General features: G+C 37.6%; 17 protein-coding genes, 1 long non-coding RNA gene and 1 pseudogene across 28 annotated transcripts; 7 read left to right on the top strand and 12 right to left on the bottom strand.

Annotated features, from left to right (window-relative positions):
* Nucleotides 1–6,675: 6,675 nt before the first annotated feature.
* On the top strand, nt 6,676–9,591 carry LOC121783466 (glutamine synthetase, chloroplastic). Of its 3 annotated transcripts, none has more exons than XM_042181550.1 (14): nt 6,676–6,832; nt 6,941–7,206; nt 7,286–7,325; nt 7,437–7,540; nt 7,626–7,674; nt 7,771–7,877; nt 7,968–8,055; nt 8,206–8,334; nt 8,413–8,487; nt 8,573–8,626; nt 8,725–8,762; nt 8,844–9,003; nt 9,081–9,141; nt 9,222–9,591. In XM_042181550.1, the coding sequence occupies exons 2-14, from the start codon at nt 6,953–6,955 to the stop codon at nt 9,359–9,361; spliced, it is 1,299 nt and encodes a 432-aa protein (XP_042037484.1). In that variant the 5' UTR covers nt 6,676–6,832; nt 6,941–6,952; the 3' UTR covers nt 9,362–9,591. The 3 variants fall into 3 exon arrangements, with proteins under 3 accessions (XP_042037484.1, XP_042037493.1, XP_042037500.1); XM_042181559.1 differs by having other exon boundaries at nt 6,717–6,869; XM_042181566.1 differs by having other exon boundaries at nt 6,731–6,864.
* Nucleotides 9,592–9,763: 172 nt separating this feature from the next.
* On the top strand, nt 9,764–10,957 carry LOC121783485 (membrane protein PM19L). Its single transcript, XM_042181578.1, has 4 exons — nt 9,764–10,009; nt 10,155–10,374; nt 10,564–10,609; nt 10,705–10,957. Exons 1-4 carry the CDS (start codon nt 9,883–9,885, stop codon nt 10,798–10,800), a joined length of 489 nt encoding a protein of 162 aa, XP_042037512.1. The 5' UTR covers nt 9,764–9,882; the 3' UTR covers nt 10,801–10,957.
* A 392-nt stretch (nt 10,958–11,349) lies between these two features.
* On the bottom strand, nt 11,350–15,376 carry LOC121783455 (protein FAR1-RELATED SEQUENCE 7-like). Of its 2 annotated transcripts, XM_042181538.1 has the most exons (3): nt 15,139–15,376; nt 12,480–14,785; nt 11,350–11,822 (listed from the first exon to the last, which is right to left on the bottom strand). In XM_042181538.1, the coding sequence occupies exon 2, from the start codon at nt 14,756–14,758 to the stop codon at nt 12,500–12,502; it is 2,259 nt and encodes a 752-aa protein (XP_042037472.1). In that variant the 5' UTR covers nt 14,759–14,785; nt 15,139–15,376; the 3' UTR covers nt 11,350–11,822; nt 12,480–12,499. The 2 variants fall into 2 exon arrangements, with proteins under 2 accessions (XP_042037472.1, XP_042037464.1); XM_042181530.1 differs by lacking the exon at nt 15,139–15,376 and adding an exon at nt 14,951–15,107 and having other exon boundaries at nt 11,504–14,785.
* Nucleotides 15,377–15,940: 564 nt separating this feature from the next.
* On the top strand, nt 15,941–18,842 carry LOC121759409 (pentatricopeptide repeat-containing protein At5g18950). The gene is made up of 3 exons (XM_042154983.1): nt 15,941–16,059; nt 16,232–18,543; nt 18,663–18,842. Exon 2 carries the CDS (start codon nt 16,250–16,252, stop codon nt 18,263–18,265), a length of 2,016 nt encoding a protein of 671 aa, XP_042010917.1. The 5' UTR covers nt 15,941–16,059; nt 16,232–16,249; the 3' UTR covers nt 18,266–18,543; nt 18,663–18,842.
* Nucleotides 18,843–21,595: 2,753 nt separating this feature from the next.
* On the top strand, nt 21,596–23,360 carry LOC121759400 (BI1-like protein). Its single transcript, XM_042154972.1, has 4 exons — nt 21,596–21,954; nt 22,534–22,647; nt 22,732–22,889; nt 22,960–23,360. The coding sequence occupies exons 1-4, from the start codon at nt 21,687–21,689 to the stop codon at nt 23,161–23,163; spliced, it is 744 nt and encodes a 247-aa protein (XP_042010906.1). The 5' UTR covers nt 21,596–21,686; the 3' UTR covers nt 23,164–23,360.
* Nucleotides 23,361–24,968: 1,608 nt separating this feature from the next.
* On the bottom strand, nt 24,969–29,720 carry LOC121783440 (calcium-binding protein 39-like). Of its 2 annotated transcripts, XM_042181520.1 has the most exons (12): nt 29,435–29,720; nt 28,603–28,767; nt 28,391–28,509; nt 28,176–28,250; nt 27,922–28,015; nt 27,777–27,836; nt 27,016–27,081; nt 26,836–26,934; nt 26,265–26,309; nt 25,671–25,773; nt 25,465–25,553; nt 24,969–25,389 (listed from the first exon to the last, which is right to left on the bottom strand). In XM_042181520.1, the coding sequence occupies exons 1-11, from the start codon at nt 29,555–29,557 to the stop codon at nt 25,471–25,473; spliced, it is 1,032 nt and encodes a 343-aa protein (XP_042037454.1). In that variant the 5' UTR covers nt 29,558–29,720; the 3' UTR covers nt 24,969–25,389; nt 25,465–25,470. The 2 variants fall into 2 exon arrangements, with proteins under 2 accessions (XP_042037454.1, XP_042037447.1); XM_042181513.1 differs by having other exon boundaries at nt 24,969–25,553; nt 29,435–29,718.
* Nucleotides 29,721–30,365: 645 nt separating this feature from the next.
* LOC121783419 (probable 1-deoxy-D-xylulose-5-phosphate synthase, chloroplastic) lies at nt 30,366–34,081 on the bottom strand. 2 transcript variants are annotated; one of them, XM_042181489.1, is made up of 10 exons: nt 33,864–34,081; nt 33,684–33,766; nt 33,218–33,346; nt 32,953–33,117; nt 32,541–32,691; nt 32,165–32,436; nt 31,815–32,088; nt 31,115–31,704; nt 30,742–31,026; nt 30,366–30,653 (listed from the first exon to the last, which is right to left on the bottom strand). In XM_042181489.1, the coding sequence occupies exons 1-10, from the start codon at nt 34,069–34,071 to the stop codon at nt 30,504–30,506; spliced, it is 2,307 nt and encodes a 768-aa protein (XP_042037423.1). In that variant the 5' UTR covers nt 34,072–34,081; the 3' UTR covers nt 30,366–30,503. The 2 variants fall into 2 exon arrangements, with proteins under 2 accessions (XP_042037423.1, XP_042037430.1); XM_042181496.1 differs by having other exon boundaries at nt 33,684–33,998.
* Nucleotides 32,302–32,849, top strand: LOC121783433. The gene is made up of 2 exons (XR_006046570.1): nt 32,302–32,439; nt 32,520–32,849. It is a non-coding gene; the product is annotated as an uncharacterized LOC121783433 (long non-coding RNA).
* An 11,472-nt stretch (nt 34,082–45,553) lies between the features above and the next one.
* Nucleotides 45,554–47,769, bottom strand: LOC121783407 (histidine-containing phosphotransfer protein 1-like). 2 transcript variants are annotated; one of them, XM_042181477.1, is made up of 7 exons: nt 47,697–47,769; nt 46,889–47,459; nt 46,682–46,812; nt 46,526–46,594; nt 46,109–46,180; nt 45,914–45,986; nt 45,554–45,824 (listed from the first exon to the last, which is right to left on the bottom strand). In XM_042181477.1, exons 2-7 carry the CDS (start codon nt 46,943–46,945, stop codon nt 45,765–45,767), a joined length of 462 nt encoding a protein of 153 aa, XP_042037411.1. In that variant the 5' UTR covers nt 46,946–47,459; nt 47,697–47,769; the 3' UTR covers nt 45,554–45,764. The 2 variants fall into 2 exon arrangements, with proteins under 2 accessions (XP_042037411.1, XP_042037404.1); XM_042181470.1 differs by lacking the exon at nt 47,697–47,769 and having other exon boundaries at nt 46,889–47,581.
* Nucleotides 47,770–48,934: 1,165 nt separating this feature from the next.
* LOC121783399 (probable prolyl 4-hydroxylase 4) lies at nt 48,935–52,535 on the bottom strand. Its single transcript, XM_042181456.1, has 7 exons — nt 52,287–52,535; nt 52,097–52,154; nt 51,869–51,973; nt 51,178–51,235; nt 50,368–50,543; nt 49,593–49,662; nt 48,935–49,460 (listed from the first exon to the last, which is right to left on the bottom strand). Exons 1-7 carry the CDS (start codon nt 52,406–52,408, stop codon nt 49,171–49,173), a joined length of 879 nt encoding a protein of 292 aa, XP_042037390.1. The 5' UTR covers nt 52,409–52,535; the 3' UTR covers nt 48,935–49,170.
* Nucleotides 52,536–52,980: 445 nt separating this feature from the next.
* Nucleotides 52,981–55,944, bottom strand: LOC121783374 (receptor-like cytosolic serine/threonine-protein kinase RBK2). Its single transcript, XM_042181432.1, has 9 exons — nt 55,699–55,944; nt 55,258–55,367; nt 54,784–55,170; nt 54,425–54,676; nt 54,193–54,347; nt 53,991–54,070; nt 53,773–53,908; nt 53,544–53,693; nt 52,981–53,458 (listed from the first exon to the last, which is right to left on the bottom strand). Exons 1-9 carry the CDS (start codon nt 55,734–55,736, stop codon nt 53,270–53,272), a joined length of 1,497 nt encoding a protein of 498 aa, XP_042037366.1. The 5' UTR covers nt 55,737–55,944; the 3' UTR covers nt 52,981–53,269.
* A 136-nt stretch (nt 55,945–56,080) lies between these two features.
* LOC121783383 (uncharacterized protein At4g15545-like) lies at nt 56,081–59,521 on the bottom strand. 2 transcript variants are annotated; one of them, XM_042181451.1, is made up of 9 exons: nt 59,101–59,509; nt 58,626–58,694; nt 58,090–58,146; nt 57,953–57,998; nt 57,701–57,796; nt 57,354–57,617; nt 57,131–57,173; nt 56,722–56,800; nt 56,081–56,391 (listed from the first exon to the last, which is right to left on the bottom strand). In XM_042181451.1, exons 1-9 carry the CDS (start codon nt 59,371–59,373, stop codon nt 56,299–56,301), a joined length of 1,020 nt encoding a protein of 339 aa, XP_042037385.1. In that variant the 5' UTR covers nt 59,374–59,509; the 3' UTR covers nt 56,081–56,298. The 2 variants fall into 2 exon arrangements, with proteins under 2 accessions (XP_042037385.1, XP_042037378.1); XM_042181444.1 differs by having other exon boundaries at nt 56,081–56,800; nt 59,101–59,521.
* Nucleotides 59,522–66,306: 6,785 nt separating this feature from the next.
* Nucleotides 66,307–66,912, top strand: LOC121758889 (enhancer of mRNA-decapping protein 1-like). Its single transcript, XM_042154320.1, has one exon. It carries the CDS (start codon nt 66,307–66,309, stop codon nt 66,910–66,912), a length of 606 nt encoding a protein of 201 aa, XP_042010254.1.
* Nucleotides 66,913–69,626: 2,714 nt separating this feature from the next.
* Nucleotides 69,627–72,074, bottom strand: LOC121768181. Of its 2 annotated transcripts, none has more exons than XM_042164567.1 (4): nt 71,186–72,074; nt 70,581–70,785; nt 70,126–70,255; nt 69,627–70,053 (listed from the first exon to the last, which is right to left on the bottom strand). In XM_042164567.1, exons 1-4 carry the CDS (start codon nt 71,962–71,964, stop codon nt 69,791–69,793), a joined length of 1,377 nt encoding a protein of 458 aa, XP_042020501.1. In that variant the 5' UTR covers nt 71,965–72,074; the 3' UTR covers nt 69,627–69,790. The 2 variants fall into 2 exon arrangements, with proteins under 2 accessions (XP_042020501.1, XP_042020509.1); XM_042164575.1 differs by having other exon boundaries at nt 69,810–70,045.
* Nucleotides 72,075–73,603: 1,529 nt separating this feature from the next.
* Nucleotides 73,604–77,401, bottom strand: LOC121783365 (annotated as a pseudogene).
* A 15,977-nt stretch (nt 77,402–93,378) lies between these two features.
* Nucleotides 93,379–94,325, bottom strand: LOC121793144 (peptide methionine sulfoxide reductase B5-like). Its single transcript, XM_042191328.1, has 3 exons — nt 94,090–94,325; nt 93,789–93,945; nt 93,379–93,715 (listed from the first exon to the last, which is right to left on the bottom strand). Exons 1-3 carry the CDS (start codon nt 94,323–94,325, stop codon nt 93,560–93,562), a joined length of 549 nt encoding a protein of 182 aa, XP_042047262.1. The 3' UTR covers nt 93,379–93,559.
* A 2,107-nt stretch (nt 94,326–96,432) lies between these two features.
* Nucleotides 96,433–108,023, top strand: LOC121783345 (SAC3 family protein B-like). 3 transcript variants are annotated; one of them, XM_042181401.1, is made up of 17 exons: nt 96,433–96,792; nt 98,006–98,230; nt 98,571–98,675; nt 98,906–99,139; nt 99,988–100,104; nt 100,907–101,149; nt 101,841–102,014; nt 102,089–102,345; nt 102,620–102,720; nt 102,871–103,086; nt 103,499–103,726; nt 103,803–103,894; nt 103,995–104,088; nt 104,416–104,508; nt 104,606–105,390; nt 105,468–105,582; nt 106,085–108,023. In XM_042181401.1, the coding sequence occupies exons 1-17, from the start codon at nt 96,680–96,682 to the stop codon at nt 107,855–107,857; spliced, it is 4,965 nt and encodes a 1,654-aa protein (XP_042037335.1). In that variant the 5' UTR covers nt 96,433–96,679; the 3' UTR covers nt 107,858–108,023. The 3 variants fall into 3 exon arrangements, with proteins under 3 accessions (XP_042037335.1, XP_042037329.1, XP_042037342.1); XM_042181395.1 differs by having other exon boundaries at nt 98,003–98,230; XM_042181408.1 differs by lacking the exon at nt 96,433–96,792 and having other exon boundaries at nt 98,096–98,230; nt 98,578–98,675.
* A 104-nt stretch (nt 108,024–108,127) lies between these two features.
* Nucleotides 108,128–110,810, bottom strand: LOC121759394 (probable protein phosphatase 2C 35). Its single transcript, XM_042154960.1, has 2 exons — nt 109,189–110,810; nt 108,128–108,492 (listed from the first exon to the last, which is right to left on the bottom strand). The coding sequence occupies exons 1-2, from the start codon at nt 110,101–110,103 to the stop codon at nt 108,352–108,354; spliced, it is 1,056 nt and encodes a 351-aa protein (XP_042010894.1). The 5' UTR covers nt 110,104–110,810; the 3' UTR covers nt 108,128–108,351.
* Nucleotides 110,811–116,888: 6,078 nt separating this feature from the next.
* Nucleotides 116,889–118,485, bottom strand: LOC121769949 (S-adenosylmethionine decarboxylase proenzyme 4-like). The gene has a single exon (XM_042166732.1). The coding sequence runs from the start codon at nt 118,441–118,443 to the stop codon at nt 117,268–117,270; it is 1,176 nt and encodes a 391-aa protein (XP_042022666.1). The 5' UTR covers nt 118,444–118,485; the 3' UTR covers nt 116,889–117,267.
* Between the last annotated feature and the right edge of the window lie 3,087 nt (nt 118,486–121,572).

Below are 121,572 nucleotides of genomic sequence, written 5' to 3'. Positions count from 1 at the left end.
TTCTACCTACACTTTTTCATGGATATAGAACGGTGTTCTACATATAGCTGGGGTGGGGCGACGCTTGCTTGCTTGTACCACAATTTGTGTGAAGCGGCCGTTGGTCAGAGGACGGATGTAGGGGGAGCCTTAACTCTATTACAACTTTGGGCTTGGGAGAGAATCCCAAATATTAGACCGAGGATGCTAGATCCCGTGCATACAGACTATCTACCATGTGCAAGCGCGTAAGTTGTTCATTAATTGCGTTTTTAAACTTAATGTTCATCAATTTTCGTGTTCTTCGCTCATAATTTAAATTTTTTAGATGGAATGGCCCGGCGTCATATGTAAAAGCACCCGGACATTGTGTTGAAAATTTCCGAGATCAGTTCTCCATGATGCATCCTAATCAGGTACTTCATATATTTATAAAATGTTTTTGGTTTTTTGTTTTTTGTTTTTATGGAAATTATTTTGAAAAATTTGTATCACATGTAGTTTATTTGGAGGCCTTATCTCCACCGGGAGTTGCCGGAAAGTTGTGATGCCGGTCGTCCTATATGGATGTCGATCACAACGCTTATTTGTTGGAATCTGGCTGAGCCACACCTGCCACACCGAGTGTTGCGCCAATTCGGGATTGTCCAACCGTATATCCCGGATCTCCCCCGGTTCCACGGTTCTGATTTTTTGAAACAGGATCGCCGTGGAAAAGCTGGTCGGAATTGGGTTCAATGGCACGCCAATTATATACAGGAGTGGGACAACAGACACTTTACGATATGGACTGATCTGGAGGACAGTACTGAGCCTGTTGCAACGGAAGAATATATGAATTGGTTTCGCCAGATCACTGTGGTGTATTTAACCAAACCCGGCGTGCATGCTGAAGAGGGATTCCACGAAACCGCATCTTCTCATAACTTTACGGTACATTATTCATACTTAACTAAACCCTGATTACTTATTCAAATTCATATTATGATATGTACTTAACTTTGAAAAATTGTAGGTGGAGACGCTTCACAAAATACGTCACTATCTAAGTGGTCGAGCTGCGACAGGACATTTCTGTCCGGATATGGAAACCATTTCGAGGATGGTTGAAGAAGGACTGCAGATATCCGGGGAGCCTCAGCTGATGGACTACCCTCCTTCGCAGCGCTCTGCAATGGACGTGGACGTACCCATAAGGCAAAAGGCAAAACGACGAACCAAGCAGAAAACCGTCCGCGGAGAGTCGTCATCTCAGTTCGTACACGACTCCGATGACGATTTTGAGGACCCACCTCCACCGAGCTCTGCACTTCGAGGCCGTCATTCTATTAGCCATACCGGTGGTACCGGAGAAGATATTGGCCTCAGTGATGTCCCCGCTTCTCCACCGCGGTCGTCTGTGCAGGAGGATCTTGAGAACGCTGTTGTTCAAGATACTCCTCCCTCAAGGATCCCTAGATCTACATCTACTATTGGGAAGGGGATACGGCGTCTGTTTATGCGGAAACGTCGTGACGATTGAACTAATTTGAACTCTTGATATTACTGTAATTTGATATTGATGTTTTTTCATTTGATTTGAACTCATTGATTTTAAGTCTTTATGATTAAGTATTTGGATGTCTGAATTATTATTTCCTAGTAGAAATGAAAATGAAAACAGGCAAATAAAGAGATATTGACGTTTTTGTGAATGTAAGTCTTTGTGAAAAACGCCAATGCTATTGGCGTTTTTAAGTTAGTTTATATTTTTGCCCGTTTTGTCTACGACGAATGCGGACATTCTGAACAAACACGCCATTCCCGTTGGCGTTTTTAATAAGACGCCATTCCCGTTGGCGTGTTATTTAAAAACGCCATTCCCGTTGGCGTTTTTAAGTGAGTGTGCACGGAACGAGCCAGGCGGCCGAGGTGCCGAGCAGGGGGGCCGAGGTGCCGAGCAGGGGGCCGAGGTGCCGAGCAGGGGGCCGAGATGCCGAGCCAGCGGCCGAGGTGCCGAGCAGGCGGCTGAGGTGCCGAGCAGGCGGCTGAGGCGTTTTTAATAAGACGCCATTGCCGTTGGCGTGTTATTTAAAAACGCCAACGGCATTGGCGTTTTTAAGTTAGTTTTTTCGTTGCTCGTTTTTTCTACGCCGAAAGCGGACATTCTGAACAAACACGCCAGTCGCGTTGGCGTGTTTCAGTAATAACACGCCATTCACGTTGGCGTTTTAAAGTGAAAAGACGCCAATTAAGTAGGCGTCTCTTCAAACACGCCACTCACATCGGCGTGTCCTATAAAAAAACGCTCCCACAGCTAAGAGTTTTTAATCATTTCATCATTATTCAATATATAAGTACATACAAATATTACCCTATACATTAGTCCAAATCTTGCTAAATACAGAAATCCAATATTACACAATGCATACGTTCAATTGTCTCGCCTTTTCCGCGTAAAAAAGCTACGGATCCCCTTCCCGATTCTGGCGGTTGAGAGTCTAGACGGAGGAGTCTCTCGCACAACGACATTCTCTAAATCAACCCCAAAATATTCGTCTCGCACAGAAGACCGAGGTGGAGAATGTGGGACATCACTGAGACCGATGTGTTCGCCTGTACCACCAGTGTGGCTGACAGAGTGACGACCTCGAACTGCAGATCTTGGTGGAGGTGGAGGCATAAAATCGTGATCGACATCATCAGTGTGACTGACAGAATGACGACCTCGAACTGCATATCTTGGTGGAGGTGGAGGCAAAGAATCGTCAGCGGCATCATCTATCAACTGATTATCCATCCTTGGTGGAGGTGGATGCAAAAAATCGTCAGCGGCATCATCTACCAACTGAGTATCCATCCTTGAATGAGCATTCGGGCAGTTGCGCCTGTCGTGACCTGGTTGACGGCAATGTTTACATCGGCGTCGGGCTCGTGGCTGGTCAGCTTCACGGACATCCATCTGATTAGGAATCCTAGTAGTACGGTATCGACCGCGACTTTTAGGCATTAACTGAGCTCGTGAACATTGCAAAGTCCATTCAGGCACGGCCCAATAATCTTGGTGTCTGGGTGGATTGAACACCGTAGAATATTGGTGTACCCAAACACTTGTGCGGTATACGGGATCAACAAGCGACAGCATGTTGTCGTTTCTAAAACGCGCAACTGCCGCTGCATGTGAACATGGAAGTCTCCACATCTGCCACTTTTGACATTTGCAGTGCGAGTCCAAGTACTTTACCTTCCACTTATTAGCGCTCTTTCCACCAATTCGACGCTTTGTTCGAACCACATAATGCCCTGCAATTGTGTTGGGTGCTCTCACATTATGCAATTGACCTTTTGCATCATTTTTGCACACCTTTTCATGCGCCCACGGGGTAAGTGGTGTGGCACACTGTGTTGATGCAATTGACCGGTCATTGAACCATTCTATTGTCCTCCAGAATATCATATCAATGCAAGCTTTAATTGGGAGTTGTCTTGCGCCTCTCAACACATTGTTGTAAGATTCCACCATATTAGTGGAAACCTCACCCCATCTTTTGTGTTTGTCATACGCCAGATTCCATTTTTCTAACTCCACGGCATCAAGGTACTGCAAAGCCTCGTTGTTGACGTTTCGAAGTAAACGACGTCTGATCTTAAACTTGCGCTTCTTGGTAGCAATACCAATTTTCCAAACAAGTCTTTTGACCATGATACCTTTGTGATTCTGCAAAACATTCTTTCTAACATGTACCAAGCAAAATCTGTGATGACCCACATTGGGTTCTTCTTTCCATATGGGAGAATTCATTGCATCTATGATTCCCACATGCCTATCAGATATGACACATATTTCATGCTTTGCTACATGAAGTCTAATGCGTTCCATAAACCAATTCCAACTTTCTTTGGTTTCCTCATCAACAATGGCATATGCAACAGGCAAACATTTCTTATTAGCATCAAATCCAACGGCAATAAGAATTTTACCTCGACATCGTCCACGTAGATGAGTTCCATCAACCGTTAAAACTGGTTTGCATAGTTGAAAAGCCTCCACAGCTGGTCCAAAAGCCCAGAATACGTACTTGAATACCTTGTTCATACCATTGCTTAATATGTCATCGTGCATCCATTCCACAATTGTGCCAGGATTTTGTCTTTGCACTTCATTCAAATAAGCTGGTAAAACTTTGAACGACCACTCCCATCCACCGTATACAAGCTCAATCGCTGTCCTCCGAGCATACCATGCTTTCTTGTAACTAACTTTGACATGAAATCTATTTTCAATATCCGCCACAATTGCTTTTACCTTGTAGCAAGGATCGTTTTCTATCTGATGGCGAACACTCAACGCTATCATACCCGACGAAAGATTAGCGTGACCATTATAGTTACGATCCCCCATGCAAGTATGAGCAGTGCTGAACACTCTAATTTGCCAGTGTTCATCATGCTTCCTCAGTGTTGCTCGGCACTCCCACAAACATGGCGGTAAGGACTTATCTTTCGGATTTCCCTGTGGCCACTTACAAACTGCATGCCATCTCTTTCCTTTACTTTCAACAACTGTATATTGTCGGATTTTTTCCAAATGCTATGAGTCACAGCTGCCTTCAATTCCAACTTCGTTCTAAATTTAGTATGCAAACCGACATTGGTAGGATCCTTTTCACTCCAATAATGCACACTGGGATCATCACGCTCAAAGTTTTTGGGATCAAAACTATCATATGGACCTGGTAAGGTGCGAAAGTAGTTGATTCCAGGTTGTGGGAACTGTGGAACTACTCTTCCTCCAACTGCCCTTCCACCAACTGATGTTTCTCCAACTGCTGTTTCTCCAAGTGGAATGGATGGTCTTGAAGCAACAAATTGTTCATCATCCGACGGATCACCATCTGAGTCTGTACTAACCGTGTCGGAATCTTCAGAATTATAAGGTGATTGTGGATCAAGAAAGTCGGCTTTATCAGGACCTATTATGTCCTCCACCACATCACAATTGTCACGATCCCCTAAATGCACGCCTCCAGCTTCAAAATCTTGTGTTGCAGCTAAATATGGTTCTTCGGCTCTCGTAGACGTACCAACATCAAAATCTTGTGTTGCAGCAAAATATGGTTCTTGGGCTCTCGTTGACGTACCAGCATCATAACTTATGACATGATGACTATGATGTTGAGTAATTGCCGAATACTCAACATATAATTCAATTACACCTCCAATAACCATACTCTCACTAAACATTAGTTGCATGCATACTTCTTCTAGTTGAACACCTATAAACGTGACTCCGGATCCAAAGCATATAGTACGTTTCCATATTATTTGAATATTGTTTTCATATATGCTTATCCCCATCCTTTCACAAATTTTTTCCACAAGGTCATCGTACGAAATTGTTTCATCCAACATAATGAATCCTTTAGCAAAAGGAGGATCATACGAAATAACTGCTCCGGGAATTATCTTTCCACCCCAATATAAATTGACACACCACGTCATACTATCTGCAATAATGTAAAACACAAATAAATATGTATTATTTTTACATTCATCATTATGTAGAGTCAGCCAAAAAATTGACAAAATAATTCTATTAAATACACTACAATATGTATTATCATAACAATCCATAAAATATACTATAACATATAATAGCATAACAATTGGTCAAAATATTTCCATTAAAATATATACTATCATAATAATCCATCAAAATATTAGTGTACCCATAATAATTGGTCAAACTATTATATTAATTACACTACAATATATATTATCACAACAATCAATCAAATATTGGAAGACTAATGTTTAGAAGAATGAGTCTAAAATTTGATATACTAACCGATTAGAAGGACTAATGGTTGAAAGAATTAGCCAAATTCAAAATATCCACGCTTAAATCCACCACCGGGTCGACCCGAGCGAAAGGTTTTTATGCGTTTGGGAAGGGTTTTCGCGTTTTGGGGAGGGAAAGTGTTTATGGTCGCGATGTTGGGGGAGATCTGATAAGGATATGGTTCAACAGAAACACGCCGCTCAAATTGGCGTTTTTAAGCATAACACGCCAACCTCAGTGGCGTTTTTATTAATTAAACACGCCAACTACATTGGCGTTTTACCTGGTATACACGCCAACTTCATTGGCGTTTTTTCCCGTCGCTGTATTTGGCGAAAATACACCTCCAATACGACGCGAAGATAAACGCCAATGAGGTTGGCGTTTTTACTAATAGAAACGCCAATGTGGTTGGCGTTTTTCCCATTTTTGGAATAGATAACAAAATGGGTACATTTACGTAATCTTTAGTGTAAAGTGCCCCATAAACCCGATTTTCCCAGGTACAGACAGTAGATACATGAAAAAAGATTTGAACTTTGATAAATTTATGAGTTGAATAGTTCATGATTATGAAGGGTTTTTCTGGGTTTTGCAGTTTTTCTTTTCTTCTTTGGGGGTGGGGGGGTTGTTGGGAGTAATGAAGGAGTCAGTGACTTGGTGTATAGCTTTAATCAGACCAACATTAAACAAATGGGTTTGAAATTAAGGAAAGCTTAGTTTTGCAATCATCAATAAAATACAATTAGTAGTCAATGACCCAAAGCTATTATATTCAACTTGTGTTTGTATCTGATTGAAGCACATACCATGGAGAGAAGCCTTATCTTAATTCTTTACATTATTTAGGTAACTTTCTTGGCGACCTCATGGCTCCAAGATATACCCAAAAATAAATTTCCTCCACTCAATGCATACCCCTATCTACTAAGCAAAAGCCAAGGAATCTCTTACCTTAACCTCCATCCATTTTTATAAACTAGTTATTCTCATCTCTCTTTCTCTCTCTTGTACTAAATTCTACTTTTTGCAGTTGAGTTTCATATCCATTTCTTTATGTGCATGTAATGTAGGTGCACTTATCTCTTGTTGCTGAATTAGTGAGCTTACTACTGATTTGCTGTGTTTGAACTTTTTCAGTTTTCTTGAAAAATGGCACAAATCTTGGCTCCTTCAGCACAATGGCAGATGAGAACTGCAAAGAATTCAACTGATGCTGCTCCATTGACTTCAAAAATGTGGAGCTCTCTTGTTCTCAAAAAGAACAAGAAAGCTTCCATCAAAACCTCTGCAAAATTCAGAGTTTTGGCTTCTAGCTCCGAGAGCGGCACCATTAACCGTGTGGAGCAGTTGCTGAACTTGGATGTCACTCCATACACTGATAAGATCATTGCTGAATACATTTGGTACATAAATGTCTCTCTTGGTTTTAAAATTTTAGTTGCAGTTATCTTTCTGTTGTTTTACTATCCCATTTTGTGGCAGGATTGGAGGGTCAGGAATCGATGTTCGAAGCAAATCAAGGGTACACAATGCAGTGATCTAGTTTTTGTTCTTTTTTTTTCATTCAAATGCAGTAGATGAGAAACCATATATATGTTTACATTGTATTCTGTTGTTGTTGTTTTCTGTTTAGACCTTATCGAAGCCCGTTGAGCATCCATCCGAGCTTCCTAAATGGAACTATGATGGATCGAGTACAGGCCAGGCCCCTGGAGAGGATAGTGAAGTTATTCTATAGTAAAAATCAAAACCATTTAGTACTTCCATATGTCTTCTGTCGGTTTGAATCTAGATTGTAATTCATTATGTCCGTTTATCGCAGCCCTCAAGCCATTTTCAAGGACCCTTTCCGCGGTGGCAATAACATATTGGTGAGTGCAATGTGTTGAGGTCTAATGCTGATGTTGTAGTATACTGTGTTTGTGAAAATCTAAGCATTTTTCATGAATGTGCGCGGCTTGGAACAGGTCATATGCGATACTTACACGCCCCAAGGCGAGCCCATTCCTACAAACAAGCGCGCCAAAGCAGCTGAGATCTTCAGTAACCCCAAGGTTGTAGCTGAGGTTCCATGGTAAATTCCTATCTCTGTATTAGTAATAAGAGTTCATATCATATAGGCATTAGGGGCATTGGTGGTTTCATATTTGGATTGTAATATTAGGTTCGGAATTGAGCAAGAATACACCTTACTCCAAACTAATGTGAACTGGCCTCTTGGATGGCCTGTTGGAGGCTACCCTGGTCCTCAGGTGATTATCTTTACCATAATCTTCCGTGTTATGTTTGTGTCGGTAAAGCCATAAAGCTCTGTTTCTTAGTTGAAAGAAGGAAATTGCGTTTCTTCATTTATATATAATGCTGCTGAAATAGCATGGTTAATGCTTCTGTGAACAATCTAGGGGCCTTACTACTGCGCGGCTGGAGCAGATAAGTCGTTCGGACGCGACATATCCGATGCTCATTACAAAGCTTGCTTGTATGCTGGGATCAACATCAGTGGTACTAATGGGGAGGTTATGCCAGGCCAGGTATCTTTCCTCAGCTCATCTTGTTTCATAACACACATTCCCCTTACTAGAGATACTAATGTTGATTGATTCTTGCAGTGGGAGTTTCAAGTTGGTCCGAGTGTTGGGATTGAAGCCGGAGATCACATCTGGTGCGCGAGATACCTGCTCGAGGTACGCCATTGTTTATCGTACGTTTGTTGAGATCAATAAACAAGATTGTGTTATATCTGATCTGTTGTGTGTTATTTCTTCACAGAGAATTACAGAACAAGCTGGAGTTGTGCTCACTCTAGATCCAAAACCAATTGATGTACTGTCAATTTCTTTGATATTTATATATATAACTCAATTTGTACGATTATTTATATGGGAGCTAGCTAATCTATTCTTGATCGTTTGACGGTTCAGGGCGACTGGAACGGAGCAGGATGTCACACCAATTACAGGTATTGTTGGGCTAATGCTAGAGTAAAATTCTTAGTTAATTACTTATGCATGAGTTTGTTTGTTTTTTTTTCGGACTTTAGCACCCTGAGCATGAGAGAGGAAGGTGGTTTCGAAGTGATCAAGAAGGCAATTTTGAACCTCTCCCTTCGCCACAAGGATCACATCAGTGCATACGGAGAAGGGAACGAGCGAAGGCTGACAGGAAAGCACGAGACTGCCAGCATCGACTCCTTCTCATGGGTACGTTAGCTGCTAAATACATGGATTTATGTTATAGTTGTCTAGTTTCGTGCATCACACTTTGCAATGATCCTCAGGGTGTTGCTAACCGTGGCTGCTCTATTCGCGTGGGACGAGACACTGAGAAGAATGGCAAAGGTAGAAACAAAATCTAAAGAGAAAGAATGATCTGCTGCATAGAGGCTGAGGTTTTATGAAAATGTTGGTTTGTGTTGTAGGTTATTTGGAAGACAGGCGCCCGGCTTCAAACATGGACCCGTATGTGGTGACTGGGCTTCTTGCTGAGACTACCCTGTTGTGGGAGCCGACCCTTGAGGCCGAAGCTCTTGCTGCGCAGAAACTGTCGTTGAAGGTGTGAACGAACGCCTTAAGACGGCCTTACACAAGACATCATCAGATGGATGAGGTTGGGATGCAAAAATCTTGTTGTGTTTTATGTTTAGATCCCTTTTATGAGAGGTTCTTGTAAATAAAGGGACTAGAAGAGTTCCTACCATTCTTGAATGTTGTTGGCCAGTTTCAGACCTATTTCTGCTTTCATGATGCATTTTCTGTTATGAAACTAAAATTCAGACATTGCTTTGGTAAGAAGATTCTCCTCACTTTTTTGTTTCTAAGTATTTAATTAATTAAATTTGATCATCAGAAAAGTTCCTTCCCTCCGCATGAGGCAAACATGAAGCTTCACCAAGGAACAACTCCAGTTTCTTTAAACACAAAGATACTTTACTTGTTTCAACCAAAAGCAAAAGAATGCTTAATTTATTCCAAAAGAATGGAACATTTGCTTCATGTATCATACATATATATGTTTCTGTCACAAATCAAGAAAATGGGAGTTGTTAATTATAGGAAAAATCTCCCTTCACAAATTAAATCATGGCTTCTGGAGCAGGAAAATCAGCAGCATTCATCCTCCTAGTACTCAACGTCTTCCTCTACTTCGTCGTCGTCTCCATTGCATCATGGGCGGTCAACCACGGGATCGAGGGATCCCATGAGATGGGTATCGTTTCGCTAGGAGGGGCAAATGCCTCCGTCCCATTTTTTTAAATTTGTGAAATTATTAAAAATTATCTTTAGCTATTGCCGAATTGATACCTAAAAAGTAGCGGAGCACCTACTAATATTTATTTCTGCGTCCGTTGCAGCATCTGTGTTGTATCCTCCAGCAAAGATATTTCCAATATACTATCCAATTGGGAATTTGGCAACAGGATTTGTGGTGATTTTCTCTCTCATAGCTGGGGTTGTGGGATTCACAACCTCCATTCTTGGAATCAACAATGTCGTCAAATGGGATTCTCCAAATCTACATGCAGCTGCTGCTTCCTCTCTTATTTCTTTGCTCCTTACTTTGCTAGCAATGGGGTATTTTCCCATCTTCACTTCTTCTCTTCTTTTAATGTTCGTGATTGATAAGATATATGATAGCAATATCATATTTTTATGAGATAAAATCAAGCAAAATTAGCTCTAATGATAGGAGTTGTCACTCATTATTATTTTTATATTTTGAATAATACTTTAAGTGAGATGAATGTAACATTTGTGTTGTAGGTTTGCATGCAAAGAGATTGATATAAGCTGGACAGGGTCAAACCTAGTAAGTACAAAACCTATTTCTTGATTTAATTTAAATTAATTTTATTATTTATTTTTTTGTGAATGGTATTGATTGTTGATTGGAAATTTCCTCAGAGAACTCTGGAGATATTACTGATAATACTTTGTGGAACACAGCTATTTTGCACTGCAGCAATCCACATTGGAGTTTCGAATGTTAAGAGTGATTGATAACAATTGAAACTTTATTTTCTCAAATGATATGGTACAACCTTGTTTAGTTAATGCCTTTCAATTTTATTTTATTTTGTTTTTAAGGTTTTACTATGGGAATGTATTTTGGTTTCATTTATTTGTTAATACTTCATGAATATTTTGGTTTTGGTTATTCGACCTTGATTTGATGAAATGTGTTTTGAAGATTGTTGATTCAGTTGACCGGTATGAACTATTCACTTTGAGAATGATAAAATTGATTTAGTAAACATGATTAGAATTTTGATTAAATGTATTAGATGAGTATTAGTACTGACAAAAGCTTATATTGAGCATCGCCTCTATATTTAAACCCAAATAGAGTTCACTAACTTTTAATACAGTATAATTATAAATCACCAATTGGGATATAAAATATAGGAATGTAAGAATAGGTTTATAACTAAATAAGAATTCTTTTAGTACGTATAATATATTGATGACAGTAATAATTGAATTATTGAGTTAATTATCGTTGATGGTAATATGGGCGAAGTTTTGTCCTTTAGGGTGAAATATAATGAATAAACTTCTAAAACAAATAATTTATTGACAGCAAGATTAAAGTTCTAAAACACATATACCAAAACCGATGAAAAAAAAATCTCTTAGAACATAGGCCCATCTAAATAACTGAAATAACTGTATTCCCCCAAAAGGTAAAAACAAACTATCCATCTAGAACATGAACATCCACTAGATTCTTGTGTACAATAATTCTTTTATCTCTACAATTCCAACAATTTCTCAATGGCCGACCACAAGAGAGCAGACAAAGTAAGATACATAAATACACAAATTATATATGCACACGTGATTAAGAAATTTTGGGAGTATGGTTCTGTAACAAGAGTAACAAAATGAATTCTGGGACGATTCGAATCAACAGGTCGTAAAGGCAGAATACATGGTTCCTATACATTGTAATGCCTGTGCAAGAAGAGTTGCCAAAGCCATTTCCAAACTCAAAGGTTTCATCATTTTCCTTTATCTCTAGGCTGCACAATGCATATTATAAATTTATATCAAGGGCATAACGTGTTTCCGAAGAAACAATCGTAGGTTATATACATCTTGAATCAACAAGATGTGAGCAAAACATATATTCTTGCAATGTGGCTAGCGGCACTAGAAAGGAGTAGGTAATATGCTGAATGGCATACTTGGTTCTGAAGCGTGACTGTCACGGTGGGACAGGTGTGGAGAAGTTCATGACTGGCATGACGGATGACAGGGTGGTGGTGATAGGAAGGATCAATCCAGAGAAAGTATTGAAGAAACTGAAGACGAAAATGGGGAAGAATGTAGTGCTTGTGGTGAATGAGGATCAAGAGGATGGAGATGGGGACGAAGCAGAGATGAATTGCAGCTGGGAAGAAGGTATGGGTTCTTGGCAAGATCACTATTATGGTGACGGTGAAACCCACATGATGTTCAGTGATGAAAATGCAAATTCTTGTACAATGATGTAAAACATATGCACATATCATCATCATGTGGAGAAAATGTTTAAGTAGGGAGAATGAACTCTGCCAGCTTGATAGACTCAAAAAGAGAATTGGAGCCAAGATTTTCAGCTCTAATATAAGCTACAGATAAACAGAATGATTCTAATTAACTACATAGCTGAAACAGAACAAAGAGACATTTCTAACCTGTGGTTTGAGATATGTTTCTAGTTTTGCCAACAGAAGTTTCTTCTACCCTCCTGCATGATCTCAAACGCAAGCTTGTACCTTTCAAAGGATGCTGTTCCTGCTTCAATATAGTTACAAGCTTCCTCCCTTAAACTCCACAACATCAAGGCTTTAAAATTATGGGAACCACCTAATGAATCAGAGTCCCGCATTATGCCATATTTTGCATTTGTAGTCCACCGGTGTAAGATATAGCGAGATGGAAGCTCCCTTATGTTCATTATTTGGAAGATCTTCAATGTGTGCCTACAAAGCACGCCTTCAAACTCAAACATTTTACAACTACAACTGATATTCAAGTTCGATGCGTTAAAGGCAACTGTATTCCTCTCATCCCCATTTCCACAGTTTTGCACCAGATATCTACTGATTGATCCTTCAACATTGATCTTGGTCCCAACATAATTGTAGCAATCCAAAAGCTCCTTTTGGAACACTTTGAACATTGTAATTGTGTATAGCCTTCTACATTGATCTTCAATGGGATCTTTTGTGTGCAAGACCGCTTGCACATTAAATGAATTATAATCCTCCTTCCTTTCCTCTTCATAGCGCTTTTCCAAAGCTTTCTCATACTGCACTATAAATTCATTGATAGGTGACTGGGCGGTAAAAAATGTACTGAAGTACGATTTTAAGCTCCCATCTACAGGGCTTCCTGCAAAGAATGTTCCTTTTATGTGCAAAGGAACCCAACTTTTACGCATCTGATACATCTCCTTAAGCCATGCATTATCGGACAGATTATATTTGTCCATAAGCATGTTCCAAGCGAAATCAAATTCACTTGCTGTTTGACTCTGAAATATGCAAGCTTCATACTGATATTTGAACTCAGCATCCATGGAAAGTAATGCACCCAAATTCTCTTGTTCCTTTGCAACAATTTTCCATGCTGAAAATCGATGATGAGTCCCGGGGAAAACTTGTGCAATTGAATGTTGAATGGCTCTGTCCTGATCAGCTATTATAGATACAGGTCGGCAACCTGACATTGCCCTGACCCAAGCCTGAAATATCCAAGTAAATGACTCCTCAGATTCGTCAGCAATCAGAGCACAACCAAGCAGTACTGGTTGCCTATGATGATTGATACCAACAAATGAAGCAAATGGCACAGAATGACTATCTCTCCGGTAAGTTGTATCAAACACAATTGCATCGCCAAACTGAGCACACGAAAATCTAGATCGTGCATCAGCCCAGAAAAGGTTCATGCCTTTACCCGCCCGCATTTCCACCGCATAAAAAAACCCTGTTTCTTCAGCTTGCTGAGATTGAAAATACTCAAGTAGCACACCGTACCAATCATTATCAATCCTACTCTCTCTGTCTCGTTTGACTAGGCTGAGGCCTCCATCTGTTTCAACCAAATCCAAATTCTCCATCACGCTACTCCCTTCCTCTCTGCACCCTTTTGGTGCAACATCCACTGTTCTATTAGGATCCAATGGGATGCCAAGTGCATGGTTGTGTTCCATCTGAAGACGATCAACCACCCAACCTCCCGCTTCATGTCTTTGTATTCTCATGTATGCTCCGCAACCAACTCTAGAAGGGTGCTGACGTCCTTCCTTGGAACACACAAATCTTCGAGAAGTAATCGAGCCATCATGTTTAGAGCGGAATAATTGACCTATCCTGATTCTGAACCCCGTGTTAGTTGCATATGCGTAGTAAAATTTGTACGCATCATTGGCAGAATTAAACTCAAGACCTGTTGAAGGTTCACCCGAGGGTCCATTAATTGCGTTCATCTCTTCCTTTTTGAGACGCTTAGTATCTACTACCACAGCAGACGGACTATCATCTTCGTGTGATCTAATTCCCGTCCGACTAGCCCCACCTATTGATGATGTTGGAGACGGAAAACATTTCCTCGGTATCCGAGAAGGACATATTTCTTCTGAGGCTTCAATTTCGTGATTATGTTCCTTCTTTATATTGGCAACAACCCACTTACCAGAGTCCACTTTTTGCACTCTTATGAAAGCAGGACAACCTGTTCTAAGAGGTGTCTGAAATCCCTCCTTTGCGCACACAAATCTTCGGGAAATTACAGAACCATCTACTCTTGATCTATACAGCTGTCCTATCCTTGTTTTAAAACCCGCCTGAGTTGCATACATACTGTAAAACTCCTGTGCCTCTTCAGCTGTATTGAATTCCAATCCCACATGTGGTTCCATATCAGATTCTCCTTCATTTTCCTGGTGACCATTGCTTTTGCCAACCATTTAAGCTGATGGTTTTTTCCTCACTAACTGCAATAATATAAGAAAAACATCCTCCCAAAGTAAAAATCATGAAACATGGGCACAACCATGATGTGTTGAAAGAAGATGAATTAGCTAGCTGTTATCAAACTAGAGCTTAAAGACAGAACAGATAAAGCGAAAAGAATATACTGGCCTAGCAATTTTACATACAATGGACCAGTTAAACTATCCCAATCTTCTCATGGATAGGTATTGGCATTTCAAGTCCCATTTCAGAAAATTAACCACACACAAAAGAAGTAAAACTCGTATCACAAGCAAAATGTGCATGAATCACACCCAAAAGAAAGATAGAACTACTCATGAGGAAGTCACGAGAGGGAAAACTACGGTTTTACCTTTTACGTATCCGGATCAAAATCTCAAACAATTGACTCAGCGCCACCACACAAAAAAAAAAAACCGCGCGGTTGAATTCCAGTGGCTCAATGGAAACTACTGTAGTTGATATTTTAGAGCCAAATCGACTGGTTCCCGATGAACATAAATCACGCCCAAAATCGGCGTAAAATCGCAAAATGCTTAATAATTTGGTGAATAAAATCCAAAGAAGAATCGAACTGATTACGTGATTTTGACATTGCAAATTTAAGATATTTTATCTCGGTCGATTTGGAGGGAGATTCTGACGTGTCGTATGATGATTGGCTGGGCTCCGTATGATTTTATAATTAGTTTTGGGTTTTAAAATCTTTTCCCAATTTTCATATTTTCAGCAAATAATACCCAACTATTAATGCACTCCGTGGGTTATGATCAATGTCGTACAAATTTTAAAGACCGAACCGTTGAACCGCTATGGTTAACTTGTTTTAGTCTTTTAGGTCATTGTAAAACATTGTTAATTTGTTTTAGGTCATTTTATAAAATTTGAATTTAAAAATACGAATGTTATTTTTAGATTATTTTAGGTCATGCTTAATATCATGACATAAAAAAACTAACAATGACCTTCATTCGTGATATTATTATTTTATCACGAATTTGCACATTCGTGATGTTTTGAAAAAATTGACATTTTTTAATCCTAAACTAGAGATAATATTAATATTATTTGAGATATTTATTTGTTTTTTTAAAAAATCTATTTTTTTTTCGTGTTTGAGAAAAAAAAAATACTTGGAACAGAAAGATAAAACATTATACTCCTATGCAATTCACTCTCCCCAGAAAAAGCTCAAAGAAATAAATCTATCAAATTCCAGGGATTCCAAATTCACTTCATCTTCTGCAAATCATCCAATCTGTTCGTCATAACTGTAAGTATCCCTTGAATCAATTCAACTTTTCTTTCCGTTGATGTAGCTTATAGAGATCTCAATAGCTATACTTTACGTTTTCTAGATTTTTTTCCTAGCTGAATGTACTAAATTATTGTTCGTTTCAATCCGGAATTCTCTTTGCATATTCTGATCATCCAGTTCTTAGCAGATTAAATGTAGGATTGCCATGGCTAGAATTTCATCATTATTTTCACATTTAGGCCGCCGCCAAAACCCTACTTCATCTCACAGCATCACACCCCAAATCCGAAATCGAAACCTCTGCACTGACAAATCTAGCGCAAATTCTGAAGATGTGTTGCATGATCATACAAACCCAATTGAGGATCGAATGCTTGGAATTAGTGGGGCAAACGCAATTTCTGAGGAACTAATGTTAAAGCCTCCAAATCTAGGTCAAAAGCTTGCTGAAAATCGAGTAACGAATGTTAGTGAGATTACAAAGGAGGTTTGGAATGTTATCAGGACGCATCCTAAATGGAAGACCACGATTTTAAGTGATTTTCCAATGGCCAATTTTACGGACCCCAGTGTTTGCTGTGAGATTTTGAGACAGCAGAGTGATTTGTTTCTGTCATTGCAGTTCTATTTATGGCATAGGTCACTAGATGGTTTCTCGTTTGACCCCATTTTATGTAATGAGATGTTTGATAAGCTCGTCGAGGCAAAAGATGTTGCCAAAAAATTTCTTAATGATGGGGAGTTTGAGGTAGAGCCTTGGTTTCTAGAGTTGTATACAAGGTCCCTCTGTGAAAATGATTCGATTGATCAAGTGCTTAATGTTTTTGAGCGGTTGAAGAAGATTGGTTACTGTGTGTCTTTGGAAACATGGAATTGGGCTTTGTCTTGCTCTGTGAGAATGGGAAGAGCTGATGCTGTTTGGAAGTTGCACGAAGATATGGTAAAATATGGTGTTGCCTCAGATGTGAATACCATGGGATTCTTGATTCAGGCATTTTGTTTGGAAAATAATGTTTTGAAAGGGTATGAACTTCTTCACCAGGTGTTGAAGGCTGGGCATGTTCCGGTTAAAGTTGTTTTCGATAACCTGATATCTGCTCTGGGGAAGAATGGTAAGTATAGTGAAGTATCAGCTGTTATGCGCAAGATGATTGTAAACAATTGTTACCCCGATATTCACACTTATCATGAGGTTATAAGATATTGCAGAGGAGAAATGACTAATGAAGGGGTACAGATCTTTAATGAGTTGAAGAAAAGGGGTTATTTTCCTAATAGAGCCATGTACACGACTTTGATTGACAATCTTTGTCAAAACAAGGATGTACAAGGTGCATGGCGACTGTGGTTTGAGATGATTCAAGGTGGGATTATTCCTAACGAGTTTACATACAATGTTTTTGTTAATGGTTTGTTCCGGAATGGTTGTGTTGATGAAGCTGAGAAGCTTCATAATGAGATGCTTGGCAAAGGTTTACCAGAGACCACAATAATTTTTAACACCAGGATACATGGTCTATGCATTAACAGTAGAGCGGAAGAAGCTCGAGTACTGTTTGAGGAGATGAATAAGAAGGATATTATTAGGGATTCTATGACATTTAATTCCATGATTCAAGGCTATGCTAAGCAAGGGAATACATCAGAGGCTATGTACTTTTTAGACGAACTTCAGAAGCAGGGTTTTGAGCCTTCATCTGCCTCATTAGCCTCGTTGATAGAAACCCTCTGTGATGATGGATATGTAAAGGAAGCCGAAAGAATATGGTTAGACATGTCCGAGAAGGGCTTTAATCCCGGGGATGATGCTCTGAGTCCAATCGTATATGGGCTGAGCAAACAAGGACAGATTGCTGAAATGAACAAGTGGTTGCAGTATATGATTCAAAGTCGAGTCAAACCAAAGATGCCAACTTTTGAGAAACTCATTGAATGTCTCTGTGGAGCTTATAAACTAGATGATGCTTTATTTGTTTTACACTACATGGTGGAGATGGGTTATCTGCTCAGGGAAAATATTTGCTATTCTCTGGTGCATGCACTTTGCAGAGTCAATTCTCACCATGTGCAAACATTGTTATTGAAAATTGTAGATGGAACTGATCAGCAGTCTATGCTCAACGAGCCAGTCTCACAATCAGATTGGCTTATACCATGCGCCGACGATCATATACATGGATCTCCCGTATCATCTCTTATCGGTCAGTCAGCCCTCTCATGAGAACATAGATCTATCTATGTTCAACCAGATGGTCTCGCAGTCAAGGCAGGCTTATACTGAAGCCCCTGGGCTATAATCTTAGCTCATGATGTGAAGATTGCATGTCCTGGACTAAAATCCAGGTGATAATGACGAAATCGATGACAAATGTGTTCTTTCGGACTATGCATTTTCTTTTGGAATATTTCTGCATCGCGAACAAGAACAAGGGACACCAACAACTGGCAAGTTGATGAACCAATTTTCTGCATCCTGGCCTGGATAACTCCCCTCTACATGTAAGTTTTCAACATGTCCATCTTTGTTCTGAGTTTTGCATCTACATATTGTACATTTTCACATAATTCAGCCTACCCTCTCATAGTTTATGTGGTTAATTTTGGATATTTTGCTTCAGGATTACCTGTTTCTACTGGAAACCATCTCGATTCTCAGAGATATGATTGCAACACCATTTTCTCTACAGTGCAGTAGTTCACTTGCCTCGGATGTTATATTGTTTTCATACCATCTACCCGCTTTATTTAAATTCTCGACATTTTGATTGGTGATAAATGTAGATTGGCATTGTTTTATATATAAAATGTCTCAGAAATAGTACATGTTATCTTGATAACGGGATGAAAGAGACGGATGTAAATGAGTCGAGTTTGAATGGATGTAGGCATTTTGGTGGTGCACTAGCTCATTAGGCCATCCACAATAGAAATAGCCCAGCAATAGCTCAGCCATAGCCTAGCCACAAACTCCTTCTGCCGCATCATCAGCATTAAAAAATCCTCATGTCACATCATCAAAATAAGCAAATAGCTCAGTCATAGCCTAGCCGCATCACTAATAACAATTATATAAAAATGAAATAATTAGCAATCACACAATATACGAAATTTAATTTACGAGACATATATGGGAAATATTAATAATACTATTAAAAATTTAAAAAGTACAATAATTTTAAAAAAGTACAATAATTTAAAAAATTACAATAATTTTAAAAAAGTACAATAATTCACTCCTCGTCTCCGTCGTCGTCTCCTCCGTCTTTGTCGCCACCCTCGCCTCCGCCTCTACTCTCGTCGGTCTCCCTCCGTGCCGCCTCCAACTCGTCCTGCATGCTCATGAGCAATGTTTGAAGTAAACTCTTCTGCACGTGGTCCACCGCCGCCCCCCATTCGGCTAGCGTCTTGGCCATCTGAGCACGCGTTTGTTAACACGCGAAGAATTTGAGATCCGCTGTGGGTTGGCCAAGGGGGATGCCGACTGGACCTCCTGGGAACCCCCGGCGACCCCCCTCGCCTCCCGTTGAGCCCGCTTGTGCCCAACCAGGTGAGTTCGGCGAGCGAACGAGCGAGGGGTCGGGACCTCCTGGGCCGTATCGGGGAGGTCGTGGGAACCACCGCTGCTGCCGCTGAAATCACCGGTATAGTTCAGTCGTTGCTTCTTTGGCCAGCCAGCGTCGACACCTACTCGGAACTTCTCGGAGTCGTTCAGCACAAGATAACAGTTCCAGTAGGTGAACTCCTTATACAACCCGGGCTGGGGGAAGGCTTTCTCCGCTATCCTCCTGCAGTCTTCCTCTGTTTGGCCACTGCTCTGCATGCGGAGGGCGTTGGCGTACAAACCCGAAAATCGGGAGACGACAGCCCTGATTCGGTCCCACCCCTTCCGGCAATCCTCCCCGTTGCGTGGCCTCCCCTCCGGGCAAAATGTCTGGTAGGCTGCTGCTATCTTGCCCCACAAGTTGACGATCATCTGGTTGTTCGAAACGAGAGGATCGTCGCAAACACTCACCCACGCCTTGGACAGCGCGACGTTCTCCGCGTTCGTCCACCTCCTCCGGACCTGGCTATCCACACCCCGCTGCGACGACTCGGCCTTCTTCTTCGCCTTGCCCTTCTTCTTTAGGTCGCCCCGACCCCGCACTGCTCCCCCCATTTGATCGGGAGTTTCCGGAACCCCGAGCATATCGAACCCCAACTCCTCTAAGGAGAAAGACTCAAATTGCGTGAACTGCAAATCCGCTGGGGTCGATGTGTGCGAAGAAGCAGTCGAAAAATCAAAACTGGGGCGATAGACGTTTTCCTCCCTCGGCGTCCCCTGCGTCGCCGGTACCCCCTGTCGGGGGCTGCATCGGCGTCCCCCCTAGGCATCATCTGCATCCCGGGTGCCCACCCTGGCATCATCTGCACACCGGGCTGCATCCCCGGTACCCCCTGCCACGGGTACATGTTATAGTACCCTGGCATCGGACCCCATCCACCTCCCACGGGTACCGGGGGAGTTTGAGACCCGCTCGTCAATGGAGTACCTTCGTTGGTGTTCTCCATTTCTCGATGTTGATCTTGTACAGAAATTAAGATAAAGAGAGTACTCGTTAAAACAAGTGGTGCGAATGAAAATGACGTGCAAAGCGCGTATGTATAGTGTTTCAAAAAAGAAAAAAAAACGTCTAGGCGATGCGCTAGGCGATCCGAACGCTGCAATAGTGCCGAGCGGATCGCCCAGCGCATCGCCTAGCGCCACGAAATCGCCGAGCGCTAGGCGGTTTTTAATTCTGAAAATGACTGGGCGGTTGCAATGGACCGCCTAGCGCCGGCGCTCGGCTAGGCGGTGCGCTAGGCGCCATTGCGGATGGCCTTAGCCATCTCCCTTCATCTTAACTGTGTTGTATTTTAGCATTGATGGAATTCTAATTTGGTGGTATAGCTCAATCGACATGAACTTCACATTTAAAGATCCATCTAAACTTTCTAGGTTTCTACACTTCGTTTAAGTGATGGTGGTTTCTTTGTTGAAACTACAATATCTTGATGTTTTTAGTTTGGAAGTGATAATTTTGTAACGAAGAAGATAAAAGAGAAACATTTATTGTGGAACTTAACTCATTCTTGTAGTCGGTGACTAGTTACTTGATATCTGTGCAGTTATTAATTTTAATTTGCTTTATAATAATAATAATAATAATAATGATAATCCAATTTACAGCTGAGCTAAGCCAATGACGGACTTAGCAGGGATCGTTACCAATGAAAAGTAGAGGAAAGAAAAAGGAATTTTTTATACCTATGCTATGTGGCTGGATTTCGAATCAGAAGAATTATTGTATTGATTTTCTTTATAAAAAAATAGCAAATTACTTTTAGATTCACACGAACTTTGATTTGTTAACATATTAGTAATTTAATCTTGTAAATATTGACGATAATTTTTAATGATTTCGCTAAAAAGATCGATAATTTTGTATTAGTAGTTTAACCCACATTTAACGCGGCAACGTCAACCAAGCGACGACCGAGATTGTATAAATAGGTGCATCGCATCCAATTTCCAACCACGCGATATTTCTAGAGAGAGAAAGACGGAGGAGAATTATCCAACCGTCGTCCCCACCTACCACCACCGCTGCCCCCAGATCTGAAAGATGCACGCCTACGCCAGCGTCAGCACCGCCGATGACGTCAAGGTCGGAGACATCGACATCGAGTCCGGGGAACGCCTCTACCCTGGAATCGGCCACGGCGAGAATCAGCTGCGATGGGGATTCATACGCAAGGTATACGGCATACTGGCGGCGCAGATCCTCGTGACAACCGCCGTCACCGCCGCGACGGTTCTCTACGTGCCGATCAACGACCTCCTTCGCGAGAATTCTGGCTTCCTGCTTTTCCTCGTCTTCACACCCTTCATCTGTGAGTGCGGTCGATTTTAATTACGCAAGTACTGATTCGTTCCGTGACGATTGATAATTTTTGTGCGGTGTTTGTGAATTGATTATATTTGTGATTTCAATTTTAAACTCTTATGCCTATCGAATCAAATTAATAGCACAAGGGCGGCTCGCATAATTATAGGTACAAATTTCCAGATCTGCAGCTGATTTTTAGGTGCATATGTAGATATCATCTGAATTTTGTCATACCTTTAGGTCTGTCTGATCAATTGAGTTTATATGATGTATATGATGTGGGTTGTATTAAAATTTTCGATTATTATCCTAATTATGGAATATTAGATTATACACAGTAAAAACTAATGGTTTGTCCTGCACCTGTGGGACAAATCATGATTTTCTGTACCAATGTTCAATTTGCTGGTTTTTTGAAGTTTGGTAGAATGTGTAGGGAGTTAACATAAGGTTTAGTTGGGAGTTCGGTTTAGCTCAACTTAATATTAGGTTGCACTTGGGAGTATCTTGATACATACCAGTACATTACAAAGTGTTAGCTACGCATATTTTGTTGCTAACAGACATTTATTTTGTATGACAGTGTTGTGGCCACTCCACATCTATAGGCAGAAGCATCCTTTGAACATGGTTTTCCTCGGGCTCTTCACTGCTTCCATAAGTCTAACTGTTGGAGTGAGCTGCGCTAACACTGAAGGTCAGTAACTTACCATTAAATCCGAGTTAGACATAGGGTGTTTTGTTTGTCTAATTGTTTTCCCTCTTCTGCCATCATATACAGGAAGATTAGTGCTCGAAGCCTTGATATTGACCTCGGCTGTAGTTTCAGCACTGACCGGCTACACCTTCTGGGCTGCTAAGAAAGGAAAAGACTTCAGCTTTCTGGGACCAATCTTGTTTACTAGCCTTTTCATCTTGGTCTTGACTGGTTTTATCCAGGTACTTTCTCTCTCTCTCCATTCATATCTTGGATTAGCTGTTTAACTCTATTCTACTGTGGTAAATGCAGATGGTATACCCACTGGGATCTACCACTATGGCTGTCTACAGCGCAATCAGTGCCATAATCTTCTCGGGATACATTGTCTATGACACCGATAACCTGATCAAGCGCTTCACATATGACGAGTACATCTGGGCGTCAGTCACCCTTTACCTCAACGTTCTCAACTTGTTCCTTACCATTCTGCGGATGCTGAAACAAGACAACTGAGGCCACCACTGTCTAATTGCCTACTGCTTAGACCGAGTTATGTGTTTTAGATAAAAGTGTTTTGCTTTTGTTGAATTGGAAACTGTGAAAATGGTAACCTTGCTGCACTTGTGTATATGTGGCTGATATTACCAGTTTGGTTGCCTACTCGAACCAAATATTGCCCCAACTTGAATGTGTGAATAAGGTGTTCATAATTTCTCTGCCCCTCTTTTTTTATTCCTCGGAAATTTATGAAGCAAATAATGCACTCCATCAAGAATACACGTATAATGGAGTACCACTGGATAAATTTGTTCAATTATGAAGAGCAACTATAGCTTCTACGAATACTAGTATATAGGGTTATATCGGTTAATGATTGAATTCGATCTTTAATAATTTTAAAATTTATCAATTTTATTATTAATTAGGTTAATTTTATTCCATTTTCTATAAAGGGGAGCACTAGTGTACATCCTTAATTAGAGTGCTAACATATATCCAATCATGTGCTGCCATGTGGCACGAGAAATGCAATATTGTAAACTCAAAAATGCAATATATATTTATGAAGCTGTACATGCATTTCCGCATATTGTATTTTAGTTATAGGAAAATTACATTTTATATTGTTAAGTTTTGCATTTTAACATTAATTGTCTACAATGCAAAATAAGCTATATATAAATGCAATCTGTCTATATATAAAATGCAAATTAAATAGTCAATATCTAAAATGCAAAACTCAACAATAAAAAATGCAATCGGCTTATAACTAAAATGCAATCTGCCTATAACTAAAATGCAATCTGCCAAAATTCATCTATCACTTCTACATATATATATTGCATTTTTGTGTTTACAATATTACATTTTTCGTACCACGTGGCAGCACGTGATTGGATGTATGTTAGCACTTTAAAATTAGGTAGCATATTAGTATATCCCTTTTATACAATGCTCACAATCTTTATAGATATTTTTTAAAAATAATAAAAATAAAAGATTATTATTATTGGATAATCCATAATGAGTATATGGGAAAAAGGAATATAGGAGTATCAATAATATGCGTATCCACAATTCCTGAATATTTTGTTCATTTGGATCATTTTTGCACTCTAGAATCCTCTTTCTTCTTCCACTTAACTGAGACCAATTTCGTTATCATTCATTCATAAAAGATAGTACTTGTATTATTTTCCTATACATAATTTATTTTGAGAAAAATACCATGAGTGATTTTAAATTTTTAATGCACATACTATATCGGCTCATCACATTTTCATATTATGGAAATCTTTGCATCACTTTTTCTCCTTTCTTCTCCTATTTTATTTTTACCTACTCTTTTTTCGGTTCTCTCGCTTACTTAATCAAAATTAGGTATTAAAACTTGCGTCATCCATAAATAAAATTATTCTTATGGAAGACTATTATATTATTTAAAAATAACTTTTTATGTAATTAATTTAATTAAATTGAAACAAACATATAAATACAAAAACACTCTCATTTACATTATTCTATTTTATTTTACTTGTTCTCCACTCTAACTATTTATGTATTTATTATCAAAACACGTGTAAAAAAATATTTCATTTTCAATGGAACAGAGGAAATACTATAAATAAAGTATACTAGTACAAAACAAACATATTTAGATATACTGAAAAGGACATATTTACGATATTTATATCTATTGCGGTAGTAAAAAATAAGATAGTTATTGACGTGATAAAAATATGTGGACGAGTGATGGCCAAATAGGGAGAATATTGGAGGTTGTGACAAAAATAAGCCTATATAAACTGTCACTGAAATAAGCCTCTAGAAAAGTTGCTCACACATTTCTTCAATAACTTTGCAACTTTTTACTCGTTGCTTGTATTACAAAACAAACAAAGAACAGAGTAGTAAAATAAAAAAAAAAAAAAGAATATGCAAAATAAGGACAAACATCAGTAGAGCAAGTCCCACTCGCAATGGTTGTGATAACTGATACAACAAACTTACATGTCACTGACTTCGAATTCGATTCCGACAGCCGAAAGAAAAAATAAATGTAAGGTTATAAAACATTGCTCTTCGTACAGCCACACAGCAGCTGGCGCCTCTATGGTTTCTACGCGAAGAGCGCTCTAATAGATATTAGGGTTCTCAGTTTCATCGCTTCTCACTTTGTTCGTAAATCATCTACTGCATTGTGATTCACTTTACATATGGTTTAGGAGATGCTAGCTTCTAAAACAGGGAGACCATGATCACAAGTTAAAGAAACTCAGAGCACGGAGATGGTTAGAGCGTGAAGCTGTGTACCTAAGATCAAATTTCTGCAAGCCGATGCACTCTATCTATTTCCTTGATTATTAGCTCCTTTTCCTCTTCAAACTGATCATCTTCAACACCTGAAATGACCCAAACATATTCGATGAATTGAGGAACACACGTCTTAACCAAGACCAAATGCTTGATTTTATCCCTGGGCTGAGGATAGTCAAGAGAAGTTGGAAACGAAATTAAACCTTTGCCAGGAGACAGACTTTGGAGCAGTGCTATAAGCTTTTCGTGGTTTTTTGCCAGGATAAGTTTTATGTCTCGGGGTTTGTTTGGGTTAGCCACAAATACCTGCAGATGAAATCAGAAATTGAAATGAATCTTCTACCAGCCAAAATGAACGACCCCACGCAAGAGCCGAGAATGAGTAGAATACACACACTCAGCCCACCAAGAGAGCAGAAGTGTGGTTAATACCAGAGCACCAAGCTCTGATTGTTTTATGATAAGAAATCGCTTTAGAATAGACGGAGTGACCATCAAAGAACTTTGTATTCCATTAGATACTCGGGATTAGGCAAACAAAATTTCTCTTCCACTCACATAAAAAAAATAAACAATTGAACGTACAAGAACATTGTGGGAGTACCAAAGGTCTCAGAGGTTTGGTGGGTTCATATTATCACCAATTATATGTCAAACCCCAAAAATGTATTAAATCCATCTTAGATAAGAAAAACTGGAAGGAACCTATCTCATACTCCAATCTGCTTCTCAAGATAAAAAATGAACATTTCGAACAAAGTAAACTATATTTATGTGAGAGTATAACGTTTAATTACCTTGAAAATATGAAATGCAGATAGTTGGATATTTTTGCTGGAATCCTGTAAAAGAAAGATCTCATTAATAAAAAATACAGATCATACTTCTATTTAATTTTTTCCAACATACTTATTATTGTCGTCTAATCCGACAGAGCAAAAAAATTACAGATATATTTTTATTTTAATTTTCTCCAACATGTTATTGTCTTCTTATCCAACTTAAGAAGCATGTGCTGCATAAAAAAAGGATTGTAATAAAGAATGAGGTAGCAATCTATCCGCATAAGTATTGGTACTTGATAAGACTCACTGGACATGTGGACAGAAGTTGAACTTGCATAGATTGCACAATGAGATAAATATACAATATCAACCCAAAATGGAATCAAAGTCTGTGTGAGTAATACCTCGTTGGTTCATAGCATAGTCCACAAAACAGAATCAAGAACACATATTTCAAAATGTTATACTCATGCTGGAAGATATAGGCTCCCTTTATTTTTGAAAATAGTTGGCAATGGTGAAAAAAAATTCAGATTATGCCACTATAAGTTTGAGATTAAGAAGATAAGGAATTGAATGATACCTTCAGCAATGTCATCATGACTTTTAAGTGACGAACCTCACCAATGTAGCGTTTCATTATATGAGTACTTGGAGATTCCAGAAGAAAATCGGACAGGAGCTGAAGTTCGTTAAACATAAAATGTAAATCCAAAACTAGTAATAGCAGAAAGAAGCCAGGTCAACATATGAAAAAACTGACCTTCAAAGATTGCCTTCTGGTCACATAGTTAGCAGATGTCAGTAACTTTTCATAATGCTCAAAGAACTGAAAATAAAAAATCATGTGGAATGATGAATTAGACGTTGGGAATGGAAATCAGAGTAGAAGTATACAATTTTCATATTCTCAAGGGAAGAACGGTAAGAAAGGTTTCACTTCAGTCCCAGCTTTTAGTTTTTACAATTTCCAGTGACATGTACAAAGTTTAGGTTTTTTGTGGCAACAGAATACTAGTTTGAATAAATGATAGTAGTATTTATTTGAAAATTACAACTTTCATTTTTTTTTCATATTAAATTTTTACAAGTTTCAAAATTAGAATACGTTCGGTTGGTTTATTTCCTATGAAGTGAATCACACTTTTCATATTACATGTAGGAGTCAGAGTCTACTTTAAACTGTGGTTGGATAAGCAGATTATAATATGTGATGTGTCCCACAGAGATACCAAATTGAGAGATGATAAATAGTGTTGAAAAAATGTTCTCGCATGGTGCCACCTAAAAACATAAAATTTGTATTTTGAGTGAAAAGTAAGATAAAACAATGATTTCAGTTTTTATTCGCAGTATAAGTGTATAACAGAAACACCTAAAGAAGTTTGAAAATATTTTGTGCATAAAATGAAACCAAGCAACCTTACACTTCTTATTGGATCGAAATGGTGTAAGTCCAATAAGTGTGGATAGTAATGAGAAAGGTGTTTATCAGGTGTAACAAAGACAGAGATAGAGCAACACCTCGCTGTAGTGGGTAGTCAGGTATTCAGAAACTGCAGTTGGATGCTTAGTCATCAGATCCTGGCAATGTTTATTTCTAACTGTAAGTAACAGCTCAAAAGTACTTTAGATCAAATGACATAAGAATCAATAAACAAAAATCTACCTTAAATGTGGAGAAGGCATCAGAGGCAACATCAAAAGTAGGCAGCTCTATGAATTTAAAAAACAACTCAAAGCAGGGAGACTCCAGTATGTATCTGAAACAAGGGTGCCATAGAATTCTCTCAAATAGCTGCAACATAATAAAAGATCTTCTAGAAATCTTATTCCAATACATTCTCTAGAAGAGTTCCTTGTCATGCTAGAGGAAGGTCTTCTATAAAAACAAAAAAGCTTGGAATGGCAAGCATCTCTTACTTCGAAAGAGTGGGGAATTTGATGCACTCTCTCAGCATATGTCCACAAGTCAGAGCAATTTCCTTGTTATCGTAGCTGTCATAATGCATATTGTCAAACAACACCTTGACATAACAAGACATGACCAAAATTTACATACAGGAAGACAATCATTGTATAATAGCTAAAAATAGGAGAAAGGAAGACAAACCCAAGGCGTTTACATATGCACTTACCAAACGACAAGGAAATCAAGCAACTCTAGATGTTTCTCCATGTATTGTTCACAGAAATTTACAGAGTCTACCTTTTGCTTCAGCAATATAGACCAACAATGCACTAAATTTTTCCTGGCCTGCATGGAGATTTACATATTTGTCAAGCTTTGGAATGAACAAATCTGTGTGCATTTCAACATTGCTTTGTTGAATGGTACATAATGACTTACTTCCCATCCCAAAATGGGTAACTTGTGAAAAAGAAGAGAAATAGCATCTTCATTACAGATTTCAAGCGCCAACTGAGTAATTTGATCAGCACTTGGTTCTACTTCACCATCCCCAGATAGCATAGTCCTCATTGTCATTATATTCTTCTCAACTTCTTCCATGCCCTGTGACGTGTAAGTTATTAATAACATGACATACCACAATGCCATGACAACAAGATAAATAAAACACTTGATAAAATAATTAAACACAACATCAGCCTCTATAGCTGCACTTATATCAAGATTAGAACTTCCATGTGAACAATTTTCACTGGCATCCTCACAACATAACCAGATGCATGATTGTTGAGATATGTCTTATTTAATAGAAACACATATGAGCGCAACAAACTAAGAGAAGATGGCACAGGTTGTTCTCTTTCTTCTACATCAGTATAGTAATTGAAAATTAGAAATCTTCTTATTCTAAAATAAAATAAAAATGGTATACACCTTCTTGCAAAATCAAAATGAAATCCGAATTCTTATCCTATACCAAATAAAATGAAGATCAAATGCTCTATTTTGTCCAATGGCACGATCACAAATTCCTCAAGAATACCGAAACAGTAAATCAAAAAAGGAAAAAAAAAGTAGTAGTAGTAGAAGAAGAAGTTCATACTGGTCCAAAATTGACTAAATTGATTTTTAATACTGCATTATCAGTCAAATTACCATCAATAGAAGACAAAATTATGACAATCCAATCACAAACAAAAAAAATTGAACTAAGAAATCACAAATTATAAAATGTTGTGGAGCTTCAAGCACAGTTGTAACATGATTCTACCTTTTCTAGGGATTTGACTTCAGCTGCAGTAATGTTATCGATCGCCATGAGACTATCCTTTAACGCCTTCGCCAATTCCTGTGGTGTTTTAGGCCTCGATTGCTTGAAGAACGAGAACGACATGATTCAGTGGAAATCACGAAATAATACTCCGACAATCAACGAATTCTGATTGAATTTGTTGCGATCCCACAATTCGAATGATTTTGTTTGAAGGATTTTGTTTGTGGATTTGTTTGATGATTGGGCAACTGAAACTGGAAAAAATCCAAATGAAATCGCGTTATCAACAAAAGCGCATTAATTGAACTGACGAGCTTGCCGCATAGGAAGTCAGTCGCATTCGCATTATTAATATTTTTCTTCGAATTTATTGAAGGCCACGTGTAAATTAAATCGCGTAGTTGCATAAATAAAAATTAAAATTAAATTTTAATTTTATGGCTTAAATTTTAAATATTTTCTTATTTATTACCCGTGTCTTCTATTTAGGCGGAAAACTGTCGTCCCTTTTCACCGAAAGAAAGCTCAGAATGGAAGAATATGAAGATCGAAACCAAAAGATGAGGCTTTCAAGCTACGGATGGAAGGTAACCAATCTCTCTAGCTATAGAATTGATTCCGAAATCGATCAAATTGGGCTACATCGATTGTTTTACCATATGAGGTGTGAATCCGAAACCCTAGCTAGATTCTTTGTTTATCGGAGGAGAATTGGAACTAGTTCAAAAATTGCGATCTCTGATTGATGACATTGTTAGCTGCTTCGACTTTCAAACAGAAACATGTTCGCTTCGGCCTGAAATAGGGCCAAATGATACTTTTTTCGTTTGATTTCAAGCTAGGAAATGAGTCAACACCAGAATTTTTTAATATGTGTTTACTGTTGCTTACCACTATATTTTGAATAACTTTGAAGTTATGTGTTCAATGATTGTGAAAGTTAAAGGATGTGATATTGTGATACATTTAAGTCGTTTTGTTATAAGAGCAGCAATGTGATGTGATTGTAGGAAACTAGATAAGCTGAAGCTAACACTATATGATCATTTTTGTACAGCTCTTCGATCTACGACATAATCTCCAGAGCCTCCCTAGCTTTCCCTAGAATATTGAAGACCGTCGCTGCAATGTGAGCAGGTGTGAGCCCTGCTTCCATTTGTTGATCCACCGGGGCTCCATGATCAATGTATCGATCGGGAAGAACCAATGGTCTCCACTGCAGGAAGGTTTTAGAGATCAAAAGTGTTTAGTAAATCTTGTAAGTGGCTGTTTACATAACTGAATCTATCGTTCAAGACTTGTACCTTTAAGCTTCCGTCAAGGAGCCCATCCAGAGCCATGAACTGGGCTACATGAGATCCAAAACCACCAATAGAGCCTTCTTCCACAGTGATCAAGACCTCGTGTGATTTGGCCAAGCTCCGTATAAGAGCGTGATCTAATGGCTTACAGAAACGAGCATCGGCCACTGTCAACTGTAAACCGCGGGTTTCTACCAAGGCGGCTGCAGCAATACAGCTCTGAACTGCTGATCCATAACCCAAGAGAGCCACCCTCTCTCCTTCAATTAGTATGCGGCCCTTTCCGATCTAAAGAATAAACGCAAACTTGCCTCAGTTGGGTTTGTTCATATAGTGTTAATACTTTGGGACTAAAAGAGGAGGAATAGAGAAGTACCTCGAGGGGTTTGCCCTTGTTTCCAGGCGGCAGCTCCACACCTAAACCATTACCTCTTGGATAGCGAAAGCAACTTGGTCTGTCATCTATTGCTGCAGCAGTTGCAACCATGTGAAACAATTCGGCCTCATCGGAAGGAGCCATCACCACCATGTTGGGAAGGCATGCCATGAAAGTAACATCAAAAGCCCCACAATGTGTTGGGCCATCCGCCCCCACTAAACCAGCTCTATCCATAGCAAACCTAACAGGCAGCTTCTGCAAATCGACGTCGTGAACTACCTGGTCATAGGCCCGTTGCAAGAAGGATGAGTAGATTGCACAAAAGGGTTTGATTTCTTCACAGGCCAAACCCGCAGCAAAAGTTACAGCATGTTGTTCTGCTATCCCAACATCGAAACACCTTGTTGGGAAACGGCGTTGGAAGAGGTTCAAACCCGTCCCACCACCCATGGCTGCATGGATTGCTACGATATCCTTGTCTGCTTCAGCTTCTGCGATCAGAGCCTCAGCGAAGTAGGTTGTGTACGACTGAGTTGGAGCACTCGATTTAAACTGCTTCCCGGTTGCTGGATCGAACTTGGTCACTCCTGCAAAAGGTGAGCTCATGAATTCCAGCTGAGAGTTATTATTTGGGACAGAGATCATTATACATTGAACTATTCATGTATAAACTGTTGACTTATAAATTATGGTTTACCATGGTATTTATCTGCAGCTTTCTCTGCATAAGGATATCCCCTTCCTTTCTCAGTCACAACATGGATCAACACTGGACCTGTCGTTTTTGTACTCTTGACCTCTCTAAGAATCGCTGTCAGGTCATCAATATTGTGACCATCAACTGGACCGATGTAGTAAAGCCCGAGCTCTTCAAAGAGTGTTGATCCAGAACCACTGATCATCCCACGAGCATACTCATCAACTTTTGCAGCAATCTCGTGCATAGGCCCTCCGATCTGCTTTGTAACTCCCTGAAACAACCTCAACAAATGTCAACACTGTTCTACAAATAGCAGAAGAGGTAACATCCTGATTCGTGATACTAACCTTAGCGACTTCCCTTAGCTCTCTGAGCGGCCGGTTTGACTGCAACCTACTCAAAGCACTGCTCAGGGCTCCCACAGGAGCAGTTGGTCCGTCCAGATTAGCAGTGGGTAAAGAAACTTGCTTGTTGTCATTGAGAATAACGATCATGTCTGAGTCCAGGTAGCCAGCGTTGTTCATTGCTTCATAGGCCTGACCAGCTGTCATGGCCCCATCACCTATCACAGCCACCACGTTGTTTTTCCTTCCTTTCAGATCCCTCCCCACAGCCATTCCTGGTAAGCCAATCCTAAATCAGTTATCTATTTCAGTGTAACATGAGATTTACATTCTTTTTCTACTTATCTTATATAAACAGGTCAGTTTGGAAGGGTCATACCTAATCCCGCAGATATAGTTGTAGAACTGTGACCGGCCCCAAAACAGTCGTAGTCACTCTCAGACCGCTTCGTGAAACCAGAGAGACCACCGGTCTGCCTTAAACTCGGCATCTTGTCTCTTCTTCCGGTCAGAATCTTGTGTGGATAAGCCTATATCATGCAGAATCAGATCCCATCAGAACTATGTTAAGAATATTAGTATTCTGGCCCACATCGGTGATGTGACATAGCCTAGCTTAGTCTCTTGTACTATATATATGTGGCATGTGTTGAGTAATAAAATACACCAAATACACTACTACTTTCTCTACTATGTCTATTTACTTTTCCGCTTATATCTATATTTTACTGTTGTTCTACAAACTATAAACAAGTTTCACAAGCTAGGCTGCAATGAAGAAGAATCAGCACCTGGTGGCCAACATCCCACAGAATTCGATCTTGAGGTGCGTTGAACACATAATGAAGAGCCACGGTTAGCTCAATCACGCCAAGGCTGGATCCCAGGTGACCCCCAGTCTTGGACACGTTGAAGATCACGTCAGACCGGAGTTCATCAGCCAGTTGTTGCAGTTCCTGAGCTCAAGATTCAATCTTTTTAGAAAGAGGGAGTCACTCAAAAAAAATTTAAAATCATTATTTTGGAAGACATGTTATATGTATGTATAGTAACTACCTTAGTGGAGAGGTTTTTCATGTGAATTGGATAGTTGATGGTGTCTAAAAGGGGAGTTGGAGGCTTTTGTGAAAAGTATTCCCCTCTTTCAGACAGTGTTGCACAAATTCCTGTTGTGTTTTTCCTAACCTTCAATATTAAACCAGTAGAAAACAAATATTTCAATCAATTGTTGCAATCCTAAACTTCCAGTTGAAGATAAATGCAGCCTATTCCTAGTATACACCCAAACAATAATATCAATAATGTAAACAATAATAGCAAACAATCTCTCTTCCCATTTCCCAATCAAGAAATCTTGAATTCTAGTATTATGTTATAACACCCAATCATGGCATTGGTTACTTTGCTGTCAATATAATGCTTTATATTTCATCAAGTGTAGCATCTATCCGTCTTGAAAGTTGAAACCACTAGGGATTTAATCATACATTATTGAAGAATGGCAAGAATAAAAATGAAGGACCTGGTTGTTCTTGCAGAAGGGGTGAAAGGGTAGATCTGCTCCATGTATCCACTGAGAAGAGAGATTAGTGTGCTTTTGAGCATCTGCTGCAACTAATCCTTTGCTCAGATTCCCAGAAAATGCAAATGGGCATAAAGCCATCTTGTTGTATGTTTATAGACAGCTCAAAGTTTCACTTACAAATAATCAAAGATTGTAGATTTCCCAGAAAATTCTTGAGGTGGGCTCTGTTTTTGAACTTCTTTAAAGACAGTACCCAGTGTGTGTGTGTGTGTGCGGGGTGCAAATGATGGGAATGATAAGTGGTTGGGTTAAAAATGCAAGGATTGTTGAGGAATGAAAATGGTGGTGGGATGGGTTTGTGTATATTGCTTTTTGGGTGGAGCATTTACAGAGGATATCAGTGGTACCACTCTGTTTGAGTTTATATATGTGTATATGTATTTGGAGATGTAAGAGAGATATAGTGAGACCGAGCTCCCATTGGTCCACGTCACGAGAAATCACGAATGGATAGAGAGATGATAATATATGTATCTTCCAATTGGGTTGGGTGATGCTCTGTTTCTAAATGAAATGCTAAATTTCATATTATATTTGAATTTAATTTAATTGATAAACTCCCATTGCATAATGCATCTATTCAATTCATCGACTATATATCATACGTGGGTTGTTTGAAACCATGTATAGCAATGGTGATATTACCCGTTGGTGTAATAATGGATTAAACCATTTGATGCTTGTTTGAAAGAAAACACAGGTTGTGCTGCATTCGCAAGGAATGCATTGTGGGGCGAACGAGCCGCTTATTGTGGTGCGATTAAGAAATGGCTCACTTAGTTACGTTAAATGCGTCATTATACTTTTTTAACTATCTATATATATATATATATTTGTGTTTGTTTTGTAACAATTAGGTTTAACTGCGTATTGGTGGAGAACTTTCAGAAAAAATATTAAATTCCCTAATGTTTTATAATTCGAGATCATGACACGTGAATTAAATATATTAATTGATTGTTTGTATATTTTGTGAGAGAATAATAAGAAAAAGAAGAGAACAACATAGAACAATGCAAAAATTCCGTATTCTAGAGATTTCGCGTGTCTCTATTCCAAATTTTGAAAGGTCAACGAATTTTATCCATTTTCTTGAAATTTCTCGTGTGCTGGTGTGGGAGAGGTGATAGGTCCCAACATTATTTTTTTGCTTTGTCATTCTTCGTTTTTTATCTTTTATTTATTTTCATTTTCAATGTTATATTTAATTTATTTATTAGCTCATATATAGAAAATAATTACTAATTTTTTGGACATATCAAAATGAAAAAAAACTAGATTATTAGTTATGAATGTAAGAAGTACAAGAAATAAGAAAGGAATTAAGCTAAATAAAAGATTAGATTCATGAATAGTGTGAAAAGAGAGATGAAGGGTTATGATTATCAGATTGAGTGTTATTTTTAAATAAGTGGTCATAGTGAGAAATGGTGGATAAGGCCTTTATCATTTGTAGAAATGGTATGTTATACTCATATTACCATATTTTGTTTGAATAGATTTAAAATCTTAAAATTTACTAGGAGTATTATTGTTGATGTTTTCAATAGGGCATTCGTAATATGGACTTTTTATGTAATAAATGTCTAGTATGTTGTACTTTTTTCGTTTAAATTTTAACCCATTAATTTAGTTAAAATTTTGCTGAAATATAGAGAACAATTATCATTTAAATCTTGTTATATAAGAGCATCAATAGTGGGGCAGGCGATAGTCCGCCCGATGCATAACAATTATCATTTAAATCTTGTTATATAAGAGCATCCACAGTGGGGCGGACGATAGTCCGCCCGATGCATTGGGCGGACTATCGTCCGCCACTGTAGCTATGCCGACGATGGCACATCCATCGTTCGCGGACGATAGGCCTTCGACCAGACATCGTCTGCGGTATCGTCCGCCCCACTGCGGGCGACGCGGACTATACCGCGGACGATGCAACTCGTTTTCCTTTTTTATTTATTTTTTTGAATTTTTTTATCTATTTAAACCTTTATTTCTCTTCCATTTCCCACACCAATAATTCTCTCACATCTCTCACTTTCCCCACACACCAATATTTCACTCCCTATATTTCTCACGAAAAAAATGAGACCCGGCGACGACTGGAGTACATCGGAGGGCATTACTCGGGTCTTGACTCGGGCCTTATTCAATTGCGTTCATGAGGCTGCGGCGGAATGCTTGGCTGAAATGAAGCGTGGAGCGGCGGAACAGGCCCAGGCGGCGGCGCATATCCCGAGGCCGACTCGACGTCGGACATTTGTCCGCCGCAAGCACGACGTAGCTCACCAACGTCTGTTCGCAGACTATTTTGCCGAGCAACCACGGTGGGGCCCGACGATAATGTTTGAAGTTTGTAGTTTTTTTATTTCTTACTGTAATGTTTGAACTTTCAATGAAATGAAGTTTTTTTCTAATTTTTATAATGTTTTAAAGATTCAAATAAATAAAATGCTTAGGGTGGTCTATAGGGCATCCCACTACAGGTGAATGGGTAGAAGGATAAAATGTTGACGTAGCAGAGCATAGGGCGCCCATTGTGGATGCTCTAATGCATGGTTTTTGGACGTAGAATCAATTATCTAGATCTTTCCAATTTTTCCATTATAATTCATCAAATATTGCAATCATCCAAAATTTCGAATATCTGTGATCTGACATCTTGATTCAAAAAATCAAAGCTCAGGGATTTATGCATATGCCAATAATATATGTGCATCTCTTGAAAATACATCAAAGTCCAAATAATCGTGTTTTTCATGATAATATTCCAAAATACAATTGTTATTTTGTTCAGCCAGATTAGGTAACGATTGAGGACATTTTTTACAAACCATTGTGATTGGACCAACATCTACCAATTCGTCCAATAGTTAGTGATCCAATAGTTATTTCAAAACGCAACCTGTCACAAATTTTGTGGTGATTAAGCATTAGCATTGGAAATTCATGAAATCCCACTAATTAAGTGCTACTCATAAATAATGAACCAATTGTGCTTGGATAATAACTTCAGACATATCCTCCAAATTTAATGCGCGATTGTCAAATTCATAACCAATGTTAATAGATTATTAAGTTTATCTGTTTATCATGCGTGCTAATTACTTTTTTTGTCTACACCTCTAGCAAATAATGTAATACTATTACTTAGGATGACAAATTTAGGTTTACCTAGTAGTTTGGTATGATCTCCTAATCAAATTTACAATACTTTAATCAAACAAACATAATTTCAGCTATACTAAGAAATATTTGTCATGTTATTGAATTAACATAACTCAAAATGAGATATGAATAAATGTGTGCTCTTGTACATGTAAGTCATTGTATTATGACTTCTATTCATGAATAAAAGTGAAACCAAATGGGGTCGGGGTTGGGTCGATCCAAGTCGGGTCTGACCGCGCGCACAAGATGCGCGTCAGCGCCTCATCAAGAAATAGCCTTTATAATCTATGTGCATGTGCACCAAGGAATTTTATTTACAAAGTCATGGTAGAAGAAAGTGATGGATGATGGCTCATATCATAGCATTCAGTTAGTTAAAGATTGCACATAACTAGCTACATTATTGACTACGAAAAATGGAAATAACAAATTCATGAGATCTAATCCACGAACTTTGCCCTATCAACCAAGTGATATAAAAATGTTAGGCAGATAATCTAGCACTAATTGAACAAAATTTCCCATGAAGCATGGTATCAACAATCAAAACTTGAAAACAATGTAACAAAGGCTTGCATTTGGCATATTAACTGGCAAAGACCAAGTGTTTCCTTTTATGCCTATTTTCATATGGCCGAGCAAGAAAAGTAGGGCTAGATGATGTAAAGGCATGGCTCTCACCCAGCATGAACAAGACAAAATATGACCAATCAACGCAGCCTCTATTGCGTTGCGGAAAAAGTTTATTTGGATTACCATGTTTACAAAGCATAAAAGTGGAAACAAACAAGGAAAAGGGAAGTACCTATAGATTGGATTTATAGTTGGTTTTAACTTCTAACTCCTAACTTCTAACATAAGTGCTTTTGAAGCAAGCTTCTTGGTTGATCAGGTAGGTTCTCCTAAAGCAGCTAGGAACCAACTTATTGAGTCAAATGAAATATTTTCATGAGATTGAGATTATCAATAGCCTACATTTACATAGTACTAATGTGACAGTTCAAAATCTTACATCTGCAAGGCTATAATCTCAATGAGGGTCTGATTTGGGTACAATATCAGATTAGGGCCTACATCATTACGAGTAAAAGGGCAAGACCAAGGCATAAACAGCCACTAAATCCCATACTGCTCTCAAGATCAAGAAATTAACTACAGTAAGCACTAAACGCCAGCAAAAAACTTTAAAGGCAACCAACAAAGCTAACAGTTGCCACATTATAATGCAAATGCATAAACTCTAGATAGTAATCCAAATGACAAGCAGAATCAACATAACACATTCAAATTTAAACTTCAAACGCTATATAATATGCGATTTCAAGAGTTTCAATCCAAACATACAGATATATTGGACCAATGAAATTCTATTCAAAACTAACAGCACTGGCAGCCTGAAACACATAGAGTGCCTGCAAATATAAGCTATACTCACTTCATCTTTGCCTCCGTGAACAAAACATGGCGATTGACACGTGGATCGTACTTACGGAACTCCAGCTTGATATTGTTGCTGTGGAGCCTCTTTGTCTTCTTCACGACATAGAAGAATCCCGTTCCAGCTGCCGACACAAGCCGAACCAACATAGCACCTGCCTTCTTCTTCTCGCCCATTTCTACGACTCAAAACTAGACTGCTCAAGTTTTAGGGCAATCAGAAATTAGGAAATTCACTTCAGCAGCCAAAATAAGCAGCATCTCAAAGGGAGCAGAATTCAGATACAATAAAGATTACGTTTTTCCAACAAATTCTTGTAACCTTCCATACATATTTTCCTTCTAATTTCTCTATAGTCACTAATACTTCTCGAATACGAAATTCTATGGATCGTAGGAGTAGGATATACTTCTTCGAATTTTTCATTTGCATTTCGGAAACAAAATCCATAGCTATCAAATTGAGTAACAAACAACTTATGCGGAGCCTAATGAAATTCTAGATCTGGGAGTAGTTTTGACTTAGATGTTCATATCATAAACTCTCTCTGTCTGCGAATAGGAGTTACATTTCTTTCCGGTACGGGTTTTAAGAAATGCTTAGAAAAGTGGGTGGAAGAAAGTTAGTGGAATGTGAATCTCACTTGTATATATTAGTTCTAAATAAGTATGTGAGTGGGATGAGTTGGTGGAATGTGAGAGGCCTCTTTACTATTTATAGTAATCATGAACCGGGACTCCTATTCGTAGATGGAGGGAGTATTAAGAAAGGTTGCCGACAAGAAATATTGAATGCATATAAGAGTAGTATTTACAACTTACAATTTTAACTGAACTCGGACAAAAACTGAACCAAAAGTAAAACATATTAGTGATCACTAACGGAGTACTCCAATAATTAACAAAACTACAGTTTAATCTGAAATTCCCATAGTTGATGACACCGATCGGTTATACAATTACTCGATTAGCATCTGCTCGTTCAATCGGATAACCAAAATAAGAAAAAAAAAAATAAATAACTGAACAAGCATTTCATCGAACACATTGTGCGCAGTGAGCTTCGTATAAATCATCGTCACACATAAATGCGATGATAAAACAGCCACTGCCCTCACCAATCCATTTCAAAATCACTCACGCCGCCACATTAACACAAACAAAAACAAAATAGAAAGAAATTCGAGCCATACATAGATTACACAATAAATTGAGGCATCAATCCTAAAGTTGAGGCAAACAACTAACCTGGAGCGGGTTCAGTTAACAAGACTGATGCGCTGAGGCGTATGCCGGAGGCGGCGGGGCAAGTGGCCGACTGCGGTGTGGTTCAGATAAATCAATTAAAACAAATATTCTCAGCCCATTATTAGCTTGATTAATTTAACTCTTTATAATTTTATTTCAAGGCCCACTAATTAAGCCCAATTACTCCCACTTTCAAGGCCCACAGAAGAATCATTAATATGGTAAAGAAATCCAAGAAGTTAAATTAATTAATCCAAAAGTGTAGCATGTGGAACTCGTGAAGTCGTGATTATTAAAAATTCTGTATATTCTCAACTTTGTGTGGAGCAAACAAAAAGTAAATGATATAGATCATAGATGTCCCTACAATTAAAACAAAGTACTAATACTATGTTTTGTTATTGAAATGAAGCATGTGACATTGTCACATTATGTGGCTATCTATGCTCGTTTTATTTTTATTGTTTCTTTTGCTATATTTGAATTATTTCTGTACTAATTTTAGACTTGGATATTGAAATAAAAGAAATAAAAAACATTCACTCGTACAATAGTTTTAATCAAAAATTAATAGTTTTAATCAACTAGTAATTTTTGTTATTTAATAATTAACAAAAATTTATTGATATTTAAAAATCTAAATTTAAAATTTATTTTTATAAAATTAAATCTAATATTGAAATAAAGAAATAAAGTGGAGGATGGCAAAAAGGAAGAAGAATGATAATTTTGAAATAATATCAGATTTAAAAAGTTAAAAGTGTAAAAAAAAACAAATTACCCAGCACCCCAAATGCCATTTTCGGTTCAAAAAAGCCAAAAAGACCATTTTTAGGATAAACACTTAGTCTAGAGATGTCTGATAATATTTTTAAAGTTCAGGGATTATGAGCGAGATAAAACCGTCGAGTTAGTTACTGTTTTAGTCACTTAATTCTAGATCTACAAGATTTGCGTACTGATATCTCGAATTTATTTCTTATTTTCCAGTTTTTATAGTAGTTCCTTATATTATTATATTAATACTACTATATTAATATATAAAGAGCGTTTTTAAATTTCCACCGATTAGCGGATTATATGCGTTCAAATCCTCTCTCTATCACCGACGCGCGCACACACAAACCAGAGCGAGAAAACAATGGCGTCTTCTACAGCGAAGCTCACATTCCGCTTTTTGTTGGTGGCAGTGGTGGCTTTGATACTCTTCTATGTAGGTCGCCCGCTCTACTGGAAAATTTCCGCCACCGTTCACGACATCCGCCACAATAAACAAACCGTTTCTGGAGGTTTTTTTAATCTCTAATTACGTTTTCTTATGATCAAGCTGTAATTCCGCTGAGCCTGTGACCTTTTTGCTTTTAGAAGTGCATTACAGTGCTATTCGGTTGCTTCTAGACTGTAATCGGATTAAAAAATAGGAGTATTTACAAAATTGTTTTGATTGCTGAAAGGTTATGCATATGCTTACATAGAGTAGGGTTTTGCCAATGGTACACCTAATCAACAATACTAGATCTGGATCTACTGTAGATATGCACGAATGTGAAATCCCCTTCTTTCTCCCATATGTAGGTGTTTGTGATTGTGTTGTGTGCATATAAATAGTTGATAATATGGTTGGTCAGTTAAGCATCAAGGAGCCACTAAAGTAGATTTTACATTTTGTTCATTTGGATTTATGTGTTTTGTGTATGTTGATTCATTTTCGTGTAGTAATATCTATTTTATTATGTTTTCTAGGTATTTCACAAATTGTGCAAGAAGCTCAAAGATCAGTGGGATGGTTTCATGATGAGTCGGATTCAGGATTTAATGATAATAAGAAATCCTCTTCTTCAGCCAGGAGGTTTCTTCTCGGTCAGGTTCTGTGAAATATGAAACTTGAAATGTTCTTTTTAATGAAAATTTCCCCATTTTACATTTATGTCCACGGAAATATTGGGGTAAATGTTTTGTATTGATAGAGTAGATGTTCAACACTGTAGATTTCGATATCTTGAATAAATTTAATGTACCTCTTGAGCTGGAGTCAGGAACAATGAGTAATTCGGGCATGCTTTACTTTTAGCATGATAGTAATTTCTCGGATATTGTTAATTGAAGGAGAGGATGGTTATATTATGCCTTGTGTATGTTCTTTGTTTTACTAAATCTCGATTATAAAATGTCTCAAAAAGTGAAACATGAGCTCTTCTTGGGTTTCTAATAAATGGCTGTGCCCCTTTCCGAGATTAAATTCTGTGTGCTGTGTGCCAATGGATTGGATTGAGTTATTTCTTTGTTTCAATTTGCGGATTGTTGTTTAGACGTGCCTGCAACTATAAGTCATTCGATGGAATATTTCAATAAGATTCCCACACAGTTAAGACATTTGGAAATGAGTTCAGGACAACTAGACAGAGAGTGGTTGAGTATATAGTATACCTAAGTATGATTCAGTATAATTTCATCATATGTATTTGCAGTTGTTCACACAGACACAGGTACAACTGCACGAGGAATTTTACATTGTTAGATTGCATTAAGCATGTTAAACTGCGCGTTGGGGCTTAAACAGTAAATATGTGTGTAAACATTTTTTTTATTCGTGAACTCTATAGTAGCTTCATAGTGGAACAGAGGGAGTATTATTTTCAAAAATCATTTGTTGTTAATTTTCTATAGAGACATTTGCATGAACTTGCATTATAGTATTAAATACTAAAGTCATTAGCTATAATTTGAATAGGAATTTTATTGAATGTTTATACAACTTCAAACTTCAATCCATTTGTTGACTTATTTATCAACCTGACCAACTCTGATTGAACCCAAGCAGACTTGTAATGGCCTGAAATATTCAATAGCCGACTTCATCGGTCCAATTCCCAAACCCACCAAACTGAGCCATGAATACCCTGTGTGTATTAGACGTCTCAGAGTTGTTTGTATGTGGATGATTGTATGACAGTGGCTATTAAATTAGAATAATGGGAAAAAGATATGTTATATATATGCATTTTGTTGAGCAAATGGATTCAGAACTATGGCATCATTCATGGTGGTTGGTGGTTGGTGTCTGGTGATATACTCTAGTATCATTTGGTTCGATTTTTCTAGTTATCTGCTTGTCTCCTACTTGCATTTAATAGGTTTAGCTACATCCAAGTGATTCCATCCTTTTCAGTTTACTTGGAAAGTACTATGTGATACTCCTATTATTTAATTCTTGTTCTTTTGAACCCTATATAGCTTCCAGAGTTTGCTTGATCTTTGGAGTCTTACAATTTTGTTGTGATGGTGTATCTGGATAATTTTAATAGTTTAGAGTTATTCGATAGAGATACAGAGAAAATCACTGTTGTTTGTTGGTTACTCATTGGTATCCTATCAGATTTAAGGCCATGCTTCTCTCAATTATGTTATCGTTCTGTTTAGAGCATGTTAGCCATGCTGCTGCTTTTATAAGATAAGAATTTAGTTTGTATTTTGTAATTTTATGTCTATCTATCTATCTATCTATCTTTTATCTATCTTGATTCAAATGGCTGGGCACATCATGTGATGGCTCCTCCCAGTGAAACTCAAAAGAGACTCGGGATAAGCTAACAACAGGAACCTGCCCCTCAACTGTTTGAGACGGGTGACTCTCGTCCTTTGTATGATGTTCCATGGAACAACTAAAAATGAGGCTGAAAAGGTTTGACCGAAATTCTCGTTGATCGGTCTGGTAAGAAGTTTCTCCATACACTAATAGTAACTAATGAGCAGGCATTGTAGATGAGTTATCAAATGCTTGAATTTTATCCCCTAATTCACCATTCCTGTGACTATTATCTTGGATTCTCTACGGTGTGAGCATGAATGCATCTCTGTATGTTCTTGTATGAATGCTTAGGTGCTTTAGAGAGAGAGAGAGAGAGTTTATTGTAGTCATTCATATTTATGTGTGGTCCAGTCACTAATTATTGTTCTATTCTACTCCCTCCGTTCCATAGTAATATAGTCATTTTGTCATTTTGGTACGTTCCATAATAATAGAGTCATTTCCTTTTTTAGTAAAAGTCAACACATTTTTCCACACCTACTTTACTCTCTCTTACTTTTTTTCACTCTTCATCTCTCTTTACTTAACTCACTTAATCACAATTTTTCTTAATCTTCGTGCTGAAAAGAAATGGCTCAATTACTATGGAACGGAGGGGGTATATTTCTATGGGCTAGAGTTTTAAATTCAATTCGGTTAAATTTAGGCAGAGCTTCCTAACTTTATAACCGTGCAAGGAATTTCGTCGAATGATAAAACTATTAATAATAATTATAAATTTCCAGTTAAGAAATTATGAATGATTTAAATTTGACATCTGTTAAATTGCACGTCTATCTTTGTTTGATCGGGAACGTTCTCATTCTATACTCCTGTTAATTATTTATCCTTCTCCAGCTCTAATATTTTTGATGAATTCCATCTTAAAGTAGCTATATATTTCATTCAGGTTATCATAAAATCGACTAAAAAAAGAAGATAACATTTACAAAATTAAACGGTTGGGATTTGACCTGCTAATCTGCTTTTAGTTAACCAATTAGGCATCATCCACATGTAGCAATATGAAATAATTTTACTCGATGGGGGTACTTGACTTTACTATTGCCAAATATTCGTACATATAAAATTTGACTTATAGTATCAAATTATTATTTATAATAATTTAATGAGTAATAATAACAGTTTGAAGAATGAAAAAAAGTTAAAATCATTATGGCGGAATATGACTTTTGAAAGCTGTAATTACAAAATTATTTAATTTCTTTATGAAAAGAAATTATTTATTTTAACAAAACAACGTTGTTTAATTTTCTATCGGCCACGTCAGCAAGGGAAGGTGCAAAGTGCAAGGGAGGATTTCTGAGTTCTTGTTGGTGTGGTTGCAGCAGGTTTTTATTAACAGGAAAGAATACACTGCAAAGTTCAACTTCACAAATCAATTTCGTGCATTTTTTTCGTGCACCTAATGTCTCCCAAGATTTTAAGATGAAAATGGCTCTGCTCTTTTTTTTCCCATTCCCATTGAGGTGTGTGGAGACAAAAACCAGAAACAAGACTAACTTGCCATATCACGTTCTTCAACATTTGGTGCTTCCTTGTTATTTTGCAGGAATTTTTCATAGTTGGAGAGGTCAGAAAACAGAGAATGAAAATGCCATCAACATTCACTCAAATGACGATGTACAGCTCAGCATGTTTCTAGACCCTTTGGTTGCAAAGACAGTTTTCCGAATCAACACACAATATCACACTCCACTCCACTCCACTCCACTCCACGTTCAACGTAGAGCCAGTCGAATGGATGAGGCTCTAGAAAAACTCTACGCGACAGGGTGGGACACCAGAAGCAGTGTTCACAACGTGCCTTCTCTCAAGAATGAATCGACTGAGAAGGCCTCATGATACGTATCAGTTTGTGGTACAGAGAAAGCAGTGACTCTAATCTAAAAGACAACCTATGGAATGAGGAACTGGTGCTTTGTCCGAATATGGAGACAAGGGTTCAGTGAGAGTAGCGGAATATGTGGATGCTTTGGCTTCGCTGCTCGACTAGGTGGCAACGAGCAATCTGCTGTAATTGTAAGCTTTGGGGAGCAGAGAACTTCTCCACATAAATGAAATGAAGTATGACCTTAAAGAGGGCATGTTTCATAGCAAGAAAATGTTCATTTAACAGCTCTAGTGAAATCTTTCGACGTTTTTTCACCTATAGTCGGCATGAATTAGGTAAATATGGAGCCTTCCCTGATTAGAGGATTCTGTAGTTATGTAAACAAACACAGGAAAATAACAACAAAGAAGTCATCTTCTTACAGCAATAGAGCTGTTTACTATGACAATGCTGTAAGAAATTGTTTGTTGCATTCTATGATGATAACTGAGTATGATCAAATGATTCATGGTTTCAAACATGGAGTTATTGGAGATTCAGAAACATTTTTTTATGGCCAGAAGAAAGATACACTATTAAGACAGGAGTTTCCACTTTGTAAAGACCAACCAATTTTCATACAAGTAGAATCCTCAAAGCTTGAACAACCTTTTAATTTCATCAAACTGATACCACCAAAAAACTCACACCGGTTTCTCCACCAACACTGCTAACTCAGATTCGTGGGCCGTTCATCTCAGGAGACGTCGTTCAACGTGGGGACCACTCCACCGGCTGCCACAATCTGCTGCTCCAACTGAAACCAATAGCACAAATTATGTCACAACTACCAAAATTCATCCAAATGAGTGATGTTCAATGCTCGAAATTAGGTTCTTTACGCACCCTTAGTAGAGCTTCGAGCTTGTTCTTCACTAGCAAGTACTCTTGCTTAACTTGCTGCAAGCATCTAAGGCACCTATAAAATTGGAAGAAAAAAACGTTAACTTTAGACCTCAATCACCATCCAAATGGCCCAAACTTTATAGATGGTTTCGACACATTTGATCTGGAAACAAGACGAAGAAGCAGAAGCCATACGATTCAACATCTTGCGCATCACAGAAGCTGCGGAAGGCAATGCAAGCATTTCTTACTCTCTGAGCCCCAATACTGTAAACAGAAAAGAGTGAATACATCAGATGGAATATTTCTTGGTTAAGACTTGCAATTTTTTCCTTGATTCTGTCAAAACCAATTGTTTTACTACATCATACAACAAACCATGCTTGGAATTGAGATCAAGAAATCCAATCTAGCACTACATTTAGTGAAGAAATAAATCAAAGGTTGGATTAAAATTACAAAATCTCAGCCAAGTTGCCTAAAAAAGTAATCTTTTTCTGATAATGCTCCCCAAGAAACCTACATCCCTACACTATTTTGCTTTTCTCTTTTGATTATTTACAAGACACAAACACAACAGAGACAAAACAAACACAGGTACCATGTTATTACCTTGAGCTGCTACCTTTTAGTTGGTGAACATTAGCATCAATTTTCTTAAAGTCCACATTCTGCTCATCCCTGCACACATGCATCAACTTTTATCATAACTGTAAAACACACACACACACCACTCAGAAATAATAGAAAGAGGGAGGGAGTTCTGACAATGTCTTGGAGAGTTCATTGAGAATTCGTTGAGAATCCTCAAAGAAAAGGGTCACAACTTCCACCACAAAATCAGGATTGCTGTCATCTCGAAGCATCTGCAGCTGAATAAACTGACCATCCAATAATCCCTTCAACCAAACACACACAAAATCATCAAAAAACACCCAAACAAATTACTATGACAGAAGTTTCCCACGTTGTTACCTCACGGAACAAGGCATTACTATATTCAAGATAGCTCCTTTGCAACTGAACCTCCATTTGATCAGAAAAAAATGAATGCAAGATAACTGTTTCTAGTTGGGATTTTGGCAGATCTTGGGGTATAAGTTGTACAATAATAGAAGAGATATAAATGCTTTCAAAGAGGATTTGGTGAATTCAATGTTGCTGTAAAGATCCAATTTTTTGCCGGATTTAAGGTGATTGCTAGCTAGTAAAGTTTTGGACTCTCTCTCTATCTCTGTTTATTTCACACACACCACACAAAATTTACAGCCACCAACATATTTTTTGATACTCTGTCATCAAAATTGAGCTTCCCAAAATCTCCAAATACTCCCCCCCTATCTCCATCTTTTTTCCAACTCTTTTTTTTGTCGATTATATTTTATTGTTGCAGATTCTACATGCTGTCACCTCAAATTATGCTATTCCTTAGTCTCCTTTCTTGTCAATATTAAATTTTGGAAGGTGAAAAATCTGTACCTGTCAGCTGATGGGCTGTGTTATGAGATGTACAGCTCCACATTATCATACACAGTAAAATATTCATCTACAAATCATAAAAGATTGAATTTTTAATATTCTAATTGCAATCAATCAAGTTATCAGACTGAAAAAAAATTCCAATCCAACAATATTTTCATCTCTTAGGTTTAATTAAGTAAAGTTTGAATATTAGACTTAAATAAAACACACACACACACACACACACACTGCTTAAAGGAAGTAAAGTAAAAAATTGAGCATGTGGTGGAATAGTGGCATTGGAGAAAGGGCATTGACTTACACTAATGTATTCACCATTTGCTAAAAAAATATGCTAAGGTTCACTGGTTGAGTAAGTTCCTGCACCTACCTTAATGAAAAGACTTCACTTCTTCTTCCCTTTAATTAAGTACTAAGCTCCAATAATTGATAGTCGTTCTTGTTAAATAATTGCACTAGTACAAGAAGGGTAATTGGAATTTGCCACCATGTTTTGTGGATATTGCGTTTTCAACTAATCATACTTTTTTTGGCAACTTATTCATCAGATTAACATTTTAATCAATTTTTCCCGTGTTCCATAATTTCATGCGTCACACTATTAAATGGGTTTTTTTGTATTAATACAGTATTATAGAATATGAGGGTTGCCCTTGCAACCTTCCATTTAGTGTGATTAAATTTTTTTTATCCGACTTTTTCTTGCATAAACAAAATCGAGAGTAAGTACCGTAAATAAAAATAAACATATATAGGGCGAAGTAAAAAATGATTGAAGAACTGAAAATTTGAAATTAAGATGATAACAATCACAATATTGCAGAATCCTTTTTCAGATAATATAAATAACTAGATAAGATGCTTTAGCGCATATTTAGTGCCTCTATACAACGAGCATTAGGTTTGTTGGAGGATATTAAGATTGCTCGAGTTTTATTGTAAATTATAAAATATCTTGAGAGATGATGAGATACTAATAATTAACGCGTAAATATAATGGTTTAATTATCGATTAGTCAAAACTGGTATCATTACATGTGTGTGAATATTATTTTGCGAATTCAGCCACGTTTATACAATATGATAACGCAATTTTATGTCACAATTTTATGTTCGAAATTACCTAGAGAGATGGTTCAAATAAAAGTAATTTTTTACTCTATTAACGAAGAAAAAAATGCGTTAATGATCTTTACATGATCTACTAAGTCTACTATAATAAAAAGGTAATCAAATACTACAAAAAAAATATTACTATACCATAAACAACAATATTTATTGTATCGCATTATTAAAGAAGCGTGATTGTATATAAGAAATGTTATGTCACATTAATATAGTCATCTATTCACGTTAAAGAGAACCAATAATTGACAAGTGACAACTAATCTTATAAACTAATCTAAACTAACCATTTCTTGACCAAAAAATCAGATACTACAGTAGCTGATGTCTCTTCTTTGTCATTATGTCTGTTGTTGGTCTCTCTCTCTACAAATGTGCAAGAACATATTGGCTCCAAGAAAAGACACACAAGCATTATAAACATAAATTTTATCGACTAAAAACTTCACCAATTTTGGCTTAAATAATTCTCAGTTTATGTATATAGTAACGTGATTAAAGAGACATGTTCACCAAGACTACAAAACTCAGTGAATAACAGCAAGCAAGAATTATACAACAAGGGAAAGACATTGTCGGAAGATACAGAAAAGTGTAATGAACGAGTATTCATCCATGTATATTTTTTCAGTGAGAGATAGGTCAAAGGTTTAACATACTTTGCAACTCTTCCGACAGTAACCTGGGAGGTCCGAAGAGCCGATCATGTATTCTGGGTTCTTGTTGCATTCTCCAAGGGAAGCCCATCTTTCGCAATTCTCATTTGAGTCGGCGCAGTTTCCGCCTACGCCTTTATCAAAGGAATCGACATGAATCCACTTCGTTGCAGACCACTTCTCGCCTTCATCCACAGGGCAGCCAGCATGCAGACTTGTGGTATCTGTAGTTGCATCTGGATAGAGACTGTAGAACAGGAGCGCGTCCCCTTTACGTGGCTTCACTGGAAAATTTAGGGAAAGGATCAAATTGCTGCTTATATAGTTAGAACTTAAAATTTAGGGAAAGGATCAAATTGCTGCTTATATAGTTAGAACTTTAACCAAATCGATTGCAACTTGACTTATTGTCTCACCTGCAGGACCTTGTCTTCCACACTCAGAGAACTCTTCCTTTGTTGAAACAGACCTACGACGAGGTGATTCCTGCATGATTGCATCGAGGAATTGGCAATGAATATGATAGGGTAGTTATGATTTATGAAACACAGAATTTCAGGAGAAAAGGAGGACCTTCACCTATAGAGCGCAACACATTGATTCCCCATGGAAAAACAGAAAACAAGATAGTGCAGGGGATTTAGATGACAAATTTAATGAACAGTGTGTGGCTGAGTTCATACTCTTGGAAACAGCTTTCTAAAATGTTAGAGATTTTTAAGCTCCTAGACAGAGTTTGGTATTTACACCTAAAATAAGATGCTTGAAGCTCATAACAGCAGATCCCAACTCTTCGTTTGGAAACTTGGTTTCAAAGGCCCTTTAGTTCCATTATTTTTTATACTACATTGTGGACATTATTTAGAAACCATTATTTCGATGACCTAGTTCTGAGCCTTTTCACATCTTGTAACCTTTACCAACACTTTACGACATAGAATTAATAAGCTCTTCTAGAAAAGGAAACCCCTCGCAGTTTTTTTTCAGCAGCTACCCCCCTCACAGTTATTTGCTTCCTAATCAGTAATCACGATATCCTATTATATGAACGACTCCTGCCCTGTGACAGAAAGAATACTATAAAAACTAGCAAAGAGTTCTAGTGTACATGGTTAAAGATTAGGCCTGGATGATTGAGACAGATTGTGAAACCCAATTATCTTGAGCAGAGAAACTTGAGGTATGACTAACCTCTGCAGAGGGGAAGACAGTTTCACCTCCTTTTTCAACATCAGATAGATACATCAGCACAGTTGCTATCCGGTGTCCACCACGAGCTATATTTTCCTTATCCGCAAAATAGTCATAGTGAGGATCGTATTTCTGTCCAGGTTCATAACGCAATACTTGTATGTCTTCTCCATTTTCTATGAACAGAATGAAAGATCAGGTCTTGTAAGCAGCAGCAGTAGTACAAATCATGGTTCTCAGTGACCACACAGTTCATAATTTACTAAATACCAAACATAAATTATCGATGTACAAGACCTCAAATAAAACCTAGGGGCTGCCTTTAAGAAGTAAATAATTACAGAGATCACTGAAAGCTCAATGATTTACTCAGTAGACAAGATAAGATAGAAACAAAGTGAAAGCTGATAAGAGCTAAATAGAAAGCAATGCGAGAAAGGAAAACAAGTTAAGATTTAAGTATCGTAATATTTATGGCTATGAAGTATATGGTATTAATAATGTGTTCTATCCATGCATATTCCTGATTTCCTCTTAAGTTATAATTCAGTTAATTTGAATATGACTAAAATTACAAGATCTAACAAAAACACCATTAAATATTGTCTGGTCATCTAAGGTGGTTTCTATTCTATTATTCCAAAAATAACATAGAACCAAAGATATAAAAGAACTGCCATATCATTATAAGAATCAAAACCAAAATGGAATCGAAACAGATATTACTGAACATTATCAACGAACTAGGAGTTATGATCAACTGATGACAATGGCGATGAATCAACTACATATCCTCTTCAAAAATATTACCTTTTGGTAAAAATGTCCATGTTGCAATCTTGTCTTCTATGCCAGCAATGATAGGATCCTATCAGTAACACATGGCAGGGAAAAGTGTCAAGATCATGGAACTCAGAAAAATATCAAAGATGATTCCATAAGTGCGTGAGAAAAACATGAAAGAAGGCAAGCAATCTGATCTTGATTTGATTGATTCAGCACAATAGTTCTATAAACCTCCTTTTCTTAAACCTTAATTCAGAACAAGGTGCCTATAGTTAATGGAGTAAATTTCAAACATCTGACTCGGATATTTGGAGTTCATGAACAATAAATTATAAGAATTTTCAAATGCATACACACTTAAAAACACCACCAATTGATATTTAAACTAGACTCCCAAGATCAGGCAAGATCATCTAAACCAGCATATCAGCCAATATATTATCGACAAAAGGATCACATGCATTTAGTCTGATCTAATTATCATAAGCATCCATAAACCTTCTCATCAACACCTTTAGCAGAGGTTCCAGCTCAATCGAAATAAACCTATTTCTAATTGATAGTAACAACAATAATTAAATGAACAATTATATCAAACAGTTGCAACAAATAAAACAGATTCGTAAACATGACGGCGAACGCTCCAAAGCATCATCTTATAGCAAATTAGAATCAATTGCATAATTCTATCCTTGGGAAGACAGTAAAGCCGTACCTTCCCTTTTCCAATAAACATTCCAGAACTAGTCCGAACCTCACTCAGCTTACTTTCCCCGGACTCATTGTCCGCCACCTGTGACCTCTTCAGCTCCGATTTCGCCTAATTTGATCACGCAAATCAATGTAACCGCTTCAAATTTCAAATAGAGACACACACACAGACAGAGAGAGAGAACCGCAATAATCAACACACAAACTCACCATAATCAACACACAAACTCACCAGAGAAATTAAATGATTGCATTCCTCATCCGTAAGAAAACCTTCGTACACAAAAGCTCTAAATCGCAACGCAAGAAATACAACTCAATCACACAGATGTTAGCTGACAGCAATTTTTTTTAAAAAGGTAGAAGAAGTGGTGGTGGAATATTACAAAATTACAATGTCCACTGCAAAAAAAGATCAGTACCTAGGTTTCCATGAGATGCTTCTGACTTTGGACGGGTTGACTATGGAATTGCACGAAGATTTCCGCGGTATTGATGCGATCACCACCAGTAGAAACAAGGAGATGCAACAAAATCTGTACATCGTAAAAAATTATACCGATTTTCCTCTGCAATGTTTGAACAGGAGCTGCTTAAGATGTTTGATCTGAGATATTTTTCTGCGTATAGTGAGATTTCGATTTTGGTAGATCATTCAGTGGGAGTTGACGGCAAATATAATAATCTAAATAATTGAAAAAAATTCTAAAACTATATTTACCGTTGAACGAACTTCTATTTAAACGCCTAGTAATTTATCTTAATTCATTCCACTAATATTTCTTTAGAAGACTAATACTATTACACCACCTTTTTTACTAATAGTAGTATTTCTTAAAACTCAGTTAATTTCAAAATGGATTATTGACGAATGACTAATCATTTTAGTGAAAAACATTAGAGTATCTAAAAAGGAAAAGAAGGGAAAAAGTAAAAGAACAGGTAACAGTTAGTTATTTTTATTTATCTTTCTAATTTATTTTTTATTTCTTGGAGTCTATTATTTTTTTTATAAGAAATAATATATATATATAATTACCTTTTTAAGAAGTTGTAAAAATATATTTCTCAATTTACCTTTCCAAACTAGAAATTTCAGAATTAATAAAGACGAGATTACAGCATAGAAAATATAAAAAATTTAAAAACCAAAATGCAACAACCAATGTAGTATGTTTTCATCTCTTTCCCTATATATGCAAATGCTGGTAGCTTGATACAACAATACACATATAAACACACAAGCTGTTTCACTGCCACAACTCTCAAATCGAAAACTACCAGCTACCTCCCCAGAACTAACAATACACAGTACACTCGAAGGGGAAGTACGCCTGGAAAAGCGTGAGCCGAGCAACAGGGAGGAGGACTATACATTCCCAGCTCTCGTCTCTACACCAATAGTTTACAAGGTCTCCTCAACTCCTTCCAAAGATGGCTCGCTTTTGGCGCCTCTATGGCATGAAGGCTTGGTTGAGTTGGCTTCTTCTTCCGTAATCATCTCTAACGGGCATAGCCTCTTCAGTGCAGGCCGTTTTTGAAACTTTTTCTTGCTCTGCAATATGCCTTCATCGCCTTGCAACATCCTCACAACCTGATGAATAGAAGAATTGGCATGTTTAAACTCCTAGTCAATATGAAATTGTAGCTCATTTACTTGCTAATACAAATTTGTATACCTGGCTCATCTGAGGCCTATCTGTCGAATTTTGATGAATGCATAATGAAGCAACCATAACCATTCGATTCAGCTGTTCCCAATCGTAATCACTATCGAGAGATGGATCAGCTAGCTCTTCGATGCCCTTGTTAAGTAGCAGAGGTTTGGCCTGGAAAGTGTTTTTGTTTCCAAGGCTTAGTTGGAGTCTGCTATACAGCGTACAAATGTATCTGTATCGACCAACTTACCCACATCACAACACTTTTATTGTGGTCGTCTATAGCTGGGCGGCCGCTAATGAGCTCCAGCAATAGCACACCGTATGCATAAACATCAGTTTTCTCATCGACTGTACCGTGCAGGAAAAATTCGGGAGGGAGATAGCTGCCATTGAAAGAAACAATCATGTCAGAATAAAGACTAGACCATTTCCCATTCTAGAAATAGTAAGCTTCCATTGTCATACCCAAATGTGCCCTCGACATTCGAAACATTAAGGTGAGTCCACTGATCAGGAAGCCATTTCGCTAACCCAAAATCTGAAATCTGCACAGACAAACGTTACTTCAAGTAAATCAAAACGTGTTATCTGGTTCTAGGTTACGTCTTATGGATCTCTTGGCGTAAAAAATGGCGTAAACCAGAACCATTAGCACTTTCTAAACTACCTGAGGATGAAGATCTTCAGTTAGCAAAATATTGGCAGACTTGATATCTCTGTGGATAATTCGTCGTTGGCACCCCTCATGAAGGTAGCAAAGACCAGAAGCAATGCCTATGGAAATATTATATCTGACATTCCAAGTCAAATTCTCCGTTGCATCTGAGCACCATATGAACAAAGAACGAAATAAAGTTCAGAATCTTGAAGTGTTGGAAAGAAATAAAACAACGACAAACCTTTTAGCATAGACGACAAGCATCCATTAACGGATAACGGAAGAACAAGGTGCATCCCTCCTTCGACTCCATAACCAATAACTCTTGAAATGTTCGGATGGTTGACATGGACTAAAATGCCGAGCTCTGATAAGTAATCTGCTGTCATCTCCTCTTGTGATCCCCTAATCAACCTCTTAACTGCTATTAGTTGTCCATCTTCCAAGTGTCCCTTGTAAACTTCAGAATAGCCGCCTTCTCCAATCAAGTTTCCTAATACCGATCAAGAATTCAAAATCTGCGTTAAGTCTTAATCTTAACCTCAACATTATCAAGATTATGATTGGATCCTAAATTCAACAGACAAGAATATTAGTCACCTGGGCAAAAATTGTTTGTTGCTTCTTTGAGGTCTGCAAGAGTGAAGCATTTCCAAGAGGTTTCAAAGCAATAATACAAGTCCCCGTCTAACTGAGTAGTGAGGTCAGGTAAACTCTGAGTGCTCCGGGAAGCTCTTCTTCTCGAAGAAAGCTTCTTTATCGAAAGAATGTGAGGTATGGAAGGATGAAAGGTCTGAAAATGCACATGGGGGGCCTTTTTCAGCTTTCGGAGGAACCCTTTCCATTGGGAGTCAGATTTTTCAGCTGCCTTGGCTGCTTCTGCCTCTGAAACGAGCGTTGTGATGACACTCACTTCTTCTTGATCATCATCTCCACTGGACGAGCACCCTTCTAACTCGGTCTCATCCATGTCTAAAACTCTCAAATCTAAGGCACAATTCAAGATTTGCAAATCTCAGAGAGTCAGGAACACGATCATCGGAGAACAGTTGAAACATGTAGAGACGGATCTACCTTCAGCAGAGAGAGTGATGGAAGAAGTGGAATAGAGCAGTCTATGTCCAACTACGAGGAACTTCCCATCGGTACTTTCCTCAGGAGCCTGGCATGCATTCTCATTTTCCCTGCAATTCGACTCTCCATGAAAACTATACAACAATCCAAAATCCTAGGCCTAAATTAGGCCAATTGACAGAACAATCACTATAATATGGAGTATACAATAAAAATATCCTAATTCAAAACCCATAACATGCTTAGCATATGATTGATGATTCTGTGAAATCCCCCAAATCCTTTTTACCAACTCATACAGATTGATAGCTTTACCAAAATTGCCAAGACAAATTATATTGCATGTAACAACACTTAAAACACAAGATCCAAACTAATAATTCATGTTTGGAAATAATATAACTATATTAAATTACAGCATTAATTACAGAATGATATTACCTTGGAGGGGAAGACGAATGTTGAGTGTTATTTTTCATGGTTCCTTAGCGACAGCAAAAAGAAGTGCCTCAGGAACCAAGATTATTCTCGTCTGCAAATTTCAATTCAGATAGAGAGAGACGGGCAGATACACAGAGGAACAAGATGGTATGAGAGAGAACGAGAGGGAAAATGAGAAAAGTAAAATTGTGGTTTGCATGAATTCTCCACAATCCATGCAATATATTCATGCTAAAAAATCGGCTGTCCTATGTAATATTATATCCTATGCATAACTTTAAATACCAAAATGATACACATTTCTGATTCCTCCATCACATGCCAATGTTATTTTCCGCAATGTAAACAATAACAGTACAACACGATACTCAGTGATAGTACATTTTAACTACCAAAACTAAAAGCCAAATCTTTATTGAATATTGAGAAACAAATATTGTGGTTCGATACAAATCAACTGCAAGACAAACATTTACCAATGGCTATGTATGCAACAATAACTTATTTTACAACCATAATTTTACATAAATAAAATCTAAAATTTGTTTGTGAAAAGCTAAGATCTCGAAGGTTTAACCCGTAATTAAAAGCTTGCTCTATTCACTGTACGTTACGAGTGATTAGCCCCTCAAAGATGGCGTAGAGATCCTTATTATCGGGACCGAAGATTTCATCCGCCTTCCCTAATGTTTCCTAGCATAACCATTGTAAAATAAAACGAGTCAAGATAGTCTCTTCATGAGTAACTATATTTTTCTATGAAAAAAGAACACAAGCTGCCTAAATATAGCACTTCTGGTTTCTTGCATGCTTAGAGACTAATATTTCACACATACAGTGAAAACAAATACCAACTTATCCTTATACATACCAAATTAGTCTTCCAACAACTTGGGATGATATCATAGATTCAAGAAACAGTTGAATTCCTTCATAATTTGAGATTGGGGGGATTTTTGCTTTTCTTGAATGAAGCTGTCTAGTGATATAAAAATGTGGTTTAAAGCTAATGACATCACATACCTCCTTTGTTTGCTTGTGGGAATTAAGTTCCTTCACGTTTGCAAGAAATGCGCTGAACTGCTCGTAGGATAGGCGAGACCTGGTGAGATATGTCAATTTATTGTCAAAACAGGCATAATCATAATATTTTGCCAACTCAAGCCTAAATGTAGGAAACATTAAGATCAAGGCCTCAAGTCATGCACATGATCATTGTTTGCATTAGAGAGCATGGAATGAGCCCATAGGTAGTTCATGGAGAGAGTCGATGACTGAACGAAACAGAACATGTGTATTATGAAGAATATACTTGCCAGAATCGGTACTCGTATAATGATTGCTTATGAAATAACCAGGCGTAGGTGAACCTCATCATGAAAATATGTATAAGTGGTCTCGTTCGTGGTTTTGTTGCAATTTAGTTTCATACCTGACTTGGCGAAAGAATTCTTTTCCATCAACGCGTGTTTTCCCTAATATATGGAAGGGGGGAAAATAAGTTATTGCAAAAACAAATGCAGTAAATTCTAGTACTACCTAAGGAGTATCAGTTATAAGTTTGTTAAATCCTATAAATGTAGGTAAACACGATCACATTGGCATTCAGCATACTCTAAGGCAATACAAGGTGAAATCGAGTTAAGATAACTAACCTGGTTGTGATCCCGATTCCATGCTTGACATTGAACTGAACTGGCTTGAAGGCAGAGAAGAAAACACAGAAGACCTATCATCATAAAGACCTCTTGTTGATGCAACAGAAATCGAGTGTCTCTGTCTCCTTGGAGACAATGGTTTGGGCGTCCTATACGGAGATCCAGAGGCAGACAGACTCGGAGGGGAACCTGGAGGTGTGAGACGAGGTGTGCTATTTTGTGATGCTAGTAAGAAGCTATGTGGTACACGAGCCCTCACGGCTGTCATGACGAAAAAAAGGATAGTCAGAACAGCAAATGCAAGAAATAGAAAACAACTAGGTGGAAAGAAGGGTCATGCATACCTTCAACATCAGTGTCCACAGAATTCAAAATTCCAGCATCGGAGATCTGGCTTTGAGTGGAAGCAGTTTGGCTAGGCGGTAAATCAGAATCATCCTCTGAAAAAAATAGTTATGATCCTATAAAACTGCTCACATATTCAACACGCAAGTATCACGAAAAGCATTTTAAGACTTGTACTCCTATCTTCTAATGTTGGTATGGGGAATAACAATGAGTTGCATAAGTATTATAGAGGGACCAGAATTACAAACCAAGATTGTTAGGCAGATTAGTCAGATTAGCCTTAGGACCACTTGCCTGTCAAACAAGAAAACAAAAAATGAATCTAATACAGAATATGGAGATTCTGTGGAACAACGCTGCACGAAACAGAAATATATTCTCTTACGGGATTATCCTCATCGTCTTGAAGAGACCGCATCAGCGTCTTTCTGAAGGCTTCCAACTGCAAACATTCATTCTCAGATCACTCAGCACAGGTATGTGATAAGTGGAAGACTTCTTCACATGTCGAAGGATTAAAAGAAAACTTGAACTCGCCAAAATGGAATTTCAACGCTGAGAATGCTATTATATAGGCTTTCCTGCATAACATAATCTTGAATAACCTAAACTCTTCACAAATCCCAGGCTTACATCCAGCATGAAAATCTGATGCTTCCATTAAAACACGAAAACAACTAATTACGACAAATCCCTATTCTTTGGAACTTCAAATACCTCCAAATAAGCAAGATGCAGTTCAGTTTAATTCAAGCAATGCTATAATGGAAACGAATGATACCGAAAGCACGCTTGATCCTCTGTTCTAATACGTATGAAGCTCGGCAACGTTTCAAGAAACTTGAACACAATGCAACTCACACATCATCATAAAACTCAAAATCAACACCACTGATCACCTAGAAACTGAACCAACCATACCTTGGTTACATCCCTGTTCAGCTTCTTCACAGTATTGCTCAGCTGCTCATTCTCCTTCACCAAGCTTTCCTGCCATTCACAAAAGCCCAAAATCAAACATGTATTTTCTCACTCATCACATATTTGATTTTTCCCTCCATCCCACACGGACATAAAAATTTCAACTTCCAACATCCCATTGTTCACTGTCACGCTCTTTACTTACATAGAAAAATACTAGCTTTAAAAATGGGCTAAAGTCAGTTTCATGTTTTAAACTAATTAATAATTAAAAAATCTTGAATTACAGCAGATTAAGTTAAGTGCGCTAGGTACAACTTTACACTAGTAATAATTTCACTAGATAATTGCATACCACCCATTATATATTATTGTTTTTAATATTTTAGATTATTTTAAACTTGAACAATCACAGCTCAGCTACTTTCAAGTCATATCCAGAAATTAAAAATCCACGAGTAAAAAACGGTGGGACCTTCTCCTGCTGAGCAGCAGCGAGCTTTTCGGAAGCCTCGGCGAAGGAGGCGTCGAGCGACTGGAGCTGCGACTCCATGCCGGCGATTATGTTGTCGCGGTCGGCGAGGTCCTGCCGGAGCTCCGACAGCTCGGACTCGAGGGAGTCGACGCGTGTGGATAGGGCAATGGAGGTGATTTTGCGGGCTATATCGAGCTGCTCGAACGGATCCTGAGGCAAAACCTCCAGCAATTCCTCGGGAAGGTCGAACCTCGACGATTCTTTCGCCAGCATGTTTTCTGCTGCTATATTTCCTTTTCTTTTTCTTTTTTTTTTTTCTTTTTTTCAATTTTTTCGTTTTTATGTGTTCCTCTTTGGGGTTTATAATACTGTGTGTGTGGATATACGGTAGCCACAAGTGTATTTTAGTGGCTAAATATCAGGATAAGGATTTGTCTTATGTGAATTTTTTTAAAGAAAAAAAATAGAAAGAATTGAGAGCAAAATAAATATAGAAAACTTATTCAAAAATAAATATATAGAACTTATTTTTGTGATTTATTAGATATTATTGAGATGAAATAGAATGAGTGGTTGCTTTCGATTTGGTTATGGGTGGCTAGCAAGTATCGAAGGTATTAACTATATATAGTGCAAAAGTCAGGTACAAAGCAATTGTATAAAAAAAATATATTTACGGAACAGTCGGTCACCAAAAAAAAACAGTGTATCAAGAACATGGACTCTTTTAATATATAAACTATAACAAAATGCTAACAAAAAAATCAAGATAAAATTATTTTCTCATGTGATGAATCACTAATGAATAAAAGTCTTGGAATGATCTATATAGCTTCTACACTATGGATCGACAAGTAATATGGAGAACTTCATATCGCTTCATAATTATAAAACCCTGACAAAATTATCACTCTCCGCCATAAATTTTGAAATCTCAACTCATTACTAGTATTAAATTCTAAGTTCAAAGTTATTATTTTGATTGAGAAGTGATTAACAACTTATTATAATTCAATATGCATTTTAATTATACGTAGATTGTTGAACTTTATAAGTAATCTATTTACCATTTAATTGTAATTGATTATAACTAATTAAAAAGGTGTATAGTTTTGACCGGTCTTATAATCATAATCACTCGAAGTTAAGAAGGAAAGCTATTTGTCCCAACAAATTGGGCTTCTTGCACACCATATTTTGTCAGAGCTAAATACCTAGTGCTTCTGGTGTCAGGCAGTGGCGTATCCAGGGGTAATTTGGGGATACAACTGTACCCCCAAAATTTCGTACTTAACACTAGTATTGAGATATAATTAATTAAAATTGCAAGAGATCAGGTGGCAAAGCAACAACATTTTCACTTGGAAGGCCAAAGATGGAGTTCTACCACTCTCAAGTTTTGATTCATTTATTTTGTTATGTTCCATTTCCCTTTCTTTATCTTAATTTAATGAGTTGCATAATTATTGGTCATGTATTCCGCACCCCCGAATCAAATATCTTAGATACGCCACTACTGTCAGGTAATGATTCCAGACAAAGCTATAAATAGTACAATATCTTCTAAGTTTTGGTTTGCTCTATTTCCTTTTGTTGGGCCAAAGGTTTAGTTGCATTGACTTAATTATGATATGCACTTACACAGTTATAGTCGCCTAAGTTTAAGGTTTAGAGTTTAAGAACGAATTTATGATATCCGAGTATAGTTATCTACAAGAATCTCTAGTCTTTTGTGCTATGAATGGTATGGAAAAAATTGTTTAGCATCATTGTATAGAAAATTCATTTTGGCCTATCCAAATAAATACTACTACTAAAGTTTCATGTAACATAAAATAGATGATAGTTAGCAATATTTACCGATTAAAAAAAATGTTAGACTTTTAACTTGAATTGTACAATTTGTATAGTTTGACTTCCATCTTTAATGTACGAGTACTAATTAAGTTGGAGAAAGCTCCAGAAAGAAAAAAATCGAGTTTCAAAGTTTGGCTAAAAGTTAAAGATTCCATCAATTTAATTAATCTCATGATGATCCTCGAGTTGGCCTCTAAAGACTTTATAATTAAATTAATTATTCACAAAATTTTAAATAAAAAGGTCTCCGAGGTATAATCTTGTAAAATATTGTAGGGAATCCTTTGCAAATCTCTTTATTTATCTGATTATATCTTGCCTGATGTATTAAATTAACCAGACTTGTTTCTTTTAAGGGAGATGTCTGGCTATTGCTACTTTATTAAAAGAGGGTAGTAGGAAATGAATATTACTTCATACATTTTTGATAAAATGTTCGACACAGATACTTATTAATTTAACATACAGACACTACATTTCAAATTTTAAATTCTTAATTTAATTCAACAATCATTATTGTATTTGTACTATGAGCAAATGTAATTTTCATATATAGAGGTAAGAATCGTAAAATACCAGTAGTAGATTATATTATTAATTGAAAAAAAAAATAAGATAGTGTTTATTGATTCATTCAAATCGAGCAAATGCTCATGTCAGATCCTTGACCAAACCATCAATTACAACTTAACATACCTATTTTTAAAGTATAATTTCCTAATGTTTTGAATGTGATAGCACCTAATGTCCCTTCCAATAAATTATTCTTAATTACTGTATAGTATTCAATCATAATCATATGTTATTGAGTGGGTTAAATAACTCCACTTGGTAAATTACCAGAGTAATTAAATGTGGTGGCCTGGTCTTCCAGTCTGAATAACTAATAATAATAATAATAATAATAATAATAATAATAATAATAATAATAATAATAATAATAATAATAATAATAATAATAATAACTTTACGTGATTTGATACTACTATTTTTTTTTTTGTTCTGGTTGACATGGTCTGTTCAGTTACGGTCGATGTAAAGTGTATTTTGTACTAATAATATTTTGAAAAAGAGTTCAATAGTGTATATTTGCAATGATGGAAATGAAAATCTTTTACTCTTGTTTCATAAATGGGAATGCTTTTTATGAAAAAAAGAGCTAATAATGATTGTGTTAATGGAAGTTGAGCTGGTGGTTGTTGACCCACTCTCTTTTTTCCTGCATTTTCTGCATATCTAACATTTTTTTAATTGCATATACGTGGAATTCTTTTATTTAATTTCATAATTATTTTGTCCAAACAATAGATGAGGAAAAAAAATAAATTACAATTAAAATACTCAAAACGAAGATTAAGTAATTGATTTTAGCTATAATTGGTTTCAAAATATGTGATACTTATCTGGTTTTCTAGCCCAACAACGATGAATCTAATATTCCCTTTAGTCCAAAATATGAGTCTAATTTTTTTTGATAGATCCGTAAATAGGAGTTTTAGTTCATTATTATCATAAATATTAAGATATTTAACATTTCACTAATTCAATTTCATTAATATTAACAATAATTATTTTTTTCTATCTATTTTTCTTAATATTTCATAAAGTTACTGTCAGAAAGAAATTAAAGAGATTGAACTTTTAATGGTAGATGAAAGAGCATTGTAGATTTGCAGTGATCTAAATAATGCATGGAGTATAAAATAAATGGGTTTCAAAGATAGCTCACCTCCTCCAAATTAATGAGTTTCAGTCGAAGGAATAAGCAATTAATTTGGTTATAAAAATGGAATGAGAAACTTGTCATTATATTGTGGTATATATGTGTTGGATTTTATCACATATCTAACATAGGGTATTCTTTAATGTATGTGTGTCTACATCGAACATCTCAAAATATAAATTGATAAATTGTGTGAGAGCGTATATTAATTTGAAAATGATTGAAATTAAATTAACTCAACAGATCAGATTCTATATATTATTTTACTAATATCACTTTAATTGAACTGCCATAAAAACATCAAGGCGCATTTTATTATATTACATAATCTGGAAAAAAAAATCAAAACAACACGATTTTCAACATAAATGTTAATACTTGTCAATTGTAATGGTGGAGAAGTAATATAAGGGTAATAAGAAATCTCATGCCAACAAGATTAGAGAAATTATAACATTCTGCATTTTTAAATACTAACTAAAAACACAAAAAAATAATACTTTCTTCATTCTTAAAATGGCTGGTTGAACATGAAATTTTAGAAATCATTAATGTTTAACGATTATAGTAATAAGAGAAAGTAATATAAGGGTGATAAGAAATCTCATGCCAACAAGATTAGAGAAATTATAACATTCTGCATTTTTAAATACTAACTAAAAACATAAAAAAAATACTTTCTTCATTCTTAAAATGGCTGGGACGTTTATTTTGAACATGAAATTTTAGAAATCATTAATGTTTAACGATTATAGTAAAAAGAGAAAGTAATATAAGGGTAATAAGAAATCTCATGCCAACAAGATTAGAGAAATTATAACATTCTGCAATTTTAAATACTAACTAAAAATACAAAAAAAATAATACTTTCTTCATTCTTAAAATGGCTGGGACGTTTATTTTGAACATGAAATTTTAGAAATCATTAATGTATAACGATTATAGTAAAAAGAGAAAGTAATATAAGGGTAATAAGAAATCTCATGCCAACAAGATTAGAGAAATTATAACGCTCTGCATTTTTAAATACTAACTAAAAACACAAAAAAATAATACTTTCTTCATTCTTAAAATGAGAAAGTAATATAAGGGTAATAAGAAATCTCATGCCAACAAGATTAGAGAAATTATAACACTCTGCATTTTTAAATACTAACTAAAAACACACAAAAAAAGGATACTTTCTTCATTCTTAAAATGGCTGGGACGTTTATTTTGAACATGAAATTTTAGAAATCATTAATGTTTAACGATTATAGTAAAAAGAGAATTAAATAAAGGATGAAATGAGATAAAAAAAAAAGATGCCAAAGAATAAATTTTTTTGCCAATTATCTTAATATAGATGGATTAGTTATTATTATTATTATTATTATTATTATTATTATTATTATTATTTTCAATTAATAGAAATACTTTGTTAATGCTCTCATTGATATTCAGATAAAAGTATATTCTTATCTTATTTAAATTTAAAGGGTATTTTTTTTGTCAATGTAACTTTATTCTTCTAATAGTACTCCTAATCCTTAGAGCATCCACAACCGTGCTCTTGCCAGCGGCAAGGTTGTGGGCCCGGCCCCACTTTTTCTGTCTGCTCTCTGACAAGAGCACAACACCCACATATGTGCTCTTCCGCAAGGACGAGGACAATTAATTTAAAATTCAATTAAACAATAACATTTCCATAATAATAAAATTCATTAAAAAAACCTAAATAAAATTACAAATGATAAATAAAATAAAAACGACATAATTAAAAGCCTCAAAATTAAAAATTACATAATTAAAATACTAAAAATTAAAAAAACCACTACTCATTGCCGAATTTCATCCACATGTGGTTGATTAGGTATTCTTGTAACTGAATGTGAGTTCGGGTATCGCGCATTGTGTGCCTTGTCTCGAGCCTTTCGTGGGCTCCCTCCCGGTCACGATGGATGTAGCGGCGATTTGATCTAGTTCGTTGAGGAGGAGGAGCGGGGGTATTCGCCGCGACATATGCTTCGTAAGCGGCACGATGTTGTTCGTAGTATTCTTGTTCTTCGCGGTCCGCTTCCGCCATAATATGGGTGAAATCCATTTGAGGTTTTGAGTGGGGGATGAATGTGTTGATAGTTTGTATGAGAATTATGAATGAGAGATGATTTGATGTGATAAATGGATGATGAATGTGTGTATTTATAGATGATTTTGGGGGAAAAAATTAAAAAAAATAAAAAAAATTCAGAAAAACGGGCAAAAAAACGGCCATATTTTTGGGATTTGGAAAATATATTTTTTTTATTTTTTATCATTATTTAAAATTAATTAACGAATTTTAAAAAAAAAATTATTCAAAGGCAACGGCTATGCCGTTGCCCAATCGTGTGCCGCCACGTCGACTGCTCTCTGGCACGGCGCTGCTCGATGCATCGAGCAGCGCCGTGCCAGCGGCGCGAGCGCATCGGCGGCGAGCCTCGTCATCGCCGCTGGCACGGACGGCGGCCTTCTTCCCCACCACCGTTGCGGATGCTCTTATGTCCAATGTAATTACTCCCTATGCCCCCCAAATATTGTCCCACTTTGATCCGGCGCGATTTTTAAGAAAAGTAATAAAAAGTGGGTTTAAAAAGTTAGTGGAATGTGAGTCTACTTTTATATATTAGTTTTATAATAAAATATAAATAGTAATGAGTTAGTGGAATATGAGATTCATTACTAAAAATAGTAAAAAATGAAATGAGACAAATTTTGTGGGACAGATAGAAATGGAAAAATGTGACAAACTTTCAAGGACGGAGGAAGTAGTTTTTTTTTCATTCGTTAATCAATACTTTGTTACACTGACTTTTAATTACTATTTTCGGTAGTGTGGATTCCATATACGACCAACTTTTTTCACTCATATTTTATAATATAAATATTATATCTCACTAATTCTTTTCATCCAATTTTTCATTTTTCTTAAAATTCAAATCAAGTTTTTTATACTAATAATAATTAATGGAGGAAGAAATGAGATTGAGTAATTTATGAAAAATTAGAAATCCGACATAAAAGGAAGTCGACAAGCAACTCCACCAGACCACCACACGAACCCCACCACACCACTCCCCCAATATAACGACAAAACTAACGGAAGCAGCAAACAGCGTTAAAAGCAATAATAAATCGCCGGCCCCACACGTTACCCGCTCCATTCCAAACCCTAATCAAATCCGGCGGCCCCTTTTCTCCTTCTCAATACTTTATTATAATTATAAAAATATTAATTTAAAATAGTTTCTCTTTCTTCTTTGATTCATTCACGCGTCCATTTCATTTCTGCCACTCTCTTCATTTTCTATATATACACACCATTTTATGTCAGAACCTCAATAGTTATAAATTGTAGAAAAATTAGAAATCACACAGAGAAAAAGAAGGAAAGCATCCTTCCTTATTGAGGAAGAGGAGTTGGCAAGAAAAAAAAAATTCTTCGTAAAGAGGGAAAATCATTACTTTTCTCTATTTTCTCCCCAATTTTTCCCACATAAATTCTGGGGAAATCAATTCTTCATCTCAATTTCCCTCTTTCGATCATATATTCTTGAGGGTTTCGTTTTTTTGGGCGTTTGATTTCCATTTCTAGGGTTCCAAATTAAATGGGGACGGAGGTTTTATACTCGCAGGATTTGTTAGCACAGCGGCTCCACGTCGCTCCGCCGCCCTTCCACCGCCGCAGAAACAACCCTTCCCAGGGGAATTTGACGAATTTGATCGTCAATCGGCGGCCGGGAAACAACACCAACGCCAACACCAACACCAACAATAAGAAGACTTCTCCCAGATCCGAGAAGAGAAAATCCAACGAATCAAAAAAAGCGACCCACGGCAGCGATGCGCGGCGGAGAGACGTCTCCGGCGGGCCGACGGTGGGCCAGGTCACGATTCTGCGGAGGGGCCAGTCGCTGAGCTCCATCGCCGCAAAATTGAACGGCGGCGAGGGAGGCGACGCGAGATCCAGGTCTCCGCCGGCGAAGAAGCCGGCGGCGGACGATATGGCTCCGGAAATGATGCCGAAGCCGATCCGCCTATCGCCGGCGCCGCTGCCCGACATGTACGCCGGGACCGCGTTTGCGCTGTCGCCATCTCCTCGATCTCTACCTCTACCTTCTTTTTTCAACAAGAAACAACAGGATTTCGTCAAGATCAATTCTTCCGATGATCCGGCGACGAGGGATCTGCGCCGATTGCTTCGACTCGAGTGAAACCCAAAACTCCGCCGGAATTTCTTGTTTCTCCGGGGTGATTTCGCCGGCGGTCTCGAGCTCTTGCCGTAGATATTTTTTTCAATACGGGCGAAAGGAGTTGTCGAGATCGATCCGGATTTCAAGAATTCAAGCGGGTTAGAAGCGATTCGGCGATAAAATTGGATGGATTCGTATCAAATCTCTAGGGTTTTCAGAATCTGTTTTTTTCCTCTTTTTTCTTGGGTTGGTTCTTAATCTTAATATGTAATCTATTTATGTATGTATTTAGATATAATCAAGTGGGATTATGACTGCTTTAAGAAAATTAATTTAATTACTAGCTGAAATCTAGAAGAATATGCAGAAATTGGGTGTGTGTCTGAATTTGTTAGATATGTAAAACTATGTATTAGCGTTTATGCTATATCTTAGTTCAGCTGTAATTTTTCCTTCCTTTTTTTTCCCTTTTTTCTGTAATGAAATAGTTTGCTTTATAGCTTTTGTATAAATAAAAATCCTATCTTTTGTGTATTTATCTCTCCATGTTCCATTTCATTTTTTCTTAATTTGTAAAAAAATGATGAAAGATGCTTCTGGGAAGATGAAGAATTGTGGTAGGTGGAGAGGGGGCACTGAAATGTCAATTTCAATTTTATAAACACCTTGCAACTTTTTGTAGGAGCCAAACGTGACCTAACAACAAGCGTAGCACCGTCTGCACCGCCCTATTGCTTTGTGTGGCTGTTTCCTAATCGTGTGAAATACTTCCTCCGTTTCTTTCGTCCCGTTTAAAATGATACGTTTTTCTTTTTTAGTTTATCTCAATTAAGATGATATTTCCTTTTTTGAAAACTTTGTCTCTACAATTAATATATCAAACAACTTTTTTTCATTCCTATTAAAATATTATCTTTTTTTCTCTCTATTTTAATACTTCACTCACATTTTCTATTTCCAATTACATACTTTAACCAATAATTCCTATAATCCCGTGTTGGCCAAGGAATGTGTCATTTTAGCCGGAATGGAGGGAGTAGGAATTTAATTACGTTGTTGAAAGGGCTGTTTTATTGACCCTTGTTTGGACCGCGTTTGATTCCTTTTTTTCTTTTTTATGAATAAATAGATAAAGCTATGTGTATCTACTTTTTCCATAATCATGTTGTGTGGTTCTAAATTTTAATATAGTAAGTATAATTTTGTAAAATAACATCGACGAGTTACATGGTTGGGTGGGGTCCATGAATTCCTAATATTTCTCATAATCCTTGATTTTAATAATTTGTAGTGAAGTTTGAACCAAATCCCATTATGGTTGACTTGGTCTCCCTCAAGCAGAACTTTCGAGTTTCGACTGCCAAATCACCAACAGGCAACATTATGATGAAATATTGAAATTATAATCTAAAGTAAAGTATAAAGTAACAAATTAATTTGTGAACATATTATATTATGTTATTAATAAATCAAAAGTCACGCAATATTTCCACCTAAAATTGGGTTGGCATCAACTTTAGTTGCCTGCCTAATACGTAATAACCATTGATCATTATTATTATTATTATTATTATTATTATTATTATTATTATTATTATTATTATTATTATTATTATTATTATTATCATTATTATTATTATTATTATTATTGTGTTTGCCTAATTTATGGGAAAGATTAAATGTGATTTGTGATTATTATCGACGTCGTAATCTATCCATGGTGACGGTCCATCCAAGGAGTATACGTTTGTATCTGTGTAGAAAATATCATATCTATATATTTTTAAACAATAATAAATGTTTGAGCTAATAGTGAAATAATTGAAGTTTTGTTTATGAATTGTAATAAAATTTGTCCTTATAAAAATATATGACCGAAGTGTTCATAATCTCACAGGGATTTTAGAATTTGATGAGATATTGAAGAAGATGAACTCTACTCCTCGAGAAACACTTCTTTCTTAAATCATTAAACACTATTTTTCGATACATTATTCCATTTTCATTCAATTCATTAAATACCAAAATTTCAAATTTCGTGTCCAAAATAAACAACTTAAGTAAGGCAACACGGAGGTTGTATTTCATTAGGTTATCAAGTTCAAGATCAAGGTATAGTCCGAATATAATGTTTGCTTGAAGACATCCATTTGGAGAGCTTAATCATAGACGACTCATGAATTTGTACTTGAAAATTATGAGTTCAAATTCCCTCAACACTTAGAATTTAATCTGTCCCTTTTCACTTGCTTAGCACACTTCGCTTACACTTTGGTGGCGTTCGGTTGCCATGATTAATATCATGAGACTACCCGTCTAGGATTAAGTTGTGGGATTATTTTAGTTGGAGGGGGGAGACTATGATTATTTATCATGAGACTATACATCTAGGATTAAGTTGAAGGGTTCAATCTTATGAACCAAACATGATACATATTTAATCATGAGATTTAATCTTGCCAACCGAACACCCCTTTTGTATATAAATAGTGTTTAAAAAAATCAGAGTTAAAAGTTTATTTAAACATAACTTGATCAATTACACATGATCTTGAAACATTCATCACCCTTCCGAAGAGTAAACGCAAAACTCACACTGTCACACACAAATCCCTACTTGTGCCTTAATTAAGCCCATCAAAACATCTCACGTTGAAGCAACTCCACACACACACACACACACTAAACACTACAAATATGAAAAATATGGATTAATTGTAAATCTAACACTATGGTTAGTTCGATGTAAACTATATCATAAATTATTATTACATTATTTACAAGAAACATCAAATACAAATCCTTTCCATACATGAAAATCAAATCCATCCAACTTCTTAATCTTAATACACTACAACAAATGTAGATCACTATTTACTAGTACAACAATTTCAAGAAACTAACTCATTTCACTTTCCACCCACTTTTTTGAAGAGCAAGAAGAACTAGACATCCTCACAAACCTCTTTCTCAACTTGCTCCAACTCATGCTCTTTCCACCACCATCTTCAACTTTCACGATATCAACCTTAACAATGTGATGATCCGAGGTTCCTTTAGAGGAGACGACCGAGTAGGATCCCGGGACGAACGTGTAGAGCAAACCTTCCGACCCCAAAATGTAGTCCACACGAGTGCCATACTTGCAAGTCCCCTGCACATCTGATAAAATTCTGTCACAAAATTGATATTTAGGCCAATCAAATTAAATGAAATTTTTGTATGTTGGCTTACTTTGGCCTTTGGCTATCACTACTACTGGTTCACATTCCCCTGCAAAATGTTTGGAATCTGTGTAGCCTCTTTCCTTCAACAAGTTGGTCACTTCAACCTTTGGAGTAGGCTTCCCCAACTCCTCGTAGTACTGTTAAAACGCAGGATTTATAGTCATTTAAATCACGACCTTTGACGTATATTACAAAATTTAAACTAAAGTGTAGCAATTCCAATTAAAAAAACTTTTTCCACCCCCCTTTAAAAGGCTCAATTTATCATTCTGGTTCGTCCCAACTTAAAAATCTCAACTATATGTACTACTATTTTTAATAAGTGTGTTTCACTTATATAAAAGTGGGACATACTTATTCCACTAGTTACACATTCAATCAATTCTTTATAACTTGTGTCGAGTCAAATTGGGAACTCTGAGTTGGGACGTAGGGAGTAATCGACAAGGATAAGTTCGATACCTTAACGATGTGGTTCCACCTGTGGGAGGAGTAATCCGACGAATCAAGAGAGTTGAGGCCTCCTGCAAGGAAATGAGGGGTGGTTGAATGCATGATGGCGTTGATTTGCTTCATTCTCCATGTCTCATCGAGATGATCCAGCTGTGTGCTGTACACATTCACCTCTCCCATCCATGGCACCTCCACCGTCGCCTTTATCACATTCCTGCGAATTTGGGAAAATTGTTAAAAAAATCACTAAAGATGAAATTTTTGCAGCTATCCCATCGTTCCATTTTCCAGCGAATTACACGCTGACGTGACAATTGGCTTAACACACATGGACAAAAGACAGTTGGATAAATTGACCGCGCTTAATTAAGTTCGAAACGATTTTTGTCCACGTGTTTTAAACAAGTTGCCGCGTCAGCGTGTAATTGCGAGAATTTCATCTTTAGTGATTTATTTTTCAAATCGGGACGAACTAGAATTCAACCATCTCTCGTGATTTATTTAACAATTTACAAATTTTAGTTTTTTCTTAAATTTATTAGTTGTCTTAACGATTGATATTATGTGCAGCGTTTAAAAGCACGTGAATAGTGCAAAGTGCTCAACTTACGCACCTGAAATCGTTGTCATCGTATATCCTCTCAGCTCTCCACTTGCTGATCGGCCACCGCGAGAGAAGGGCGTTCCCGAACTCGGGCGCCCAGCTCTCCGCGAACACGTAGCTCATCCCCAACGCGCTCGCCAGGTCCGACAACGGCCTCATCTCGTCGGCCTCATCCGCCTTCACATCCTGCAAGCACAAGATGTCAGCATCCACCTCCTTCAGCACGTCGAAAATTGTCCGGCTCCCGCACAAGGCCGCCGCCCCGTCCCACCACACCGGCGACCTCATGGCCGACGCCGCGACAGCAACGGTGTTGTTGAATCGGAACGAGCTCTCCATTGATCTGTCCTGCGCCAACGAGATCTCGTTTTCGGGGAGATTTATCGAGACTTTATTAGGCCTCAGTTTCGCGAACTTGTTGTTGTCTGAATTGTTTTGTGAGTGAAGTGGAGACTGTTTGAGTATCCCTTTTGGGGACTTGAGGGAATCCTCCTCTTCTTGGACGAGAACGACCGATCTCTCTGGCGCCGGGACGGCCGGCGCCAGAGAGAACAGGGCGGCGTTGAACGTCGCCAGGCAGATAGGCCGGGCGCCGCGGTTTTGATTTTGGTTAAAATCAAAACTGCGGCTCGGGGCCAGTTTCTTTCTGCGGCCGAGACGGCGGATGATGACCCTGGGGCGGGGGCGGGGCCGCCACATGAACCAACGGAGAGTGGAGCAGAGGCGGCGGAGGCGCCGGCTGAGGACGTAGAGCATGTTGGAGACGTGATTGGTGCATCTTGATTGCATGGGATAAAAAGAAGAGGAATTATTGGGAATTAAGATTTTATTTATTTTGTTTTGTTGGAAAAATGGTGGAAGTTGAGATGGTATTTTTCAGACAAAAGTGCATCTTTAACTGCTCCAACTTAATAAACACTGAAATTTGTTGAGGTTGACAAATGTGTTGTCAAATTATATAACTATCATCATGATTCCACTAATTTTTACCACTCACGATTCTTTTACATTTCTCAAATAAAAATGAGATTTTAGTTCATGAGCGAATTGAGTATCTCACATAAGATATAACTCTAATCACAATGTGAGTCTTACGAGATAATCCACTTATTGCTAATTAGATTTAAGATACAATTCGTGATTTTTTTCATCACAAGATCAAAGTAAATCGTCTACTACGAACTGAAATTTTAACTGACAAAGTAATTTGAGCCAAAAAAAATTGAAAAATTAATAAACAGACATGTCTATCAAAATGATGGGTGTGATTAGTCAAACTTGCTTTTTTCATGACTAAAAATATTACTACAACAACTCCCACCTGTGAAACAAGACTTTTTAGATGGTGTTAGGAGATATAGAGCAAGAAAATATGAAGCACTATTTCAATGAGTTAGCTAAACTCCATTGTACTTTTGTGAATGATTTGCTAATAATTTGCCCATGACCTTGATTTTTTTTGCCAATTGAGGTCAGCATCAAGCCTAATTGATTAGGGAATGAGTTGGCTGTCTGAAACCATGAGTTTACACATACTCAACGTGTGAATATGTTAGATGTATATATCTATGGTTGTTACTCGTGTCAATAAATTACAATTATCAAATTTGGACATAAATATCTATGACATAGAGTTGTTAATTTTTCCACTGAAGCCTATCCCTGGGATCATAAAGGTGTTTGACAAATTTAATTTAAATCTATCATCAAATAGGAGAAGAATTAATGAAGCTCAAAAAATAGATTAGAGTACAGTTGTTCTAATCATGTAACTTTGGATTCTTTTTCTTTCAAGCTACACTAGACTATGGGGGATGGGGATTAACAAGATTAGTTTATAAATAACTAATAAAATTTGACAATTGTTACACACTTTTGGTGAATAGAAGGTGTAATATTTATTTATTAGTTCTTGCAATTCTACATTTGTTGTAGCTAAACCAACTTTAGAATACATTAGTTAACATCTCTTTTGGTAGTAATGCCAAATTGATAAGTGATATACCATGCTGCTATTTCTTAGGCACATTATACATATATACTTAAAAATGTTTGAATCGTCAATCAAATAAATAGGTGTTGCCACATCCATTTTCATTCATTTGGTTACTTTATCAATTGTAGTGATTGTCCATACTATGAAATTTGAAAAACTGCAAAATAAATCACAAGTTAGCAAATATGCAAAATAGAGGTAACCCATATGCATCATCAAACATGGAAATGAATTCTTAACAAACACAATCAAGAATCAAATACTATGTTTAACTCCCACAAAGATCTCCCAAACAACAAGCCATAAAAGATATAAACACAACACTGTGATAAAGCAAATGAACAAAGAAATCAAGAAACTCCTTCTAAAAATGATCACAACACAAAAAATAACATAGTATGATATGAGACCATCAAGAAACAGAGCAACAAATTGAAGCCAAAACTATCTCCACTTGAATTTATAAATATGTTCTTCAACAGAAGTACATGTCCCGGTAGACATAACATTCGTGCCACGCTATTATTCAAAACAGGGAAAAAAAAAAGTATGGTAACCAGCAGCATATACAAACCAGACTCAAACACAAGCCCTTAGTTCTTTTTTTTTCTTCTTGATTGTGTTTTTCCTTTTCTATCTCATTTTGGGGGTTGTATCCACACATCCTATATTTATTGTCACAGTCTAACACACGTATTATGAGTAAACTCATCTTATCTATACTATATTAAAACTTTTAAGGGAGAGCTTAACGTACGCAGACACGTCGCAGGATTGGGCCCCGGCAGGAAGGGCAGTCCTTCGTTCCCTGCTTCTCGTGGAGCTCGTTGCACATTGTGCACACCACCTGATGCGCACACGGGAGGAATACAACGGACATCTCCTCGGAGAGGCACATCACACATTCCCTCTCACGCTTCACACCCCCGCTGAAGCCCGTGGCTGCCACCATTTTGGAGATGTAAGAGATGGCGGAGTCTTTCAAGGGATGTGCGTCCCTGAAGTTGGTAAGTTTACTGGCATAGCTCCCGTCTATACCTCTTCTAAGGGCAACTATCTTGGAGAAGTCGGTCTTTAACCTCAGCTGGGAAATTTCTTTTTCGAGCCTTGCTATATCGTCTTTATACTCCTGTAGATTGTTTTCAGCTCTTGACTTGATCATATCCTCCTTGGATTGTGTGGAGACTTCAATTTGGTGTCTCTCTTTTTTCAATGAATTGACTTGTGTAAGCAGTTCGCACTTCGCGTTTTCCTCCTGATTCAACTTGGCCTGCAATTGTCATGATATTCATATGTTCAGATTAGAAGAAGATGGAAACATAAAGGTTTACACAACAAAGCAAATCCAAGCATACATATCCAAATTTATGCTTTTCTTCGACTTCTTATAGATTACTCATTCACAAAATTTATCCATACAAAAATTTATATACCTCAACTTGATCCTGTACATCTGTAGCTTGCTTTAGTTTCTGCTGCATCTGAGTCAATCTCAATTTCTCCGCAGACAGCTCCTCTTGAAATACGTTCTTCTGCTTCTCCCACGACCGAAACTTCATGAGGGTCTTCTTCTCCCTCTTTGACACCTCTTGGCAGCTTGCAGTTGACTCTGCAGCATGTAACTTAGCAGCTTCCATTTCCTGCCTTAATGCAGCATTCTCAACTTCAAGCCGACGAACAGCAGCATTAGCTCGATCTACTTGGCTGCTCGCTTTGCGTAGAGCATTCTGCATCTCCGAAAGTTTTTTCATGGTGTTCTCCTCTAATGTTTGCTTTTCTTTCTTCAGCCTCTCCACATCCTCCTTCTCCTGCCTAAGGGTTTTAAGCTCGGCTTTGTCTTTGCCAAGTCTTCATGCAGCTTGCATGACCCTCTGATTCGCCCACTCCGTCCATTCTTGGAGCTGATTCTCCAATTCCCTCACTCTTGGGACCAGCTTCATAACCATCTTTTCTTTCCTATCCTGGGGGAGCCACTGGTCGAACGACTTCTCATTTGACAGCCAAGATAACTACAATTGGCAGCCTCGATGTTGTAGCTGATTGGCATCGGATTAGCAATGCTTTTGGCAGGGAAAGACAGAGAAAGCTCTGTATCAGCAACGGGTAAAGTAGGGGAGACGTTGACTGGCACCAAAGGTAAGGCAGATGAGATACTCGAATTAGGAAACAAAGATTGATCAATACCTTCCAGCCCAAATGTTGGAGCTGAAGTAAAAGCTGTAGTTGTTGGGAGATTACTACTCACATTCTCTGGAGTGGCTTCAAATCCGACAACCTGGTTAATCTTGAACGGGCTGTTCTTGGCATTTATGCCTGTAGACTCCGCCACACCCTTAAGTTTCTTATCCAAGACTAGGCCATTAAAACTGCTAAGCTTACCAGCTCTAGACGCACCTTTAGAGCCATACGTGTGCGGTAGTGTTTCTCAAAACGCATTGACTTTTGACGTAATATATACTCCCTTTTGGTAATCGCAGAAACTTTCCTACTGCCAATAAACTTCTCCTCAGCAGCAGTAGAGACTCTTGTTGCAGTGAAAGTTTTTTCACTAATAATAGACGTCGAATTTTGATAATCTTTATCTGGAACAAGCCTGTTTGAAACAAAAGAGCTTTTTAGCTTCGAGTTTGGCCTACTAGTTATCTCAGGTGCCTCTGATTGGAAGCTATGTCCACCGTGAACTGAAGCCAGGTGAGCAGCTTCAGATGGACAGTTATGAGCATACGGCACTGAGGCTTTGGGCTTACAAGGAACTACTGTGTTACTATATTCGGAGCTTTTGAGCTCTGATCTCAATTGATATTGAGCAGAAACGCAGGGGTTCAGATTTGAACTCGTATCAGCAAGCATGGCACAAGCGTGCGACACATTCATATCACATATCAATAGACACCACATTGTGTCCCCGGTGCTAAAGAAAGGTCTGACCTCTCTCAGAAGGCACACAAGCTCGGCCAATATATACTTCTCCAGCTGCTGCAAATCCTCAAAATAGTGCTCCTTAGAGGGGTCAATTTCCTGCCCACTTTTAAGGAATGCTAGTGTGTTATCCACTATATTTGATACAATGTCCTTGCACCCGTACCAAAGGCCGGACCTCAAAATAGCCCTAGTTGCAACTTCTTCACTATAACCACTAGCAATTATTTTCTTTACAGCACTCTTAAAAATTGTGTCCAAATTGCTCAAAAGAAGCTCCAATCAGCATCACGGAACTCATCTACGGATGCCTCCATATCCTCTCTAGACCGGCACAGGCCTATCTCAGATCTATACGACAGTCCAAGGTCGAGTTTCAAAGTATGATCTGAACTATCTTGGTTTATACAACACATATCACACCCATTCATATGCCCCCGACTCTCATACTTCTCAGCTGAGAATTCGAAGCTGGTGCATTCATTCGAAGGTAAAGGGATGGCCTTATCTGGATCAGGCCGGAATTTCCTCTTATTCCTACTTCCCTTTTCTTGCACCGGCATAACCGGCATTTGACTGGAAGTACTGCCACAAGCCTCTGCAACCATTGATGCCATATCTAGTCTGCACAACAAATGTTTTCAGCACTTTGCCAATTCAATCATTCCATTCATTCCCTCTGAAATATTTCCATCTTCACTTGCATAGTATAATAAAAATAGGCTTGATGCTAAAAATCATCAAAGAATAAGCTAATAAACAAGAAACCATTCATCATTACATTAGCAAAGAAGCCCAATCAATACAGATTTGCCACCATCCAATCCAAAGCCAATAACATGAATACAGAACCAAATGCTTACAGAATATGCCACTAATTTCACTCACTAAAAAATAGTACTGCTCCTAAATCATCTGCATCGAGAGACACGTCAATAACAAAAAAAAAACATAAAAACAACTCAGCAGTTAATGCGAATTAACATCTTCCCAATTTAACAGAATTGCAATTTGCACAGATCAATACAATCGGAATTGGGGAAATCCCACATCAAGATTGTCACAACAAAAAAGATTCAATTTTTATACATATTGTGAAGGCCCCAGAAAACAGTAAGATTCTTTCATAGTTCTTGGGATGTTTTGCATCATCGATTCGTACCGATTGCAGCTTGTGATTTTAGAGCGATCAAACAATGGAGAAATTTAGGAGCATGGGATGTGAGTGGAGAGATTATGGATGGATGTTTTGTTCTTCCTCTGTTTTATTACCTGTTTCCATTGCTCTCTCTCTCTTCATTCTTATCTTAATTCCGTAATTAATTTATGATGAAATAAAGGATTTATCATTTTCATTTCCATTATTTTTGTAGGTACTTATGGCTTGGTTTAAGGTGCATCGCACTGTGACTCGTGTTCACAAATCACACATATAAACGTGTGAGTTAGATAGCTCGTAACAATATATCCATTAATTTCCATTTTCGTCTATCCCACAAAAATATGTGCATTTCATTTTTTTTAAGTTATATCTATTTAATAATGTAGGTCTACTATCCACACTAATATTACTCTAACTACTATTCTCCCCATTTCTCTTACTTTATTAATTTTATCTTAATTCATGTGTCATATCCATTGCTCATGTTTTTTGGGATATAGAGAGACAGAGAGTGATGTCAGGATTATCGCCGTCGCCAACATTAGTGGATATTTTTTTGGGATGGAGAGAGTGATATCAGGATTGTCGGCGTCAGCAACATTAGTTTGATATTGTTCGCTTTGGGTCTAGCCCGCACGGATTTATTTTTGGGTCACTCCCAAAAGGCATCAAACTAATTAGTGTTGGACAAGAATTATATACACCTTCCAGCTTCCCCCAGTGGGATAGGTTTGTACTCAACAAACCTCCCCCTCAAACCGAGACCACATCGAGACAGATTACGGAACCGACTCAGATTTGTCAGGATCGTCGGCCTCACTTGAACATGGGTCTCTCAGATAGACCCGACGCCAACTTGGCTCTGATACCACTTGTCAGGATTGTCGGCGTCGCCAACATTAGTTTGATATTGTCCGCTTTAAGTCTAGCCCGCACGGATTTGTTTTTGGGTCACTCCCAAAATGACTCCAACTTATTGGGGTTGGACATGAATTATATACACCTTCCAACTTCCCTCGGATTTCTGATGTGGGATAGGTTTGTACTCAGCAAACCTCCCCCTCAAACCGAGACCAAATCGAGACACATTACCGGCCCGACTCATACTTGTCAGGATCGTCGCCCCCACTCGAATATGGGTCTCTCAGACCAGACCCGACGCCAACCTGACTCTGATACCACTTGTCAGGGTTATCAGCGTCGGCAACATTAGTTTGATATTGTTCGCTTTGGGTCTAGCCCGCACGGATTTATTTTTAGGTCACTCCCAAAATGCCTCAGACTAATTGGGTTGAACAATAATTATATACACATTACAGCTTCCCCCGGATTTTTGACGTGGGATAGGTTTATACTCAACATATGATATTTACTCCGTCGTTGAAATAAGCTGAATTTACTTTGAAAATAGCCTATGTCCATTTATGAAATAATTTTTTCCTTATCTTTTACTTTAGCAATTATGTACTCTCTCCGTCCCAACTAAGTATAAAACTTTGAGCACGGAGATTAAGAAATTATATTGACAAGTAGGAGACGTGAATTAAGTAGGAGAGATGAAGAGAGAGTAAAGTAGGTGATGGAATAAAGTAAAAGTGATTGAATATTTTGTTTTTAGTGAAAAAAGGAAATGATTCAACTTAGTTGGGACATTTCACCAAAGAATACAACTCAACTTAGTTTAGACGGAGGGAATATTATATTTGTAATCCTCGATAGTTTATTTCTATTTGATGGAAGGAGTATAATCCAGAGGCACAATGGAAAATACTACTTTTAAGATATGTATTTATTCATGTCTTAATATATAGACATGTTTAATTAGATAGGGAAAGTTATCATAATCTTAGTATGATATTGTAAATTTAAAGCTAAATATAAAACTTTTTCATGCAATTTTAAAATGATGTATTATAAATAATTATTGGAATAATAATGAATAATGAATAATTATATTATTATACTATTACTTATCATTGTTATTATTATTATGATAATAGTAGGAGTACTTTTTAAGATAGTTATTATAATTATTTAAATTATGAATTATAATAATAAAAATAAGTATTCATTATTGCTTTGTTATAAATTAATAACACATTAAGCAAATCGAAATATAACTATAAAATTATGAATTATTTTAGTAATATAAATAATAAATAACTTTATTATAATTATAGTAGTAATTATATTCAGTGTTGTTATTATTGCGTCGCCAATTAATAAATTATTAAAAGAAACTTAGTGTAACTATTATACTTACGAATTATAATAATATAATGACTATTATTATATTCTCAGTTAATAACTTATTAAGAAAATTCTAATATAATTATAAACTTTTAGATTATATTTTAAAAATAATAGAACTGTTTCATCAATTAAAGATTTAATCACATAAATCTTACTTTAATTATTACGTCAATTAAATAATTCAGTTACTATGTCAATTGGTATTTTAAATTAAATTGATTGACATAAATCAAATTCTAACAAATTTTCTTGATAATATTCTAGAAGTCATATTTTTTCACCTTAGAATCATATTACAAAGAACTATAGACATATTAGTAATTCAAATGTTCTAGAGCTCATATTAATTCTGTTTACTATGTGAAATTTAATATTAATAAATTTTAATTTGTAATATTTTTATTCTTTAATTATATGATTGCATAAATTGCCTTAAAATATTGTTCACGTTAGTTTTATCTCAAATCTATGCTAATGTAGTAGTACTAATCATAACCAAAGCGACATTTTACTTATCGTTGATTATGGTAGTACACCAATTTGTCCGCTATTAATAGAAATCCTCCATTATTACAAAATCAGAAGAAATTTCCGTCCATGATGTTGTCCACGATTTATATAATCATTTAGTATTTTATTTCATTTTTTATGCGAACCCTCTATTCCATCAATTTTTATAGTACTTGATGATTTGGCGAATTTTTGATGGGAATAAATGCAAGTAATAAATGAAGATCACAACACTGAGAATTACGTGGTTCGATTTACTGAGGTAAATCTACGTCCACGGGAAGAATAGAGGGCAAATTTGTATTGCTTCTTCTAGCTTACAGATTACAATACTGATTTGCTATATGAGATTCAGGATCTAGAGAACTTAACCCTGGTCTATCTGATATAAGTTCTATTTATACATTCGAACTAAGATCGTGGTTTGCAGCCCTGGTAGTGGGGTTGATAACTGCTTAATACCACTAAATAGATCGTGGGTGTAATGGAGGTCGTGGAGATCCTGCATGGGTCCACTATCTCCTTGTTCGGTCGAATACTGAGACCGAACTGCTGAACTTTGCCGATCAGCTTTTGCCGATCTGAGAGTTGAGCTCGATTGGTCGACTTTTACCGAGCTATAGGCTGTGACCGAACTCTTTGGTTGTGCCGAACTGATACTCTTTCTTGGGTTTTGGGCTGATGGGCCGTCACTGCTATTGGGCTCGCAATTATTGTTTAGTTGTTTAGTTCGTATCCCATCACCACCCCCCCCCGAAAAGCGAAGTGAATCACTTCGGCATTTTGGATAAGTGTAAGGGGGAGGCTGACGTCAGGGGACGTGCTCTGCACGTGTCTGCATTAAATGTGACATCAAATCCGGCCAGAGAATCCAGAAAAAGTGGGATTTGAAACGGTGCGACGAATTTGAAAAATATTTCCTTTCTTCATCATTGGAACACTTTTGCGATTATTTCTTCTGCATTCTCTCTTTTTCGTAAAATTTTCTTCCGCTTCTTCAAGAATTTCTTCAGAGACTTTCGACCATCAAAGAGTAAGAATCATGTCTTCTTCTTCTGAAAATGTTTCTGAATCAGGTAGTGGTAGGAAGGGGGGTAAGGGATCTTCTGGCCGGAAAAAGTCCGGGGAGAAGACGGTAGAATATTTTCACAGCATTTTGAGTAAGGATACTGTGATATCCTTACACAGAAAATATTTTCTTCCTGGGGGGTTAGTGGTGATTCCCGACGACACTCATAGGGCTAACTCGCCGCCGGAGGGTTATGCCACCGTTTACGAAGCCTGCTTAGAATGCGGGCTTCGTTTCCCTCTTCCCCCCGCCTTTGTAGAGCTTCTTGATTTTTTCCAACTTCCTTTAGGTCAGGTGACTCCAAATTCTTGGAGGCACTTATCGGCCTTTGCTGCCGAGCTGCGTAGACTAGAAAAGGATCTGTCTCTGAGGGCAATCCTTAATTTCTTTCAGTTTAAGAGAAAGGGATCCTGGTTTTACTTGATCCCTTTACAGCCCTTTAGAGCCTTCTGTAAAACCAAATGGCCGATGTGGAAAAATCGCTTCTTTTTTTACAATAGGACAGCGGCTCCGGACTTTTCCTGGAGAGGGCCGAAGTCCGTAATTCCTCATCCTCGGGTAGAACCGTTGGACGAGCTCGAGGGCGGGCTCAATAAGATTCTCATGATTAGGAAACAGTATTTGGAATCTGAGCTCGTCAAGGGTGACTTCGTGTTCGACTCCTCGTCTTCGGACGAAGAGACTGAGGGTGAGGATTTCTTTTTTATGCTTTACTGCTTTAGCGGCGAAAACTAACTTTGTTTTCTTGCTTTTTGGCAGTGAACATGCTAAGCAAGCTTGGTCGCAAATCCTCCGGATCAAAGGAGCCGGAGAAACAGAAAACCACCAGCTCGGCGTCTGATGCCGAGAAGAATCCGAAGAGGCAGAAGACCTCTTCGAGTCAGTCTTCGAATCCAAAAAAGCCGGGATCGACCTCGGCAAGGGGGAAGGCGAAGACTCAGAAACCCCCAAAAGCGCCAGAGAGAGACATTGTCCAGGGGGGTTATGGATCAGGAGTGGTTACGGCCACTTCGGAACATATCTTTGAGCCCTTTTTATGGCCAAAGGACTTTGTAGAGGTGAATTTTCTTCTTGATTTTCTGGCTTTGCTTCTTTCCTATATTTTTTTTGTGGCCCCTCTGTTGACTTTTTCCTTTTTCCATTTTCAGAGGAACAATATGCTCTGCAAACTCGTCACAGTTGAACTCTCTAAAGCGTCCAGCGATTATGATGAGATGCAGAGGAATTTGAATGCTGCTCGTCACCAGGCCGAACAGGCTCGGGCAGACTTTGAGAGGGCAAGGGCCGCTATGATCTCGGCTCAGGATGAAGCCCAGCGTGCCAAAGACCAGCTCATCATCCAGAGAGAGCGGTCGAAACAGAGGGAGACGGCTGCCGTGGTTGCTCAGGGGGAGGCTCTCCGTGTTTACACGGAGAAACTCTTTTTGAGCAATCAATTTTCGGCCCTTATCGGTGATCTGCTGAAATTGATGACCGATAATGTTGAGCAGGAACCCGAAGTCGTCTTGCCGCTGTATGGCCGAGAGATTGCAGCGCGTCTCCAGAGTCTGCCGCTCCTTGAGGAGCTTGCGTCTTCATCGGTCCTGCTTTCTGCTGAACGAGTCCGTAATTGCCGTGCTGACCGTGACGAGAACATGGAGGCCATCTTTGCCTCCTTGGGGCCTGTTTCACCCGCTTCAATTTTCAAAGAAGAGGGTGAGCAGGAAAATGAGGCCGGCAAGGAGACCGAGCAGAAGGATCAGCAGACCGGCGACGGGCACGCCGAGCAAGAGGTGCAGCAGATCGGCGATGGGGGCGCCGAGCAGGAGGGAGGGAGGAGGGAGGCCGAGGCTGAGACCGAGGTCGACAAGGAGAAAGAAGCTGAAACCCACAGGGAAGCCGGAGACGAAACTGGCGGAGTATGATTTCGTCTCCCTTCTCTTAGTTTAGTTTCTTTCTTTCTATTTGTAAAATGGCCTTGAAGCCCTCCTTGTGTAAATTTTTTCTTGTGAATGAAAAAAATTCTTCTTTCTACACTCGTGTCTTCCTTATAGCTTTTCTTAATCTCTTTTACTCCTATTGTGGTTTACTGCCTGCTCGGTAAACTGAAATGCCGAACTGACATAGCTGCTTCGTATTCTTAACTCTAAGGAGCTGGAGGTACTTCACTGGAAGCGGCTATACTCTTTGGCTTTAAATGAAGCTGAGAAAAAAGCTATAGATGACCAGATGAAGTATGATGAACTCTTGGCTCGTTTAGTGGAGCTGGAGTCCAACAATAAGGACTTAGAGTGCATAAAGAAAGATCTGGAGGCCGAGCTGAATACTGTCATCGTTGAGAGGACTGCATATGAAGATTTCATCTGCGGGCGCGGGGGAATGACTATATCTGAAGCTCAGAATCAAGTTGATGAACTGTGGGAGAAGCTTCATGTACTCCGGAAGAACAATGTGCTGGAGAGCTCGGCTTGCCAACAAGTTGTGAAATCATTGCGGCGCTTGGCTTCTCTGTACGACATCATTCTTTCCCGGCGTCCCTCAATCGAGAGATTCCTTAGCCGTTTCCCGCTAACAGATGCTCACACTCCAACTCAAACCTCTAATCCACTTACTCAAAATTCTACTCCAAATCAGCAACGGACTCAGGAGCAACCGGAAACGTCAAGACAAGAACGCCCTGAAGTTCGTAGAGGAGTTGTGAATATGAGTGAGCAAGATCAGCGAATGCTTCGTGAAGAGACTCTTCGCCGCCGAGGTGCTAGAACTTCCCGGACTCAGGGAAGAGGCGGTAGGTCGATCAGAGCATCTCGTCCACCTACTTATTCTTCAACTGCTCGGAACGCCCGAACTCAGCATCATGAGGATTTTTCGGATAGGTGGCTCAACTTTAGCAATCGTAGACAGTAGAATAGTCCTTTGTAATGGTGTAACGCATTCTCGTAGGGCAGCGGAATTGTATGCCCAACAAGACTTAGTAAATGAAATTTTTTCATTTCGCTTCTATCACTGCGTATTTACAGTTCAGCGATTTTTTATTTCATTTATTGTACTCGTCCTCGGTCTTATGAAGTATACTCTTCTTTGACCGGACTTAGTTAGTGTCCTTATTTGGCGAGTTTTATCGCTTGGATTGGACTTTCCCTAGTTAACCGGAGTGGTTTTCGGCTTATTGCAGTTCGTTTCAGACGAATTGCTTGTTTCTTAAGCTGAATTGTGGAATCTTGTATCTTCCTTAGAAGCTTGGACTCACAATTGTCTTTAATACATGATCTAAAAAAAGGGGATCAGCCTTTAAGGAGCAATATACCTCAGTAACATTTATAAGAGACAAAACGCACATAACCCTAGGACCGAACTAGACACAAGAACAATAAAAATATGAAAGCACATAACCCTAGGACCGAACTAGACACAAGACTGACCGGACCTTGTCTCTTACAAATAGAACTTCTTGAGGTTGGAAATATGCCATGTTCGGGGTACTTGTTCTCCTGACATGTGAGTTAATTTATAAGACTCTTTTCCCAGGACTTCTGACACCCGATACGGACCTTCCCATGTGGGTTCAAGTTTGCCCAGCTTTTCTGCTCGGCTTACTTCATTGTTTCTCAATACGAGATCTCCCACTTGAAACTGCAGCTTTTTCACCCTTTGGTTATAATACCGGGTTACTTGCTCCTTGTACTTGGCTTCTTTTATGAAGGCCAATTCTCTTCTTTCTTCGGCAAGATCTAGTTCGGCTCTCAGTCCGTCGCCATTCAGTTCTGTTGAGAAATTAAGGGTTCGGGGGCTGGGTATGCCGATCTCAACCGGAATTACGGCTTCAGTGCCGTACACTAGACTGTACGGAGTTTCACCGTTGGAGGTTTTTGGTGTAGTTCGGTAAGACCATAGGACTTGAGGAAGATTTTCTACCCATTGTCCTTTGGCTTGTTCTAACCGAGTTTTTAATCCTTTCACCAAAGTACGGTTTGTTACTTCCGTTTGTCCGTTTGCTTGTGGGTGAGAGACTGAAGTGAACCGATGTTGAATATTCAACTCTTGGCACCAATTCTTGAATGTTTTGTCAGTAAACTGAGTCCCATTATCTGAAATGAGGATATGGGGTATGCCAAATCGGCAAACTATGTTCTTCCAGACAAAATCTAATGCCTTTGAGCTTGTTATCGTAGCTAATGGTTCAGCCTCCACCCACTTTGTGAAGTATTCCACGGCAACGATCAAGAATTTCATTTGCCGGGGAGCTTGTGGTAGTGGTCCTACTATGTCTATGCCCCATTGCATAAAAGGCCAAGGGCTTTGCATAGCACATAGATCAGTCTGCGGCGTCCTTGGGATATTTGCATGGATTTGGCATTTCGTACATTTCTTAACTAGCTGTACTGCTTCTTGTACCAAAGTTGGCCAATAATATCCCCATCTCAGAACTTTTTTAGCTAATGCTCTAGCTCCGATGTGGCTACCGCAAGGTCCTTCATGAACTTCTCTAAGGATGTAATCCGTCTCTTCTGGTCCTACACATCGCAATAACGGTTGAAGGTAGGACTTTCTATATAGGACTCCTTCATGAAGTTCATACCGACGTGCTCGGCATGTGATTTTCCTTGCTTCTCTCTTATCCTCGGGCAGTTGTCCTTGATCTAGATACTTTAATATTGGCGTCATCCAGTTTGGTGAACTGGTTACTGAGTGTACTTCAGCTTCATCAATGCTTCTGTGCGGTAATTCCTCCACCTTTGAGCTCGGATATGAGGCCAACTTACTTAAAGTATCTGCTCGGCTATTTCCCGCTCTGGGAATGCGGATTATCCGAAAATAAGAGAAATTTCGGCTAATACTTTGCGCTTTGTCCAAGTATTTTTTCATCCTTTCATCACGGGCTTCACTTGTACCCAGCATGTGATTCACTATGACTTGTGAATCACAATGAATTTTGAGAGATTTGACAAGTAGACGTTGCGCTAACTGAAGCCCGGCAAGAAGGGCTTCGTATTCGGCTTCGTTATTAGTGGTTGGGAATAAGAACCGAAGTGAATAAGTTACTTCGTGTCCGTCGGGAGCGATAAGTAGAATACCAGCTCCACTTCCTGTCTTATTCGAAGCTCCATCTACGAATCCAATCCAACAGTCCGACGGCTCTACTTCGGGTTTCTGGGGCTGTGTTAGTTCATCATTGGTAGGATTTTTCTGTTCGGCAATAATAGGGATTGCCTGATCGAACTTTGCCTCTACAAGAAAATCTGCCAAGGCTTGTCCCTTGATGGCTTTCCGAGGTAGATATTCTATTGAATGTTCTCCCAACTCTATGGCCCACTTGGCAATTCTGCCTGATGCTTCTGGCTTAGTCAAAACTTGCCGAAGTGGAAGATCGGTTAAGACGCATACTTTGTGAGCATAGAAATATGGCCGCAGTCTCCTTGCTGCATTTACTAATGCCAGAGCAATTTTTTCCAGAGGTTGATACCTTGTTTCGGGACCTCTTAATGCTCGGCTTGTAAAGTAGATAGGACGCTGTTTTAGGCCTTCTTCTCGTACAAGCACCGCGCTAATGGTTTGATCTGATGCTGCTAAATATAAGAATATCACCTCGGCATCTGTTGGAGCAGAGAGAGTAGGAAGTTCGGTTAAATAACTTTTGAGTTCGTCAAAAGCCTTTTTCTGTTCGGCTCCCCACTCAAACTTTGGTGCCTTCTTCAAAACATTGAAGAACGGCATTTGCTTTTCGGCTGCTTGGGAAAGGAATCTATTCAGTGCGGCTAGACATCCAGTTAGCCTTTGCACATCATGTATGGACTTCGGCATTGCCATGTTCTGAACAACTTGAACCTTTAGGGGATTTGCCTTGAGTCCCTCCTTTGAAACCCAACAACCCAGAAATTTTCCCGAATCTACCAAAAAGGTACATTTTTGGGGATTGAGTTTGAGGTTGGCTTTTTTGAGCACGTCGAGAGTGGATTTGAGATTGTTTTCGTACTCCGAAGTGCTTCTGCTTTTAACAACTATGTCGTCAACATATACTTCAACCTCTTTTCCGATCAGGTGCCGAAATAGCTTATCTACCATCCTTTGATATGTGGCTCCGGCATTCTTTAAACCAAATGGCATCTTTTTATAAGCAAAAATACCGAAGTCAGTAATGAAAGCCGTTTTTGAAGCATCATTCTCATCCATTAAAACTTGGTGGTATCCTTTATACAAATCAAGAAAACAGAAAATTTCGAAGCCTATCAGAGCTTCTACTTTTTTATCTATGTTGGGAAGGGGGTAGCAATCTTTAGGACAGTGCTTATTTAGATCCGTAAAATCTATGCACATCCGCCATCCTCCTTCTTTTTTCTTGATCATCACAGGATTGGCCACCCAAGAAGGATATTTTACTTCAAATAATACATCCGCTTTCAGTAATTGGCGGACTTCGTCATGGATGACTTGATTTCTTTCTGCCGCAAAGAGTCTTTGCTTCTGTTTTATAGGCCGGACTGAAGGATCAATATTTAACCGATGTGTAATTACCTCGGGAGACACTCCAGTCATGTCCAACGGAGACCACGCAAAGACATCTTTGTACTCTTTGAGGAGCTGGATGGTCTTTTCCCGGAGTAGAGGTGTTCCCGCGAAACCGATCTTGACCGTTCTGGATGGATCATCTTCGTATAACTGAACTTTCATCGAGTTCGGCTCCGGTGTGACTTCGTTCATTTCGCCTGCCTCTGACTCCGGCTGCTGTGATTGCTATGCTTGATGGTGCCGATCTGATTGTTCGGCACTTTTAAGCGCAATCTGCAAACATTCTTTTGCTCTCTTTTGATCACCTCGGATGACTGCTATCCCTCCTTTAGTGGGGATCTTGATTGTGAGGTGATAAGTAGAGCAAATGGCCCGAACTGTGTTGAGCCAGTCTCTTCCCAGTATAATGTTATACGGGGATCGAGCTTTTACCACAAAAAACTCGATCACCGTACTGGAGCTAGTAGGCGCTCTTCCTACCGTAATCGGAAGGCTGATAATACCTTCAGGGCGGGTGTCCTCCTGGGCGAAACTTTTCAGAGGAAGTGGGGCCGGACTGAGCCGAGCTGGATCCACTTCCAGTTTATCAAAACATTCTTTAAAAAGAATGCTAACCGACGCTCCTGTATCCACAAACACTCTGTGGATCAGTTTGTTTGCCACTCCAGCTTGAATGACAATAGCGTCTTGATGAGGAGAAATGGCCGGGACGGGATCTGCATCTGAAAATGTAATTACTTCCTCCTTCTTCAGTCTTTTATGTGTTGGCTCCTCTCGATTGAAGCCTCTGCGCTCTGATTTTAGAGACGATTTGGTCTTCCCGGCTGGGAGAGCGTCAATAGTCTGGATCACTCCATCATATTGCGGCTCGTCATCGTCTTCGGGATCCTGTTGCCTTTTAGGATCCTGAGGAGCGCAGTTCGCACTTCTCTGTTTCTTATTCTTTTTCGGCGGCTTGCTTTGGTATTTTTTTAACGTCCCTGCTTTCACAAGAACATCAATATCTGCTGCCAAATTTCGGCACTCCTCGGTATCGTGACCGTGGTCTTGATGGAAGGCGCAATATTTATCCTGACTTCGGCGCGTGGCCGATTTCGTCATCGGCTTTGGTTTTTCGAACATATCAGAATGCAGTTCGAAAACTTCCGCTCTCGACTTGTTCAATGGTACGAACTGAGCAGGTGGTTTCTCAGGATTGAGACGTGGTCCCAATCTGTCTTGTACCGGTGCCCTTTGAATTCTTTCAAAAGGAGTTCGGCGAGGATGTCCCTGATCGCTATGATCGGGCTTCCTCTTGTCTCCTCTGGAAGAGCTGTCTAAAGACCGTTTTCGACGGTCTGCCTCATCAGCACGAGAAAACTGGTCCGCAATGTCCCACATCTCTTGAGCTGTTTGCGGACTGCATTCAACGAGCTTTCTGTAGAGAGCTCCTGGCAGAATTCCATTTTGGAATGCCGAAATGACAATTAGATCATTGAGATCATCTACTTGTAGGCATTCCTTGTGGAATCTTGTCATGAAGTCGCTAATCTTTTCATCGCGACCTTGACGTATAGAAAGCAGCTGAGCCGAAGTGATTCGGGTTTCAGCTTTCTGGAAGAACCTCCTATGAAAAGCATCCATTAGATCTCTGTAAGATCTAATGCTGCCTTGAGGGAGGCTATCAAACCACCTTCTTGCGTTCCCGATGAGCAGCTCGGGAAACAGCTTACACATATGAACCTCATTGAGACCTTGGTTCGCCATATTATACTGATAGCGTCCCAGGAAATCATGAGGATCCACTAACCCGTCATAAGTCACTGACGGAGTTCGGTAATTCTGTGGCAACGGAGTTCTGGTGATATCATCCGAAAATGGAGTCTTCAGCGCTCCATACATAGCGAATCCGACATCTCTACGGTATGGTCGGTAACAAGGAGGAGAAGGAACATATCGGTGGTGAGGATTCTTTCTCCTGGAAGATACGACACTACTGCGGTAGTGACTTTCATGTCTGGAGGGGGAGGGAGAATCCGTCGTTTTCTTCTCCGGCTTCTGGCTCTTTTGCAGGAATGTTAAGAACTCATCCTGCTTCTCAGCCAATAACAACTTGACAGCCTCATTCAAATCGAGCTGCTGGGGAGGCTCGGTGCGATGACTTTTCGAGTGGTTTGTTCTTTCACCGTGAGAACTGGAGGCAGATTTCTCCTGAGGCTGTTTTCCAGACCTACGGGCTGGACTAGCTTCCTCACGTTCATCACGGACGGAAGTATGGGTATTATGTGATCTGGTACGCATTTTTTGGTGGAAGAGGATCAAAAACTCGCTTTTATCACAGTTTTGGTTTTCTGTGTTCCCACAGACGGCGCCAGTGATGATTTGGCGAATTTTTGATGGGAATAAATGCAAGTAATAAATGAAGATCACAACACTGAGAATTACGTGGTTCGATTTACTGAGGTAAATCTACGTCCACGGGAAGAATAGAGGGCAAATTTGTATTGCTTCTTCTAGCTTACAGATTACAATACTGATTTGCTATATGAGATTCAGGATCTAGAGAACTTAACCCTGGTCTATCTGATCTAAGTTCTATTTATACATTCGAACTAAGATCGTGGTTTGCAGCCCTGGTAGTGGGGTTGATAACTGCTTAATACCACTAAATAGATCGTGGGTGTAATGGAGGTCGTGGAGATCCTGCATGGGTCCACTATCTCCTTGTTCGGTCGAATACTAAGACCGAACTGCTGAACTTTGCCGATCAGCTTTTGCCGATCTGAGAGTTGAGCTCGATTGGTCGGCTTTTACCGAGCTATAGGCTGTGACCGAACTCTTTGGTTGTGCCGAACTGATACTCTTTCTTGGGTTTTGGGCTGATGGGCCGTCACTGCTATTGGGCTCGCAATTATTGTTTAGTTGTTTAGTTCGTATCCCATCAGTACTCACAATCTAATAAAACTAATATTACTACTTTAAATGGGCCTTATATTTCATTCACTTCTCTTTCTACTTTTTTTTCATAAAGTCAATCAATTTTTTAAACTTGTGACTGAGTTAAAAGGCCTATTTAAATAGTGGATGGAGTATTTAATTAAATAAATAAAAATATTATAAAAATGTAATGATAGTAGGTAAATAACCGTTCAAATTATGGACCTCCAGCGACAGGTTACGACGTCGTAAGGTTCATTCAGAGCAAAAACACATCGAATTTCTTTATCCATTTTCCCCATCGATTTTCACAAGAAATTAGAATAGGGCTAGCAAAATATACCGAAATACCGCACTTACCGTACCGAAAAAATACCGAAAATACCGTATTTTTGGTATTACCGCATTTTTCGGTACGGTATGATACCTTACCGTTAGATTAAGGTACGGCAAATGTATGAATTTTGCATATACTGCGGTATACCGCATTATACCGCAATTACGGAATATACCGCAAAATTGCGGTATATACCGTAATTTTGCGGTATATACCGTTAATAATAATATATATTTAATATATTTATTATTTATAATATTTAATATATTTATTATTTATAAATCAAACAAGTATGATGTATATTGTAACACGGTACGGTATACCACAATATCGGTAACGTAAAGGTTTTCAAATATTGACATACCGAATTTTCGGTATACCGCATCATACCGCAATTTGAGGTACGGTATGCGATATGACATTTTCGGTGCGGTATACCGTACCGTGCTACCCCTAAATTAGAACACATCTGCCAAGGAAAAATTTGAGCTTTTAGCGAAGAACAGCAACATTTATTCGATTTTTAGAAACAGAGTCAATCGATTGCTTCATTTCTATCCGATTATGAATTTTCAGTTAGTATGCAACAAGAGACACATCAAATTTGATCCGACTTCATTACTGTATTGCTGGTTGGTGTTGGTTTCTTTATCCGCTGATTATTTGCATGCGAATTAATGCTAAGTCTTTCCGAATTCCGATTTTATGCTTCTGAAGAAATTTATCTTCATTGTATTTGTTGAATTGTTGTGGTTCGCTGCGTTGCAGGCCAAGTATTCTTGTATAGTTCTTTGTGTTGTGTATTGATGCCAAATACTAGTATAAATTTACAATCTAAAATTAGCCGTGGAACTGAGCTTCAGCTTGAATAACATCTTTTACTGCAAGCTCGAGCTTGAACTAGACAAATAATTGTCGAATTGAACTCGAGCTTAATATCCAACTGCCTAGTGTGCTTGACCTTGATTTAAAGCTTGACTTTGAGCTCAATCCCACTATAAATGTCTTGAACCGAGCTCAAGCCTGCTTGTATTCAGCTCAGTTCGTGTAGAGCCCTAACTACGCATGATTTGTGATTGATTCCATTTCTGAATTTTTGAAAGTGTCAGTTTTCTGATATGTATGCTGCAAATTTTGGTAATAATTGTGCAACACAATCTAGTGTCAAGTTGACTAAACAGAAAATTACTACTATATGGTTTGTTCAGCTTATGTTGCCATTGCTCAACGTATTTGCAGTCTTTTCAGGAAGCTCAGAGAGTGTTCAGTCTCAAGTTTTGAGATTGTTTATACGTATGTTGCGAAATTGAAAATTCAATATGGCTATATGCGTGGGTGAATATAGGATGTTTGCTTTGCTTATCATAAAGTTTTAGTACTTTATTACTCCATATTATATGGAAAGAACTAGACAAATGACAATGTGACGGTTCCAATACCTTGATATTTTGCTTAGGTGGGCTACTTGTGTTTTGGAGATTGGAGACTCAATCAAGCAATAGGTTACTGCTATCAGCTTAGTAGGTCCTGGTCCAGTTCTGCATATTGGTTAGGTTAATATGCTTTGAGGTAAAACCTCAAAGGTTAGTAGGAAAGCTAAGTATAAAACTTTCCAATTAAGTATAGATTTTCTTGCAAAATGAGTTCGGTGGTGAGGTCTGAGGCAGGGATGTCTTTTTGGTTTTGGGTTGTCAATTCGGAAAACCATTCTGTTTCCCTTGTGATTCATGGGAGCTCTTGTGGGACGGGTTAACACTCTCATTAGTTGGGAACTCAATGCTTTGGCCTAGCTTTTTGTGTTGATTTGTTCTAATTTTTTAATGAATTCGATGCATGAATTTCCTCATACAACTCCTAAGGATTCAATTAAGTCCATATCTTGTGTTAAGCTAGCTTTCTTAAGTCGTATATTACCAATTTCTTCGATTAATTTTTTCTCCAAGGAAAGCTTGAAAAGAAATTACCATCCTTGTGTAAGGATTATTCATCGAGATGGACAAACCAGCTAAACCTAGCTCAAGCCCGAGCAGGAACAAACTATTTTCGCAACCTCCAGAACTGCAATGACAAACAGCTCGGAGAATGCTCCTCTGTCTACTTAGCTCTACAGGTGTGTGCATTGTTTGTGAACTGGTGGCTTAAGAAATAGTATGAACATCCTTATAGTGGTCAGAGTTTGATTTTGAAGGAGTGTCTTCTCAGTTCCTGTTAATGTTGTCAAAAAGGTATGATTATGTTGTCATATTATTTTTTGTTATTTTTGCATCAAAATTGTTGCATATTTCTGTTTTAGATAAATCAAAACTCTGATTAAGTGTTTCTCTGGGTATACTTAGCTATTGTTTTATTCTTTTTCCTGTGCAGAAGTTCAACTCATGAAAGCATGCAATAGTGGAGAAATAACTGTGCAGAGTAGAAAATGAGTTTATTTGTTCGATTTTGAGGTAGAAGCATGTATTGATTCATTTCTCACTTGTGTTTATAGTGATATGATATCAGCACCAATTCTGCAAAGAAATACAGTCAGTTTGTTGTTTAAGAGATACTACTCCGTATTAGAAAATGATCTATAAAAACTCTTCACCAATTTCTGCTTTTCTTTTAAGAAAGCACTCAATAATCAAGCAACTTATTCTTAAAACTCACTCTAGCAAAGTTAACCAACATGATAACATCCATCACCAATTCACAACTAAACATTAAGAAAATCAACTCTCCACACCATCAAGCAACACACTATGGAGCTTCGGCCGCCACAAACTTGATCGAGACGCTGTTAACACAGTGCCTCTCGTCCGTCGGCACCTTCTGCCCCTCCCACTTGAACACATGCCCCAAGTGTCCGCCACACGCAGTGCAAGTGATCTCCGTCCTTCGGCCATCAGGGTCGGGCTGAAACACACAACACACGTAACATGAGACACGGATGTGAGACATTGTTATTACAGTGACACGGGATACCAACCGAACGTGTGATGGCCCCCGGAAACCCCTCAAAGAAGGCGGGCCAACCGCAACCAGAGTCGAACTTGGTGGTTGATTTGTAGAGGGGTGTTCCGCAGCCAGCACAGTTGTATATTCCACTCTCGTAAAACTTGTCGTAGTGCCCCGTCCCTTTCGGCCTATCCGAATCAAAACATTCACGATAAGGGTGAGCATTTGGCTTTCGGTTCGATAATAGTAGAAAACAGTTTCTAGTTGCATAGCTTCGTAATAATTGGTGAAAACACAAAACAAGATAAATAATTAGAAAGAAGGAAGATTACTCGGTTCCCTTTTGGCGGAGGATATGAAACTGCTCAGGAGTGAGAATGGCTTGCCATTCCTCCTCTGATCTCTGCAATTCTCCCATTGATTTGATAATTGATATGATGCGTTGAGTGTTGTGAGCACCAGCAATGATTTGTGGGATGCCTTTTATAGTGAGAAGTTTTTCGTTTTCAATTGGGGGAAGCGCAATTTGATGAGTGAGAAAATGAATGTGGACGGCTTCATGATTCATATGCTAATTTCATAATTATAGATAATTCTCTCTTCTTTTTTGTCGTTATTTTCTTATAATATGCTTTTATTTTCGGAATATGAGATAGTGAGAATGAAAATGGAAAGTTTTTAAAGTAATTTTTGTAGTTAATTGACTTTGATTGTTTTCTAACTCCTATTTATCAATTAAAAATTTCTCCTAATAGAATAATAAATACAGTAGATAATTGTTGACCAATACTAGTACTCTAGTATTTACTAGTATTAACACCCGAGCTATGCACGGGACATAAGAGTTTCAAATAATGAATATAAAATATAATAAATATATAGAAAATAAGAATTGAAAGAAATATGGAGATTTAAAAAAACAGAAATGTACTTATCTTGTCTCACTCAAAATGAAGAATTTACTACTCCCCAGTGAATGAAACATTTATGCAATTTTAATTTATAATCTAAGTGAAGCAAAAACAATAAAATTAATGACAAAAAATAAGATGTGTGACTAATAATCAAAGAGTATGAATTAATTAGAATAAGATATACAAATAAAGAAAATATGTGTGAGTAAAGATGTTTATTGAAAGTGCTATGCAAGTCATTAATCCAAATAAAAGGTAAATTAATATATAAATTTAATAGCTTAATTTATAAAAAATTAATTTGAAAAATATATGGAATATTAAACATATCCACATTAAATATATGAATAATTTAAATCATATAAATTTAAAACTTCTTTGAGAAGTCAAGTTATAAAATTTGTATTATCCAATAATCACATTTTAGTTGACTGTTTAGTTCTTTCTTTTAATTTCAGACCATAGCATAACTTGATATACATTTCAAAAGACTAAATGATTTTTTTATATTGGAAAGAATAAATTTCTTACTTCCCGCCACATATACGTATAAAAAGTAAATTACTACTATCACTTAAAATAACGATAATATTTTATGCATCTTGTTTGTTTTGAATAATGTGAGAATTTACACTACTCTTTATATTAAAAAGTATTGCAATAAATGATTAAATCTCTATTTTAACCTAAATAAATGGAAGGCAAACTAAATCTCTTGCACAATTCCAATTTAACTCAAATATAAGGCTAATTAATATATAAATTTAATAACTTAATTATAAAAAAATTTAATGGCAGTGCACTGTTTAAATGTGTTTTAAAACTTTTTCAAGAAGTTAGCATTTTATTAGACTATTATTTGTCCAATTGTTTTTGCCTTAAAAAATTATTTTTGAATAGAAGACACCTTATCTTTCCATTTTCCCTCCAAAAAGGGTATTAAAGACTTTTTATCAAAGTTGCACTTTAGATTAGTATAGATGATCTTTGATATGCTTCTTTGTCAGATTTATTTTCTATCCGCTCAGCACATTAAAATAACACAATACTAGAAATTTTCGTGTTATAGAAAGAACATGATTATTATCATTTTTGTGGAAAGGAGGGAATAGTATCTAACTTGTTTTGATTGTGTACAAGAAAAGGGTAAGATGCATATCACATCAAAAAAGATGCTGGTCATAATTATGATAATTTTCTCTACTTGAATATGGTAAATTTTCAATCAAGATGGGCTCTTGCCCTATTTCTTGGTTTTAAGTAGAAATTAATGAAGATTTCTTGGTTTTAAGTAAAGTGACGTTTGAGATTCCAAATATATAAAAATAGAGATAATAGAATCTCCATTTATCCCATAAGAATATACATTTTTCATTCATAGTCTATTTAATAAGAATATGTACTTTCTACTTCTAGAAATTCTTTTATCTCTAACGATTATATTATCTACTAAAAATATTTTTTAATTACTTTTTTTACTCTATCTCTTTTCTACTTTATCAATTTTATATTAAATTTCGTGTCAAACTCAAAATCCATATTTTTTTAGGGACGGAGGAAGTACTAGTACTACATTCTTCTAATGGTTTCTAACAATTCAAACACGTCTTTAATATTTTTAAACCACTAAATTTTTGTAATAAAATGTAGTAGTACTAAGTGGCATCGTCTAATTCATTATTTATGTCACCATTTAATTTTAACAAAAAATTTTCAGATACAGTATATTTCTACAATTTGCCATAGAAAAATTAATTGCTACCTAATTGAGATCGTTGAAGGAGAGATCAATACGACGTCGTACTGTCCGGCAATCTGCATCGTCATAATCATCATCTTCTGAAGCTCGAGGACGCTTTCCCCAATTTAAAACCCTAACAATTTCAAAAACTCCTTAGCGGACCTGAAGAGGATACTCCTTACATATATGTGTTGCTGCTTGCTGGATTTTAAGACGCACACTGTTGCACATCTGTTGAATCACAAGATTTGAGAGTTAAGAAGAACTATGGCATTCAGCGGATTCGGGAAGAATTCAGGTCCAAGTGCAGGGTCGCAAACCCCCTTCGGAAATTTTCCTCGGCATCCGCCCCCCTCTTCGCCATTTCCAGTTTCGCCCAGGTAATTCGAAATTGTGTGTGCGTGTTTTTCTTTTTTCATTCTTCTGCCATTCGGAATCTAAGTTGGATTTATGAATATCATTAGTTTATAGGGACTGAGATTCAGTCAAGCACGCAACTGAAATTTTGTATATTGAAATAAGGTTTCCCACTGCGGAGCTGCAGAAAGTAGCGCTGGTGCAAGTCTTGTTTCCATCCTATTTTTTTCATAGTCTTAATAAAAAATAAACATGGGGCAGTGTGAGTATTCGATGCTTTTGATACTGTGCTCACATTTCCCTGCTTATTGTATGTCAAAATTGGTAATGGATCGTTGGTGTCATTCACTTTCGCTTCGTAGTGCCAAGTTGGTCTACAAAATTACTAACCGATAAAGACTTGATTTTGCCTCTTTTGATTGTTTTGTGTTATGCTTGAGCTTCAAATTTGTGAGATTAGGAATTTTGAATCCAGTGACCAAAGGTAAAGATGATGCATTTGTTCGTTCTGGTTTTGGACTTGTCAATGGAATGTATTTTCCTGGTTGTAATGAGCTACGAGTGAAAGAACAAAATGCACCATGAATTGGATAATTTTAAGTTTTGGCTTGGATTTAGTTAATGGTAAGTTGGTCTAAATTTCTGTATCATGTGGTGCATAAGGATCATGGAACATTGTCACACAGAGCTACAAATTGCTTGAAGTAGGTTTGGGACATTATTTAAACATATGAGAAATGGCAAACAATTTTAAGTATTAAGATCTGTATGCTGCTGCACAAAATCTGACAACAGTGTCATGTATTGGAAAATTTCAGCATTTAGAAAGCTAATACATAGCTGACTTTTCTTGATATGTTCCCTGGCCTGGTTGCGTTCTTTGGTCAGGTCCTCAATTGACTATAGGGATATTTGTGCATCGGAGGGCATATCTATGCTACCATTTATTTCCACTCATTCTCTTTTGGTCATACAAAAGTAATATTACCGTCATTTTAAACTCTGTTGTTTTTACTTACTTCATTGGCTTTATCTTCAAGTGCTGTATGCTGTTTTTTTTATTCTGTTATATTTCCTAGGGTTTTAGAAATTGATAGCGATACCAGGAACATGGAGATGACTTTTTTCTGAAAAGGGTACAAAGACCATTCACATGTGGATGCCTTATTGTGTTTATTAGTAGAGTAGTAATATAGTGTACAGTGTACTTATACAGCCTAAATTTCTCTCCAGAAGCAATGAGCCTCCTTTGAGATGGGGTGATGCGAAGGCATCTTCATTGAAAAATCCTGCTTCCCTATATCGAAGACCTCCTGCTGATCTTCAGCAGGATCCATCAAGACATTTAAGACCCAGTGGCCCTATAAAGACTGCAGATGCCCAATCTATTAGAAGAACTAGTTCACCTTTTATTCAGTCACCACATGACATTGCAAATACATCCAGGATTCCCCTGAGTAGGTAAGTTGCATTGTCTTTCAGGAATTTTTTCCCTGGGGTTCCAGTCTTCCAGTTGAGTATTCATAATTTGAAGAGTATGAAATCTTACATATTGGCTGCACTTTTGAAACCTTTTCCATATCTCTTCACTAAAGCAAGTTGTAAAATGTGTGTGCTTATGGTGGTAATTGTTATGTTTAAATATGGAACTCTTTCTTCTTGGTAACAAATTTATCTCACTGTAGCTTTGTATCTTTGCATTTTTTTGCAAGTGGTTTTTTCAACAAGAGACCTTGTGACTTTTGAATTATGCATCATGTTCTCTTTCTAACAATTGCTTTCATTTGTCCTTTCCTTCTAGTGACCAGAGTTACTTGGATCCTTATGGAGCGCAATTGTCTCGTCCAGTTTCTCATAACAATGTATATGCTGGTGGCCAGCGTCCTCATATTCAAGACATTCAGCAGTAAGTTAGCAATCAAGAAGGATTTACATTTTGGTGTCAGGTTTCCGACATGAATCAGTTAATGTCTACTGAGATTTATGCAAATGAAATGAGCTTTTAGCCTGTCTTGGAGCTGTTTGCCTCAAAGTTCTTGAAGAAGTTCTTGTTATCACTTGCTAACTAGTTGTGTAAAAATTGTCTGTTACTCTATACTATATATTTATGTCCACTATCTTGGGTTTGTTATGTAGGCACTATGTCTCTTCCATTTGGGTTAACAACTCAAATTTATCAAGCCGTAATGTCAGTCCACCAGCACCACAAAGACTTTCCCCAGTATTTCCTACAGGAGGTACTCATCAACCCGGACCAATGTTTAAGACCAAGCACACAGATGGTCCAGATCAAAAGCGGACACGGTCCCCAACATTTACTACTGCCACAGTGTTTTCCTCTGAAGATGCTCGTGCTGATGGTCAGAAAAGGTTAGCTGAAAAATTGACTTTTACATAGGTACAAATGACTGTAAAAATGGAACCATGTTAATGAATGTTTATTTATAATATGTAGTACAATCAGCTATGGATTTGTTATTTTACATGTTATTGAAATGAATTTATTGAAAGGTAGAATGATGCATTCATCTCTATCTTTCAGCAAACTCTAGAGTACAATCAACAAACCCCCACCAATTTACATCGCCTTTGAATTTTAATGCTTTTTGGTATGCCCTCTCAGGAATATTGTGATGTGCTCCAGTGAGTACTCTAGACAGCACTTGGAATAGTTTTAAAAACTTGACCAGCTTGTGTTCTTAAAGATTAAAAAATTTGTCTGAATTGGCAGCTCATATACTTGGTGTTGAAGGGCTGTACAAGCAATATCTTTTTGGTTTTGAAAATTAACTTTTGCAAGTATATTCTGTACATATTTTAGCTTGAAGTGCATGAGGCGATGAGACAGAAAAAGAATAAGCCATAAATATGTGGTGAAAATTCAAGTATTTGTTTAACCTTGGTCCTTTATGTCATCACATAGAAATTATCTATATTGCTTCCCGGAGTATATTGTAAGTTTTTCTACTAGTTTTAGAAAATAAGGATATTATGCCATTATGAATAAATATGATGGTGGAGCTTTGTTGTAACCGTTTTAAAAATTTTTCTGGGTTGTCATGCACATTTCTAGCGAGTCTGGTTTTGGAAATATTGAAATGTAGAACATAGACAGCTTTCTTATTGATATATATTATGACGGCAACATACTTGTGATATAATAATACATTTTGCAAATCAATTCAAGTACTGTGTTTAATATTTTGCATTTCTTCTAGATCTTTAGTTGACTATAGAGACCTTGATGCTCCCGAGGCTATTTCTTTACTGCCATTGGATTTTGAGAGCAACACCCCCAGAAGGGAATCTTCTCGGCCCTTTGGAAGAAATCAGAAGTAATTATCTGTCAAAGCTCATTTCATCTTTTGGCAAACTTTCTGTATTTGTCAGTATTGATTCACAATTGATGTGCATGCGTCACCTAGAACTGGATTTAAGCTTCAGAATAGGCAAATTTCAAACAGAGTACTTAAGTGAACTTATTGAAATAGCATGGGCTTATAATATAGTCTGCAAAAGGGGAACTAGGACTGGAAATTGGGGATCGATGATATGGGGTGAAATGAAGTCAAAGGGCAGAGCTCTTGAGTTGGGGTTGAAGTAGGAATGATCAGACGTCTAGCTATAGCTCATCTCACCAAGAGATCATCTTATTATATTTAGCATTTTGCAATTGTTTTGTTATTCAGTATTCCACTTATTAGGATTTTAATTGGAATCTCTTATATGAGCCGTGGGGACCCATTTACAGTTTAGGGCTGTTTGAAACAATTGCAGAGGTAACCGAAAACATTTCTGGTCTCTCTCTCTCTCTCACACACACACACACATTTTTTTATCTCTCTTCTCAAAAGACCTTCCGTTTCTTGTAAAGCAATTCTTACAGCTAACACTCAAAACAGAAAATAATTTTCTAAAACATGGGCTGGGGGTGTTAACAACTTAACATTTAACACAACACAAGTTCTGTTAGGATACTGTTCGTAGTTAATAATGCTTAGAATTGATTGATTTTGTATTCTCCCAACAAACACCTTCAGGTGAGCAACTTAACATCAAGATTGGGGTCTCAAGATTTTTTGAAGTACTGATTTTTTTTATCATCCCAAATCTTTATGCTTTTGATTTGTTAAACAGGCCATTTCCCTCTCCCTTTATGTCTGCTGATCAATCAAAAAATCCCATGAACACTACCACTCCACTGGTTCGGGAAGATGTACCTGGAGTCTTGGCATCAAAGGGCTCGTATCAACCTGGAAGAAAGCTTCAGCCTGATCATAGAGATGTTCAACTTCCAAAAAGAACAAGGTCTCCAACAATTCCATCACCCAATGGAAATTTTGCACAGAATCCTTCCAGTAGTTTTGACATTCACAAAAGGTATGCGAGAAATTTGAACATACAGCATCTTTTAGTTCATCAACTTTCCAATTTACTCAAATCAGAAAGTGCGGGGAATAAATTTCTGCCCCGATATCAAGTAATTGGATTCTGATTATGCAAAATATAGCATGTCCTCATGTGAGTGATGTGTATAAAAATTTCTTTGTCTTGTTGCAGAAGTATTCTTTTGGTTCATACTTACTCTTAATAACTGCTTGGCTTAGCCTAGGTCTATTGTCACATAGCTAGGTTCCATATAAGCTGATATTTTCTCAAATAAAGCAATACATCCCTACTTCACCAACTTTTTATATTGTAAATCAGTTATTGCATACCGATATTATGATGACTTCTGAGCTTTCTTTATCATGGAGACTTTGTGCTTATATTCTTGGACCAAACATTTATTTGATACCACTTGGATGTGAGAATTATAGTTTGTTTCATAATCTTGTGTTGTGCCATCCTTCATTTTCCTTAAAGGCCAAGGCAGGTTGCCTTTGACTCATGCACATTGAGAAGGGGTTGCATTCCTCAAAATATCTGTATGTATTTTTTCTTGGATAGATATATCTCTGTGATTTCATTTTCATCATATGACATAATATGTATTGGTGCTAAACCTAGTGCATTTTTTCTTAATTCAATACCTTATTTCTCCACATTTACTGAAAGAATTTCCATTCAGAGGCCCTGGTTTCCAAAGAAGTCCTTCTCCGACATCTATACAACCCATGAATGCTGAACATGATGTAAACACGCCAATGGAGGTTCCATCTGTTAAAAGAACCAAGATACCCCGTCAAACTTCACCTGGTCTAGTGTCTCAGGGGAACTTGGATCCTGAAGAGGAGATTGAGCGGTAAAATATTCATCTATTGTTTTTGTACGATAATATGAGTATTTGGTTGTACTGAGCTGCATAAGTTGGCATAGAGAATTGCATGCAAAAGCAAAGCGTTTGGCTCGCTTCAAGGATGAATTAAGCCAACCAGTGCCAAGCCATCCAATTGTCAAAAGCCAAAAGGATCCAGCCAAGAGTCAGCAGTTGTCTTTACCGGATAAACAAAGTTTCTTTGGGGATCCCAAAACGGATATGATGGTGGATTCTTCCAGTGGGAATGCCTTCTTAGACCATGAAGGCACATCATCATCCACTAGTATAGTTGGATTATGTCCAGATATGTGTCCAGGTACCTATTGAAATTCATCATCATGCAAGTTCTTTTACATTATGACTGAGTTATGGTGCACAAATACTCCTTGCTTGCTATTACATCTGCATTTTATAAGTGAAAGCAACACAACTGCTGGCCCATGGAACACGCTTCATCTTAATGTCAGTAAAGCATACATGCAACCTATGGAGTGTCATTTTGTTTTCAGAATGTTCGTGAATAATATGACTCACTAACTCCAGTAATATGAAGCAAAACCCCATTTCATGCCAAATTATGTGACTGGCAGTCTCTGAAAGATCTGAGCGTGAAAGAAAAGGAGACCTTGATCAATATGAACGCGTGGATGGGGATAGGAACATTACCAGTGAATATATTGCTGTAAAAAAGGTATGTATTGTGATTTATTATTTGACTATTGCTTAATGATGGCGGGATATACATTTATTTCAACATAGAACTTGCTGGGCATCTTTTTCATTATTATTTAATAATTTAAATTGCATGAACTTGCTGACGGGCATTCTTATTGTTTCTCAGTATACTAGGACTGCAGAGAGGGAAGCAGAGCTTATTCGTCCGTTGCCAATCTTGCAAAAGACAATAGACTATCTTATGAATTTACTGGATGAACCATACGATGATAGATTTCTTGGCTTATATAATTTCTTATGGGATAGAATGCGGGCCATTCGTATGGATTTGAGGATGCAGCACATTTTCAATCTAGAGGCTATCACCATGCTTGAGCAAATGGTATTTTGCACCTCATGATTATAGATCTGAAGCCCATATTTGTAATCTATTTGACACTCTTTTGGTAACTATATTTCACTAGACTGTGCGAAGTTGCAGGAAGTGTTTGGACATATTCATGAACTAGGAATGTACAACTATTTCTTTTTCTGAAGTATTTGCACACTCTCCTGTATCTGCTTAATACTTGGTGGCGAAGAATGCGATTTTTCTGATGTTTGTAATTGTTTCACATTTTGTATAAATGTTATATTTAATATCTTTCATCACTTTTCTTGCTGTTGCTTTATCCGCCCAACGTAATCATTATTAATTGCCTTCCACTCTCCCCCTCCTATTTATGGTTTATATTCTTCTTCGTTTTCATATATTTATTGAAACTAACTCTTATCACTTATATTTTTTGTGGCAGATAAGACTTCACATAATAGTCATGCATGAGTTATGCGAACATACTAGAGGAGAGGGGTTCTCTGAGGGATTTGACGCACATCTTAATATTGAGCAGATGAACAAAACTTCTGTAGAGTTGTTTCAGTTTTACGATGATCACAGAAAAAAAGGAATAGATGTGCCATCTGAAAGAGAATTTAGAGGTTATTATGCCCTCCTAAAGCTTGACAAGCATCCTGGGTATAAAGTAAGTCATTTGAGATGGAAAATAATTTAACTGTTCCCATTTTCTTGCTGTCCATCAAATAAGAAAATCATGCCAGGTTGAACCTGCAGAGCTGTCGCTTGATCTGGCTAAGATGACCCCGGAGATGCGGCAAACTCCAGAAGTGTTATTTGCTCGTGATGTGGCCAGGTTTCCTTCTCAAAATATTGTTTAAGCTGCCTCTTTGTCATAACCTTGTGTAGTTAGTATTGTTCTCTATCAATAACATTGTTTTGTTTTTTTGTTACAGAGCCTGCAGAACAGGAAATTTTATTGCCTTCTTTAGGCTTGCCCGCAAAGCTAGTTATCTGCAAGCTTGCTTAATGCATGCACATTTTTCAAAGGTATGAACTAAGCTAACATAATTATGGTTTGCTAATGTACTGACTAATTTAAGCTTAGTTATAGGCACTTGCATCAATTGCTTTTCTTCAGCATTATATTTAGCTTCTCTAAAATGTTTGAAACAAGGGCTCGGGGAGTTAGTTTACAATACATGCCTGATCAAATGGTTTGCAAATGCTGTGTACTTGATTTTCTGTTATTAATGTTTATTACATCTGACCTTGTTTAAGTCTCGGGAAAATCTTATGTTGCAGTTGATAACATTTTCTTGCAGTTGTGTTAAGGAATTTATAGTAATTTATTTATTTATTTTCTACTTTGGCCAGTTACGAACCCAGGCTCTTGCTTCTTTGCACTGTGGTCTGCAAATGAACCAGGGAATTCCCGTTTCTCATGTTGCAAAATGGCTTTGGATGGAGGTAATGTGTGTTCGTGTCTGTGTATGTATTCAAATTTTTTGGCTACTGTTAAGATGTTGGAAATTACACATCTCGTTAATATTCTTTGTTAAATTAGGAAGAGGATGTGGGAGACCTTCTGGAGTACCATGGCTTTTCAATGAGGGATTTTGAAGAACCGTACATGGTAAAGGAAAATGCATTTTTCAATGTCGAGAGTGACTTTCCTGTCAAGCGATCTAAGCTTGTGGAGAGAAAGAGGTCAAGGATGATTGTCACTGATGTCATGTTTCCTCCACAAACTGAATCAGCCGAAGTAATAAAATTCAAGCTTAAGAAGGATCCTCACCCAAGGCCAGCTTTACCTACTGTAGCTGTCAGCACTCCTCAGCTCCATGATGGGGAAATGCACGACATAGTTACCAGTTTATCTCCAAAAATTAATATGCAAAAGCAAACGCATAAAGCTTCTAGTTCCCCATTTACACCAGATAAAAGAACCACTCCACATGAGGTTCAGGAGGCTTCAGCTGGTCTATTGGTAGTATCAGATTTCTCCAAAAGTTCCCCTAAACCTCATGCCAGTGCTGTTGAATCTGAAAACAAATTCAAGTATGAACCTGCTTTTAGGATATCATTTGGTAGATCAATGAAACCTGACTTGGAAGCAACACCAGCAGTCACCCTGCAGACTGCAATCACTGAAGTGACTGCTGAGGTAGACACAGGTCCTGTTGCATCTCATGGTTCTGTTGTTTCTACTCCAACAGAAGAGCCTGTGTTCTCTGAAGACATAGAAGATGAAGAACTAACAGAAGTTGTGGACGAAGATACAACTGATGAAGCAACGACTAGTAATTATGATTTAGAAGTCCTGGAAGCCAGACTTAGGTTGATGTTGAGGTTGTAGTTTGTCTCTCTGCTGGATGCTTCATAATGTCTTTTTATTTGGATTTTTTCCTTACCCATTCGTTTTTCAGGATATGGAAGCGTCATACCACAAATAGAAGGAAATTGCGCGAGCACAAGAAGTTTACAGCAAATGCTGCAAGGGATTTGCTTTCGTTGGGCCCACCTATTTGCCAGCTTGAAATTGTGAGTGTTTTGTGAGCTTGTCTTGAATAGTTAAATACAGTATAAAAATGCATTAGGTGTCTTTGTCAACATTTTTATAGCTGTTTAGATTTTGTTTTTTTAATCATTTTAGGTCTATACTGTAAGTTTGGACGTTTTGGGTAGTGATTAAAAACTGCGGTTGTAAACTAAATTCTTGAACATTATAGCTTGGTTCTTCTCCAGGAAAATCAGAATAACATCTATGAAGGATACTGTTCACAGGTTACTACACTAATTTTAAGTTCTCTCTGTCTGCGGCTATATTAACTGAAAATATTTGCATATGATCTGGGCTTTTATTCAATTTTTTGGTTTATAAAAAATAATTTACTATGTTGTGTGACTTTAATCCGCATTTGATTTCAATGAGAGCATGGGTTTAGTTTACAAGAGGAATCAACATAACTCTCTCAATTTACACCTACAATATTTGTCTCCAATAATAACTAATGTCTTTTTCTTACTGCTCCTTTCTCTAAAGCAACCAGGCATCTCTGGGACGTTCAACATTGATCATGTCATGCGTGAGAGACGTGAAACTCAACAAAGGTCGTGGTCGGTGCTGAATCCTTTAGATGTTGTTGCTTCTAAACTTTTTGAAAAAAATCCAGATGCCAAATGCATCTGCTGGAAGTTGGTTCTATGTTCACAGGAAGAGACTCTGCATCAAGGAAACCCTAGGCTTCCCAATGACCTCTCAACTGCTGGTTCATGGTTGCTTTCCAAGCTCATGCCTGCCAACAGTGATTGTTCGGATGATCTGCTTTTGTCATCTCCTGACCTTGCGATTTGGAGAAGTTGGATCCCTAGCGAATCTGATGATGACCCGACCTGCTGTTTATCAGTTATCAAGAGCACGAACTCTGATGATATAAGTAAGTCGATAACAGGAGCAAGTGCGATTCTCTTCCTTTTATCTGAAGGGATTCCTCTAGAACTCCAGAAGAAGCAGCTTCATGACATTGTTGCTCTCTTACCTTCTGGTTCTTGCGTGCCCCTTATTATACTCGGTGGCTCTGACAATGATGAATCTGACATCTCTAACATAGCTAAAGTATTGGGACTCCACGACATTGACAAGTCAAGGGTGATTATTTCTTGCTTTGCTTCTCTTAAAGATGTCAAAATGCAAGGGTGGGGTGGTTTTTTCAGTGACAAATGTCTAAGAGAAGGACTAGAATGGCTGGCTTGTGAATCTCCACCACAGATCAGTGTTAGCAGAGTAAAAACACGTGAATGGGTTCTCTCCCACTTGAACACTACCCTTAAAGTTCTTGATGGTATGGACATCTACAGAGTAGGTCCTAATGACTGCATTTCGATCTTCAATGAGGCTTTGGATCAAACCTTGAATGAAGTTTCTGCGGCAGCCCGAGCAAATCCCACTGGCTGGCCATGTCCTGAAATCGACCTGCTTGATGAGTTCAGTGATGAGTTCATGGCTGCAAAACTGTACTTACCAAGCGTAGGATGGAGCTCAGCTTCAAGAACTGAAACGCTGATGTCTGCATTGAATGACTGCAAGCTCCCTCCGTTGGAGGATGACCTGTCATGGTTATCTGAAGGTCTTGGTATCGGAGGTGATATGGAAAACCATAAATTGCTGTTAGAAAATTGTTTGGTCAACTATTTAACAGAGGCTAGTAAGATGATGGGAGGAGCCATGGCCCTAAACGAGGCATCTATGTTGCTTCAAAGTTGCACCTCACTTGAGCTTCACAATACTACCTATTACATCATTCCAAGGTGGCTTTCAATTTTTCGAAGGATATTCAACTGGCGGCTGATGAAACTAAATAGCGAAGAACTGTCTTCAACGTATCTCCTGCTACTGCCCAGCTCGTCTCCTCCAAGTTCAGAAGTCCTCTACAGCTTGAAATCAGAAGATACTACTCTACCTCCTTACTTTCCCCAGCCATCTCTTGATGAACTGGTTGAAGTTGGCTGTTGCCCTACAGGACTTGAGTCAAATCAGATGGATTTCGAGAGCTTTCAGCCATTGTCAACAATGGCTTCTGATTCTGCTGATATTCCATCTTCAAGTGACCAGGTAACATTAATTGCAGAAGAGAAGAGCCCACAGAATGACATGTTTACTGGTGATTTCTCAGCAGTCGAGCAAAACAACGATGATAGATCACTGCTGACCGCCTCTTCTAAAGTTCCTAAAGATGCTGATAAACTTAGTGAATTATTGGATAAGTGTAATATTATCCAAAACATGATTGACAAGAAGTTGGCTGTCTATTTTTGATTGTATCTTGCCCCCTTTTTGTGCCAATACATAAACAATTTGTACCAGAAATAGCTTGTATATCTCTAGACAGCAACAACTTTGATATCTGATCCTTGTCACCAGAGTTTGTTTGCCTATTTTACATCTATTTCATTATATTTCATACATGACCAGCTTTATTATCCTTCTCTCTGTCTCTCTCATCACATAATGAAATTACTTTCTACACAGAAATATAATAAGGAAAATGAACTAACACATAAAAATCAAGAAGAGTTAGAACGGATATAGAAATAGGTGACAGCAGTTTGCTATTTGGACATTCATTTTCAGAATATACCAACACTTGGTTAGTAGCACCAATGCCCATATAAGGCTCAGATAAGAATCATTTACATTTCTCCCACATAGTCACCCAAAATATTTCCCCAACTAACCAAAGTAAATTTGGTATTAAGAATTGAGAAGCCCCATGATCCCACTAGAAGTACACCCCATGGTTTACACAGTATTTATAAATCAGTATTCAAGTCTTTAATGTGTACAATGATCATCGTAATATCATCTGTCCGACTTTCATTCTCTAACCACAACTTGTATGATTCACCGGCAATGGCAGAGCAAGCTTCTCTGGGATCCACATATTTGTTAACCTGCACAGTTGGGATAGACAGACGACGTCACATAAAAGAAGGACATTCTGTAGTCAGCTGTGTACGGATCTAACTACAGTAGCAACCATCGTGATGCTCTATAAATGATGTAATCTTATTTGTGGGAACATAACTAACATTATAAGTTCAAGTGCATTATAGAAATGTAAACAAGATACATATGATATGAATCCTTTATTCCACAAGCCATAGCAATTAAATGTTCCCACCTGTTAAGATAGAGATCGGTAACTATATGATACACAATGTAGTTGCTATCTATGCAGCATGCCGAGAATGAGTTCTATGAAGGCATGAGTTCCCGAGATTGCTGCTAAACCATGACTTGAATAACAAATAGATGGGTGAGTGAAAATTACTACTAGATGCAAAGCTTGCATATTGTTGGAAAAAGCAAAGCAAGGCATATTTCTTTTGACAAAAAATCGAAACCTTAACTGCAAGCACACATATAATATTAATTGTTCGTGTCATGATATGATGCAATGCAATGCAAAATAATATTACACAGAGTGTCTCTAGGCATAGCTAAAAAGAAGTGTTTATGTAAAGATTTATCAAGCAGAGCCTAGTGTCTATCACTTGAGTTTAGCATATATAACTGTGAATGAACTCTAAATTTGCAAACTGAAATGAGGAATAAGTGGCAAATCTATATAGTACAAAGCAGCATACCATGTCAACAACCGTCTGGCTGGATAGGAATTCAAAAACTCCATCACTTGCAACGACGAAGAAAGGATGGTTTGACGAAGTAAGCTGTATTGTAGCAACCTCTGGATCAGCAATGACACCTATCTTCTCTGCCATGTTATCACCAACACTCCGTGTGAACGCAGTCCCAGGATACATGCCATTCTGTACCCACAACCTCGGAGGATCACTGCCATCGGTCTCCTCATCCCCCCATGACTGAATACTAGGATCCTTAAGCCCTTCCACCTGATCAACACTCAAAACCCTAGCCCCACAGAGCTTCACCCTCTCACATTCATCCTTCCTAAACGGAGTCTGGTCATACGACAAATCCTGGGAAACAACCTGATCCCCTTCCCTGACAGCCAAAACAGCCCTCGAGTCCCCCACATTCGCCACATACAGCTTATCCCCAACCACTAGAGCAGTAATGGCCGTAGTGCCACTCATGGAATCATCAAACTCACTATGGTGAAGCTCCTCATTCGTTGCTATAAACGCTTTGCTATAAGCCCTAACCGGATCATCTAACAATGCAGCATCATTCGACAAGATCTCAATGAGCCTATCCCTAACGAAATTCGAGCACTGCGTGCCACACAAACCATGGCCATCAAACACACCGAAGAAGTGCACATTGGGGTTACCCTGAATATTATTTTTCACACAATAGCTATCTTGGTTTTCCTTATCAGGGGTTTCAGGGTAATAACCGCGCTGGCTAATCACAGAGTAAGATAACCTCAGATTATGAGAAGGAACATCAACAACACTAAGAAAAGGATTTGCAATAACATGAGGATTATGATCGGGATAAACGCCGGTTTCCTCCTTCTTATCTCCATCAGACGAAACCGCGTATCTCCGGCAGCATTTCATCTGAATACAACCCATTTTCCACCGGAATTTCAAGAACCCAGGAGTGCACTTACTGCACCAATTGATGGGCGAAAGCCCTGAGAAAAACTTAGGGATGAAGAAAGCAACTAAACCCACAGAAATAAACAATCTTGCTGCAAAATGCCTCCTTCAAATCCAACATCATCACGGCTCTTGACAGAAATTCAAAAGGGCTTCCAGCATAGAGAGAGAAATAAAACCCCAACCGGCAGTTTCTTGAAATTGAAAAGCTAACGGAAAAGAAGGGCCTCAGACCAATATAGAAGTAGTTATATTTTTTTTGAGGAAATCTCGCAATCAATCTTGTAATAACCCAATCAACAAGAAATGATCAGAGAGAGACAAAGAAATCTTTTGAGTTGACATGGAGAAGACTCATGCTTGCAGAAAAAGGGGCAATAATGAATCCCAAGAATCAACCCTAATTTACAAGCAAAGGCACCTCTTTTATTTGCTTTTTCCCCCTTATCTAAACAAACGTAAATTGCTGAGTTCTGTGTGAAATTGAAATTGAAGGAGGAGGAGGTGGGGTAGGGTTTGTGGGTTCCGCCGAAGGAGAAATGCACTTTATTGCTTTGCCTGAGAAATCAAAATCAATGGAATCTACAAATGCGGAGTATTTATTTCAAGATCTTTATGTTTTCAGCACAAAAATGAACCAGCTTCTTTTTGAGAAATTTTTCTATCAAAATCATGATAAATGAAGTCAATAAAAGTCTTACTCATTTCTTTATTTTATCAAACGAGTCCATTGGTTGATTCATGTAAAAACATTTAAATTTATTTAGAGAATACGTGTGTTGAATATTACTCCATTAGTCTTATCATAATCTTTTAAGATTTTAAGAAATCAAAGAGTTTTTTATCATATTAGTATTGTTATTTTTTTAACTCAGTATTCCTTAAATCATTAAACTATCCTTAAATATTAAAGGGGTATTTGTCAGTAAGATTTTAAACTTTCGCCAATATCTAATTTCGCATGCTAGCTTCAAAATCCGATCATGAATTACCAAAATATTGTGAGTTGTACCGACTTTGTAACTAATCAAGATTTTGATTCTTATAGAGCTTAAATATAAGTCTTAATTCAGCAAATGAAATTGTTTAATTTAATATAATATGATGACCTTTTATTTTCTAAAAAATGACGTCGTTTTGATTGATGTCCGATAGTGCAACATAAATAAGTCATCAAGTAATGATGACGCTGAAATCTTGATTGATCGCAAAACTAGAACAAATCAATATTTTAATGCAAAATTATAACCATCGGTACTTCGCTAGAAAAGATATATTCACATCATATTCTATTGTTGCTATTAATTAAAGCATATGTAGATATAATAGTGATACAATAGAATAGACGAATCATATTTGGCAAACCAAGCTATTTTATAGTAATAGTTACTATTGATTGTTCAAACTCAATAAAAAAGCTCAAAATGGAGCACAAAAAAGGTATGACCAAAAAAGACGATAAATGAACATACAAGCTAGCTAGGGAAATAAGACAATGTCTTCATTTAAATCAACATTGAGTTTCTTAGACATTGAATCTTGACCAATATATGGATTGATACTAGATGTAAATAACTAAATATATTGTTGAGTGAACTATTAAATGAAAGTTTCCAAAAGCATCTTTGTATGTTTAGGGTTCGATTGGTTGCCTTCAAGCTATAGGTTAGTGGAATGTTTTCCTGCATTTTCCTCTGTTTGGTTCACTTTTGGGAAAAGGTTGTTGACCCGGAAAATTATCCTGATCCGTCTCACTTTTTGGGATAGTTAACCAATTTTTTGAGCTATCTCTACCTTCCCTCCACCCCTGCGATTAGTTGTATCTATGGTTGCACCCTCAGATCGGTGTTAGGAAGATGTTGATGCATTATATTCTCAATCCGAGTAAGATAACCAGCCTTGAAACCGTTATCCGATTTCCATCCAGTAGCCACGAGATCCTTAATCGCCATAATAAGTGTGGCCTCCTTATATGTCCAACCTCTTCTTGACCTATCACTTATAGTCGAATTGCTTCGATCAAATCCACACATTCCTGTTGAATATGAACAAGACATGATCAATAATAATTTGAATGTCCACACAATGACATGGGTCGAGTTGTTTATGGAGAACTAACCCTCTGTCTCATGGCTTGACGCAACAGAGCTTGCACGTCTATGGAAGTTGGCCATTTGGGAAAAATGAATCTGCTTGTACGACAATATGAACACATTGAACAATACAAGATGTTAAATTATGCTTTATGCTTGTGTTCTAAAATACTATATAGCAACATAGAGGTGTTTATAATACCCAATTAAATATCCATTGAACATAATCCAAACAATTTTAGAACAAAAGGCACCAAGCAATTTCTAATTCAACAAATACAGAGCAAACTTAAAAAATATAAACACAATCCACACATTAGCATAAGGTTAGGTCAGATTTAGAGCAAATAATTCGGTCTGAAACACACAAATTAAACCATGAAACCCAAAATACTCCCTATTCGAATAAATAATTTCAACGAAGAATTGGGGTAATTGCGAATATATACTTATGGGATCAATCACAGCATAAACCACTAACCAGTTCACCATAGCAGTACAAAATTTAAATCGACTCTCACCGGTAATTGGATGGACCCAAGTATGTGCTTCGTCCTTAGAGCTCGAACCCACGCGCAGAGATTGGTAGGAGGCTTTCCAATAGTTCTACGCTGTCAATGAAAATGGGAGGGGAGGCTGAAATTTAATATTTGTAGAATGGGAGAAAAGTTGGGTGGTGGGATTCTGAAATTTTCGCCCTTCTTTGACGGCTAAATTAGGATTCTAAAATTTTTTCACCTATTTTTACCGCTAAATTAGAGTTCAAGGGTAACATGGGGTTTACAAAATAATTCAAGGGATATAGTAGTCTTTTTGGTTGCATATTCTATTATTTTGTTATTTAAATAAAATCTACAAAAATGTGGAGAAAGAATTCCTAACCTGCAACCAAACAATGAAAAGGGCTACCTATCTCTATCATGAAAAGTTGTGAAGTATTGGAGTATAAACTAGTGATAGTATTTGTTTTCTACATTTTCCAACATAGGCAACCAATCGAACCCTTAGATTTATGTTGTCATGTAGTGTTCCACATGTTTTTGCATACCTTTGTCTTCTTGTTCTAAACAACTTTCCTTCTTGTGAGAATCTCTCCTTCAAAGGTGGCTTTTGGCATGCTCATGTCTATGGCTTACACTTGTTTTGGTTGTAGTATGGAAAGAAGATAGACTCTTTCTATACCTCTTATGTTAATTTGTTTGTTGTTACTAAGACATCTTACTCAAGAGTAGGGCTGCCTAGTTTAAACTAGACCACTTGTTAAAATTGGATTCAGACCAATAGTTTCGTTTTTTTAAACAAAAATTGTCATGCACAGACTGAATTCGATTTGGCTTATCGGCTCTGTTCGTTCGATTCCAAGTCCAAACCATTGGAATCATAACATGCGGTTTACCGATGATTTTCAACAAACATTGGTAAACTCGGCAAAAATTGCCCATAAATTAACAATTTTGAATCAAACCCAAAGTTTCCATTTACTTTCTCGGGTTGGTTATGGTTACAATTTTTTCAAATTTGATGGTGTTCTTGAACCAAAAAATCCCTAGTCAAAACGAGACATATTCAATAATGTTTAGTTTTGCAACTCTTACTTTGGTTCATTTGCGAAGAATATTTTGGAATTTGATATAAAATATGTTAGAATGTACTCATTACTTGTTATTTTTATGGAAATATTCAAATATGTGTTTATGGAAATATTCAAATATGACAATAGGACATGAAATGAAATTAATCATTATCTACAGATTACTTATGAGCCTTTTTAGGAATATGACTCAAATTTTTGGTACTTACTTAGGGAATATACTTAACATGGTGACTGAATGTCTTATATGTATGATGAAATTGAAATAGTGATACTCGATTTTCATAGTATCGTTCTTTTCTTAATATGAATGCTATGTTGTAAAGAAAAAAAATTCTCTAGTGCAATAATATCATCTTTGAAACTATATGTATTTAATCGAAATTCCTTTTGTCCGAAAATGCGAAAATCAGCTATATGTTACTAGTATTATTAAATTTAGTTGGTGGTCTGATGTCCACTTTCTACTTGGGCTATTTGAAGGAATTATAATGGGCTTGGGCTTCTTCTGAAAGCCTACCTAACAACCGGGCCATATATAGGCTCAATTTTGGAATCAGACAAAAATCAATTTACAGTCAACATATATTATTCAATTATTAGTTAGAGAGAATTTCTAGTAAGATGCCATTTACATAATTTTATGCGCATGCCTTCGATTATTACTATTTAAAGTGGGCATGAAATGCAAGCTGTTTTTTTTATTATTTAATTGTGTTTTGTTCTACTACACACTGTATGACCTTTGGATTAAAGTATTAGTATTGTGTTTCATCTTAAGGAGTAACAAAGAAATAATTTGTACAATATAGTCGATTTTTATATACTCAAGCGTCAAACTTTCATGATCTCTTGTCAAACCAATGTTACGCAAGATTAGTCTTAACGCATGAGTATTGTCCTTCCTATTTGACAAACTTAATCTCAGATAATCTCGAATTGACATATGAATCTTGTCTTCTACCCCTTTGACGAATTGACAAAATTAAGCCAATCTCCGATCCCAACAAATAGAAAATTTAAACAATTTAATTTTGAAGAACCGAACATGATAAAACATTAGATAAATATAAATCTAACTCTTTTTCATTAATTGATTTCACACGGACAATTATACTACTATTCAAGAGAACAAATATATACTCAATTCATCCGTCATCATTTCTCACTAGTTTTCTTTTCTGTTCGTCCGCCAATACTTATCACACTTACTTTTTACTATTTTTGGCAATTGTTTTCGTGAATTTATTCACTCTAAGAGCATCCACAATGGGGCGCCCCATAGCCCGCCCTATACTTCACCACATCAGCATTTTATCCTCCGCCCCATCAATCTGCAGTGGGCGCCCTATAGCCCGCCATATAATTTTAACTACTATTTTGTATTACTTTTTTTATTTTTATGTTTGCAAATATGTCAATTATTAGCAAAATAAATATAAAAACACCACAAATTAAAGGAAAACCCTACATTGACTTAATTAAAAAAAAGTTACAACTATAGGAAGATAGGAAGAGTGGAAATTGAGATAAGGAAGAGAGTGGAGTGAAAGGTGTAAAATGAAGTAAAAATGTGGTTATATAAATAGAAGAAATTTAAAAAAATGAAAATGTGTGCATCGTCCGGACCTATCGTCCTTATCCCCCGCAATGGGGCGGAGGATAGGCCGGAGGATGCAAAAAATTGGTCATCATCCGCGGAGGATGGGGGGAGCATCGTCCGCCCACCTGCAGTGGCGGAGATAGGACGGAGGATGCATCGGGCGCGTTATCCTCCGCCCCACCGTGGATGCTCTAACAAGTAGACGTATCCCAATTCCCTGCTTGCAATCATAATGCGGAACATAAACACTAATTAAATACATGTCACCCAATAATTTACATGCATACCTACAGTAGAATGCATATACATATAATTACTAAAAATAATAATAATAATTTGCATTCATATACCTACATTAGAAGACCTAATATATTCGACTGGCATGAACATGATTTTAAGTTCATTATTACATTTTCTTGGAGACATTGACATTACATTTTTATAATTACATGTTTCAGCACACTTGGTCCTCCAAAGCATGCATGCATGCAAACTGATTTTTTTTTCAAAACACAAAACATATAGGGTTGAAGGTTAATTAAACAAGTGGCATGGGGAGCCCATTTACATCAATATTTTATTTTTCAAACTGACATACTAAAGATTTTGATTTACTGTTTAGAGCATGCTCGCTGACCATTTGTAGTTAGTTAGGATTCCATTTATTAAAAAATAATCCAAACTGTTTCCATCAAAGTTTTTATATGAGAATTTTGCACTCTCCACCTCATCTCTTACGTAAATATGCATATATTGGTTATAGGTTTGATTTTGTGAAAATAGTCATTTAAAATCATCATAAAATTAATTGATCATATTCTGACCAGTACAACTAAGCTTGAAAATGGAATATCCGATGTTCTTTTGGGGATGATCATAACGATGTGCATCACCAAAGACATTGTTGTGCACACAGATAAAACAATTGAGAAAAAAAATTGAATTTCATGAAACTGACCAAAATTTAACTAAATTTTATGATTGAAATTACGTACAATCACTTCTTTAATTTTTTGGACTTGGATTACAGTTTAATTTAATGTCTCTACTCAATAATATAAAATACACCTAATCAGAATAGGTCCCAGAACTCGATAAATTAACATAATCATATCTTATGTATTTTAGTCTGACCCAGATGTGAAACTTTCATACTAGTAGTACTAATTATCAACGACGAGTAAATAAAATAGGCTTTTCAAAAAGAAAATTTGATATTTTAGGATATCATGTACAGTACTTGTTATGTAAGGAATCTTAAGGAGGTTTTTCTATTTTATTGCACTATATAATGTACATTATTCTTATTATAGGAATCTTGATTCTTGGGTAATACTTACTAGTATGATTTATCATCTTGATTCTTGGGATGTAATTGTAGCAATCTAAAGTTAATTTGTAATATACTCCATTTAGAAGAAAATGACAAAATGGAATTGGGAAGAAGAGAAACTTGAATAACATTTGAGAGTTGAGAAAGAGATGGTAGAAAGTTCATATAAACATGGAAAAAATTACATATATTTGGAGCACTTTTGATAGATCCCCCAACCCCACTAACTATTATAAATATGAGTACTTCATATCTCAAAAATTGTTCTAGGCGTGCCATATTCAAGTGGGGTGCAATATTATGATGAACCCAATACCATCTACAACCACATTCCCACATCATCCTTCATTATATCACTATTTCTCTTTTTTGCAACATTTCTCTTCTAGACAAAGTCAACCCCACATTTGAGATCTCATCATCCATGCAATGACATCAATTAGCATGCATGATCAAAAAGAAAAAAGAATTCCACCTAAGCCCACTAATCTGCCCATGCCACGTGGACAACCCGGCCCTACTTCCGACGAGCCGCGAACGTCTGGAACACGATGGTCCCAGCGTCCGGGAACTCGTCGGCCGCGCGGCTCCTGACCCTCAGCCCCAGCGGCTCGAGGGCCTTTGCCACCCCTCGCCACACCTCCCACCCGGCCGCGCACGTGGTCGACACGGACAGCGCGGCCGGGCGGAAGACCTTGACCACCTTCTGCAGCGCCTCGATGAACTCCTCCCGGTCCACGTAGACCGACTCGAAGCTGGCGTAGCTGAACCCGTCCTCGGGCGTCACGTGGACCGTGGAGTAGCGGGCCCCGTCGACCCCGTTCATCGAGTAGCCGCATGGGTCGAAGGCGTAGTCGCAGACGAGCGCGTGCCGGTTCACGCTCCTTAACCCGGTCACATCCGTCATCTCCGAACCGGCCGAGTCGCCGGTTTTTCCATCCTTGAACCGGCGGAAGAAGTTCCTGGCCAGAGCCCGGTCCAGCTCGGTCATGCAAATCTCGACCGTGAATAAACCGGAGTCGTAATCCGCAGCGTCGTCGCACGCGGTGAACACGTGCCATTTGTGGGAGGATTTGGATTTGAGGACGGCCGCCTTTTTGATGGAGAGATTGTTGGGGAGATTCTGTTCGAGGTAGAGAATCTCGTCGTTGAAGGAGGTGTGGGGGTGAGGCTGCGCGAGGGGGAAAATGAAGCTGCCGCGGGTGTACCTGCACCCGCACAAGGTGAGGCCCACCGTTGCGGCGTGGTCCGCCAACGGACGGATGGATTTGAGGAGCTGGGTGGTCCCACATGTCTTGATGATGATCTTCGTGGGGTACACGAACAGGCTCGACTCCGACAACACGTACGCGTCGAAGCGCGTGTTTCCCACCGCCGACACCACGGTGCACTGCACCGCATGCAATACTTTCTCTATTTTGGAGAAGTCGATCAGCCGGAGGCCTTTTTCTCCGGCGGTTGGATCATCGCCGGAGAATCGGAGCTCGACTCTCTTCTCGAACCCTTCGAACCCGGAGACTGCCATTGGATCGAATTGTCTTTTTCTTCGATGATCAAGAATTAGGGTGTTTTGAACTTTGAAGAAGAATTGTGTGAAATTGAGGTGTGATGGATTTGTACAGGAGAGTGAGTATATATACACAAATATATTTATAGTAAGGGGGTTGGGGAGTAGAGAGAGATGGGGGATCATGCGGATGAGGTAAACAAAAAAGAATGACTGTGAGGCAAAATGAGTGCAAGATGATGGTTATTTTGGAGGGTTTGTGATAGCTTTTGGAAGACAATAACATGAATCTAATTTCATGCCCACGCCTAACCTATTTTATGTATCACTACTATTTTATAGAGATAATAGTATATTGTGGGTGTGGTCTAACCATCTCAGAGATGGAGAGTTAGTACAATTTACTCACTCCGTCCTATAAGAATATACATTATTTTCTTTTTAGTTCGTCCCACGAGAATATACATTTTACAATTTTGAAAACTCTTTTGAGGTGGGACTCATTCCCCACTAACCCTACTTTAATTACTTTTTCTCGCTACTCTTCTCTTATTTTATCAATTTTACATTAAAAACTCAAAGTATATATTCTTTGGGGACGGAGGAAGTATTTAATTAGTTTGACAGGAAGAGATATGGACTAATGAAATGGTCGGGAAAGTGCCAAAAAATAGTAATGTTTTGGCATCATTTCTTGATGCTCAAAAGGTGCACCACTACTGGGCAGAGAGCACCAATTTTCTTGTTCTAACGAGTTATCATTCCAAATTTGAGCTAGAAATGAGAAACTCCCATGCAAATTACCTAGATAGCCAGCTACTTTTAATTTAATTTAATAAATATATTCATTTTATTTCTAAATATTGAAATTGTAATATAGTGAAGGAACGTAGATGATAAAAATAGGTGCAAAATGTTATAGTAATATTTAAAGGTTAGAGAGAAAAAGGGACATAATAATATAGATAGATGGTTCAAATGCATGATAATAATTATGAGAGTTCCTAAGCGGAGGCAGGCCTATTTCCTTGTATGGGATGCTCTCAAGTGCCCACTTCCCTCCATCACTATACACACACACACACACACACAATATTTAGATCTTGCTTAAAGATTTCTCAAAATTGGGAATACTCAACTTTTTTAGTACTAGTATTTATATATAGCATCAGTTGCCATCACTTATTGGGCAATTTAAATGGTTAGACAATATTAATGTACATTGTGTATGTCGACGGATTGCAAAGAAACAAGATGCTTTTTTTTTCTTTTGTATGTAAGTGAATCATTTGAAAAGATACTGTATTAAATTCCTTTCAATACTAGTACTCAACAAGATAAAAAGTACTACTAATATCTACCTTTAGTTTTCCGACACACAACATTCAAAAATAAATTTATTTTTCTATTATATATAACTAAATGTATACATGCACTATAATTTCGCAATATTTCCACTTGGACTTCAATAGTCACGTTTGGAATTTTGGGCCGTAATTGCTCCATGGCTGGGTATTGGCATAGTATATAAGCCGGCTTGACATATGTATAACAGTATAAGATCAGTGCAAAAGAAATATTTATTGATAATTATATGTATAAGAGCATATATCTTTGTTATGATTAGTACATGTTGAGAGTGATGATTTGAACTCAATTCTCCAAAATTTGAAACTTTTATAAGTAATTATTATGATTAAATAAATGAACTGTCAAGTTGTGAATAGCAAGTGTTTGTCTACCCAACAACTTGAAGACATGTATTATATACTTGCACATTGATAGCATACAAGTCTTGTTTCATATTCAAGAAAGATAATGAATTGAAGACCAATAAGCTAGAGTGTGTATGTATCCACCAAAAGGTTTACCCCTTAGCTTTTAAGTTACTATTAGTTCTAAGTGTGGTCCTAACAATTAAAGACTTACCTTAATCATATAACTCAGAAACAAAACTTCATCGACTCGACAAAGTCACGAGTTTTTAATAATGCATCTCTTGATGGAATTTTTGCATATATATTTAATTATATACGATCATTTATTCATTTATATGGATAAACATGTAACTATTAGGACGATGGTAAGTCGAATCCTCTCCAAATATAATACTTATTCGAGAACAAAGAGATTATATTATTGCCAAAGGCAGACCCAAGTGGAGAGCTTAAGAAATTTTCATTCAAAACTATAAAAATCAAGGAATTTTTTAAAACATTGTACGACAGCACCCATCTTCCGATCAAATAGTAAGAGTAGTTGTATTTTTTTTTTAACAAAACTAATTTTAGCATTTGATCATAGGAGAAAAAACTAGTCCATCGGTTCTCAAATATATACTACTGATAGTAGTATATCCTACCATGGAGATGCTGGAAGCCCTAACACTTGAATTAAGAACTATTTTACTTGGAAAAATATGTAGAATGAAGGATCATAAACAACTTAGCATAATATGACATCTTCAAAATGTTCAAAATTTTATGTAGAGCATTCCCCGTCGACTGTAAGACAAGTGTATAAGAAAATAAAAAAGAGGAAAAAATAAAAGAAAAGAATTGAATAGTTGATATATAATGAATGAATAAATTTATGAAGAAGAGAAATGATATTCATTAATTATGTATGCGTCATGCACAATCTTATGGTGGGTAACTAGGCATGCACACGGTTCGAAAACCGTCGGTTCCGGTTCAGAACCGGCGGTTCACGGTTCAAGATTTCTTGAACCTGAACCGGCCCGCCAAGGTCCCCGGCGGTTCCAGTTCCGATTCAAAAAACCGGCGGTTCCGGCGGAGGTTCAAAACCGCCGATTTTTGGCCGAAACCGCCGGTTCCGGACCGGTTCGGCGGTTCGTAAATTTTTTTTTCTTCTTCTCATTTTAGTGTTTATTTCAACAAGACTACAAGTCACAACTTATAAGTTACAATTTACACTTAATGTTGGACTTGAGCATTTGGGTTGAAAAGAGAGTGCATTGGATGATTCCCTTTTATAGCTACATGTTTTTTAATGTGTTGCTCTTTCTTTCAATGTGGGATAAAACTCCTTATTTATAACTACATGATACATCTCCATCATCTTTGTTTATATTAGTTTATATCTTGACTATCTTCTATTATTATTACTTAACAACAAATATAATTACATAAAGTATTATTCTTTAATTCTTTATCATTATCGATTTGTTTGTGTATAAGTTTGTATGTATGTTAACTAATAAATACCATTATACACATTAAGAGAATAATTATTATACAAATTGTATTAATCTAGCGATAACTATAATATGAATAATTAGTTATCTATATACAA

Source organism: Salvia splendens, chromosome 2, assembly GCF_004379255.2.
Source record: "Salvia splendens isolate huo1 chromosome 2, SspV2, whole genome shotgun sequence".
In the NCBI taxonomy this organism is placed as follows: Eukaryota; Viridiplantae; Streptophyta; class Magnoliopsida; order Lamiales; family Lamiaceae; genus Salvia; species Salvia splendens.
This window is presented reverse-complemented; position numbering and strand designations above follow the sequence as displayed.

Excerpts from the sequence above, each read along its gene's own strand:
- LOC121783466 (XM_042181550.1), top strand. The coding sequence starts at position 6,953 with ATGGCACAAATCTTGGCTCCTTCAGCACAATGGCAGATGAGAACTGCA. Across the intron at positions 7,326-7,436 it reads ATGTTCGAAGCAAATCAAGG|ACCTTATCGAAGCCCGTTGA; the intron begins GTACACAATGCA and ends TTTTCTGTTTAG. Across the intron at positions 8,335-8,412 it reads GGGAGGTTATGCCAGGCCAG|TGGGAGTTTCAAGTTGGTCC; the intron begins GTATCTTTCCTC and ends TGATTCTTGCAG.
- LOC121783419 (XM_042181489.1), bottom strand. The coding sequence starts at position 34,071 with ATGCTCCACCCAAAAAGCAATATACACAAACCCATCCCACCACCATTT. Across the intron at positions 32,692-32,952 it reads TGTGGGATGTTGGCCACCAG|GCTTATCCACACAAGATTCT; the intron begins GTGCTGATTCTT and ends TGCATGATATAG. Across the intron at positions 32,089-32,164 it reads AGCTAAGGGAAGTCGCTAAG|GGAGTTACAAAGCAGATCGG; the intron begins GTTAGTATCACG and ends AGGTTGTTTCAG.
- LOC121783345 (XM_042181395.1), top strand. The coding sequence starts at position 96,680 with ATGGCATTCAGCGGATTCGGGAAGAATTCAGGTCCAAGTGCAGGGTCG. Across the intron at positions 98,676-98,905 it reads CATATTCAAGACATTCAGCA|GCACTATGTCTCTTCCATTT; the intron begins GTAAGTTAGCAA and ends TTTGTTATGTAG. Across the intron at positions 105,391-105,467 it reads AGACTTAGGTTGATGTTGAG|GATATGGAAGCGTCATACCA; the intron begins GTTGTAGTTTGT and ends TTCGTTTTTCAG.
- LOC121759394 (XM_042154960.1), bottom strand. The coding sequence starts at position 110,103 with ATGGGTTGTATTCAGATGAAATGCTGCCGGAGATACGCGGTTTCGTCT. Across the intron at positions 108,493-109,188 it reads GCCAGACGGTTGTTGACATG|GTTAACAAATATGTGGATCC; the intron begins GTATGCTGCTTT and ends CCAACTGTGCAG.
- LOC121783374 (XM_042181432.1), bottom strand. The coding sequence starts at position 55,736 with ATGAAAAATAACACTCAACATTCGTCTTCCCCTCCAAG. Across the intron at positions 54,071-54,192 it reads CTGAAGATCTTCATCCTCAG|ATTTCAGATTTTGGGTTAGC; the intron begins GTAGTTTAGAAA and ends TTGTCTGTGCAG. Across the intron at positions 53,459-53,543 it reads ATAGGCCTCAGATGAGCCAG|GTTGTGAGGATGTTGCAAGG; the intron begins GTATACAAATTT and ends TCTATTCATCAG.
- LOC121769949 (XM_042166732.1), bottom strand. The coding sequence starts at position 118,443 with ATGATCCCCCATCTCTCTCTACTCCCCAACCCCCTTACTATAAATATA.
- LOC121759409 (XM_042154983.1), top strand. The coding sequence starts at position 16,250 with ATGGCTAGAATTTCATCATTATTTTCACATTTAGGCCGCCGCCAAAAC.
- LOC121783455 (XM_042181538.1), bottom strand. The coding sequence starts at position 14,758 with ATGGTTGGCAAAAGCAATGGTCACCAGGAAAATGAAGGAGAATCTGAT.
- LOC121783485 (XM_042181578.1), top strand. The coding sequence starts at position 9,883 with ATGGCTTCTGGAGCAGGAAAATCAGCAGCATTCATCCTCCTAGTACTC. Across the intron at positions 10,010-10,154 it reads CGAGGGATCCCATGAGATGG|CATCTGTGTTGTATCCTCCA; the intron begins GTATCGTTTCGC and ends CGTCCGTTGCAG. Across the intron at positions 10,610-10,704 it reads GCTGGACAGGGTCAAACCTA|AGAACTCTGGAGATATTACT; the intron begins GTAAGTACAAAA and ends AAATTTCCTCAG.
- LOC121758889 (XM_042154320.1), top strand. The coding sequence starts at position 66,307 with ATGGGGACGGAGGTTTTATACTCGCAGGATTTGTTAGCACAGCGGCTC.
- LOC121783407 (XM_042181477.1), bottom strand. The coding sequence starts at position 46,945 with ATGGAGGTTCAGTTGCAAAGGAGCTATCTTGAATATAGTAATGCCTTG. Across the intron at positions 46,813-46,888 it reads GTAATGCCTTGTTCCGTGAG|GGATTATTGGATGGTCAGTT; the intron begins GTAACAACGTGG and ends GTTTGGTTGAAG. Across the intron at positions 46,595-46,681 it reads AATGAACTCTCCAAGACATT|GGATGAGCAGAATGTGGACT; the intron begins GTCAGAACTCCC and ends GCATGTGTGCAG.
- LOC121768181 (XM_042164567.1), bottom strand. The coding sequence starts at position 71,964 with ATGCAATCAAGATGCACCAATCACGTCTCCAACATGCTCTACGTCCTC. Across the intron at positions 70,786-71,185 it reads TACGATGACAACGATTTCAG|GAATGTGATAAAGGCGACGG; the intron begins GTGCGTAAGTTG and ends CCAAATTCGCAG. Across the intron at positions 70,256-70,580 it reads GGTGGAACCACATCGTTAAG|TACTACGAGGAGTTGGGGAA; the intron begins GTATCGAACTTA and ends GCGTTTTAACAG.
- LOC121783440 (XM_042181520.1), bottom strand. The coding sequence starts at position 29,557 with ATGTCGTTCTCGTTCTTCAAGCAATCGAGGCCTAAAACACCACAGGAA. Across the intron at positions 28,016-28,175 it reads AAATTCCCCACTCTTTCGAA|ATACATACTGGAGTCTCCCT; the intron begins GTAAGAGATGCT and ends CCCTTGTTTCAG. Across the intron at positions 25,554-25,670 it reads AAGTCTGTCTCCTGGCAAAG|GTGTTGAAGATGATCAGTTT; the intron begins GTTTAATTTCGT and ends GGGTCATTTCAG.
- LOC121759400 (XM_042154972.1), top strand. The coding sequence starts at position 21,687 with ATGCACGCCTACGCCAGCGTCAGCACCGCCGATGACGTCAAGGTCGGA. Across the intron at positions 21,955-22,533 it reads CGTCTTCACACCCTTCATCT|TGTTGTGGCCACTCCACATC; the intron begins GTGAGTGCGGTC and ends TTTGTATGACAG. Across the intron at positions 22,890-22,959 it reads TCTTGACTGGTTTTATCCAG|ATGGTATACCCACTGGGATC; the intron begins GTACTTTCTCTC and ends TGGTAAATGCAG.
- LOC121783383 (XM_042181444.1), bottom strand. The coding sequence starts at position 59,373 with ATGCTGGCGAAAGAATCGTCGAGGTTCGACCTTCCCGAGGAATTGCTG. Across the intron at positions 57,618-57,700 it reads TGTGGACACTGATGTTGAAG|CCGTGAGGGCTCGTGTACCA; the intron begins GTATGCATGACC and ends TCGTCATGACAG. Across the intron at positions 57,174-57,353 it reads GGAATCGGGATCACAACCAG|GGAAAACACGCGTTGATGGA; the intron begins GTTAGTTATCTT and ends TCCATATATTAG.
- LOC121783399 (XM_042181456.1), bottom strand. The coding sequence starts at position 52,408 with ATGTACAGATTTTGTTGCATCTCCTTGTTTCTACTGGTGGTGATCGCA. Across the intron at positions 50,544-51,177 it reads ATGGACATTTTTACCAAAAG|AAAATGGAGAAGACATACAA; the intron begins GTAATATTTTTG and ends TTCTGTTCATAG. Across the intron at positions 49,663-50,367 it reads CTGTCTTCCCCTCTGCAGAG|GAATCACCTCGTCGTAGGTC; the intron begins GTTAGTCATACC and ends GCAATCATGCAG.
- LOC121793144 (XM_042191328.1), bottom strand. The coding sequence starts at position 94,325 with ATGAATCATGAAGCCGTCCACATTCATTTTCTCACTCATCAAATTGCG. Across the intron at positions 93,946-94,089 it reads CTCCGCCAAAAGGGAACCGA|GCCGAAAGGGACGGGGCACT; the intron begins GTAATCTTCCTT and ends TGATTCGGATAG. Across the intron at positions 93,716-93,788 it reads CGGGGGCCATCACACGTTCG|CCCGACCCTGATGGCCGAAG; the intron begins GTTGGTATCCCG and ends TGTGTGTTTCAG.